The sequence below is a fragment of the Tenrec ecaudatus genome, chromosome 6 (assembly GCF_050624435.1).
Source record: "Tenrec ecaudatus isolate mTenEca1 chromosome 6, mTenEca1.hap1, whole genome shotgun sequence".
NCBI lineage: Eukaryota > Metazoa > Chordata > Mammalia > Afrosoricida > Tenrecidae > Tenrec > Tenrec ecaudatus.
In genome coordinates, this window is record NC_134535.1 from 270,011 (window position 1) to 412,387 (window position 142,377).

Here is a 142,377-nt window from a genome sequence, read left to right on the forward strand (position 1 = left end):
GACTATGAATCCGCTAAGGGCCGGTCATAGCAACTCACACGTGCGTTTTGAAATAATCAACCGCAGCCACCAATGGGTCCGGCTACACTAAAGGCGGGTGCCAGCACGTGCGCCCCAGAGCCAACAGGACCGGTCTGAACCCAAAAGTGGGGCCTCTCAGATTATCAATAGTCACCTCTGATGGTATCTGCACCACTTGTGACTGAGGCTCCTGAGCCCAGGTAGGGTTCAGTGAGCTTCACGGGTCCCCCCAAAGGGCCGATAGCCCATGGGAGTGCCCGTGGATGAACGCGCTGTCCGTGACCCAGGTCCGATGGTCGAGGCGGCAGCGGCTGAGCGCCCTGTGCTGGTCGACCAAGTGCTGACGGACAAACACCGGCGACAGAGGCGGCAGTGAAGCCCGCCAACCCGTAAGGCTGCAGGTACAAGCTCGGGCCACCGCTCCCGGGCCGGCGCTCTGTCACCGCCGGGACGACACAAGTGACACCGCCGGCGTCCTGGAACTCTGGGGCCGGCGACACAGGCCGCTCCGGTCCCATCGCGTTGGCGACAGCGCTCCGGAGAGAAAATGAAAGTGACCGCTAGGTGGCAAACGACAGGCGTGACAGGTAACAAGGAGGATTCGGAAAACAGGAAAAATAAAATGTTTAAGATAAATATTAACTTAAACTAAGAAAGTTAAAATAAATATAAGGTACAGGATTATGTAAGAATTATTTATGCATAAAATAAAATATTCTATTAGGTTGAATATTTAAGTCAAACGTTGTTTTACATTAAATTTATTAAAATAAATTATATAAAATACTATGAAATAGTAAACACAGGAAGTGAAGCCTTTAAACAAATAAAAGAAAATAAATTGGTAAAATGTGTTTCTTTTTTTTTTTGTAAAATGTGTTTCAATTTCAAGTACCATTAAATTTAATTAGATATATATATAAGAAACTGGAAATAATTGGAGATTAAACTTATTTTAAATCAATGTTGAAAGTGAATACATTTAGACAGTGAAGTCACTTTGAAATACAATATAATTAGAATTATTATAACACAATAGCAATGTATTTAATATATAATTAAATAGTAGTAATAAAATTGAGTAAAATTTTATTACATTTACCCGAAATACATGAATTGAAAATAAATGTCATTTCCAAACTGGTTGTAAGATTGTGCTGACAACATTTCCGAATCTCCATGATGGTATTCTTTTAAGAAGTACTGAATGGTATTTATTGTACAACTATGGTGTGCCTGCTCTGCCTGAGGTCCGGATTGTGCCCTCCAGGTCCTCTCGCCAGGTGAAACATCTCGGAATCTGGAGGTGCGTGAACTACATCTCTGCAGGGTTGTTAGTGCATGGTACCTTGGTACCCCTGGACTGGCAAGAAATCATCCCTTAACTATCCATTCGATCCTCAACTTCTTTATGGGCCTAGCAAAAATCCTTCCAAAACCTAGCACCATGGATTTAACTGCACTCTCAGCCTGAAAAAATGACCTCTGGTTTAGATGCCTTGTCTGCAATTCAGCCAATGGGGTTGATCAGGGATTGTCCACCACACCTCCCCATGGAATCCTTGAAAAGGCAGGAGCCTAGAGTAGAGAGAGGGAGATCTAACATAGTCGCAGTGAAGGAGAACTTGGTCTACGTGGCTGCATGGTTGGGAAAAGTCCTATAGGTGCTACATAAACCTGAAACTTCTTCTAACTCTCATAAAACTCACTTGGATCACGAACCAAGCTTCAGCGAGAATTCTTTCTCGTGGGGAGCCAAGGACCGAGGTACAACTCTGTCTCCAGAGAGATCTAACAGTGCCACATGAGCACAATGAAGCATTCTTGAATTCCCATTCTTCTCAAAGCTATCCAGTTTGTGATTCACACAGTCATATGTCTTTGGTGGTGGGTATTCTGTCTTTAGCCAAGATCCACTTGATATCAGCAGTGGTATCTCTGGTTCCATGACTTCTTCGGAATACAGCCTGAATCTCTAGCTCTAGCAGCTACCTGTCAATGTATAGCTACTAAACTTGTTGGATCATCTTCAGCAAAAATTTTCCTGCATGTGATAACAATGATATTTTTCTATAATTTGAGCATTCTGTTTTGTCCCTTCCCTTCCCCTTCCGGCCAGCCACAAATCCCCTCCCCTCCACGCTGCGCTTTCCCGGAAGCGGAAGTTCGCTTGCTCGGCGGGCGCAATTGCTTTAGCGCTCCGGCCACAAAAGGCATCCGTTTCCTCGATGTCCGTCCTGGTTCACAGCCCGACGAGCCGTGGCACGGGGGCGGGGAGCGTAAGGGTGCTGCTACGGGGCGCCGCCGCGGCCTCTGTGGCCTCCGGGGCTGCTCCCGAGCCGCGGGGCTTCCTGTGGGCGCTGTGGCCGGGCCCTCATCGCCGGCTCTCTCAGGCCAGCCGAGTCCCGCGCCCCGCGCCCCGCGCCCCGCGCCCCGCTGTCCGACCCCGGCGCGGAGGAGGCTGCCGCGCGTCTGGGTGCGCGCACAGGTGAGCACGCTCGCAGGAGACCCGCCGCTGCAGAGTGCTTTGCTGACGCTCAGCATTCCCTGGAGGTTTGGGAGAAATGCAGAGCCGGGGCCCCATCACACCCCCAGCCCCGCGCGCAGGATTCCCCTCCTGGTTTGGTCTCCATCAAGGCAGTTATTTTATGGAGTATTGCTGGGTGACGAGATTCTGCGATCCTGGTCTTTAAGACATACATGAAGAAGTAAGAACCTAGGTTAGATGTAGTTGTGTGAGTTCATAACTGAATTTCCCAATTTCAGAAGGTATTTATTTAATAGGAGACACATCAAAGAATGTCTTTAAAGGTAGTGTTTTCAACATCGGTGTGTCAGGAAGAACGTGACCACCTGGCTCATCTGGTGTGCAATGTGTTATGGCTTGGGCGAGTATGAGCAGCCACACCCCGGCATTTCTCCAAGATCTGAAGGGGTGGCTGATGCCACACTACTTAATAGGAAGTCAGCCCAGGGTGGGCGCTGAAGGCCAGGAACCAGTTAGTCTCTCTTTTCTCAACACCATCTTCTCCCTGTCTCTCCCATTTCAGGTCCCAGCCATGCCACACAGAGAACTGAAACCAGTCTCCACAGCTGTGCACCAAGGGCCGTCGTCTTGCACATCCATGCAGTCGGACGTACAGATTTCAACAGTTCCAACTGGTCGAGTGCACTAAACATTCACCTGCCTTCAGACAGACTGGTGGCCTTACTTCCACTACCGTCCCTCCTACTTAAGTGACTTCTGGGCGTTAGAGAGGCCATTCAATTTATCATAAAAAAAAAAAACGGCCAAGAAATGGTGAGTGTCCAAAAGAACTGGGTAATTCTTAGTTAAAGCAGATGAGGTCTAATATGTGATTTGGTGGAGGCCACCTCCGTACTATTTTTTCTCTTCTGAGGGAAAAGGTGACCAACAGGCCAAGGAACTTAGTTTCAAAGATGAACCCCAAGACCCTGCTGCACTCTCAATGGGACCTTCCACCCTGTGGATGTAGGTGTTCAAGCCTTCCCTGCCTGGAGTCACCTCCTCATTGGACTCTCAGAGCTGGTCCCCTGAGGGCTTCGCACCCCCACCCTGAGTGCTCATGCTCTGGGTTGGATAACAGAACCCCTCTCCAGAGCCTGTGGACAGATGTTCTTGGGTTCCCTTAGACACTGGCAAGGGAGGGCGCATTGTTAAGGGAAGAAGCTTGGCTGTGTGTTTGGTCCTGTGTGGGGCTGGGCAGTGTCATGACCTCATTGAAGGCATGGTGTGGAACAATGAGTCCAGCCCGGTCATGTGTGAGTGCTCCCAAACCATTTTTTTTTTTACAGTGGAGGATAGTATTGCTTGAGACTGTACAGTTCATAAAAAGCAGACGAACCTATTCCAAGTCGCTTTCCTCGGAGCTTCTCTGTGACTAGAACTGCTGTTAATGTTTCCCCACAGTTTTAGATTAGAATATAAAATTAAAGTTGGTTTTTTTGGGGGTGGGGGAACAAAGCTAACTATACAAAGTGGGTTTATTTATGTTCTCAGGGTCTCAGTTTCCACAGCAAGCAAATTTTGGGATCAAATTAGGTTTCTCTTTTAGTGCATATAAGACTCAAGCACAGAGGAATGTCATTTCTACATATAAATGTGACTGACGCTTATTTAAAGATTGAGAAGGATCTTGAAAGACTGACTGTAGTTAACACCTGGTGCCAGAGCAACTACTGTGATAAACTTCTAGCCATTTGGGGAACATCCTCCTGATAGGGATGAAATTGACAAAGTGACTAATGCCCTTGACTTCTCTAAAAAGATAGAGCTGAGTTAGGTTTTTATATGAACAAATTTTTTAGACTATTTTCTAATAATTAGGTCTTAAGTGATCACATTTCAAGTGGTTTTAACTTTTCCTGAGCACTCCTGGAGAGCATATTAAATTTCACAATTCACTTTTATGATATTTAAAAGTGTATTTACTATATTTTTGCAATAGCCGTTCCCTTCAAAGTTCAAATGTCATTAAGAAATTAAAAAGGGTTCTTTACTGGAAACTCTTTCCCACTATCGTTGTCATCCACACTTTTCTCTGCTGGTCACCTATAGATTACTGCCAACTTCATTGTAAACTTTTCTGAGCATCTTGCTAGAATTTTTATCTCTTTGCACAATTGTCTTATTGCTATGTTGGCTTTGATTGTTTAACTTTATTACTAGTGCACGTTTTTACAATTACATATAATTTCAGTGCACTAATTGTACTTTGTATATATGTATATAGATACATATTTTTCCCCTTTCTGTTTCTCTTTTTTAAAAAATCATTTTATTAGGGGCTCATACAACTCTTAACACAATCCATATACACATCAATTGTGTAAAGCACATTTGTACATTTGTTGCCATCATGATTCTCAAATCATTTTGCTTCCTGATTGAGCCCTTGGTATCAGGTCCTCATTTTTCCCCTCCATGTTTCCCCCTTCTTCATGAACCCTTGATAATTTATAAATTATTATTTTTTTGTTATATCTTACACTGTCCGACGTCTCCCTTCACCCACTTTTCTGTTATCCATCCCCCAGGGAGGAGGTTATATGTGGATCCTACCCTCCAAGTATCACCACTCTCACCAATGGTCCTGGAGGGATCATCTGTTCTGGATTCCCTGTGTTTCCAGTTCCTATCTGTACCATTGTACATACTCTGGCCTAGCCAGATTTGTAAGGTAGAATTGGGATCATGATAGTAGGGGGAGGAAGCATTTAAGAAATAGAGGAAAGTTGTATGTTTCATGGTTGCTACCCTGCACCCTGACTGACTCGTCTTCTCCCCACGACCCTCTGTAAGGGGTTGTACAGTTGCCGACACATGGACTTTGAGTCTCCGCTCTGCTCTAACCCTCATTTACAATGATAGGATTTTTTTGTTCTTTGATGCCTGATACTGGATCCATTTGACACCTCGTGATCGCACAGGCTGGTGTGCTTCTTCCATGTGGGCTTTGTTGCTTCTGAGCTAGATGGCCGCTTGTTTATCTTCAAGCCTTTAAGACCCCAGACACTATATCTTTTGATAGCTGGGCACCATCAGCTTTCTTCACTACATTTTCTTAAGCACACATAGTCTTCAGTGATCATAACAGGAAGGTGGGCACCCACTGATATGATTTTTCATTCTTTGATGTCCCTTTCTGTTTTTCAGTGAGGTGAGTGTTGGTGTTAGTGACACAAGGTGGAAGACACCTGGAAGAGCAATGAGTGCAGTCACAGTTGTTGGTGTTTTCCACATGTGTGCTGCCCAATAAATAGAACTATAAGTGCTTCCCGTCAAAAACATCCATTAACTCATCATGAGAAGGCTAGGTTGGTTAGCTAGGATGATAGAACGTTGGTCATTTCAGAAATAGCCTGAGAGAAAGAGCAGGCTGTAGGCGTGGAGATGCTTGTGGATAAGCCAAGGACCTTCATCTGAAAGTTGGCGTTCATCCGTGACCTTTGAAAAAATGCCCTCTGATGCATGCTGGACCTGATAAGGTTTCCAATATTTTCAGTATTTCTGTTTGTTCATATCAGGGTGTCTCTCAGAAGTGTTATGTCATCAGAAGTCACCCTATTGAAGTTTGTCTTTTTTTCCATCATTTTATGTGGCTCTTACAGTTTTAATAACATTTCATACATGGATAGTATCAAGCATATTTGTACACATGTTGACATCTTAATTTCCAAGACATTTCCTGCTTGAGCCCTTGATATAAGCTCCTCTTTTCCTCTACCTTCCTATATCCTTGATCAATCATATATTGTTATTGTTATTTCATACCTTATACTTTTCTTTGTCTCCCTTCACCCCCATTTCTGTTATTTGTCCCCTTTAGTGGTGGAGATATATATATATATACACACATATTTTTTGTGTGTGTTACCCCTTTTATCACTCTTCCCCCTCCCTGACCCTCCCCCTACCCTCATGATGTTGCTACTCCCATTGCTGTTCCTGAGGGGTTTATCATTCCTGAATTCCCTGTGTTGAGAGCTCTTCTTGAATTTATGTTACATGTTTTTCTGTTTTCTAATATATGAAATGCAAGGCTGATGAACCTCCAGGGACAGCGAGTAGAATAAGGCTTTCCAGGGGTAAAGCGGTGTGGTGCGGTGTAATTGGGAGACAGTGCTAGGAATAGAGGAAGAAAAGATTGCTTGGAAACTGATTATTTTAGTAAGTGTACAATTCTGCTTGATGTGATTGAACTATGGAATGATATGATCTATGTATTAACTCCCAATTAATAATCTATATATCAAAAGAAGAAAGTCTGTAAATTAAAAATAAAACACAAAATCCTGCTTTCTTACAGCTCTGAGTTCCTTGGCGTAGTCCCTGTGGACAGAATCAAATATGTGTCCCCAAATACTCACTGTAGAAAATAAAGCTGCTCAGATCTTAGTGGGTGGGGGCATAGGACAGCAGTTCAGGGACAAAAGATGTACAACACTATCAGGCATTTATCTTTAAAATCCAGGATGATTGGTAAAGCTGACTGATGGTGCATTAGGTATGTCCCCACAAAAAGAACATTTGGGTTCTCTATCCCCTCTTTCCCTTGATGGAACACAATTTTCCCTCTTCTTCCATTGAAACAAGTTGGTAGAATGGAGATACACAGAGAGAGAGGTTGCTTTGGGAAGTGATAGTGTTTCCCACCCTAGGCTGTTCTTGTTCCTCTCATTGTAAGGTTATTCTGAGTTAGCTGCTGTGTTGCACCAGGTTTGGCTGCTTCTGGGCTGCACGGGGCTCCCCTTGAAAGATGGGGCAGCCTCAGTACTTAGGTTTGAGTCTAAGGTTTGGGACCCCTTGATTTTTGTTGCCTGGGCAGCAGGAATTGTGGGAACCTGGGTCTTTTGGGGTTTCCCTGCACCCTTATCCTTGGTATATGCTTTAGTGGGTGCTGTGGTCTCAGCCTTGGCCTCCACATTGGTGCAGGCACTTAGAAGCAGACCTACTCTGGGTCAGTATCCATCAGGGGGTGAGGTTTGGCCTCTGCTGTCCTTTCCATCTTTGTGGGCACCACCTCCGGTGCCTTTTCCTTTGCACGGCTGTGTCTTTGTTACCTTTGCTTGGGTCTTGTTTGCAGTGACCTGGATGCCCCGCTCTGGCTGCTTCTTCGTGTCAGTGGTCTCAACTGCCATATCTAGCCATGTTACTGTCTTTAGCAAACATCCAATAGTAACCTAAATGCACTGCAGTCTGACAGAGAAGAAAGCAGTTGTGACTTGCCCACCTTCAAAATCACTGCTGTTTCTAGGTTCTCCTCGTATTACTTTCTTAATAGAAGTAATACATGCTTGTTGGACAAAAAATTAGAAAACAGGCAAAAATGGGGAAAAAATTAACTTGACACATACCATACCCTGATGATAGAGATAACCACCGACTACTTTTGTGTATTGACAAAAATTGGCAGAAATACACATTGTAAATTAAATCTTATATTTTTTACTTTTTAACAGCCCTTTACTGATATTTGTACACCAGCGTCCGATGTAAAACTTACGTCAATGATTGGAAGTAGTACCAGAGGAGTTCTCATAACCTTCTAATGTGTCCTGCTCTGAGCTCATCAACGAAAGGAAAGGCTATCTAAGGATTGGAAATATATTGTTTTTGTTGATCCATTATGGCTATAATTACAGCTTTACTACCCAAGCCATACTTTGTAAAGTATGTGTTCTGCCTCATTTGCACAATCTGTAAATACATTTTGTTCATTTCAATGTTTGTACTAGTCTGCTCATGTTCCCATGGGTGTATGTGTTCTGTATTATGAATGAGCCACAACTTGCTTGTTCATTGTATAGTCTATAGAATTTAAGATGATTCAAATTTACATTATGTACTTGTGAATATTTTGCTAGGCTTATTCTATTTCCCAGCCTTAAACATTATTGGACAATAACTGTAGTGAGCCAGACTTAAATTTACTAAAACATGGCGTGTTCCTTATGAAGTTCCTTAATAAGCCTCTCTATAGCTGTCTGTCTCTCATTCGAGTCCCCAGTGCCGCTGAGTCCATTCGGAGGCACAGCCCTCATAGGGTTTCTGAGGCTCTGTAAGTCTTTGGGGAGCAGGCAGTTTTATCTTTCTTCCACAGATCGCTTGGTTTGTTTACGCCTCCAACCTTTCAGTAAGTAGTTCAGGGCTTACCCAACAGCGCCACCAAGGTTTGTGTGTGTGCGTGTGTGTATAATATGTTTTCTTGGCAACATATAGATTATTGAGTTGTTTAAATTTTTTTTAATTATCCTGCAGTAACTTGAACCTGCTTGAATACTCACAGGATCTATTTTTTCTGTGACTTACTATGGTTTCTTTATATTGTTTGATAATACATTTTTCAATAATATGCATTGCCTCCTATGCATATAAAATTTAGACATTGAATAAAGTAGACTGCAAAAGAATTGATGCATTTGAATTGTGGTGCTGGAGAAGAAAATTCAAGTACCTTGGACTGCTGAAGGACAAACTGATGTACCTTGGGAGAAGTATGGCCACAGTGCTTCTGAGAGGCAGTGGGCATATTGTCAGGAGAGAGCAGTCCTTTTAGAAGCACAGCATGCTTGGTAAAGTAGAGGGGCAGCGAGAAAGAGGAAGGCCCTCAACAAGAGGAATGGACACAGTAGTGCAGCAATGGGCTCCACCGTAGGGCCAGTGAGGAGGCTGGTGCAGGACAGTGTCTCACCTTGCTGTGCGTACGGCTGCTATGGGTCTGAACCTACTTGATGGCACCTAACAATGAGCACTTGTATTGAGATGTTCTTGCTCGCATGTAGCTTTGATACTGACATTTTGCTGCCCTTTGATAAATGTTTCTGGATTTTAATGTGGGAGTGTAAGTCAAGATATATCACTACAAAATCATAGAAGCCACCGTTTCCTCATTTCTTTAGATGAATGATCTTGATTCATCTTTGAAATCTTGACTTTTCTTAAGACAAATGATTTATCTAAAAATGATTGTTTTATGTATGGCAGAATCCCTGTAAATTTAATGCAAAACTTTAGTGATTTAGAAAGAGCCACTTTAGTTCTGTAAAAAACATTGGCTTCAGTATCATTTTTCCCCAGCGGCACTAAAAGTGTCCTTTTTTAACCCCCAAGTGACCCTATCAAGACTGAGACATGTAGATTACTGAGAGAACTTGTCTACAATTATCTACGGATTACAGAGACATGTTTAAACACATTTTCTGTCTGATAAACTGAAATAGGTATGCATTAGACACAGCAGCAATACTTACATACCTTCATAATTGAATTTGTCAGTGTCTTATGTCTTGCTCTGCTTTTAAAATAATATTTCTATGTTCTGATGAATTTGTTCATATGCCCCCCACCAACCTTAGTTTTTGGCAGTGTTTTCTCTCTCACAAGGAGCCCTGGTAGCATAGTGGGTTCCCAGTTGGGCTGTGAACCATAAGGTTAATGGTTCCAGGCCACTGTCTTCTCTACAGATGAGAAGTGAGGTGTTGTGCTCCTCTACAGCTATGTGGGGTGCTGTAAGTCGGTATGTTAGACAGGGTTCTCTAGAGAAACAAAACAAGAATGCTAATAATTTTATTTATATATATAATAATATACATATCATAAGAAATAAACATTAATTAATCTATAAAGCAATACAAATGGCTCAGTGCAACTCACTCTGTGAGACAGCTGTGAGACATTGGCAGTCCTTCAAGTCTTGAGGGCTGCCGGTAGTCCTCTGTAGAGCAATTCAGGCTATCCAGCCACAGGCAGCAATTAGCAAGGCAGGTAGGTCACCAACAGTAAGCCAGATGACAGGGTCCGACAGTCCCCAGCTCAAGGGATGTATATTCAAATAGTGTGGCAAAACAGGTCTTGAAGTAACCTCAAATTACAGCAACACAGTCCACAGGTTAGGTGTCCCACAGGTAGTGTAGCTTGCAAATTGAGGCACAGAACAAGAAAGGCAGTCCCACACTGGTCCGATGATCAAAGAGCAAAAGACAAGAAAGGAGACACTTGCGGAGCCATTTCTCTCTCTGCCCTTCAATTAATCCCACATGTGTTCATTGGCCAGGTTGGCACAATAAACGTTAACTATCTCAATTGGCATTAACTCCATGGCAGTGAGTTGCTTCTTTCTCACAGGTCAATTTGCAGTATCGAGGGGGGGCCAGCTCCCACGCTGCTTTTTTCATTGTTTCTTTCCAGTGATCTATTTGTATACTGTTACTATACTGTCAAATTTAGTATGGACACTGCTATAGTTTATTGTGCCAGCCTGGCCGATAAACACAAGTAGGATTAACTGAAGGGCAGAGGGATAAATGGCTCGGTGAGCCTCACCTTGGTTGTTCTGTGCCTCAGTTTAAAGGGGTACACTACCTGTGGGATGCCTAGCCTGTGGACTGTGTCGCTGTAAGTTGAGGTCCCTTGAAGCCCATACGATTGGAATGTTCATCTCTGGAGCTGGGGACTGACAGTTGATGACAGTTGGGGAACTGCCTTGCTGTTTGCTGCCTGGGTATATATAGCCCAGCTCTCTCTACAGAAGGGGACTGGCACCTACCTGGCAGCTCTCAAAACTTGTAGGACTGCTTGTGTCTCACTGCTTTATAATTTAACTGTTAATTTCTTGTATTATCTATCTGTATATTATTTAACGGTTTATTTCTTGAATTATATATTTATCTTTATAAATATATTTATATATAATTACTAGCAATCTGGTTTGTCTCTCTAGAGAACCCTGTCCAATACAGACACTTTACACACATATATGAAGGAGTACTAGTGGGGGCTGTGGTTAAAGTGCTTGGCTGCTCACCTAGATGTTCCCACCTAAATCTGAGAAGTCAAATTTATGTGGGCCTTTTATGCACAAAATATATAGTAGGTTTTTTACTATTTCTTAAAATGCAAATTATCAAATAATTTTCAATAAATGAGCTGTTAGTTGCCATGGAATCAATAGTTACAGCGAACTTCTGTGCAGCAGAGAAGAACATTTCCATCCTGTGGCATCTCAGTTACCATGTTTGAACCGACTGATGCGGCAATTGTGTAAAACCTCATTGAAGGCATTTCCACACATGCATGCGCACACAGAAACATATGAACATACCATATACTTGGAAAAGTCCCCATTTAGTATTTCTTAGGACATCTTTGCTGTTTCTGGAAATTGTACTTCCATTAAAACTTTTGAATTTTAATATTTCATCATTTTTATTATGATCCCTTATTTAATTACACTTAATATCTTTATCTTTGGTTTCCCCCTTCCTCCAATTCATTTAAAATTATTTAGTACTAGTATGTGTAAGTACATCAAGTAAACCTCCCTTTAATATTTTGTAACCTGAAAATCATATGAGTGATTACAACATGATTTTGCAACCTTAAAAGCAATTGCTAATTGCTTGCTCTAATCAGATCACAAAATAAAAGGTGGTTTGGTACAGCAGAATGAAACATTGCCTGGCCATGCGCCATACTAACAGTTGTTTTTCTTGAGCCCATTGTTGCAAGCAATGTGTCATTCCATATTATCCAGGCTTTTTCCTCTTTTTTCCTGTATTCTCCTTTACCAAGCATGATGTCACTTCCCAGGCACTAACCTCTTCTGATAATATGTATGTAAGGCAAAGTCTTACCATCCTTGCTTCTAAGGAGCATTCTGACTACTTCTTCCAAATGTTTGCTCTTCTGGAACTCTGTGGTACTTTCTGTATTCTGCACCGACACCAACATTCAAATGCATCGCTCTCCCAACTTTCTTCACTGTCCACCTGTCACATGCATATGAGGCAATTGAAAAGAGGGCTTGGGTCGCACTCACGGAAATCTTGGAAGTGACATCTTTGCTCTTTGACATTTTAAATAGTTTTTTTTTGTAGCAGATTTGCCCAGTGCAATTTCTCCTTTGATTTTTTGTTTGCTGCTTCCATGAACATCGATTGTGAATCCAAATATAAGGGAATCCTTGGCTACTCCAATCTTTTCTCCATTCATCACAATATTCTTTATTGATTTGTTTGTGAGGAATTTTATTTTCTTTACACTGATAGTAATCTACTAAAGGCCACAGTCTTTGCTTTTAATCAGCAAGGGTTTCACATCATCCTCGGTTTGAAGTTTGTGTCAGATCACAGGTTGTTAATACGCCTCCTCCAATCCTGATGCCACAATTTCCTTCATATAGTCCAGCTTCTCCGATTATTTGCTCAGGCTGCACATTGAATTAGTATGGTGAAAGAAAACAAACCCTGATGTGTTCTACTTTACCAAGTAGATGTATTCTACTCTACCTTCCCGATTGTAAATCATGCAGTGTCCATTTGTTCTGCTTGAACAACTGTCTCTTATGTGCAGACCAGGTGGACAGCCTGTGTATGAGCACAGTGAAGTGTTCTGGAGTCCTCATTCTTCTCAGTATGGTCCATGCAGTCTGCTACCGTTGTAACATGTCCATGTTCTCTTGAGTTTAGGAACAAAGGAATTTCGAGTGGGCAAAACCAGGTTGTAGGGTGGTTGGGGTCTTCTCCTCAGCCAACAGTCAAGTCTCTCTCAAGTTCCTAGCCTTTCAGCCATGTGGTCCTTCGGTTCTGCTCTGACAACAATCTCATAGCCTTGATGTGATTCCGCTGCTCTGGTTGGTGCCTCTGATACTTTATATAGGGATCTTGAATGCACTGCACTTCACTGGCAACCCACCCTTCTTTGATGTTCCTGGGATTCTTCTCCTCCTGCTTCAGAGATGGCTCATTCTTTTTTCTTTTCTTTTTCTCAGTTTAACATGGTGGTTTTATTAGATACAGATCCCAGTGGAGGCCATAATCATAACTCTTTCAAATCTGAAATGTCATCACCTTTTGAATAAAATACAATCTCAAGATGGCTCATTCTTATAACTAAAACTGACGAGTCTCTTCTATTGGTGTTTGCATAGCCCATATCCAGTCATTTGGTGGTCATTAGAAACATGGATAAAAGCCATTTTAAGGAATTTTACTCTATTACATGTCTAACTTTGTTTGACATGCCATCAATGTATGAACTAGAACCCTAGCACCTATACTTTTTACTTAATTCTTATAGAGATCAGCAACCCTAGTGGTATCTTGAGTTGTGCATTGGGTTGCTAACCTCAAGGTCAGCACTTCTAAACCACCAGCCGTACTGCAGGAGAAAGATGAGGCTTTTCTTGTCTGTAAAGACTTGCAATCTTGGAAGTACAATGGGGAAGTTCTACTCTGCCCTGTAGTATTGCTGTGAGTCGGAAGAGACTCAATGGCTATGAGTTTGTGTTTCGTCGATAGAAGTAACACTGGAATTGGTCAAAGTTAAACTGGAAAGATAAGCTTAGTGTGTTTGAAATATTGTTAAAGCTATTCAGGAAGATAAAACTAGTCCGGAGGTAAAGTGTAAGCAGCAAAGGCCAAGTTTGAAATCTAAACTATGGGAAGAGCACTGAACTTTATGTGCTCTCCCTGTAAATTTTCCTTCCCTGGACTATCAAGTCCACCCATCCATTTGCACTCGTCGGGGAATATGGCATCTTACCCAGAATATGTGTGATGTTTTAGGATTCAGTGGTATTTGAGGATGTGGCCATAGACTTTACCCAGGAAGAGTGGGCTTCGCTGAATTTTGCTCAGAGGGAACTTTACAGAGATGTGATGGTAGAAACCATCAGGAACCTCGACTCAGGTAGGGATGGCTTCGTTTTCCTGTTTTATTTCTTTAAAAAGAAAATATGTTGTTCTCTGACCTCTTCCAGAATTTGGGCTGAGGAATGTGAAGACAGTGGCAAACATGGCACACATTTTACATGACCTCTTGAAACTTAAATTTTAATGGCTTCCTCATGAAAATAAACATCTTAACTGTAAAGCTCTATTTATCTTGTACTTAAAGCATTGAGGCTCTTTAAGTATTTTACATAAGAGAATTGGGGTCAGGCATCAGGTTTAGGGCAAAGGAAGATGTGTGGTTTAGGACCTCATTAGACTTTTAGTGTACATATTATCAAGTCTATGTACACAGCTCTCCATCTGCAAGTATTTATAAGAGTCAGCACATGGTTGGTCCTTATGAGGTGGGTGTTAAAGATATCCCAAATGTCTACCTATTCCATTTGCTGTACCCTCCTAACATTTCAGATACCAACTTTCTTCCCAATATTCTGCCTCACAGCCTTTGATTTGATAATTTGGTGGAACTTCTTGCAGAACTCAACAAGGAACTGGTTCTACAGTGTGGGAGGCAGGCAAATCCCAGTCTTTGTATTAGACATGAGTTTGGAAGATTCTCATCACTCATGTAGCTGTAGGGTCTGATGAACTCAAACTGACAGATCAGATGCTAGGCTGTTGACTCACAAGGCTGTAGAACCTATTGAATCAAGTCAGATGATAGTGTGCTTTGTTAAGTCCCCCAAACTGGAGGCCAAATGAAGATAAGCCAGATGCAGAATCCAGAGAAAGAAAGTGAATCTTGCCCAGAGCATTCCTACATACTGGATGCAAACTATAGCTCCATGGAAGCTATGGATAGTCCATTGAGTCACACACTCTAGTAAGGTGTCCACTCAAGATAGCTCTCACCTTAGTCCTGTCTCACTAACATAACAGACAAATCACTCCAAAGTGAGACCATAATACCATAGAACCTAAGAGTCACAGTACATCACAATATGAAGGACAATGGCTAGAAAGGTCATATTAAGTAAATCATCTTACCACATCAACTCAAGAGACCCTGGATGTGTTAGGCCGGGTTGACTAGAGAAACAAATCCAGAGACATGCATATGTGTAAGAAAGCTTTTTATCAAGAGGTCATTATCAAGAAAACAGTCCAACTCAAGTCCACATATATCCCATACTAGTCCATACGTGCCTTTTCAGACTTGTGAAGCCACTTGCAATCATGTAGAATGCAGGAACATCACCAACCAGTGGGTGCAAAGTCCTGTGAATCCTAGGACAGGTGTCTCTGTCAGCTCTCCAAGTTTCACGATAGCAGGAAGGTGAAGATGGGGTTGTTCCTAGGGCCCTCTTTATGAGGAGGTCACACCTGTAAGGAGGCACCATCAGGCTGTGACCTGATTGACAGGCTAGACTCCCCCCCTTTATGAAGTCGACAAGAAATTATGCAACTACCACACTGGAGAACAAAGTATTGGAAATGTCAAGGAAAGCAGCACCTTTCTCAGTGCTCATGATATGCCTTTCCTGATAAGCCACACTATAACAGCCACATCAATTTCCCCAATTTGAGCAAGGGAAATATCCAAGGAGATTACTTTGCTTCAATGGAATTATATTAGAAGAAATCAATTCCAAAAATCTCTAATACTTTGATGAGCTGGACTTCCCCAATACATGAGCTGACTTTATCAATTATCTCTTGCCTTCTGTCTAATGGAAAAGGCCTTCCCCTAGTCTCTTTTAGTTTTACCTTTACATGCCTGTCTACAGTATTGTTCAGTGTTGCACTCCCAGTTATACCCTTGTTTGATCACCTTCACTCCTAGTGAATATGAACTTTCTCAGTAAATTTCTTACCCTTTGGCCTTTACCAACAATCTAGAATAGCCAAATTGCCTCAGTGTTTCTTTTTTCATAGGTGCCTTGTCCCTTGTTTCTCATCAAATTTCCTTTCTGTTTTCTTACATATTTTGAAACTCCACTTCAAATTATTGGGTCAGTTTCTCGACAGGATAATAATGGACAAAAAAGGTTCATTGAACATAAAATGATGCGATTCATGGAGAATGACTGCTGGTTGTTTATGTTAAGAGAAATCTATGAATTCCATGGCAGTGAACATCACCACAACCACAAGGAAAGGCCTTTGAGGTATCAATCCTAAAACATTAAACAGTGCCTTCAGAAAACCTCTCAAATGTGTCCTGATATTTGTGGGTGAGTGTGTGTACATAAAACTAGCCTAAGTGTTTGCAGTCAGCCAATTTTCGTAGCACAAAATTTTGAAAATAAAAATCAGATATTGAGTATTTCAGTCAGTTTAATTCCCTACTCTTGACCTCTTGGCATTTTGCCTTTTTAATTTTTTACATTAATTACAGGAATCTTTTAACAGCTTTATTAGCACATAATTCATGTATCAAACAAGTCATTGGTTTAAAGATATTAAAATATTCTACAGTCATCACTGCTATAAATTTTAGAACTTTTTTTCTTTCTTGTTTTTCATTTCTTCATTCTTGTACTCATTATTAGCATCCTATTGTTCCTCAACCACCGCTGCTATAACCACAAAGAACTTATTAATATGGTTACTCTCTATGCCTTTTACCTATCTTGCATTTCATATAAAGAAAACAACACAAAAACCCGAACAATGACAACAAACCAGAAAAACCTTTAATCCAAGAGAAAGTAGAAAATAATAGAAACTAGGACAAATTTAAATCAGGTTGAAAGGGAATGCAAACATTAAATTGTAACCTAGCTATATCTCCAGTAATCCACTTTACAGTGCACTCTGAGGGCAAGACTATTTACATCTCTCGTCAATGGTCCAAAGGAGTTGAATGGATCCTTAGTCCACATGGGGATCCTGCAAGTGAATTTTGAGCTTTCATCGTTAGTTATAGCCTTCCTCAAACCAGGTCCTCAGAATTTTAAGCTCTATTCCAAGTTCTTCCTCAGATCTTGGATTTTATAAGTACTTACAATCTTTGGGTCACGTGGACTGGTGTGCACCTTCCATGTGGACTTAGCAGACACCTTACTTAGTTGGATGCTTGTTTTAAAACAATCCTTTAATACCTGACACTATTCTTGGATAGCTTAGTTCCATCTTGATTTCTTCAACACTCTGCTACAACACATATTTTCAGTGATCACACCATGAGGATAAGTTTTGAGCAGGGTTACATTATAAGAACTAATTGTTATTTGATTGGGGCTTAGGGTAAAGGGTAAGCTCAAAATCCATTTGTAGTTCTAAAGTTTACATAGATCCCTGTTCCACTTTAGTGGCAGTATTATCAACTGGTTGAAAAGTAATTTAATCTCCATGAGACATTTGGTAATTCTAATAATTCTAATTCATTAATCTAGACAGTGTTATAGATTTTAAAGTTCTATTCAGAAAAGGGAAATAAACATGTATATGAAAGCTTTTTAGACTAAAATACATGGTTGTTCACAAGTTAAAAACTGAAGTAACTGAACAATGTTTAAAACAGCAGCAATGATTAAACAAGGCAAAAATTTCAATAACATTCATCAAGGCAAAACTGTTTGCAGGAGAAAGTTTACTTTTACATGTTATCAGAAAGCCCCCTTTTGTTTTGAGAAAACTGACAATATGCTACTTATATTTGAGAGATTATGGAACCATTACAACATGAAACAATATACGGCAGAAAATGCATATTCAGTGTTTAGGGTGTTTTCCTGAGATGGTAAAAAACATGTCATTCTAACAAACCGTTTCTTTTCTGCAGAAAATACACAGTAGAGAACCTCTGTGCAAGTAAAGAAGATGAAGTAAACTATAAAGATGGCCAATGTGAAAAATATTCCTCCTGGATTGCAAATGTTACTAGTCTAAATGGAACTCCTGGTATAAATCCTTTTAAATTTCATGAGGGTGGTGATCATAAACTTAATCATGAGGTCAAAATTCTCGCTGGATATAAACAATACCTGTGTAAGGAATATGGAGAAAACTGCATTAGTCCCAGTTGTTTAAAGTCTCATTCAGAATCACTTACTGGAGAGAGACTGTGTAACTGTATGTACTGTGAGAAACATCGTAGTTGTTCCTCACCCCTCACTGAATGTCTAAGAACTCACAGTGGTGGGGATAGGCCTTATGTATGTGAAGAACATGGAAAAGCCTTTCCTCGGTCTTCACAGCTCATTGACTCTAAAAGAAAACAGTGTACAAAGAAGTCCTATAAATGTAAGGAATGTGGGAAAGCATTTATTTGCCCCTCAGTACTAACTAGACATATAGGAACTAAGAGTAGAGAGAAACCCTATGAATGTGACAAGGTTTTTAGAAATTCCTTATCAAATAGACATCTAGGAACTCGTAGTAGAGAGAAGCATGAATATAAGGAATGTACAAAAGCATTTTGTATGAGTTCTAATCCCACGAGATATACACAAACTCACATTGGTGTAAGACCTTATGTATGTACAGAGTATGGGAAAACCTTCAGGTACTCCTCACACCTTACTGAGCATAATAGAATACACAATGGAGAGAAGTGTAATGAATTTAAGGGGTTTTGGCAAGACTTTCAGCAGTCTGTAACAGAAGTTAAACATATAAGGAGTTTCAAGAGAAAGAGGACTTATGTATGTATGCATTGTGGGAAAACATTTTATTCAAGCTCAAATCTCATTGGACATATAAGAACTCACAGTGGTGAGAAACCGTATGAATGTATGGAGTGTGGGAAGTCCTTTAGACATTCCTCATCGCTACGTACACATGTAAAAACTCATAGCGGAGAGAGACATTATAAATGTGAAGAATGTAGAAAAACATTTTATCGGGGCTCAGAACTAACTACACATATAAGAACTCACAGTGGAGAGAGACCTTATGGGTGTGAAGAATGTGGGAAAGCCTTCAGGCAGTCCTCACACCTTGCTGAACATAAAAGAACACACAGTGGAGAGAAACCTTATAAATGTAAGGAATGTGGAAAAACTTTTAGCTATCCTTCGAAACTATCTAAACATGTGGTAACTCATAGTGGAGAGAGGCCCTATGAGTGCAAGGAATGTGGGAAAGCCTTTAGCTATCCTTCAAAACTAGCTAAACATATAGAAACTCACAGTGGAAACAGGCCTTATGAATGTACAGTATGTGGAAAAGCCTTTAGGCACCCCTCAACACTAAAAGGACATAGAAAAACTCACAGCGAAAGGAGGCCTGAATGTAAAGTATGTAGGAAAACGTTTTATTCGAGCTCTAATCTAACTAGGCATATGAGAACTCACAGTGGAGAACGACCTTATGAATGTATGGAGTGTGGGAAAACCTTTGGACATCCTTCAACACTACGTGCACATATAAGAACTCATACTGGAGAGAGACCTTTTGAATGTAAGGAATGTGGGAAAATGTTTTATCAAGGCTCAGAACTAGCTAAACATCTAAGAATCCACAGTGGAGAGAGACCCTATATATGTAATGAATGTGGGAAAGCCTTTAGGCTGTCCTCATGCCTCACTTTACATAAAAGAACACACAGTGGCGAGAAGCCTTATAAATGTAAGGAATGTGCCAAAGCCTTTAGTCATTCTGTAGCACTAAGAAGACATATAAGATGTCACAGTGGAGAAAGGCCTTATGTATGTAAAGAATGTGGGAAAACCTTTATTCAGTCTTCAAATCTTATTCAGCATAAAAGAACACACAGTAAAGAAAATTCTCACAAGTGATAGAAAATTGAGAAAGCCTTCAGTTATCCCTAAACACTCAGAATGGAAAATGGAGAGAGGTCTTTTGAATAAAGAATGTATAGAACCTTTTGGTTCATCCCCACATCTCAGAAAAGATGCACATGGTAGAGCAAAATCTTTTCAGCGTAAGGAATGGGGGGAAACATTTAATCAGACTATCCCCCTCACCAGAAAACACCCTAAAAAGTGGTTTTGTATATAAAAAAATGTGGAAAAGCCTTTGCCATTCCTCCTTCAAGGCACATATTGTAGAAAAACATAAGTGTAATGATGTGAGAAAGCCTATCCCTTTCTCATGGCTCTTCTCATGACTCTTAGATAACATGTTAAATCCAAGTGAAGAGTGGTCTTATATATGTGAATAATGGGAAGAACTCTTCAGTTCTCCCTGAGCTTTTAAAAGATTCACTGGCTTCAAAGAGGTACATTTGTACTAATGTTGGAAAGCCTTGATTTTTTGAAACACTGAAAGTACATGTGTGATAAAAACCACATAAAGTGTTAAGGAAAAGGTTTTGCTTTCTCCCCACTACTTTGCAAGATGGTAAGCATTCACAGATATGGACATTTTCACTAATTACTACTTCTGGATGTAGGGGAAGTCACATTTCAAATAAATCATATGCATAAGGCACATTGAAACATTTTGAGGTTTTTGGGAATTCTTAGAAGACTTAAGTGGTAGAGGAGCCTCATTCCACTCGTTTATTGCATGAAGGTGCTCAGATCTCTTGTTCTGTGGGTGGCCAAGTCCCTGTTGTTGTTTACTGGTTTTGTGTAACTGTCACCTCGTGTTGCTTCCTGTGTTATAGGTTGCTCTGTCTTTGGGATGTAGAAGGTTCATAATAGAAATCCCAGGTCCAACAGATGTGCTCAGCTGCAGGTTCTTTCTGGAACTGATAGTCCATCACTACTTAAAATTGTGGGTTTGGCTTTTTTAAAGCCTAGTTGAGTGGCAAAACTGACCAATCCACTTGGTAGGCCAATGGCACTTTATTTCCATAGTCTCACCCAATCGGTTTGTTGGAGTTACAAGACCATGACCAGAAAAGTCATGTATAAGGGAACATGTCTTGCACCAAGATTTACATTTTGGTTTCCAGTTTGCTCTTCCTTCCCATTGCAGCATTAAGTTACCTGTTCTGTCTCTTGATAGCAGTGTTCCATGGTCCCGACACCAATTTCAAATGCTGTTCTGGCTCTTAACAGGTTAAAAGGCACAATCTTTGAAGCTTATCACTACTCCATTACTGCAGGTGTCACTATTTTTAGGTGTCCCAGGGTATAAATATGTGGAGGTGGAGGTTTTGGGCTTCTTAAGAATTCTACACATGGGTGAGAAAATTCATGAACAACAGCTCAAGCGTAATTTCTTTTTTTTTTTAATCATTGTATTGGGGGCTTGTAAACCATCCATCCATACATCCATTGTGTCAAGCACATTTGTAAATTTGTTGCCCTCAGCATTCTCAAAACATTTGCTTTCTACTTGAGCCCTTAGTATCAGCTCCTCATTTTTCCCCCTCACTCCCCGATCCCCCTCAAGCCTAATTTCTATGATGCAGAGATCAGACCCATCCACTCTTCAGATTTTTTTTTACAATGTCTGACCCCAGATGTCCTTTTGGTGGCATATTCTATATCTGCTGAGTTCAGTAATTTGTTGCAGTGGTAATAGAGAACACACCACACTCACAGTTAAGAGGTTTCTTAGGAAAACACACAAAAACAAACAGGTTTATTAAGGAAGCAATAGGTTACAATTCATGTTCCGGAACACTAAGGATGCAGGTTTTTGTTTTTTTAATCAGAACAGTCTTTTTTCAGTCTTGCTCATAGGAAGATTTTTTTCTGTAATCCTTGGCCCCTTTGACCTCCTTGGCCTGACCTTTGACCTACTTAGCCAAACGTTAACCAGGCTCTTTTGTTTTTGCCATGAGTTCCCTTCACCAGTCACTTAACAGAAGGCATTGTTGCTGGATGCTATAGGTCATTAAATATACTGTCACCAATTAACAGTACCCTTCTTTGCAAGTGAGTCTCTTGCCCAAACATAGTTTATTTTTTTGCTCCAAATGTCTCTTATTAGCATATCAATGCTGAACCCATTGAGAGAGCAGAATTACAAAAAAATTATTTAAGAGAAGTGATAGCAGAGAGGGTTAGCAGACAAATCATTCACTCACTACTTGGTCTAATGTAAACTCCATTTTCTACATAAAATCAAATATTAAATGGAGAGAAAAGGGCCACAAAACAATAGCAGCCAAACTTATCCTAACTGTGGAACCTGGTCTAAGGTTTACACCAACCAAATTAACAGTTTCAAGTAAAAGGTAACTAATATTGGGTCAGCTTTGTGCTATTCTCTACATATCTGTGCCTAGAACACTACCGTTTGGCTTTTAGTTTGTGGTGGTTGTGTGTGGCTATGATACTGAGAGCTTTGTCACTGTTATTGCAAATACTAGAAAGCTAACCTAAAATGGAGAGGTTTCATCAGAGTTTCTAGACTAAGAACACACTACGAAGGATTAGGTTGTCCACTTTGGAAGAATTAGCTGTGGAACATTGTCAGATACTGGAAACTTCTGGAATATCAGCAGAACATTGTCAGATATAGATTAGTCCCTCAGGTCAGCACTCAATATGCAACTGAGGAAGAGCTGCTTTATCAACGTAGGATTGACCATAATGATGTGGAGGGAGTAAAACGTTCAGGATCGCTTGCTGATGGGCCATGACTCAAAATGAGAAGAAACTGCAAACATACATTAATAATTGGAACTGTAAATACTTGAAGTATGAGTCCAGGAAATTTTGAAATAAAAAATAAAATGGCATACCTAAAGGATGGATAATATCATTGAGCTGAAATGGACTGGTTTTGCCAATTTTGAATAGGAAAATCAGTTTTGTAAGCTGGGGATGACAGATTCAAGAGGAATGGCACCCCATTCATTCTCAAAAAGGACATTTCAAGATATATCATGAAGTACAATTCAGTTTGTTATATGATAATGTCTACCTGCATACAAGGAAATCCAATCAATGCAAATAGATACTCAAGTTTATGCACCAACCACTAAAGCTAGGGATACAGAAATTGAACTCTACTAATGTCTTCAGTCTGATAGTGATCAAACATGCACTCAAGGTGCATGATAATTTTGGGCAACTGGAATACAAAACTTAGGAACAAAGAAGAAGGAATCGTAGTTGGAGAATAAACTCTAGGTGAGATTAAAAAGCTGTAGATTCCACGACAGAATTTTTCAACACAAAGGACTTGGTTACAGCAAATACCTTTAACAACACAAAAAGTGACTGTAAGTGGACTTCTCCAGATGGAATGCAGAGAAATCAAATTAAATACAGCTGTGGGAAGAGACAATGGAGAAGCTGCAAAACCAGGTTAGGGTCTGACTAGGTCAGACCATCAATTGCTCCTAGGTTGACAAAAATTAAAGCAAGTCTGTGAGAGCCAAAATAGGACCTGAGTCTCTCCCACTTGGATTTGGAGAACACCATAAGTTCAAAATTGCTTCAGTGAACACAGTGACAAACCCTGGAGAGCTGTGGTTAACATCAAAACATGAGGAAAGCCAAAGATCATTACAAAGACAAATGGTCAAAGTAGATGTCAGAAGAGACTCAGACTCTGAAACTGCCTCTTAATTGTAGAGTAGCTAAGGCTCACAAAAGAAATGATGAAGTCAAAGAACTGAACAGAAAATTTCAAAGGGAAGCCCGATGAAAAGTCAAATAATTACACTGAAAATTTCAAAGATCTAGAGTTAGTAAACCAAAAAGGAAAAAGATGCTTTTCTTAAAAAAAAAACAAGATGAAAATCCAAGCCTCTAGTTTTAATATTAGGGACCCCTGGTGCAGTGATTACCTATTGGGTTGTGATCCACATGGTTGGCAGTTCGAAATCAGCAGCAGCCACACAGGAGAAAGACATCTTTCTGCTCTTATAAACAGTTACAGTCTTGGAAACCCACAGAGGGTTGATATGAGTCAGCATTGACTCAATGGTAGTGAGTTGAGTTGCAATATTGGAGGATTCTATGGAGCAAATCCATTTTCACAAGCATTGCCATGCCAGCGTTATAAAAGGAGAAAGGGTTGAAGTTGTCCAGTATTTTGTCTTGCTTAGATCCCCATTCAATGCTCATGGAAGTAGCAGTAAAGAGATCAAAAGACGAGTTGCATGAGGTAAGTCTGCACAAGATCTCTTTATTGAAAAGCAAGGATGTTACACTGAAGACTTAAGGTGTGCCTGATCCAAGCCATGGTCTTTTCAATTCAGTTGGACATTGAATAAAGATCAGAGAGGAATAGATGAATTTGAATTGTGCTGGAAGAGAATATTGAAAGACTGGACTGCTAAAAGGGCAACCCCATATATCTTTGAAGTATGGCCAGAGTGTTCCTTAAAGGCAAGGATGGTGAGACTTCATCTTACTTTGGGCAAGTCAGGAGAGACCAGAAGAAAGACACCATGTTTGGTCAAATAGAGGGACAAAGAAAAAGATGAAGGTCCTCAAGGAGATGGATTGATGACATGGATGCAACAAGGAGCTTGGGCATGGAAACAATTGTGAGGATGCCGTAAGGGCAGTGTTTCATTCTTTTGTGCATAAGGTCACTGGGTCGGAACCAACTTCATGGCACCTAGCAATAGTAATGGACAAGATATTGAATGATAGGAAGCATCAAAAAAGATGTAAATAAGACAGTCACTGTACAAGAGAACAAAAAAATATACATTCTACCACGGGTGTGCTCAGTACATCGATCGTGATCTACTAGTCAATTGAAAACGTAGTATGGGTAGATCACATGGCATTAAAAAAATAGACATAAGCCTATCATCAATCCTGTCACTTAATTGATACACAGCGCAGCCAATCAGATTGTAGGTGTCAAACATGCAAACAGCTGTGGTAAATGCAGCAAAACTGACACGCTAAGTTGTCGCCAATTTTTAGACCTTTTTTCCCCCTCTTAAACATAAGAAAGGGTATTAAAATGAGTGGGGGAGCTGGACCAAGTAAGAAGACACAAACATAACACTTTCATACAGAATGAGAGATTTTGACACTACAAGCCAACATTCAGCTGAAGCCCACAGCGCCTGAATAGTTCTGGAATTTACTTGCAGAGGGAAAGTACCCAAACATGAGAAAATATGCTACCTCCTTGACTGCGTTATTCGGCTCTACTTATTTATGTGAGTCAGCCTTTTCCCACATAAAGATCATTAAGTCCAAGTACTGTTCTACCATGACTGATGATCATTTGGAAGTGTGCTTGAGGCTGGCTGTCAGTAGCTACTATCTGGACTATGCATCCCTGACTCATTCCATTCAGTGCAAGTCATCAGAGTAAACTTGGGTCATGACAAAATGTACATAGTTAATTGTGTTGTGCAATATAGAACCGTGGTTATGCAAGGTACACATACATTGTACATATAAAGAATTCTCAATGCATTTATGAATAAATGTAATAAATATATGTTTTGCATTTTTGTGGTTGGCAGATCATTTTGATATGATCATTTTGTAAGTAGCTCGCATGCTGAGAAAGTGTGAGCACCCCTGTTCTACCATTTCAAGAGACAGCATAAAAGCAAGAACCAATAGTATTGAAGGAAGAAGTTCAAGCTGCACTGAAAGAGTCAAAATCAAGACTCCAGGAATAGAAGGAATACCAATTGAAATGTTTAACTGGCAAAGATCCATATATGTACCCATTCCAAAGAAAAATGTCCCAACAGAATGCTCACAGTATAGAACAATATCATTATTACCTGCAAGTAAATTTTTGCTGAAGACACCCAACAACAGTTGCAGCAGTACATTGACAGTGATCTCCCAGAAGTTCAGGCCAGAGTCAGAAGAGGATGTGGAGGTACAGTTCTACTTTGCGGTATAGGTTGCCATGCATCAGCATTGACTTGATAGCAGTGGAAGATGCCATCATCCCCAAGGAGATGACACATAATGTTCTGTAACGTAAAATGACTGATATCTCTAAGGTAAACCAGATACATATATAAACCATAGGTGCATGAATGGATATTGGGCTTGCAATTTTTAGCCCTAATCTAAACAATTCTTTTGACATGGCCCTGCTTGATGCTTGACCTTATAGCAAAGTGGTGAAGAGACTAGATGGTGCCTGGCTATTGGAAATAATAGTGCCTGGGGTCTTAATGGCTTGTTTCAAACAAGCACCCATCTAAGTGAGATGTCAACTAAACCTTCATGGAAGAAGCACACCAATTTGTGTGATCCAAGGATTGTAAATAATGTACAAATCTAAAGAGGTGAATGGCATCAGAGCTTAAATTGTGAATACCTGGTTGGCAGAAGGCTATGGGCGACAGCAGAAGCTCAAAATCCATTTGCAGGGTCCACACATGGATTAAGCCTCTGATGAGTCTCCTGTGATCATAGTTGAGAGATGTGGATAGCCCTGTTATCAGACAGCATTATAAAGTTGGTTATAGCAGACATACTTAGGTAAAAATCTACTATCTTACCATTTGATCTCCCTTTTTTCCCAGTTTAAAGCTGTTTGTTTTTTTAATTATTTTGTTGGGGTCTCATATAACTCTTATTACAATCCATACATATATCCATGTGTGTCAAGCATATTTTTACATTTGTTGCCCTCATCATTCTCAAAACATTTGTTTTCTTATTTTGTTTTTGTTTTTTCTTTTTTTCCCCATTTGTTTTCTACTTGAGCCCTTGGTATCAACTTCTCATTTCCCCCCTCCCTTCACACTCCCCCCCTTATAGCTGGTTCAGTTTCTATTTTAAATGTTAAGGGGAAATATATGTGGACTACTGGGACAGAGATGGAAATAGCCTTGCTAGCATGCAAAAGGCATTGGAAAGTGGATTGTTTCAGATGCGGTTAGGTTAAAATTGAGCACCCTCTCATTTGATTGCCCTTATGATCCATTTAAATTTGCTCTAGTTTTTAAAAAAATATTTTCTGCTTTTTGATTGAAGTGTTTATCTGTTTTACTCTGTTATTGTTTTTAATGTTTTTCTGTATGTGAAATCCAGGATAGTTAAATCTATAGAGACAGTAACTGGATTAATGTTTCCTTGAGGGTATAGCAGGGAGGTTCAGGGGAAATGGGGAACTAATAACAATGAGCAAAGAATGAATAAAATGTTCTAAAACTGACTGTACTGATTGTACAACTCTTCTTGAGAATATACACCAATAAAACTTGGGGAGAAAAATGAGCCTGGTGAACAAAGGACATTATGGTAGTTAGATGATTTTATGACAGTAAGATAAAATCTTATTGGATAGTGGTGGAGTCAAACCTGTCAATCGGGTCACAGGCTGATGGTGCTTCTCCTGGGAACCTTCTTTTCTCCCTACCACCCCTATCTTCCTGCTTACTGGGATTCTGGTGGCCACTATGAGAGTTACTAGTGCCCTGCCATGTTTCCACTGACATTGGATCCACACAACTCTGCACCCACCAGCCTGTGATTTTCTGAATTCTGCATCATTGCATGTGGCTAAGTAAGTCTGAATAGGACTTTTGGACTTGGGTTGGACTGTGCTGGGATGCTTTCTTACATGTACACGAGTGCCACTGCTCTAGACACCCCGGCCTAACACACATCATTGCTGATGTCATATGGATCTTGACAGTGCCAGAAAAGTGTTTACTTTTGCTTTATTGATTATGCCAAGGTATTCGACTACATGGATCATAAGTTATGGGTAACCTTGAGAAGAATGGGAATTTCAGAACATTTCATTGTGCTCATGTGGAACTTGAACCTGGATCAAGAGACAGTTGTGGGAAGAGAACCAGCCCACAGATCTTTGATAGTGTAGTAGGTTACACAACAGTTCAAAACCACAGGAGAAAGAAAAGGCTGTTTACTTCCATAAATAGTTATAGCCTCCAAAACCCACAGGGGCAGTTTTAAAGTTGCTATGAATCGGAATTGGCTTGATGACATTGACATTAAATTGACAACAACTGGAAAGATTAGATAGAAATCTAAGTGACTGTGTAATCATATGGGGAGAACGTAGAGAAGTAGGATGTGGTGGACCCACAACAAAGAATGCAATCAATGAAACTGACATGTACCTTAGCCCTACCCTACCCAAGCCTAACCCCTAACCCTAACCTACTCAAGCCTAACCCTACCCTACCCTACCCAAGCCTAATCCCTAGCCCTAACCTACCCTGCCCCGTAGGCCTAACCCTAACCTACCCAAGCCTAACCACTAACCCTACCAATACCTCTGACCTAAACCCTAAATACAGAAACCTAACCCTAGGCCAGGTCCAAATCTCTAACCATACCCTGACCCAAACTCTGACCCGAAAACCCAGATCCTACCTTGATTACAATCAATGTACGGAAAACCTAGATCCTCACTACTGGATCATTAACATGATAAACAAAAATTATTGTCAAGGATTTCATCTTCCTTGGCCTCCATATAATGCTCATGGAAGCAGCCATCAAGAGTATCAAATGATGCATTGCATTAGGTAAATGTGCTGCACAAGACCTCTTTACAGTATTGAAAAGCAATGGTGGTACTTGGAGGACTACCGTGAGCCTGATGTGAGGCATGGTATTTGCAGTCACCTTGAAAATTGGAAATTGAATAAGGAAGACCAAAGAAAAATAGATACATTTGCACTGTGAAGTTGAAGAATGTTGAATGTACCATGACCTGCTAAAGAACAAACAGATCTTGTCTTGGAAGAAGTTCAGCCAGAATGTTCCCTAGAGGCAAGGGAAGAAGGATTTTGCCTCACTTGGTCATGTTGTCAGGAGAAACCAGCCCCTGGAGGACATCATACTTGGTAAAGTGGAGAGTAATGTAAAAGGAGGACACTCGAAAAGGATTGGCTGCAACAATGGGCTCAAGCCAGCAATTATGAGGATGGGTCAGGACTGGGCAGTGTTTCATTCTGTTGTACACATGGTTGCTATGAGTTGGAACCGACCTGATGGCACCTAACAATACTGCCCTGATTCTGACCCCAGTCCTAGCCTCAACTCGGGCTGTGGGCATAGTCACAGACTCAACACTAAACACTAAAATGAAACCCTAAACTCCTGACCCTTCCTCTGAACTTGACTCTAAACCTAGCCCAAGCCTCTAGCCCTCACCTTGGCCCCTACCCCCTGACCTTGGACACAATCTTAAGCTCTTAACCTTAAGTCCTAAAACATGACCCTAACCCTACCCTTAAACCTTACTCCTGCTCATTTTCTAACTCTAACCCCAATCTCAGCCGAAATCCTAACCTTTGCCCCAACCCCAAGCCTTAAACTGTATTAGGTTCCAGAAGGCTCCTTCTCACCTATACCCCACCCCAACCCAGTGAGTGTCCTAAGTAGCATTCATTAGTTATCCGGTGGAACAGGTTTCTGCCAAGGTAGAAGGAGCCCCTGAGAGGGCCCCTGTCCATAAGAAACCAAAGGCCAGTTGGGGCCAAGCACAAGCCCGTCCCGCCCCCGTCCCCCCTACACTCCATCCCCCACAGCTCTCTGCCCAGGCCGCACTCTGGCTGGATGTCAGAGAAGAACAACCATCAGAGAACTGAGCTGTTCAACAAGACTCAGGCCCTGGAGGACCCGAGGTCTGGGGCAGTCCCTGGTCAGGCTACACCTTCCCAGGGACCAGTCACCCTCCCTCAGACCTGGCCAACTCCTGGACCTTCCAGAAACCAATTAAGAAAAAAGGGCAGTCAATTAAAGCAAACCATGATAGTAATGTAAACAGCCTTCAAGCCATGGAAATGTGGGGGCCAGAAATCATAGCAGGGCGCAGAAACGCGGGGTCTGTATTGGGGCGCGCGCAACGGTGGAGACTGGCCTGGCTACTCCGGAGGTGCCCACCTGTCTCTGCCAGCAGAGAAGGTTAGAAACCTCACAACCATCCCGCAGCCACCCCTGCCCTGGGAGCCCTGGTCAGAGACCCCACTGCGCACGCCTTAAACAGTTCAGTGTCTAGTCACCCCTGCACAACGAGGAAACTGAGACCTAGCGGCGGACAGGAACCAATACACAGAACCTGGTGGGCAGCCGAAGAGGAGGGAGATCCGGGTTCTTGGCTCGGGGCGGGGATGTGAAAGCCCAGCGGGGGAGCTCCGCACAGGCGCTCGGGAACTTTAGCTTGGCAGCCCAGTCAGAGGAGGCTGTGATGGGGGAACCAGGAGTGCCTCAGCCATAGGACTGGGGGCTCACAGATTCCCAGGGGTCGGGCGGGGTCTCTGAGCCCCTCCGCGTGACGGGGGCTACGGAACGTAGGCTTCTGTTGCCGGCTCGATATTACTTCTGCGAACCACCAAAGCCCAGCTGACTCTCGACTCCCACCGCCCAGGGTGGCGGAGCTGCGCCCGACTCCTCGGGGTCCTCCGTCAGGCACCGCACTAGCCATCCCCACCAGGGTCCTTCAGGCTTTCGCTCGGGCAGCCCTCCGCGGGGTCCTTGCGCGGTTGCGTAGCAGCTGAGAGGACGCGAGACGATCCGGAAGCGGAGTGTGGTACTGCGTAAGCCCGGGTGGGTAAAGGAGAGCGGCGGCAGGATCCGAGGGGGCGACGAGCAGGCGGCCCTGAGCTCCCTCCACCAGCTCCATGACCTCTTGTGAGCAAGAAGCTGCCGGCGACGGGCCGAGCTTGGGGCTGCTGGGCAGCGAGGCAGCAGCGTTTGGGGCAGGAGTGTGGCAGCCTGCTGCTCCCGGGCTGGTCGGCACTGAGGGTCGTGATGTCAGCGGGGGCTCTGGTGTGGGCGGCACCTGCAGCCAGGAGCTGTGCGGACCCTGTGCTTGGGATGACCGCAGGGAGAGGGCCGAGGGCCCCCCGTGGAAAGGGAAGGCAGGCCAGAAGGTAGCTGCCGTGTGGTGGACTGTGCGCTACTCATCGCCTGAGCACTGCGCTTTCCTAGACACCGTGGGGCAAGAATTGGGCCGCACCCTACAGGGTCAGCGGATCAACCCCCCCAGCCGCACTGAGGGAGAAAGATGAGCCTGTCTAAAGACGTATATAGGGTCTCTAGAAGTATGATGGTAGTTGCCTCACACTGGCCAGTGGCATGGCAGATGCAGGGTGCTGCAGCCTCACTCAGGCACGGGGAAGCATACTTCTCTAACAGCAGCCACTTCTTGATCTTCCCAAACAGCACCCGAGTCCCCTCTCCATCAGCAGGAGCTGATGGCAGGGGACAAGGCCAAACCCTGTGAACTGGACCAAGAGAAATATGACGCTGATGAAAATGTGAAGATCATCTGCCTGGGGGACAGTGCTGTGGGCAAGTCCAAGTAGGTGGGGGGGGGGAAACTATAGAGCAAATGTGTGTGTGTGTGTGTGTGTGTGTGTGTGTGTGTGTGTGTGTGTGTAGGGAGGCTATTGAGCAAGTCCATATATATGTGGGGGGCAATTGAGCAAGTATGGGGGAGGCTATTGAATAAGTTTGTGGGGACTATTAAACCAGTCTTTGTATGTGTGAGTGGCTATTAATCAAGGCTTTATGTGTGTGGGGGGGTGAGTTTTTGAGCAAATTTGTGTGCATGTAGCTGTGGAGGAGGGGTAAGGAAGAAAGGCCAGGCAGAGAGCAGATCTCACAGGTGGCGTCCAGGCATTCACACCAGTAGCTCTCTGTGTTGGAGAGAGTCATGGGCTGGAGGTGGGAGCGTTTATTCATGAGACTTGGCTGCAGGTGTGATGGCTCACCCTGGAGGCTCCTGAAGCAGCCTGGTGGTTGTTTTTGAGCAGTGGAGCTGCTAGGCCTGCACAGAGTGAACCCAGGTGAAGATGTTTCCTTGGAGGGTGGAAAACAGTGTGAGGTCATATCTGGCCTCCTCTGGCTTCACCAGGAGGAGGACACTCCATCTCTACACCAGCCCATGGCCAGGCATGCCTCCACCTGCCCTCCTTCATACCCGAGCCGACCCTAGCGGTCTGTCTGTTACCCTTTACGTGGGCAGCAGAGCGAGTTTGCTAACTCCAAGTTAAAGAGGGAAAGAGGCCTTATTAAAAGGTGAGGCCAGCGAGAAGACTGCCTTGATAGTGTCCTGCTTGAAATTTGAATATGTACTTTTTACTTTGGAATTCATACCTTGGGGGCGGTGTCTTATGTGAACTCAGGTTTCAGGATAACTACAGCAAGCCCGTGTGGACCACATATAAGCAGACAGAACAGTGAAGTTCTCTAAGCCCTAGATCAGTCTCGGGGATGCCACTGTTGACCAAGCAGATAGCAGGACCTAGCCTTTTGATTACTCAAGGTAAACGGAAGATTCAGCGTTCTCTTGACCTTCCAGGTTACGTGTACACCAATCCTGTTTGCCTCTGAGCAGTGTGGCAAGTGGTAAACATTCCATAGACATTGCATTCAGGAAAGCTCCTTAGCCAACTCCATTAAGTAAAGTCACTTGGGCGCCACTCCCCTGGCACACGGTTTCCCTGCTGAGTTCTATAACCCATTGCAGGGGTCACACCGAACTCACAGATACTATGATTATGGGAGTCTCTTAGAGAAATTAGCAAGGTACCACAAGTCAGGGTCATAAAACAGCCCAGAGCAACACCTCTTCTCAGCCAGCAGCCCCGTCTACTGATCCTCAGCCTCTCAGCCTTGTTCCATGGGCCAGGAAGCTCACTTGATTCTCTATATCAGTGTCTCTTGGTCTCTGGTTTCAATGTGGCACAGCCTCTGCTGCTTCCTCCACTTTAGGCAGAGATCTCTGCTGATGGCTCTTGTTTCTCTTCTTGCTTCTGAGATGTCTCATTTTTCTAGCCAGGGGAATGGTAAATCTGACCAGCCCCTGAGTTAGCATGCTCTATACAGTATCTGCATGGTCTCACCCAATCTTCTGGTGGGAGTTCTGGAGAAACGGGTACAAGAGCTGTCATAGGAAGTTTGGTTTCACCACAGCCTTTCACTGAGGCTGACACCCGTGGGTAGAAATGATTTATTTATCCTTTGAACTGACATCTGCCTGTATGCACAGGAGTGGCTCCCTGTCTGGAGAGTTCAGGCCGTTCTACAGTGCTGACAGCTTCTCTCCTGGGTACAATCCCATCCTTACCTGTTACATGTCAGGATAGCCAGCCCATAACAAATAGTCATGGGTATGGTTGGTGCAATTGTACGGCTGTAAATATTAAAGATTATAGTAAAGTCATAGAGAATAAGAGAAATATCAGAGTAAAATTAAGGAGTCCGACACATTTCATGGTAGCATGCTCACCATAACCCTTCTTGGTGGTTCACGTGGAGAAGAGAAAAGGGCAGGAGAGAGGAGGGAGACGGAGTGGGGGAGGGAAGGAAGTAGAGGAGGGAAAGAAGACTGGAGGAGAGGACCGGAGGAGAAAGCGTCTTTATTGTTTTGGGGGCTTTTATATGTAGCCATTAGTCATGCATATTCAGGAGTTACATACATCACAAGGTGGGTGGTAACCACAGTAAAGTCCCTGAACGCACAGGTGAGGAAACCTACTACCTGCACTGGGGGAAGGCAAGAGAAGGGATGGGTGCCTCCACGGGAGGAGATCTACAGGGAGGCAGAAGCAATCATGTGCTCACTTTAAGGCAACATAGCTGTTAGGGGAGAATCTGTGAAATGGCATTTGTTAGTTTCCCAAAATTAAGGTGTGTGGAGGCCGGTATGCCTTTCTGTCCTTACAGGATGCTAGCCATATAACACTGACCAGGCAGGTGTCTGTGTGCCTCATCTTCCAGGTGCTCCAGGTATTTACTGACCTGTTCTGATAGCTGTACATGATTACCTAGGGCTGCTTTACTGAGCTTTGTGTCTTTCTTAATTCACATTTCCCCTCTCTCTCCCCCTGAAACTCTAGTGGAGAGTTTTACAGTTGCTTTGACTGTCCTCAACAGCGTGCCTGCAATTAAAAGTGAAGGTGGATCTTGTTTAAAAACAACAGAGAGAACAGGGAGTGCCATGTGGGTGGAGAACAGATGGTTACTTTGACAGCCGGTGGACTTATTGGTGATGTCATGCTTCAGTGACCTGCCATGCCCAACGCGTCTCATAAGTCTCACTTGAAACAACCAAAAAAGAAGACTCTTAAGTAGTTGGCAGGTGTGTGAGGCTAAGTTGACTAGAGAAACAAATCCAGTGACACTCCTATATGTATAAAAAAGTTTTATATCAAGAAAGCATTCCAGCCCTGTCTAACTCAAGTCCATAATTCCAATACTAGTCACGCAGCACATTGCAGTGATGCAGCATGCAGGAAGATCACAGGCTGGTGGGTGCAGTCATGTGGCTCCAAAGTTGGTGGAAACACAGCAAGGCTCCAGTACCACTGAACGTTTCTAGCAAGTAGGAAGAGGGAAAAGGGAGAGAAGGGGGTGGGGGTGGGAGTCCTAGGGTCCTCCTTATGAGGCCACACTCTCAAGGAGACAACTTCAGACTGTGACCTGATGGACAAGTTGGATTCTGCCCCTAAACTTTTATACATCTTCAAGTTGACAAAACTATCTGTCATAGCAGACCTTCGGAGATCATGGCAATCTTGGTCCCACATCCACAGCATTTAGAAAACTGGCCAATCCCCAGCTCTTGGCAGGATCTCAGGCAAACTTATGCCCCAAGAGACAGAGCCTCATAGTGGAAGCATCGTGGTGTATGCGGGAAGATGCGCCTGCCATTCACTGGGTCTTGGGAATTCTGTGCCAATTTCCCCTGGGGAAGGCCACTTCTGGGGGTTGATCCAGGCTGGAGGGCAAGTACCCAGAACCTGGTCTCTAGGGCTGCCTTGCTGCCTCTCCATACCTTTCTTCTAGATTTCTCTGGGCCCACGTTTGGCCTTTTTTTCCTGGAAACCTCTTCAAGTGCAGTCAGATGTGGATGGATTTGCACTTTTATATGATGCCTGACTTGTTCTTTAGGGTCTCACCTCCCTTGAGTGAGTGTCTCTCTGCTGTGCACAGAGACACCTGCTGCCGTGCTGGGCGGACAAGGCCTGAGTACAATCTAGAGTGTTCTGAGGGAGTGGTGCCCATATCCCTGAGGGGTGTGGTTAAAGCGCAGTTATTCAGTTTATGGATTTCAAAAGGGGTTCTGTTCTGCTAACTACCAAGTAAAAAGTCAGTGGCTCAAACCCACCAGCTACTCCTCAGGAGGAAACCTTGAGTAGGGTCACCATGAGTTGGAACCAACTCGATGGCCATAGCGTTGGTTTTTGCTTTCAGATGGACGTCCATCATCCCAGCCCCATTTGTTGACAAGCAAAAGGCTGTCTTTCTCCACTGACTTGCTCTTGTAGCTTTGTCAAATATCAGTTGACTCTAACACAACAGAACTAAACAGGATCATAAGAGAATACTGTGAACAGTTCGACTGCAACCAATTACCGTATATACTCGAGTATAAGCCATTCTGAATACCAGCCGGGGCACCTAATTCTACCACAAAAACTGCATTAAAAATGTGCTGAAAGACAGCTTATACACTTAGAGGAAACAGACTAATTCCCAGAAGCACACAATCTTATTAACTCAAGAAAAAAATAACACATCTCAACAGACCCACAAGTGAAGAGATTTAATCAGAAACTTCCCAAAAAGGTCCCGGACTTCATGGCCTCACTCAGGAGTCCTGCCATGCATTTATGAAAGAAGGGATTTATGCATCTGTGAGATGAGAGTCTGTCGTTTTTCTCTTTTTCTACTCTCTTTGCCCAGTTGTGGTGTTACACTTGTTAGGTGCTGTCAAGTCAGTTCTGACTCGGCGACTTCATGTTCAGCAGAATGAAGTACAGCCTGGTCCTGCGCCCGCCTCCCAGATGTTATCTTTGAGCTGATTGCTTTAGCTGCTGTCTATCCACCTCACTGAGATCCTTCGGTTTTTCCCTTGGACCACATCTCCATTTATGTACTTTTCCAGGAATTGATCTCTCTTGACAACATGTCCAAAGTACTCGAGGCAAAGTTTTGCTGGCCCTGCTTCTACGGATTATTCTGGATGTACTTGTTCCAAGCGTGATCTGTTTCTTCGTTTGTAAATTCATGACACTTTCAATACTCTTTGTCAGCTCCGTCATTCAAATGCATCAAATTTTCTACAGTGCTCCTTATTCGCCGTCCAGTTTTCGTGTCCATATAGGTGATTGAAAATACCTTGGTTTAGGTCAGGTGCCCCTTCACCATCTTTAATACTTTAGGGAGCTCTTGTGCAGCAGCACAAAGGCAATGAATCACTTGATTTCTTTTTTTTTTCTTTTTCTTATTACACCACGAGTCATTTGATTTCTCGACTGCTATTCCCATGAGCATTAACTCTGGATCTAAGTAAAAGGAAACCGTTGACCACTGCCATCTTTTCTCCCTCCATCATGATGCTGTCTGTTGGTCCAGTTGTGAGGATTTCTGTTTCCTTTAGCCTGAGTTGTAATCTTCATCAGTGAGTGCTTCATGTCCATACCACTTTCAGTAAGTGGGGTTGCGCATCTGCATCCCAAGGTTGTTAGTAAGTCTTCCTCCAATCCTGATGGCCCGTCTTCTTCATAGAACCCACCATCACAGATTATTTGCTCATCATACAGTGATTAATGATTAGGATGAATATATACAACCAAGATACACATCTTTCTTGATTTTAACCCCTGTAATATCCCCCTTGCTCTATTAGAATGACTGCCTTTTAGTCTGTGTTAGGTTTCGCATGACTTCAGTGAAGTGTTCTAGCAATATTATGCATACTTTGTCTTGATCTGTGCGGTCAAATGCCTTCGCAGAATTAATAAAATGTGATTCTGATATTTTTTGCTATCAGCCAAGATCCATATGATGTCAGCATTTCCTTTGTTCCACATCCTCTTCTGAATCTGGCTTGCATTTCTGTAGCAGCTCCCTGTCAATGTATTGCTGCAATTATTGTGGGGTGATCTTCAGCATAATTTTACTTGCATGTGATATTAATTCTATTGTTCAGTAATTTTCACATTGTTAGGTCACCTTTCTTTGGAATGGGCACAAATATGGATCCTTTCTGTTTCAGTGGCAAGGTAGCTGTCTTCCAAGTTTTTTGGCATAGATGAGCGAGGGCTTTCAGGGCTGTATCAGTTTTTTGAGGGTACACTGGCTTCATAATGCTTGGGAAGTTCCTCTTGTGTTTTTAGGAGACTTTATAAAATTGATTTTTAATTATTTAATGTTTAGTAGAATTCTTTCATGAGAGCATGTGTGCTTGGGGATTTCTTTTTGAGGAGTCTTTTAGTTAGGAATTGTCCTTAATTGTTGATTTTTTAAAAAGCCAGACTCACTGCTATTGAGTTATTACTCATAACATCCTGATGGTATAGTGGTTATCAGTTGGGCTGCTGACCGCAAGGTGAGCAGTTCGAAACCAGCATCCACTCCACAGGAGAAGGACAAGGCTTTCTACACCTATAAAGAGTTATAGTCTTCAGGGAGGAAGGGGGAAAATGAGAAGCTGATACCAAGGGCTCAAGTAGAAAGAAAATGTTTTGAAAATGATGGCAACAAATGTACTTGACACATGGATTGATAAGAGTTGGTGATACGAACCCCAATAAGATGTGCGGGTTTTTTTTTCTTTTAAAAAGGTGCAGTCTTAGAAACTTTCAGGGGCAGTTCTTCTCTGCCCATATAGGGTCACTATGATGAGTAAGTACAGGGACGTTCAGATGACCTTTTCTGACAATGGGTGAGTTGAGATAGTTGGAGCTTTTCAAGGAAACAGTCCATTTCATGTTTGTTGTCAAATGTTCAAAGGAACATCAAAATATAGGAAAACTCCATTGTCTTCTAATTCCATTTTTCCATGAGCTTTCTGAAGTGCCTTCATGTGTGCTCATCCCTACATCCTTTTGATGTCTGTAGGATCTGTTGTGACACCCCGTTTCATTCTTGACAATGGTGGTTTGTGCTCTTCTCCTCTGTCAGCTTGGCTGAAGCTGGGACCATTTGGTTGCTCTTTTAAAGCAATTGCTTTTAGGTTTTCTTTTTGTTTCATTGCTTCTGTTTTTTAAATTTCCAACGTATTTGATTTCTGTTCTTTACTGTTTCTTCCCTTTTACCTGCATTCGGGTTTCGTCATACTTTGCTGAAATACTTGAGCGTAGGAGCTCACAGTATGGCTCTGAGGCTCTCTCTCTTTTTCGACTATATGCATTCAATGCTGTGCATTTCCTTTGTCCCGAGTGACCTAATTTGACATTCTTTGCTGAGTTATATTTTCATTTTGGTTCAGTTTAGTTTTTTTCCCCTTGAGAGTTCCTTACTGGCACATTGTTCAGAAGAGGTGTGTTGTTTCATTCCCAAATGTTTGGAAATTGTCCTGTTACCTTTTCCTGCTGATGGCCTGTTTCATTCCATGATGGTCACAGACTACTACGCTCTGCTCTGTGGCCCCACTTGGTTTTCTTTTGATGTGCGCCATCTTGGACTGTGTTCTGAAGGCATTTGGAAAGAACACGTACTGTACTGTTGCTGGGCAGAGCTGTCTAAAACTGCCTGGCTGATCCTCTTTGTCGCTGACGCTGCCATCTCTGTCCCTGTTGGACTTCGGTCTGCTTCTTGTCAGTTATCGTGAGAGTTGCTGTGGAGTCTCCAGCTGCCACTCTCGATTTGTTTGCTTCTTCTTTCCAATCCACCTGTTTGCTTCCGATTATTTTACAGCTTTGGTTTTGTGGAGCGGGATCTTTTGGGGTGGGATGGGTTTGCATAAATGTTTTGGTGGGGTAGCTCTTTTATCACTATGTCACGTCCCACTCTTGATTCTGGTAATTTTCTTAATTTGAAGTCACTTTACCTGATAGTAATGTACCCACTCTGGCTTTTATTTTCATTGTGCGCATGGCCTTTTCCCATCTTTTTAAATAACCGTCCTCTTTCTCTTGCAGTGAGGTTTTTGTGGTCAGCATATAGTTGGTTGGTTTTAAAAATATATATGTTATTCTCACCCTTGTCTTTTATATGGTGTTTTTGAACACTTTCAATGTGTAATTAATGATTTATTAGGGCTTAAACCTGCCATTCCATGTTTGGCTTTCTGTTGAAGTTTTTTGGGGTTTTTTTTTTGGCCTTTCCTAGGGGGGTTACTTGAACGATTTTGGACCTCCATTATGATTCATCTATAGTGTTTGTTGCAGGTGGGCTGCCCCCGTCCACCCACCCCCGGTTAATTACTTTAAAAATGAACTTCCGTAAGGTTACTGAGTTGCTGCTGTTGAGTCAATATCTACTCATGGGGACCCCGAATATGCACGTGGCATGACCCATTTGGTTTCTCAGCAACAGATTGCCGGGCTTGCCTCTGAGGCACGTCTGAGCAGGTCTGAACCAACGATCTTTGGTGAGCAGTCCGGCAGTTAGCCATGTGCCTTACTGCCTCACATAGGTACCACTTTCCCAGCAGGGGGGTGGCCTTTACCACTGGGATGACTGTAGACTATGTCATCGTTCCCACCACCACCACTGCCCCCCCCTTTCCAGCATCCTCCCACCCTCCCTGCTTAATGTTTCTCTATAAACATTGAGAGTCCCATCAGTCAGCATTATAATGTTTGCTTCAGCAAACACAATTTAAAACTAAGGAGGAGAATAAAGTTTATTATGCTTGCATTTCTTTTTCCTTACCTCCTCCTTTTTTCCTTATTGATGTGAAATCCAAAATTTCTGCTTTTATCACTTTCTCTCTTCAAAGAGTCGAAACAGATCTGCTGGAGGCAGCTTCTCCGAGTTTCTTCATGCAGTGATGAGTCCTGGCCATTCTTTGTTCTTGAGAATCGGGTGACATTGCTTTCTTGTGATCAACCACCTGATTCAGGGTGTTTTCCTTTGCTGGGATGGTTCGGGGTTTACCTCTGGCTCTCTCTGTTTATGTCTTTGGCCATGGTTTTGTGTCAGCCACATGATTTCTTCCAGTATTTTTCCAGCCCAGCTTTTTTTTCCCTCTGCTTCACAAATGTCACCCAACTTGTGTGGGTGGCCGGTGCATCCTAGGGTGGCATTGTGACTGTTGCACATGTTGGGCATTTCAGTCCTGAGTGCAATGATGCTTCTCTGCCTCCTGCACCTTGTTCTGACCCCACTTGGCAAGGCTTTCCTTTGGCTTGTATCTGAAGTCCTAAAATTGCCTTGGGATTCTTCACTGCATCTTGTTTACGCCCCCTTGTCCTCAGCAGCCTTAATCGCCCATCAGGCTGCTTCTGAAGCATGGCCACATGCTTCTGGCGTCTGTCCCGGCTCCATGTCCTCATCCCTTGATTGCGTTTTCAGCCAGCTTCGAATTGTCCTGGTTCTGTTAAAATGGGAATATGTTTCAAGCATTGTGTGTGGAGGCTCCAGTCTTCTTTAAACCTCCTGTTTTCAAGAGCTTCCTGTGATGCCACTCCAGCAGGGAAGAGACAGGTGTTGCCACTGGTCACTTTCTTGGGGTGGTTGCAGTCTGGTACTACAAGCGGGCTCTGGGACGCAGCTGTTCCATGGCAGCGTCACACCATGTCTCATCTCCTCTTTACCCACCAAACTGGATTAGGGCCCACCTTGTGCCAGTGTAAACTCATTACCCCAGAAGCACCCTGTTCACAGGCATGGTAGACGCATCTCTCTGGAGGACACAATTGCACAAGATAGAAGCCTATCTCCCTTGGACACCAGGCGGAAGGGCTCTCATCAACAGCACACAAGGGGCAGTTCTGGCTCCCTACTAGAGGCACCTGTGGCACCTGCCTCACCAGGTTGGAAGGACGCAGGCTCCCCATTCAGCCATTGTTCCTGGACTGGGGGAAGGGGGCTCTGTTTGCTGTGGGATGTGGCTCACAGCCTCTCAATGGCTGCCATTCCCATCGGGAGTCAGCTTCTTACTCCCTGTGCAAGATCACAGCCATGCTGCCCTCAGGCCCTCAGAACCTTTCTGGTCAGCCTCCTCCATTTGCAGAGGCTTCTTACATCTGCTTATACTTAATGCCCAGGCTTTCAGTTGTCCTCAGGCAGGAAAGATAGAAAAGGATGTCTCCTCCATTTTCCCGGAACCAGAAGTGCTGAATGACTTGAACAATATCCTACCCAGAAGACGTCTCATCTCCTTTCGCTGTCTCCTAACTGGCAGTTATCTGGGAGTGGGTGTGATTATCTGATTGTTGTGCTGTTTGAAAATCGGGGCAGGAGGAAATGTGATTGTGCTTTTCATTTGCAGCATAATTTTGTGGAGTCAGAGGATGTGATTGTGAGGTTGTGTTTGGGACAAGGGGACTGTTTGTCCAGTTGCGGGGCAGTGGTTTTGTGGGCAGAGAAGAGTATAAATTCCCATTGGATCCAGGGTTATAGCAGATCTGTTCCCTGTGTTCAAATACTGATGGAGCCACGTGTGGCTGCAGGTGCTCGGAGCCAAGCCATGCCAAGCAGAGTGCTCCCCATAGGACCTACAGCCAGGGGGGCTGAGAGGATGGGACAGGGTGAGGGGGAGTGATGGCCACACAGTGACCCAAAGGAGGTGAGAGAGCACTGTGCCAGCTGTAGAGTACCAGTCAGGGACTGGATGTGAGGCTTCATACCAGTCCAGTGTGGGATGTGTGGTGCAGACAGGCAGCCTAGCCCAGGGCCAGAAGCCTGTGCTTCTTCAGTAGTGATTGGGTGCTGGCTCCCAGTAGCCCCACCCAAGCAGGTGATGAGCTGAGGTGTGGTTGAGGTCTCTGTGGCGGCGCCAGGTGTGGGCAGGGGGCACTGGACCCTCAGAGGGGCACTGCCTGATCACTCCCCTTCCCTCTTGCAGACTCATGGAGCGATTCCTCATGGATGGATTGTATCCTTCAAGATGTGGCACTGTTCCTGGAGCCTTCCTGTCCCCAGGGCCACCCCCAACTGTCCCTCCCATAAAAACGAGTGAGAAGTGCAAGAGTGTGTGCTTAGGGGCACGTGTGTGCAGATTAGGGCTCGAAGGGCCGGCCTGACCAGTGTCACAGGCGGGACCCAGGGCCACCCTTCCCCCACCACCCCCAGGAGCCCCCTGACCTTGGACAAGTCACTTAGTCTCTCTGAGTCTCTGTTTCCTGATCTCGAAGGCTGAGACCTGCCTCTTTCACAGGAGTCTTCACCAACCTCCAGGCTCCGGCCTCTCAGACAGTGTCAGCTCCTCCTTCCCTCAGGTTGGCCTCTGAGCCCTAGGGAAGGACCCTGCTCTGCCCCACCCAGGGTCTGTAGACAGCAGGGCATAGGGCTTTTCTCGGAGATGTGGTTCCCATGCATCTTTCCAGATCCAAGATAGGATTCATGAGAGTGTCTCTGGAAAATTCCACACCCGGTTTTTACTTGGACCTGACACCTGGGCCCCTCCATGGCCCTTCCCTGATACCCTATGCAGAGCTTCCGCTGGGGAGTGGCCCCCAGAGCACCTGGCCACAGCACTCCCTCAGTTCCAGGGTCATGCATACAGTGTACTCATTTAGGGCCTTTCTCTCCACCCTGTGTGTCTGGCTCCTTGACCTGCCTGCAGCCAGCCCCAGCAGCTCTCCACGTACGCCCTAACCCTGTACAAGCACACAGCCACAGTCGATGGCAAGACTATCCTTGTGGGTGAGCAGCCCCCCGGGAAAGGTGGGCTGAGAGGTGGGCATAAAAGAGGAGGGAGGATAGGAGAGGACCACAGGAGAAAAGGAGAGCCCGGGGAAGGGGTCGGGGGTGGTAGGGTGGGCTCGAAGACCTGGGGGTAGGGGTGGAGACAGTGTGTGTGGGGCCTGGGGGACAGAAATCAGAGGTCAGAGGGAAGATAAGCACAGAGCTTCAGGGAAGCAACTGTCTCAAGGCTTGGGGTTCAGATTCAACTGACGTAAGGAAATAGCCAGTGTGTCCTTTCCCGTGCGTGCGCACGTGCACACACACACACACACACATACACACACGGGCCTTCAGAAGGTCATGGAAAAATGGAAGTGAAAGACAGTGGCAAGTGAAAGTCCTCTTGTACACAGATGCACATACCTGTGCACACAGCTTCTCATGTGCATCCACTGTGCATCTGTGTGTGCTTGTGACTGTCTCTGTGTGAACCCAGTGAGGAGACTAAATGTCTGTGCACTCCAAAGTCAAAACTCTAAGATCTCTGAAGCAGAACTTGATGGAACAGAAGAAATGGGCAGGTCCACAGTGTACTCCCCTACCATTGACGGGTCTGTGCACACACATATACACATGCCCTCCCAATGCACGGACCGGTCTGTGTACACATACACTCCCCCTGCATTGACGGGTCTGCACCAGAACACATGTGCACACACACTCTCCATCCCCGGCATTGATGAGCCTGCACAGGTACACACAGTTGCATATACACACTCCTCTGGTATTGACAGGTCTACATAGGCACACACAGATGCACATGGGCACACATGCAGAAGAATGTGCATTTAGAAGCTCTCTTGCCCCTGGCCCCACAGGCAGAGACACCATATTGCCATGCCTCTGGCCTTCCCCACACACATCCGACCAATGTTGCTGTGTAAGTTCCCCGTGATGGGTCATTCTCTGGGCAGTCACAGCTGTGTCTCTCTTGCAGATTTTTGGGACACGGCAGGCCAGGAGCGGTTCCAGAGCATGCATGCCTCCTACTACCACAAGGCCCACGCCTGCATCATGGTACAAAGGCACATGAGGTTGGGAGCTGGGGCGGTAGGGTTTGGCCTCTGGGGCATGTTCAAACCACAAGTATTCCCCAGAGCTCCTGGGTGAAGCTTTTGCCCTCTGACCTTCCCTGGGTTGCCCAGTGCAGAACCGCAGGAGAAATACATTCTAGCAGGTGGCCAAGATAAGGGCTTTCATACAGGTGGGCACATGCTGAGACCCACCTCACAGCTCTGGTGTGGTGGATTGAATTGGGTCTCCCAGAAAGATGTGTCAACTTGGCTAGAACATGATTCCCATTAGTTTGTAATTATCCCATTTTTGTGACCTGATGTAATTCCCTGCCATTTTGTGTGGTACAATGTAACTGTTTTCCATTTTATGTGTTGCATATCCTAAAATATCTATGAGTCAGGATTAGGGTGGAGTGCATCTTGAGTTTTGCCATCTTAAGTCACTTCTTGGCTTGAGTCACATCTTTCGTCTTACAAGAGAGATCAGAGATAGAAGCCAGCAGAAATGGAAGGACTCACAGCTACCAAAAAAGAAGAACTGGGAGCAGAGTGCACCCTCTGCACCCACAGCCTCTGCCCCGAGAACCACCAAGCGTCAAGGGACGGTTAACCAAGACGCATGGAGCTTTAAGGAACACCAGACCCACACGTACTAACAAGAGACAAGGACCTCCCAGGAACTAGCGGAGAGAAAAAGCCTTCTCTTAGGGTTAGCACGCTGAATTCTGGTTCCCTACTTTCTAAACTGTGAGAAAAACAGATGTCTCTGTGTGACAGCCATCCACTTGTGGTGTTTCTGTTGTGACAGCCCTAAATAACGAAGACAGAGTTTGGTAACAGAAGTATAGATAGAATGCCGCTCTAACAGATACTTAAAATGTGGAGATGCTTGTTGAATTGGGTAATGGGCAAAGACTGGATGTTTTAAGGTGCCTCATATTAAAAGCCTAGATTGCTTTGAAGAGGCTGTTGGCATAATTACAGTTCTGGTAAGGCGTTTAAAGAAAATTATGAACATGTGGTTTAATGATGGAGGAAGGGTTTATTTTTTATGTAGTGTGAAGTAACCTCTCTGCCGGTGTTCAGATGTTTGGTGGAAGGTAGACCGTGTCAGTGATGAGGTGGGGTGTCTGGCTAATGAGACTTATAAGCAAACTTCCACAGTGGCTGTGGCATTGCTCCTCACTGCTGACAGCAGAGTATGAGACAAAGGTGTTGGACTTAAATGAACTGTGCAAAATGGAAACAAAACGTAAATATTTGGAAAATTCTCCTGTGGCTGATGGATCTGACCAAGTACCGCAGCAGAAAGCCATCCGTTATCCTGGAGGAGACAGAGGAAGAACAAAATGGAAGGATGCTGTCTGTCCCATGGGATTCCACAGGCAGCAAACAGTCAAAAGAGCCACCTCTTTGAGGTGCTGCCCCCCACAAAAAGAAAGGGACCATTTTGTGGGCAGCTCAGATAAGAACTGTTGGAAGGAGCATAGGAAACAGAGCTACTTTGGCCACAGTCTCCTAGGCTTCAGGACTTAGATCTTCACGAACTCACCTCCAGAGTTCTGGACTGCTGTTAAGATATGCCAGGCGAGTGGACCGCCGTCTAGAGTAGAGGGGGCAGGGCTGTTATGCCCAAGGGATGAAAGAGAAGGACCTGTGAGACTGGGGGGATTGGATCGTCACATAAGGTAGGAGGATAGGGGCCACCTAAACCTGAATAAGCAGACTTGCTATGCAGTGGGTCTGTAAGGCAACACTGAAGCCCAACACCACAGGATTTCCACTCAGATACCAGAAGTATAAACAACACCCACAGTCTGGAAGGCAGAGTCACTGCTCATAAGGTCTCAGACTGCGTCTGTGAGAAGAGAGTGTAAAATCTCAACATCAGTAACCAAAACAAGACCAGAGGCTGACTGGAACAGACCACCAATTGCTCATAAGTACCTTAGATTGAAGCTGAAGAAATTAAAAGCAATTCCATGAGAGCCAAAATATGACCTTGAGTCTATTCCACTGGAATTTCAAGAATATCTTAAGAATAGATTTGACTCTAGTGAATGGCGGGGTTGGGGTGTGTGTGGAGTGGAGACCCAAAGTCCATTTGTAGGCCACTGGATATCCCCTTACAGAAGGGTCTCGGGGAGGAGACGAGCCAGTCAGGGTGCAATGTAGCAACGATGAAACATACAACTTTCCTCTAGTTCCTAAATGCTTCCTCCTCCCCCACTGTCATGATCCCAATTCTATCTTGCAAATCTGGCTAGACCAGAGGATGTACACTGGTATAGATAGAAACTGGAAACGCATGGAATCCAGGGCAGATGATCCCTTCAGGACCAGTGGTTTGAGTGGCGATACTGGGAGGGTGGAGGGAGGGTGGGTTGGAAAGGGGGAACCGATTACAAGGATCTACATGTGACCTCCTCCCTGGAGGGCGGACAACAGAGAAGTGGGTAAAGGGAGATGTCAGGCAGGGCAAGATTTGACAAAATAATAATTTATGAATTATCAAGGGTTCATGAGGGAGTGGGGAGCGGGGAGGGAGGGGAAAAATGAGGAACTGATGTCAGGAGCTTAGGTGGAGAGCAAATATTTTGAGAATGATGAGGGCAACGAATGTACAAATGTGCTGTACACAATTGATGTATGTATGGATTGTGATAAGAGTTGTATGAGCCCCTAATAAAACGATTAAAAAAACAAACAAAAAAAGAATATATAACAACAAAATAAAAAGGGGAAAAGAAAAAAAAAACCTTCATTTACAAAGAACTGCTATTTTAATTTTCACATATATAAAAGGCCAAAATAAATATAAGACAAAAAAAATAATAGATTTGACTCATTGAGTACTAATGGCAGAAGGCCTGATGAGCTGTGGGATGACATCAAGAACATCATACATGAAAAAAGCAAAAGGCCATTAAAAAAGCAAGAAATAAAATATCAAAATGAATGTCAGAAGAGACTTGAACACTTGCTCTTGAAGATAGAGTAGCTAAAACAATGGAAGAAACGATGTCAAATAGCTGAACAGAAAATTTCAAAGGGCAACTCGAGAAGACCAAAAATATTATAAGATGTGCAAAGACACAAAAAGGAAGATTATGCTTAGCACATCTCAAGCAGACAAAACTGAAAAGAAATTCAGTCCCTGAGTCGCAATATTAAAAGATTATAAGTGCAAAATATTGAACAATGCAGGAAGCATCAAAAGAAAATCGAATAGTCAATGTTTCAAAGAAAAAGCACTCGCCCACATTCCACAGTTCAAGAGGTAGCGCATGATCAGGAACCAGTGATACTGAAGGGAGAAGTGGCATTGAAGATATTGGTGACCAACAGGGCTACTGGAATTGACAGAGTACCACTGAAAGCACTGGAGGGACTCATTCACCTGCGCCAGGAAATTTAGGAAAGAGCCACCTGGCCAAGAAACTGGAAGAGGATTGTATCATTTCACCACATCTATTCAGTCTATGCTGAACTGAGCAGCTGGACAATATTAAGAAGAACACGGCATCAGGACTGAAGGAAGGCTATCAACCACCTCCAATATGCAGATGACATCATCTTGCTTGCTGATGAAGATCAAGGAGGTCAGCCTTCAGTATGGATTGCAACTCAGTATAAAGAAAACCACAATTCTCACAACTGGACCAATAGGAGAAAACATTGAAGTTGTCAAAGTTTTTATCTTTCTTAGACCCATAGTCAATGCTCATAGAAGCAGAAGCCTAGAAAGCGAATGACTTGTAGTATTGGGCAAATCTGCACAAAATCTCTTTAAAGTGTTGAACAAGGGGACCCTGAGGACCAAGGTGTACTTGACTCAAGCAATGATATTTTCAGTCGCCACAAGCATGTGAAAGTTGGACGTTGAATAAGACCAAAGAATTGATGCATTTAAATTATGATACTGGTGAAGACTACTGAAAATTTCATGAACTGTCAGAGGAACAAACAAATCTGTCCTGGAAAAGGTACAGCCAGAATGCTCCTTGTAAGCAAGGATGGCGAGACTTTGTCTCATGGACTTTGAACATGTTATGAGGAAAGACTGTATGCTTGGCAAAGTGGAGGGCTACTGAAGGAAAAAGACCTTCGACCAGGTGGATTGACACCGTGGCTACACAATGGGTTCCCACATCACCATTATGAGGCTGACGCTGACCAGCCAGTGTTTTGTTATATAAGTACATGGTTGCTATGTCAGTGACACCTAACAACAACAGAGGGAGGGATGTTATAGGTTGAATTTCGACCCTGCTCCCAAATTGACCCATTTGGCTAGTTCAGGAGTCCCAATAATATGTAACACCCTCCATTGTATATGTTACAAAACCTTTATGAGGCTGAGACACCCCTTGAGTTGCACCACCTTACTCAAATCACACCTTGCTTGAGTCACTTTTGTCTTTGAAAAGATAGAAACAGAGAAGGAGCTCACCACTACCAAGAAGAAAGAGCTGGGAGCTTCAAAGAGCATGTTCTTTGAGTCTGGGGTTCTTCTACTGAGAACCTCCTTGACCCAGGAGAAAACTGTTGCCAAGAAAGACACATGGAGGCTTCCAAAGAACGTCAACAAGTTGGCCTGGGCCTCAGTCAGTGCCTCTGGAGCCTGACTCGCTTCCACTCCGAGAACACTTCCAGGTGCTGATAGTAAAGGTTCTCTGAACTTCAGCCCCCTCCCGCAGCAGCCAGCAGGTGGAGCTTCTTCCTGGCTCAGCACCAGGTGCCCCCTTCAGGTACTTGGCGTGAGGTAGCATTTTTATGTGCGTCGGAAGCTTGAGTCAGGAGTCTTTCTGCTCTACGCAGACTGGGGGACGCCTTGTGGGACTGGGTGCCTTTCAGGAGGCTAATTGGCACCTTCTCAGAACCACTCCGAGAGCAGCATACAATAGCCAGATTCCCTTAGTGTGGCCATCTGTGCCTGTTCTGGAAGTCACAGGGCTATTTGCTCAGGCTGTTCCTCAATTACCAGTCACTCTCTCCCAGCAGTGCACTCTGCCAGGCATGCTCAGAGCTACGAGCGCTGACATCCCACCGAGACAGTTCAGGTCGGCTCACATGTGGTTCGGTCTAGGTGCGGGGATGAGACGCCTCTGTGGAAGCCACAGTGGGAACCGGACGGGACTGCTCTCCTCCTCCCAAGGGAGACCTTCCCTGAAGCTCAGGGGTGTCAGTCCTGGAGTTGTGAGCACCCTAGGCTCACACCCAAGGAGAAGAGGCTTGGAGAATCTACCACTATGAAGGGACCCCAGAACTGGACAGAAGAGGGCATGATAAAGTGGCCTGTGTGGGCGGGTTTCCTTGTAAGCACACTTCACAAGGAACCCTCACATTTCCAGGATGGCATGGGCCCTCACTGACACTGGGCCTAGACTTCAGTGGTCCCAAGAAGGGGCATGTGTTCCATCAGGCTGATGGTGACCTTCTGGGCCACTCACCATCTGTGATGGTTAGGGATTATGCCAAGGAGACTTACTGATGGGTAAGGGTAGGGGTGGAGCTCAAGCTATCGATTGTGCCACAACCTGATGACACCTCCTTGGTTTCATGAGCTTTTTTTAAATAAATTTTTATTGGGGCTCATACAACTCTTATCACAATCGATACATACATCAATTGAGTAAAGCACCTTATACATTCGTTATCCTCGTCATTCAGCTTTTTTTTTTTTTTAATGAGAGAGAGACCCAGCAGAGTCAAATCCTCTTTGGCCCTTCACCTTCTACCAAAGCTGGATCTTGTGTCTAGTTCCATGACCTCTGACTGTGTCACCTGCCGATTCCAGGATATGACTATCTACAGTGAATTCGTTCGGCTAACTTCAGACCTCTGTACCCACCAGCCTGTACCCCCTGCTGCCTCTGCTTCATCATGCTGCTATCTGTTACTCAGCTTCCATGAGTTAGGAGAAGCCTGACTTGAAGTAGACTGGAATGACCTATGTCTACACGGTGTAAGCCATTTCTTGATCAAAATCTTTCTGTATATGGCACATGCATCACTGGTTTTGCTTCTCTGGAGACCCTGCCCTGACACACCACCTCTAAGGGCAGCTCCCAAGGCTGGGTGGGCAGGTCCCTGTAGCAGTAGCCCATGTCTTCTTAGGGTCATGCAGATCTGGGCTTGGTATCTTTACCTTTAACGACCACCAGGCTATACTTCTTTCACGCCAGATTGGTTTCTTCTTTTTAGCTGCCGGTGATTCTTTCATTGTTCATCACAACACCAAATTCAAATGGATTGATTCTTCTTCAGTCCTCCTTAGTCACTGTTCAACTTCCACAAGCCTATGTGGCAATTGAAAATACCATGTCCAAGGTCATCCTCAAAGTGACATCCTTTCTCTTCAACACTTAAAAAGGTCTGTGCAGCAAATCTTCCCAGTGCCAATGTGTCCTTTGATTTCTTGATTTCTGCTTTCATGAGCATTGATTGTGGATTCAAGCCCAATGAAGTCCTTGACAATTTCAGTTTTCTCTGTTTACCATGGTGCTGGGAGACCAGGATTAGAACAAGATGATTACAATTTAGGCTTGTGATCACTGCCATCAAGTTCAACTGACGCACAAGATCCTGTATACAACAGAACAAAGTGTCCTCTGTGCTGTTGCCACCATGTTCAGGTTCATTCCTGTGGCTCTGGTGCCAGTCCACCTCATCAAGGGCCTCTCTAGCCTCACGATGATGTGCCCAAATAAGACAAGTCAACGTTCTATTGGGATCCACAAGGTTTTCATTGACTAATTTTTAGAAGTAGACCACCAGGCCTTTCTCGGTAGTCCGTCTCAGTCTGAAAGCTCTGGTAGCTCCCATCCACCGTGAGTTACCCTGTTGGTTTTTGAAGTGCTGGTGTCCTAGCTTCCAGCGTTACAACAACATGTTGACCACCACAGTCACAGAGACTCACGGATGGATGGTGGAAAGCAGGCTATTTTGTACAATAGACGCTGGTTAAAGCAGGTGCTTATGGCGAATAAAAAGAGGACAAAGGATCTGAAAGAGTCACCTTTGCATCTTTGGCTTCAGGCAGCACAGCCTCTGGCCGGGGTTGCATTGTCCAGCGGGGGCCAGGCCACCCCAGCCTGCCAGTTCACAGGTGGCGTGCAGGGACACGAGACGCTGAGCCCTGCCTCTCCTCCCTGCAGGTGTTCGATGTGCAGAGGAAAGTCACCTACAAGAACCTGAGCACCTGGTACACGGAGCTTCGGACCTTCAGACCCGAGATCCCCTGCATTGTAGTGGCCAACAAGATTGATGGTAGGCACTCAGAACCCCGATATAGCCCTCCACTCATGGGTGGTGTGCCTTTGACAGCCTCCCCTTTCCCAAGAGATGGCCTGCCTTTGTCCACAAAGGCCCCTTACTGGAGTGCTCCAGTTTCCTAGCCCCTGCCTCTCCACAGCCTCCCCTTTCCCTTAAGATAAGCCATGTCCTCCCACGTCTCTGCAGCAGATATCAAGGTCACCCAGAAAAGCTTCAATTTTGCCAGGAAGCTCTCCCTACCCCTGTACTTTGTCTCAGCTGCCGACGGGACCAATGTGGTGAAGGTAAGAGGCTGCAGGGTGTCTGGGGGTGGGAGCTGGTGAGGTGGTCAGGCAACCTTGGAGAGGAGGGGCAGAGGAAGAGGAAGGCAGTGGAGACAGGAAGGAGAGGATGGTTTGAGAGGTGCAGAGGGTTGAGTGGGGATGATGTTGGAGGGTGGAAGGGGTAGCAGGGAGGCCGGGTCACACCCAGCCACTGCCATGTCACCCTCTCCTGTCCCCTGCCTACCCCAGCTCTTCAACGATGCGATTCGATTGGCTGTGTCCTACAAACAGAACTCGCGGGACTTCATGGACGAGGTTTTGCAGGAACTGGAGGTGGGGTGAGGGGCACTGAGGGCGGGCCCCTAACTTTGTGACTCGTGTGGCCAGACCCGGCCTCACCTGCACTCTTCCCCATAGAACTTCGAGCTGGAGCAGGAGGAGGAGAATGTGCCCAGCCAGGGTCTGCAGAGCACTTCCCGGTCCTGAGCCCAGCGACCCAGAGGCGACGGGGCAGGACGGCCCTCACATGTAGCACCTTGCCTCCCTCCCACTGCTGGGACAGGGCTGGGACTGGCACCAGCAAACCCCTGGGCAGGTGCAAGGGCCTGCAACAGGCAGAGGAGTTGGAGAGGGGGCATGGCCAGGTGTCACTAAGCCAGCCTCCCCTGCCTGCCTTGCTTATCTACAAAAAGTGTGACTCCCCAACCCCCACCCCAGCCCTAGCCCACCTCACAGGGCCTGGGAGGCACCAGACCTCCCACTACCCTGTGACCTTCTGAGCAGAGAGCTGTCCACTCACCGCTTTGTCTCAGGCTCCTTGTGCAGCTCTGCTCCGCAGGCAGGGAGGCAGAGCATGAGAACCTACCATTTTTAGTGATGGTGGAGATTGGTCATAGCCAGCAGCACACCAATACACACCCTCTCCGGGCTGAAGAAATTGCCCCAAGAGCAGCCTACTTCCTGTCCCTGTCAGCTGGGGCCTGCCTTCATGCCCCAGGTCTCGTGTGGGTGGACCGGGCCTCTGCGGGGCCACCGCAGAGTGCCTGCCTGCCCTTTCTTCCGGATTCACAGGAATGTTTGTACAACAGTCGCACTCCCCGTGTGTGTGGTCATTATTTATTGATCTGTATGCCCGCTTTTGTACAATAAAAGTTGGATTCCATCACCATGCTGTGTGGACCTTCAGGAGGGAACTACCATGGGCAGGGAGGGAAGCTGGCCACTCGCCACCCCGAGTAACGAGGCCACTGCCACAGGGGTGTGGCTGAGGTCATTTAGGTGGAGTTCAGTATTGATTTAACAAGGGTCTAAGCTTGGGAGCTAAACAACAGCTCGTGACACTGACTGAGAATGACATTTCTGTGTAAGGGATTTCTCTGGGGTCCCTGTGCTCTGGGTGGTGTCTGCTCTCAACACCACCGGCCAAATGGACCATTTGATGGAGATGGCTGCTGGGTTCACCTAATGATTTTAGATTAGGTTCTAGAGGAAGCACCTGGCAAAGGGTTACTGAGACACTCAGGTGGGAGGGAGCTAAGGAAGTGTGGTCTTTGCTGGAGGCTGTGTGGGGAGGAGCCCCCAAAGCTTCCATTTTACCAAGGACAATTTTCTGGGGAAGTGGGCAGCTCTGCTTTCTTTGCAGTCTTTGCTTCCCAGTTTTCCACAACATGAAGCCTAAAGTGTCCAGGGTCTATGTTCACTGAAATCCCTGCTGTGTTACGTGGTAGCAATGTGCCCCCTCTGGAGCTCACAGTCTCACATTGCCCAGACAGGAAACATGGTGTGTGTCACTGAGCATGACAGAGAGCAGGGCCACCTGTGCGGCACAGGATAATGTAATGCTATCTATTTAAATTGTGCACCACGTCCTGGTGGGTAATGCCCAGACTGGCCCCTCAACTGTGTCTTTTCAGTGATCCTCTGCTGTCTTAGGGCAGTGGGGTCTGGAGGTACAATGCATGGCTGGGTTAGTGAATCCCATAGGTATGTGCTGACTGTTAGACCTCCTCTTTTGTAAAGTAGGTGTCTTTGTAGGAAGTGATATTTGGCCTTTGGCCCTCTGGAGAGGTGTTGCTGAAGAAGGAATGGCAAATGGATATATCAAATACGTCTCAATACCAGTTAGCATGGAGCAGAGCCCTGTCCATGGTGGAAGGGACAGAAGTAATCAAGTTGCTACCACATGGCTAGTTGGTTTATTCAAAAGATAATAGGGGGCGGCTTCCAAACGTTTGTGGGATTGCAACCATCACCACCACTTTAAAACATGTTCACCATCTCCAAAAAAGACTACCCATTTGCAGGCACTCCCACCACCCAAGCCACCCTAACCCTAGGCAAGTACTAATTGCTTTCTACCTCTTACAGATCTGCCTCTTCTAGACTTTTTTTTTTAAGGTCATGGAAATATTGTTATCTTTCAATTCCATTTTTCTACAAACTTTCTGAAACCCCTCTGTATAAACCGACCCATTGTTGCTCTCTGTGGCCAGAAGTTGGGGCAGGTGACAGTGACACTTGGTGAGTGGCCTTGATGAGAGGGAGCCCGTGATTCGATGCCTCTGCACAGCTACCTTTTCACCATGTAGTCCCTGATGGGTCAACAAAGGAAACATTGGAGTTGTCCAAGATTTTGTTTTGCTTGGATTCACAATCAATGCTCATGGAGGCGGCAGTTGAGCAACCAAAGCATGTATTGCATTGGGCAAATCTGCTGCACAAGACCCCTCTGAAGTATTAGTGTAAAGATAGCACCTTGAGGACTAAGTTGAGCATGAACCAATCCATGGATTTTTCAATGGATTCATATGCATGGACAATGAATGGGGTAGGATGAAGAATTGGTGTATTTGAATTACGGTGTTGGTGAAGGATATACCATGGACTGCCAAATGAACAAAAAAAATCTGTTAAAGAATTCGCCTTAGAAGCAAGGATGGTGAGACTTTGTCTCTGTACTTTAGGTACGTGATTAGAAGGGACCAGTCCCTAAAGGAGGATATCATGTTTGGTCAAGAAGGGCAACGAGAAAGAGAGGAAAGCCGTCAGTGACATGGATGGACACAAATTGTGGTTGTTGCACAAGAGCTCAAGGATAGCAATGGCTATGAGGGTGAGGTCAGTGCTCTGGTTCTGTTAGGGTTGCTACGGGTCAGAAGTGACTCAAGAGCACCAAACTACAACAAAATAGATTTGTCTGTAGTTACATTCATGAGACCACTAGGCATGCACTGAGGGAACTGAGGACAGAGGCCACCTGGCATCTAGTGGCAAGACATCCTGTCCATCCGACTGTTTGGTGCCTCTTACACAATGGGTGGTCTCTGGAGAGCAGAGATTCTTTTGTGCCTAGGCCCTTCCCCTGTCTCTTCTGTGGGATTTTTTGTCCCTGGTCTTCTAAAATTGCTCCTTTCAGGCACCCAGCAGCTAGCTAAGCCACCAACTCAACTCCTAAGCCTGTGCATGCTCTGATTGTTGCTGTTTGCTGTTGAGTCAGCATTGACACATGACGACCTTATTTATAACAGAACTCAGCACTGCCCAGCCTTGCACCATCCTCATGACTGTTGGTATGTAGAGTCCATTGCGTCAGTGTGTCTCCTGGCGGGCTTTCACTGACTTTCTACCAAACACGACATCCTCCTATAAAGAATTAGTCTCGGAAACCCAAAAAGGGCAGTTCTACCCTATCATATAGGGTCGCTATGAATCAGCATTCTGTTTGTTTTTCTTCTTGGCTTTACCTCAGACCATTCCCCTCCCACATACTGTTTCATTGCATGTAGCTCTGCCCATTGGGAGGATTTCCCCTTAGCATTATCACTGTCTTTTAGGATTATCCCTAAGTGGGGCCTGGAGAAAAGCACCCATCCATCGTTGACACCTATGTAACAAGTTAACCCAGACCACTGCACCCCCTAAAAACGTTGCTGATGCGGTGGGATCCAAATGTTTGTAAAACTTATCTTTCACCCTCTGGAGCGCATGTATCCTGTCAAAATACCAGAGTACATGACACTTCTTGGTCATCAAGCCCAATTAACGTGAGAGAGAATCAATATAATGGATCAATGTGATTGATGCGCTATAGAATATTGAAATGATTCAGTTATCTTTGGGCTGGGGTATCACAAAGAGGATAGCTAATATAGTTTTGGGTCAATAGAGAGTTGGTTCTATGTGAATGCAAATGGCTTTTGATATTTTTTCTTGGCAGGTATAGAAAAGGATGCATTTTTTACCATCAATAATTGCACAACAGATGTCCACGTTCTACTAATCAGCTCTAAAGACACCACAACTACACATGGCTGTAATGAAAGCTAATAGTTTGCTAATTTTTTGAGACCCACTGTAATTCTCTATTCAACCTATTTTTAATGGAATCAGCCTGTAATTTATCCCAAAATGTCCATGTTGTTGTTGTTGTTAGGTGCCATCAAGTTGGTTCTGACCCATAGCAACCCACAGAAACCCTGCCCAGTCCTGCACCATCCTCACAATTGTTCCTGTGCCTGGGTCCACTGTTGCAGCCACCGTGTCAACCTCCTTGAGGGTCTGCCTCTCTTTTGCTGCCCCGTCCAATTGACCCAGCATGATGCCCAAAGGGCAATTGTCAACCCACTTATATCAAAGGTGCTAAGTTCATTCAATGTGCCAAAGAATATCTTAAATAAATAGTGCTGGCAAAGTTAGATTCCTATGTGCAGAAGAATGAAACAGGATCCATGCCTCACCACACTCTCTCACATATGTGCGCATGCGTGCACACACACACACACATTAAAAACCTAATTGTGAAAACTAAAACCATAAAACATAAGGGCATGGCTGTACAGTGTTCAACAATTAATTATCATGTTCTAGGGGAGAAAGGAGACCCCAATTCAAATATATTTCTAGAGGCACATTTGTTAAGTATTAAACAGAACAAAGACACCCATTCAGATGAGGGAGACTATCTACCGAAGTCCATAATGGCATCCAAGAATTAATAGAAAACTGGCCAATTAAATAGACATGGAGTACAAGGGGAGCTGTCACAAAAGCATAATTGCCAGCCAATCAATACTTCACAGTTGCAAACAGGATTACAGGAGAGGGAATGGGACCATGTTTGGGATGAATACCTTGTGCTAGATTGAAGAGCTGCCAACATTGGTTCAGAGACTGCCAACTAAGTCGGTCAGGATGAGACTCATGATCACATAGACTCCAACACTCAAAGTTCCATCAAGGGCACACCCAAGTAATCCCCTAAGGACTAGGCCACCCTGCCCGGACCTGGATAGGGGAGTGCTAACATTCAATTTTCTAATGTACTCCTCCTAGGAGCGAAGCTATTCATATTGTCAGTTAATGATCATTAAGAAGTCAATGAAGGCAGAATCTCTATGGAGACTCAAAAGTGATTCATGGCTCTCACGGTAAACTGTAGCCTTCCACTGGATGGTTGGTGGGTGCTGTTGAGTTGGTTCCAACTCATAGTGACCCTAGGTACACTAGAACAAAACACCACCTGGTCCTGCACCATCCTCATAATCGTTCTTGTGTTTGAGCCTATTGTCGTACCCACTGTGTCAACCTCCTCAAAGAGCCTTTCCTTTTTCACTGTCCTCTACTTTTCCAAGCATAAAGCCATTCTCCCGGACTGGTCTCCCATGACAACATGTGAAACGTAATGAGATGACATCTTGCCATCCTTGCCGCTAAGGAGCATTCTGGCTGTACCTTTTCCAAGACAGATGGGTTTGTTCTTCTGGAAGTCCACAGAACCTTCAATAGTCTTTGCCAGCATCATCACTGAAATGCATTGATAACTCTTTGGCCTCCTTTGTTCAATATTCAACTTTGTCATGCATATGAGGCAATTGAAAATACCATGGCTTAGTCCTCAAAGTAATAGCCTTGCTTTTCAACACTTTAAAGATGCACCAGAAAGATGTTTGTGTTTTATCAACTATGCTAAGACATCCAAACCAGAAAAATCATAACACATGATGGCTACCTGATAGACTGGAGAAGAATGGGAATTCCAGAGCACTTCATTGTGCGCCTGTGGAATTCATACATGGATCAAGAAATCGTTGCGCAAACAAAATGAGGGAATACTGCATGGTTTAAATCCATTAACTTAGTGCTCAGAATTTCAGCTATAATACACAGACATAACAAAAGCACAAGCAGAAAAAGACAAAAATGAAACATTTTTGTTCCTCAAAGTACATTAGTGACAAAGAAAAGATACAAGTCTACAGATTAGGATCCTATTTTTAGGAAAGTATATATATCGCTCAACACAAAAAGACAATAACCAATAAAAATACGCAAAGCTACTTAAATAGAAATTTCACCACAGAGGATATTCAAGGGACAACAATCACATTAAAAATATTATTGTCATGAGGGTGGAGGGGAGGAGAGGGGACAAAGGGAGGTGATATCAAGGGCTCAATAGAAAGTAAATGTTGGGGCCTCCAATCAAGTACTCCCTTAATGCAAGAATACTTTGCTCTATCAAGCTGGCATTCCATGATGCTCACCTTCCTGACACAATCATTGAAGGCAAAGCGGGTGCATAAGCAAATGTGGTGAAGAAAGCTGATGGTGCTGGACTATATCAAAAGATATAGCGTCTAGTATCTTAAAGGCTTGAAGGGAAACAAGCGGCCATCTAGCTCAGAAGCAACAAAGCCCACATCGGAAAAGCACGCCAACCTGTGAGATCATGAGGTGCTGAAGGGATCAGATATCAGGCATCATCAGAACAATAAATCATATCATTGTGAATGATGGGGAGTGCAGAGTGGAGAGCCAAAGCCCATTTGTAGGCCACTGGACATCCCCTTACAGAAGGGTCGCGGGGAGGAGATGAGCCAGTCAGGGTCCAATGTAGCAACGATGAAACATACAACATATATATTATTATCATTAAAAAGATAAAATCAAGACCACTGTGAGCTATTATCTCGCCTCTATTAGAATGGTAATGGTTAAAAAAACAAAAACAAAGTGTAAAGCAGAGGTGTTGGCCCGGGTTTGGCGAAACAGGGACTTTAATTCACTACTAACACGGCAAAGCTCCTGTGGAGGCAAGTTTGGCAGTTCCTCAAAAAGTTAAGCACAAAACTACCATAGGACCTCACAGTCCCAGTCCTAATTATTCACTGAGAAGAAGCAGGAGTCCAAGCACAAAGAAAACCCTGCACACTAATGTTTACTGAAGCACTGACTGTTTACTAGAGCTCAAAGGTGCAAGCAACTGAAATGCCCCTCGAAAAACGAATGGATAAGTAAAATGCGGTGCTTGCCCACAATGGTGTCTTACTGAGTCATGGGCAGCATGAAGTGTGGGTGGGCTTTGAGAACATCGTGCTGAGCGACAGAAGTCAGTCACAAGAGGGTCAATGCTCTATGCTCTCACTTGTACCTTTCAAGACTTTGAAAAGAAACCATTGCCCACCAACCATTCCTGCCTCTCCTGAGTCTGGAGAAGCTGCTTCCCACTGACATGCCATCAGAAGAGAATCTGTGCAGCAGTTTAAAACGGAAGAAGTGGGCGTGTGTCACAAATTACTGTTTTTGTAGCGTCTTCATGATATACCTGATTTTTTTGGTAGGAACTCTGGCATAGAATTTGTGGGACAACTCATGTCTATCAGAACTGTAAGGGTAAACTTGTAGGATGAAGCAAGGGAGGTAAATAAATCCACATGAGCTACCAAAAATTCACACACCCCATGATTCAGCACGCTTTCATTAATGAAAATACATGATAGCGACAAACAACTCGGATCAGAAAACAATTAGTTCAGAAAGGGTTATATGAAATAAGCAAATGTTGATTTTTAACCAAAGATTATTAGCAGTTCCCAGGGTGGGAGAGAGAGAAAGAGAGAGGAGTGTTTGTCTAGGGTGCATTATGCTTATGTTAATGTTAGTAGAATAATTTGGAAAAGGATAGCCAAATAGTTGCACAACTTCAAGAATACAATCAATGTCACTGAATTGTACACTTGGAAAATTTGAATTGCTGAAAGTTTTGTGGTGTGTATTTCCACCACGAAAGTCACTAGAACCATCCCTTCTCAGGGCCTTAGAAGTGGTCTATACTACTGAGAGATCCTAAAGTTAATGGTGTAATAATTTTATGGTAAATCATGAATTTAACAATATCGTTAAAGGGGGGAGACAATATATGTGAGGGGTCTTCAAAAGTTTGTGGAAGTATGAGTTTCAGTCTACTAAAAAATGAAAGAGAAAAGACAGTGACTACCGTGAACAACTATATACTAACAAATTAGACCATCGAGGTCAGTGGTTCTCAACCTGTGGGTCGTGACACCTTTGGGGGTCGAATGAACCTTTCTTAGGGGTCACCTGATTCATAACAGTAGCAAAATTACATTATGAGGTAGCAACAAAAATAATCTTGAGGTTGGGGTCACTACAACATGAGGAACTCTATTAAAGGGTCGTGACATGAGGAAGGGTGAGAACCACTGGTCTAGTGAACTGGACAAATTCCTAGAACCCACACATTACTTACACTTACTCTAGAAGAAATAGAAAATCTAGAGAGATGTAAGTACAAGTAAAGATCAGTAATCAAAAGCTTCCCTACAAAGAAAAGCCAAGGGTTAGATGACTTCATTGGTTAACTCTACCAAAGGTTTTTTTAAAAAGGAGACATTTACCAATTTGTTCTATGAGGTCACCCTGAATACCAAAGCCAGATAAAGATACTACAAGAAAACAAAACCACATACCAATATTCCTTATAGCTATAGAAGAAAAACCTTCAACCAAATACAAGTCAATTCTGACTCCTAGTGATCCTACAGGGCAGATTAGAACTGCTCTTGTGAATTTCTGTAAATATTAATGGGAATAGAAAGCCTCCTCTTTCTCCCAAGGAATAGCTGGTGGTTTTGAACTGCTGACTTTGTGGTTAGCAGCCCAATGAGTAACCACTAGACTACTAGGACACCCTAAAAAGCAGACTAACAGTTATACACTGTAGCCAAGTGTGATAGTTACATAATGTGGTGTCAATTTTGGACTTGAGAGTAAGATTGAAGGGGTGGAGTCTAGTCCAGCGGTTCTCAACTTGTGGGTTGCGACCTCTTTAAAGGTCAAATGACCCTTTCACAGGGATTGCCTGATTCATAACAGTATCAAAATTACAGTAATGAAGTAGCAAGGAAAATAATTTTATGGTTAGAGGATCACCACAACATGAGGAACTGTATTAAAGGGTCATGGCATTAGGAAGGTTGAGAGCCACTGGTCTTGTCTATCAATCAGATCATAGCCAATGAGACTTCTGTGTGGGCATGACTTTCTTCTAAGAATTCTGGGAAATCTTTTTTTTTTCCCTCCTTGGAGCTGGGAGAGACTCTCAGCTCACTTCCTTGGAGACGCTCTACTGACAAGGCTGACTCCCTGTGAGACATCCCTGAAGAGAAGCCACATGGACCTAGCCTGATGCAGCCCTGGGTGCTGGAGAAGCCACGTAGAGATCCCTGCCAGCGCTGATATGCTTATAATGCCACTGGATCCAAAGACTTTCTACCCACTGAGCTGTGATTGTCCTGCACTTGGTGTCATTGAATGTGTTTCATGAGTCTAAAGAGGGCTTTATAGATCGATATCAGACATATAGGTTAATATCGGACTTAAGGACTTTATCTGGACTGGGCTGGGATGTTTTCTCAATAATCAACTGCTCTTGTATATAAAATTCTTTCTTTTATGAGAAAGATGAGTTTTCTATGGATTTGTTTCTCTAGTCTACCCAGACTAACACATCAAGTGAGTTTATCTCAAGAATGCAAGGGTGGTTCAACATATGGAAATCAATCGATATAATATTCCACATTAATATTATGAGAAGAAAAGGTGCATATTCATCTCCATTAATGCAGAAAGGGAATTTGACTAAATTCAGCATCCTTTCATGTTGAAAACATTCATGAAACTTCAAACAGAAGGAAACTTCCACAACATAATAACGGCTATTTGTGGAACACCCCAGTTACTATCATGCTCAATGCCAGAAGACTGAGAGTTCTTCCCTAACACCAGGAACAAGACACAGGTGCCCACCTTACTTTCAGCATGTCTACCAGTACTACAAGTTCTAGCCAGCAACTACTTAAGAACATACATAAAAGAAGTTCAAACTGGATATGAAGAAGTAAAATCATCTCTGTCTGTAGATTACATGCTTTTATATGTTTAAGAAACCAATTAAGAGTAACAACTATATCCACATGGAAGAAGCACACCAGCCTGCTTTATCCAAAGACTGTAAATAATAAAGTCTCAGATTGAAGGAAGGAACAGTATTAGAGCTTAAATTCTGAGTACTCAATTTGCAGAAGGCTATGCTTGACAGTAAAACCCAAAAATCCATTTACAGAATCCTCACTTGGATTAAGCCTCCAGTGAACTCCTTCTGACTATTGACCAGGGATGTGAAGAGCCTTACTAGCAGACACAATGCCTTGGAAAGTAGATGAATGCAGATATAGTTAGGTTAAAATTTAACACCTTATCACTTCTTCTCCCTTTAGGTCCATTTCATTATTTTCTATGATTTTTTTCAACGGAAGTTTTTCCATGTTTTATTTTGTAATTGGGTTTTTGTTTTATTTTGTTTCTGCAAGTTTTTCTCTATGTGAAATCCAGGAAAAGTAAATCGCTAGAGACAGTAACTAGATTAATACTTTCTTGGGGTTATGGCAGGGGAGGTAGGGGGCAAGGAACAGAGAGAGCTAATATCAATAAGCATGAGGAAGAAGAAAATGCCCTAAAATTCTTTGTAGTAATGATTGCCCAACTCTTTTTAACTATGCTTAGACTTTTTAAATTTATGATATGTCAATTATATGTAAATAAGCCTATTAAAATTTTTATTAAAACCTGTTAGAGTTTATAAATAAATTCAGCTGAATTGCAGAATACACAATCAACACACAACTAATTGTATTAGGAGTTTCAAAAAAGTTGGTGGGAAAATTATATTATCTTTTTAACTCTGTATTTCCTTGAACTACTTAGAACCTTTTTGGCAGTTGTACAAATAAAACAAGGGGGTACTGGCATGATTTAAAATCAGGAAGGGGAAAAATTAAACAAACAAATAAGTAAAAATAATTTTAAAAATTAATAAAATCAGGGATTGTCAGGGTTGCATCCTCACACCATAACTGCTTAACCTGTATACTGAGCAAACAATCAGGGATATATAAGGAAGGTATATAAAGAAGAATGGGGATCAGGATCAGAGGAAGGCTTATTAACCTGTCATATCCAGAAGACACAATGTTGCTTATAGAAAATGAAGAGGGCTTGAGACACTTACTGACGAAGATTGAGAATTGCAGCCTTTAGTATGGATTACAACTCGGTGTAAAGCAAACCAAAATACAACTGGACAAATGGGTAATGTCATGATCAACAGAGAAGAGAGTGAAGTTGCCAAAGATTGCCTTTTGCTCACAGAAGTTGCAGTCACGAGATCAAATGACACTTTGCATTGGGTAGATTTGCTGCACAAGACCTCCTTAGACTGATGACAAGAATATTACTTAGAGGACTAACGTGCACCTGACCCAAGTCATGGGATTTTCAATTGCCTCATATATATGTGAAAGTTGGACATTTAATTATGGTGTTGGCAAAGAATACTGAAAATACCATGTACTACCAAATGAACAAACAAACCTGTCTCGGAAGAAGTACAGCCTGAATCCTCTTTAGAGGCAAAGTGGGTGAGAGTTTGTCTCAGGTACTTTGGCCATGTTGTCAGGAGAATGAGTCCCTGGAAAAGGGCATCATGCTTGGTAAAGCAGAGAGGCAGCAAGAGAGGAAGGCATAAGGTGAGAGGGATTGACTTAGTGGCTGCAACAATGGGCTTAAACAAAAGAACAATCTTGAGGACGACACAGGACCAGACAGGGTCCCCGTTCTGTGGTAGGAAGAGTCACTTTGAGTAGAAGCTGGCTTTCCGGCACCAAACAGCAGCAGCAGTAATGGACACTCTCCAAGGGAGATGAACAAAAGCCTTCCACTTACAATAGCACCATAAAGAATGGAATCCTGAAGGATAAATTTAATCAAGCAGACAGAAAAATTCAAGACAAAGTCTTACTAATGGAAATGAAATAGTCAAGGAAACGGAAAGACAGCTAATAACAGATTGAAAGACTAAAATAGTTAAAAATATCAGTACAACCCAAGGCTAACTGCAAAGTCAATGAGATCCTATCAAAATCCCAACAGTATTTTTCAGGGAAAAATCCATCCTAAGTTCTTAAGAAACTTCAGGGGTCCCCAAATAGCTGGAATAATCTTGAAAAGGAAAATCATAATTGTAGCACCATAATTTCACGTTTCAAAATCAACTCCAATGCTACATTAATCAAAACTATGTGGTTCTGACATTGTAGATATACACACAGACCAATGAAATAGAATAGAGGGTACAGAAATAAACTCACATATATGTGATCACATTATTTTTTATTAGAGTGACATTCAATGAGGAAAACTCACTCACTGCCACTCTTTCCATTCCAACTCAGAAGAGCCTAGAAGACAGGGTGGAATTGCCCCTTTGGGTTTCCAAGACTGTCGCTCTTTGAGAGCAGAACACCTCCTCTTTCTCCCAAGAAACCGCAGGTGGCTTAGAACTTCTGACCTTGGGATTAGCAGTTTGAAGTATAACCCACTATGTCACCAGGGATCCTTCAGCAGGGAAGGACAACTGCCTTTTTTTAAATTTATTTTTTACCAAATATACCAAGACAGCTGGATTTTCACAAGCAAAAGAATGAGAATGAACCCATACCTCATGTCCTATACAAAAATTAGCTTGAAATGGATCCAAGACCTAAATCTAGAAGCTAAAACAATAATGCGAGACCCAAAGTTCACTGATAGGATTTCATATCCTATGTTTTAACTACCACTTAATAAAATACTACTTGGGTTTTGATGGGACGTCAAAAAAAAAAAACCTACAGTTGCCTGGAAAGGCAAATCATATAGTCCTCCTCTTCACCTACATATCTGTGTGAGAGTAGTTTTTCTCAGTACCTCTTAAGCTAAACAAATGCAGAATCAAGCAAGGGAATCTATAAAGCTAGACATTCAAGTAATTTGCAAACACCTGTAAACAAAGCAGCTCTGTTCATTGATTTTTATGAACATTATACTCTTTGTGTTGTGACATAGTGGATCACACATGGGCTGCTAACCACACGGCTGGCAGTATAAGCACACCAGCAGCTCCTCGGGAGAAAGATGCCATTTTCTGCTCCCATAAAAACGTACGGCCTCAGAAACCCAGGGTCACTATGAGTCGGAACCCCAATGGCCGTGAGTGCTTGTTTCTTTTTATGCTAACATTTAGTCATCTTATTTTTGGTCAGTGAATTAAGAACTATTTCACAAGAATGAGAATCACAGACAAGCACCTTGCTCAAAACTCCCTAGCTGGCCTTCTCCCTCCCACTGCATTGGCAGTCCCACATGCCCACAGGCAGCATGGTGAGCAGACCTCACAAAGGTGAGTCGGCATTTTTTCTGGGACCTGCCATTTTTTAATCCAGAGTGAAGGTGGCCTGAATCTCCCAGGATTTCTTTCCTTTCATAGGAATTTCAGAACGATATGAGCAATTCCAGCTTGGGGGCAGCCTGAACAAAAGCATGAAGGTCAGTCGGCACAACGTTCACCAGGCCTGCCACCTCCCCGAAACACTCCCCCCATCCTGGTGTCTGCTCATGACCCCGTCTGTGGGGTCTGTGTGGCATCTTTGTGCTTCACGTTGTTTTTGTCATCCTCACAATCCATGCTTCTGTTCGAATCCACTGTTGCCACCGCTGCGCCAATCCATTTTGTGGATCGAAGGTCTTCCTCTTTTTTGCTGATCCTCTAACTTTTCCGGGGACTGGTCTCTCCTGATAATATGTCCGAAGTACAGGAGACCTAGTCTCTCCATCCCTGCTTTTAAGGGACATTTCTGGCTGTACTCTTTCCAACACAAACGTGTTTGTTGTTCTGGTGGTCCATGGTATATGTAATACTCTTCCCTAACACCATCATTCAGATGCAGCAATTCTTCTCCATTTTCCTTGTTCATTTCCCAGCTTCCACATGCCCATGGGCCGATGGAAAATGCCCTGTCTTGGCTCATTAGTACCTTAGTCCTCAAAGTGCTCTTTAACACTTCTGAGAGATCTGTGCAGCAGATTTCCCCAATGGAATCCGTTCTTTGATCCTGACGACTTCCACCTTTTCTTCCTTTAGCATGATGTCTGTTGGCCCAGTTGTGCAGATGTTTGCTTTCTTTACATTGAGTTGTGATGCACACTGAAGGCTGTAAGTGCTTCCAGTCTTCTTCACCAGCAAGCACGGTAGTGATATTGTGGGTCGTTGGTGAGTCTTCCAATGCCACAACCTGTCACCACAGTCCAGTTTCTCAGACAATTTGCTCAGTGTCAGGTGGAAGCAGCATGGTGGAAAGACAGCCTTGGCACATGCCTTCCCTGATTTTAAGCCGTGCCGTTTCCTTGTACTTAGTCCCAACAAGCCTTTGGGTTGCGTGCAGGTTTCGCATGAGCACATTTAAGTGTTTTGAAATTGCACTCTTCACAATGTTATCTATAATTTGTTATTATCTACACAGTTGACTGCCTTTGCATGGTCGATAAAACACAGATAAACATCATTCTAGGACTCTCCGTTTCAGCCACGCTCCATCCACGTGGGCAGTGGTAGTGCTCGTTCCATATCTTCTTTGGGATCTGGTCTGAACCTCTGGTGGTGCCCTGTCAATGCACTGCATATATCACAATGTACACACGTCTCCCTCTTAAACAGCTCAATTTGATTTTTGTTCCTTAAAGTGAGAAATCTTTTTTTAAAAATTAAAAGTCTCCTAATTGGTAAGGACATCATTCAAAGCTCCCCAGGGACACCCAGAAAGAAGTCCCCATTGCTATCCCCGGGAAGCTTTCATCAACCATAATTTTCTAATGTGCTTGAAGCCAGGAAACGCTGGCTTTGACTGCAGGCCAGGAATGACCTTAAGCCGGCAATGTTCCACGTGCCATCAGTGAGCAAGGAACAAACGGCTTCCTGGAGCACGAGCTGTTTTCGTTCCCAGGAAGCATCCAGCTCCAGTCCGGGAAGGGTCGGAGTGGTGTGTCCGTGTCTGCACCCCTCAAGAGAAGTCCCAGGCCCACTGCCTTTCCCTTCCAGTCACAGGAGCTGTGTCTGCACATAGTTACACGTAGGGAGCTGCTTCTCTTACTTCCAACATGTCATCTTGGTTGTGTGGAATAAGGATTGTCTCTGACCATGTCCCCTGGCCATCTTATTCCCGTGTTAGAAATCATGGCTATAAAAAATGTAATTGGCACTAATACACAAGTTATTCTTAGAACTGAAGGGTGAAGGAGGGCAGGTTTGGGTTGGGGAAGGGGGATCGTTTGGGTTGAGCTCGGGGAGCAGCTAAGAAGAAGTCCAGAAAGCAATCTCTTCAAGTGTATATATGTATAAATGTATATATATATTTATTTGTTTATTGATTCTCTCTCTTTTCTCACTGAGTCTGTTGAGGATCAAGCAGGTCAGAGGGAGGAGGTAGGTTCGGAGATCTCTATTTCTTCTATGTCATAATAGCTCCTGCCCTTTAAGGTCTCTATGAGGAACCGAAGGCGTTTGGCAAAAGACAGTGCTTGGGAAGGAGTGGTAGGAGGAGGGGGGGGAGGTGGAGGTTGTAGGGGTTTGTTCGAGTGTGAGTGTGGGGGTGGGTGGGTGGGTGGGTGTGCAGGAGGAGACTGAGGCGAGGGCGGAGGCAGGGATGGAGGTGGGGGTGGGGGTTGGACTGCAGGCATATGTGGGGGTTTGGCTTGAGGAGGGCGTTGGTAATACCAAGGAGGATGAGAGGAGGACTGGGCAGTGGGGGGCCGAAGAGGAACTTTTACAGGTGTCGGAGGGGGAGGGGTGCCAGGTTGAACATTGTGCAAGACGTTAGAACCAATCTTGGAAGCGATCCAGTCCAGGTACGACCAGGTCGATGTGTAGACACCAGGACGCTTGGCGCGGGCACAGCCTACCCCCCAGCTTGTGATTCCCACGACCACGAAGATGTTTTCCACGTTGTCTTTGCACATGAGTGGCCCGCCACTGTCCCCCTGCCCAGAAGGACATAGAGGTCACTGTCTGGCAGTTACCTGCTCTGCCCATTGGCACTATGGGACTCAGGGAAGACAATCTGCAGCCCTGTGGTTGGTTTCCTGGTTCCCTGAGGGTGCTGGTTGAAGAGGGTGGAGGTGGAGGTACATGTAGTGGTCGGTAAAGGTGAAGGTGAAGGTGGAGGTGGTGCCAACAGCTCCAGGGAGGGCTCAAAAGGGTGTGAATTGTCACAGGTTTCCTTGTAATGAGAACAGAAGTTTCACCTGATAGGAGCCTGAGCATGTGCGTGGCTTCAAGTGTTTGTGTTGGGGCGTGGGGGAGATGGGCAGCTCAGTCTGCTCTCTGGGGGCCGAGTGTGTGTGCAGGAGGACGTGCTCAAAGTGGGGGTTGGTTCTTTGTAGGAGTTGCTGGTTGGAGCCCCTCCCGCCCTCATTATGATGGCACAAGAGAGTCACAGGAGAAGGGCCTAGGTGGAGAAAGGTGATAGTTGAGATGCCCCCTGAGGGCCTGGGGACCTGCAGGAGCCTCACAAGGGAGAGGGACTCTGGTACCTGGGCATCCGGGGGAAGGTTACCTGGCAGGTGTCAATGTTGCCTTCAGGATAGCCTGCGCACACTTGGGTTGAGCGAATGCGCCCGTTATACCATTCGGTCGAGTTGCATAACTCCAGGTCAATGAGGCTCACGCGGGCTTCCCGCAGCACGGGTGATGGCCTGAGGGCTGTAGCCAGGTGGTGAGTGGTCAGTGGTCACTGAGATGCCTTCAGAAGATGCCAACTTCCCCCTCCCATGAACCCCCTTGTCCTCCTGTGATGCTGTTTAAACCTCAGAGCTTGTCATGACACTTGGCCATCAGTCACTCAGGCAAGTCCATACCCGTGGCCTTTCCTGTACATTCCTGAGAGGAAGGGAATGCCCACACAAAGAACACTCAGTCCCAAGAAGGGCGGAGGTGGAGGTGGATGAACATAAGGGATGAAGAGCTGGTGGGCCGGGCAGAAGGGGGTGGGTGGGTGGACAGATGACAGTCCGATGGTGGCTGGAGGATGGGTATATGGAGCTGAAGAGATGGAGGACACGGTGAAGATGGATTCCGGGAGCTAATTGCAGTGTCAGTAATAGTCAGCAGGTAGTGAGTTTTCAGGCATCATTGCACTTACGTCTCAGAACCACCTACTGGGTCAGGGTGCTGGTGCTGCCGCCACTCAGTGCGGATATGGGAGCACCGCCTGCCCCACACGTCAGGAGGGCTGGGGGCGGGACTTGGACCCAATTACCCGCTGGACTCCAGACACACCCCGCAGCCTAAGCGTCTCTCTCTGGAGGAGACGTGAGTGGTTCTCCTGGAGTGAGGTGAGTCCCCGCACAGCGTTTTCCTGTAGCTGTGCCACCGCCCACAGGCAGACCACAGGCGTCAGCGCCAAGCGGCCCGCCCCGTCCTCCCTGCCACTGGCGCGATTCTAACCCAGCAACCCTAGAGGGCAGCCTTGAGTCGGTCCCGGAGATGGGGGGTCGGGGGAGGAGTCGGAGGTGGTGGAGGCCTCAGATGTGTCTGGGAGCAGACCGCCCCATCTGTACAGTGTGGAGGAACTGGTGACCTTCCGGCTAGCGGAGGAAGGCCTGAAATGGCCATGAGGTCAAGTCAGAATCTCCTCACAGCCTCCATACTGCGGCTGTGGCCCACCCCACGCAGCCAACCCTGCGTCTGACCGGACAGATCCCAGGAATGAGCACAGCTGTGCCCTCCTCCCTGGGGTCCTCCAGACAAACACGAGCCCCCACTTCCTGAGAGCAGAAGAAACAAGGTGGTGCCTGGTTACCACCCCCAAGTGCTCTAAACAGAGTCATGTTAGAAGATCCCAGACAGAAGGGGAGGAGACAATGCGGGACAGACCACACATTATAAAAGACACCAGGCATCCTGGTCAGCTAGAGACTGGTGGGACCTCCAACATTATGGCCCTTAGTCAGCCTTCAACTCAGAAACTGAATGCACCCTGTGTCAGGGTGATAGCAATCCGGAAGATCAGTTAAAGTTAAGAGGGCGTTCCTAACCCAGGGGCACAGAGTAGGGGTTGAGAGAGGAGGAGGGACAGGAAAGGGAGCAGGAAACAGGGAGGAAGATGCTACACTGCGAGGAACGCAACCAATGTGACAGGCAAAATGCAGATGAACTGCTGACTGGAAAGCTTCATAGAATCCACAATAACAAGTTTTAAAAATTTTGTTGATTAAAAAAATTATTTTTAAACCCACAAATGACTGAATTGCCTTGAATTAGGCAAGCCTACGTTTTCCACCATCAGCAGGAAAAGAGAGATTGAGTACTGAGTAAGTTTCAGTCATATCTTCACACTCCTTGTGTGATTGTGAGACAATGGCCCTTTATAGGGTAATTGCTGTCCTTGATCTTTAGATGGGGGTGGGGCTGGGCACAGGTACCCAAGACTCAAAGCCATGCCATGGCATCAACAAGGGCAATGGTGCTAGGTTACACCTGGGCCTCTCTGGGAAGCGAGGCCGGTGTGGAAGAATCGCCCTGCTCACTTCCTACTCATCTGGTACCCAGAGAGATCTGGGTAAGTCTGGGCAGGAGGTTCTCTGGGTACCCAGGCAGGAGGCTGAATGGCCAAGGACAGAGGTCTGGGGAGACAGCCACAGCCCACCTCCAATGTCAGGGCCCCATGGGAGCTCAGTTCTGAGGAGTCTAAGACACCATGACACACACCTGCCACTTCCCTCTCCTAGTGCTCAGGTGAGCCCAATGGTGGAGGCAGTGCTGGCCAAAGGTGGGACCACGGCCCCAGGGGGCGGAGGAGTGCCTGGTGGGAGACAGTAGGGAAAGGCTGGGACCTGGACACCAGAGAATGCTACATCCTGGAGACCCTGACCTCGCCCTGCTGCGTACAGATGAGGAAACTGAGGCCAGAGCCCTCTAGGGTTGCTCTCCACGTGTTGTTTCAGGGCCTTCTAGTTCCCAGATTCCGGCAGCTGGGCCTTGGGCCCTCAGGTAGCAGGATGCAGCCTCCGGCAGGGAACTCCCACCTCAACGCTAGCCACTCCTCAGAGAGCTGTTCTGGAGCTTGAGATGGCTCCGGTGAAGCCGCAGGCACACACACCCCTCCCCCGGGAGGCCCAACACTCACCGCTCTGGTGTACATATCCCCAGCCAGCCACCCAGCAGGCCTGGGGAATGGTGGGGGGCCCTGCCTTGAAACGGGGCAGGCAGGCTGGTCCGATGAAGGAGCCACAGGGGACAGGCGGGGTGACCTTCAGGAGGGCAATGTCGTTCTGCTCCAGGGCAGAGCTGTACTTCTCGTGGATGACAATCTTCTCCACAAACCGCTCCTGCATCGGTGGCTTCACAGGCATGTTGTGCCCATAGATCACCTCACTTGCCCCAAAAATCAGTCGCCAATGGTACACCTTGCTGTGGACAGAGGGGGGCCACGTGAAGGCCAGCTGGATCTGAGCCCCTTCCCCAGCCAGGGCCCTGTCAGCCCACCCTCATCTGGTCACCTCTTGGCCAAGACCACCCCAAGGAGAGTGAAGAGAGACCCCTGGAGAACATTCCTGTTCCCGTCCCCAAGCGTACTTCTTGTTGGCGAAGCAGTGAGCGGCAGTCAGCACCCAGTGGGAGTTCAGCAGGACGCCCCCGCATGAGTGGTACCGCCGGCTGTTGTAGAAGGTGAAGAACTGGACGCTGACCATCCAGGGCCAGGCCCCAATGGGCGCGGTCTGCCCTCCCACGATGCGCACGCCCCCTTGCTGGTTCTGCCGGAACCGTAACCCACAGGGGCCACTGAGGAGAGACATGCTACAGTCAAGGCAGGACGGGGCACTGTCCTTGTGCTTACATGGGGGGCAGGAGGGGCAGTAGGTGACACATGGAGCTCGCTGGCCACTCAAGGAGTGGCATTCCTTGGGTGGGAGGGGTAGTCCTGAGGTTCTCAGGAATGGTTAGGGGCTATGATTTCTTGGGGGTTGTGGGTAGAGTCACAGGTGGGAAAAGAGGATAGAGAGACAGGCTGTAGGGTGGGCTGTCAGGTCCTAGAAGTATGGGAGCACCTTGGGCAGAGAGGGAGAGTAGAGGTAGGGGGACAGGCTCTGAAAGTATTAATACCCTGGGGTCTTAAGAGCAAAATCTAGGTTCAGATTGCGGATGAGCCAGGGGACGTTGGGTCTGCCGGGGTGGGCTGGACAGTGGGGCGGGGGGACAGGAAGAGTAGCCATAGGTAGATAAGCAGCCCGCAGGTGTGGAGCACAATTGAAGCACTGGGGTCTCCAGGTGAGGTCATATAGGTTAGTATTCTGGGGCCTTTAGGGTCAACTACAGGTAGGGGCTCTCAGCTCTTTATGTGAGGACAGGGGTTCTGGGAACCAGTTCTTAGTGTCTAAGAAGCAGTGGATCTTTCCTGGGGGAGCATCTCCGGGGGTCCTGGGAGCTCCAGGAACCAAGGGGACCACCTCAGAAGCAAACCAGCACAACTGGGGGACTAGGGCTCCAGATCTATCAATGCTGTGTCCAGGGATGGGGGTGGTGTCTCAGGAGCCAGAGGGCCAGGAGACTGCTAAGGTCTAAACTCTGTCCCTTCCCCCAGCCCTGGGCAGAAGGAGCATGGGTGGGGCCAGTTCGTCAGAAGACACTCTGACCCCCTCCAGGTGCGCCAGACACTTACTCACACGTGGTGTTATCTTTGGCAACCACAGATACTGCCAAAACCAGCAGAATGGCAGTTGGCAGCATCTCCACCATGCTCCTGCCCAGCCTGACCTGGAGGCCTAGTGACCTCACAAAGCTCCAGGCCTCCTGACCAATCAGGAGCAGCCTTCTCGTTTAACTGGGTCAGGGACTTCCTGCCTTCCTGTCCAAAGCCTCCCAGGCTCCTAGCAGCCCCCCTCCCACCGTCCCAGGCCACGTTCTCATTCTAGTTGCTCTCCCAAGGCCCACCCCACTTGAAAAGTGCCTTGGAGGCAGGCTTGCTCTGCTCTGCTTCAAAGGGACTGCCCCTTTGTGAGGCATCCTTCGCCTTGAGTCACCCCTCAGCTCCCTACGGAAAGCCATGAGCTCTGATCCCTGGAAATGTTTCAGTAAGCAGGTGAAGCACTGGACACATTCAATAGTCTATTTTCAGGAATCTGGAAAACAGCTACATAGCCAACTAGCTGGAAGAGATCTATATTTATACCCATTCCAAAGAAAGATGACAACAAAATGCAGAAATTATCAAACGATGTCATTAATATCACATGCAAGTGAAATGTTGCTGAAGATTTTTCAACAATGATTACAACAGTTCACTGAGAGGGAGCTGCCAGAAATGCAAGTTCGATTCAGAGGAGAACATGAAACAAAGGATGTCATTGTTACTGTCAGATGAATCTTGGCTCAGAGCAGAGAATACCAGAAAAATATTTGCGTGGTTTCTGGCTCTGCAAAGGCATTCGACTATGTGGATGAGAAAAAAAAAACTATGGATAGATTTGAGAAGAATGAGAATTCCAGAACACTCCACGGACCGAGACAATGGTCTGGAAAGAACAAGAGACTGCTGCATGGCTTTACGCCCTCAGAGTCATATCCTCTCACCATGCTTACTCAGTCGGTATGCGAGCAGACCATCGAGGCACGGGACTGTATGAAGGTGAACGCAGCATCCGAAATGGAGCACAATGTGCACAACCTTGCTTACTGAAAGGGAAGCCTTCAGTACAGATGACAATTCAGGGTAAAAAAGAGCAAAATCCTCACAACTGGACCAATAGGTAACATAATAAATGGAGAAAAGATTGAAGTTGTCAAGATTTTATCTTTCTTGGATCCACAACCAGTGCTCATGGAAGCAGCAGTTTGGAGATAAGAGGAAAGATTGCATTGGGGAACTCGGCTGCATGGATCTATTTAAAGTGCCAAAGAGCAAAGATGTCATTTTGAGGACTGAATTGTTCCTGTCCCAGCCCTTGACACTTTCCATCGCCCGACCCATGTGGAAGCTGGACAGTGGATACGGAAGTCTGAAGAGCACACAGTGCCTTCGAATGGCGGTGCTGGCGGAGACTGTCGCGAGCACCAGGGCGGACTCTCGAAAGACCAAACAGACTTGTCTTGGAAGAAGTACAGTCAGAATGCTGCTGAGAAGCAAGGATGGTGAAATCTCTTCTCACACACACTCTGTTCACCTTATCAGGAGAGATCAGCCCCTGTCAAAGGACATCGTACTTGGTAAAGTAGAAGGACAGTGAAAAAAGAGGAAGACCCTGGACCAGATGGACTGCAGCAGGGCTGCAACCATGAGCTCGCACAGAGGGACAAATGTGAGGACAGCCTGGATTGGGCAGTGTTTTGTTCAGTTTTCTACAGGGTGGCTTTGAGTCAGAACTGGCTCGATAGCACCAGGCAGCAGGAACCCAAGAGCAACATGTAAGACTGGTGGTGTGGTCTTTTCAGATCTCACAAGTGGGGAAGAGAGAGACTCGAGATCATCAACCATCTCAACGGATTCCTGTGGTTTGGAGGCTGGCACACCTCCCCTCTGCAAACCCTTTACCCAACCTCCCAGCCTGGTACTAGTCCACTCCTCCCGCATCACTCTCCACTTCTGTCAAGTTTGGGAATTCCTTGCAGTGGACATACAGAACTCAGAGGATACTCATGACTATGGGGTTTATGCAGGAAGTCACAGGTTACTATTCAGGATCAGGAACAATTCAGAATCCAGTTCTGCAGTCAGGACAGTGTCTTGGTCACACCCAGTGGCAGGTCTCTCTCTGGGCTCTCAGCTCAGCTCTTGGGCCTTAGACTTCAGCCTGGCCTCTGCTCTGCTCAGGCAAGTCGTACAGCTCCCCCTTAGCGCTGGAGGCAAGTGCCTGGAGGCATCCCGCTGCCAGGAAGCTTCCCGCTTGAAGGGAGAGTAGACCCACCGGAGTTGCCTCGCTGGGCTCAGGTGTTGGAAAGCCCACCACTTTGTTATGCTGGGTCTTGCTCTGTTGCTACTGCTGAGCTCTGCCATGCTTGTCGCCACCGCTTACAGTTCCTGGTGCTGCCACATCCTCTCTCTCTCTCTCCTGGATCTATAGAATGGAGGTCCCTAGTGCAAGGACCCAGGGTTCCAAAGACACACTGCTGCTGCTGCTGCTGCTTGGTGACACTAAGAGCTGCCCACACCCACTCTGCTTCTGGGATTGACTCTTTCAGCTTAGTGGGCTGGCAAAAGTGATCAATGCCCTTGTTAGGCTTTCATACCCCTTATTTGCATGCCCCCCCCCCCTACAAGGACTCCTGCACTGCACTTGCACTACTAGTAGGTTGTGGCCACAGGACCTTCTTGTCACAGTCTCACCCGATTTTTCTATGGGAGCTGCTGTTCCTGTGGGGTGCCACTGAGTCCCTTCGGACTCACAGCGGCCCCATGCACAACAGAGTGCAACACTTCTCAGTCCAGCGCCAGCCTCACAATGGCTCTCTATCTCTGAGCCCCTTGTTGCACCCCCCGCCCCCATGTCCGACCATCTCATCAAGGGCCTTCCTTTGTTCACTGCCAGACTTTACCCAGCATGATGTCCTCCTTTAAGGCCTAGTCTCTCCTTTTTAAAAAAATCATTTTATTGGAGGCTCATACAACTCTTTTTTAAAATCATTTTATTGAGGGCTCATACAACTCTTATCACAATCCATACATACTTCACTTGTGCAGCGCACATTTATTCCCCTCATCATTCTCAAAACATTTGTTCTCCACTTAAGCCCCTGGCATCAGCTCCTCATTTTCCCCCCTCCCTCCCCACTCCCCATTCCCTCATGAACCCTTGATAATTTATAAATTTTTATTATTTTGTCATGTCTTACACTGTCCGACATCTCCCTTCACCCACTTTTCTGTTGTCCATCCCCCAGGGAGGAGGTTATATGTAGATCCCTGTAATGGGTTCCCCCTTTCCACCCCACCCTCCTTCCACCCTCCCAGTATTACCACTCTCACCACTGGTCCTGAAGGGATCATCTGCCCTGGAGTCCTTGTGTTTCTAGTTCCTATTGGTAACAGTGTACATCCTCTGGTCTAGCCAAATTTGTAAGGTAGAATTGGGATCATGATAGTGGGTGGGGAGGAAGCATTTAGAAACTAGAGGAAAGTTGTATATTTCAGTGTTGCTACTGCACCCTAACTGGCTCATCTCCTCCCTGAGACCCTTCTGTAAGGGGATGTCCAGTTGCCTACAGATGGGCTTTGGGTCTCCACTCCGCACTCTCCCCACCCCATTCACAATGATATGTTTTTTTGTTCTTTGATGCCTGATACCTGATCCTTTCTACATCTCATGATCACACAGGCTGGTGTGCTTCCATGTGGGCTTTGTTGCTTCTGAGCTAGATGGCCGCTTGTTTACCTTCAAGCTTTTAAGACGCCAAATGCTGTATCTTTTGATAGCAGGACACCATTAGCTTTCTTCACCACATTTGCTTATGCACCCACTTTGTCTTCAGCTATTGTGTCGGGAAGGTGAGCATCATGGAATGCCAGTTTAATAGAACAATGTATTCTTGCATTGAGGGAGAACTTGAGTGGAGGCCCAATGTCCATCTGCTACCTTAATGCTATACCTATACATATATGCACATAGATCTATTTCCCCATCCTCTTATATAAATATATTTGCATAAGTACATGCCTTTATTTAGACTTCTATAAATGCCCTTTGCCTCCTAGCTCTTTCCTCTATTTCCTTTCACTTTCCTCTTGTCCCACTATCATGTTCAGCCTTCATTTGGGTTTCAGTAATTCCTCTCAGTTACATTACCCTTGATCATGCCCTACCAGGCCTCCTACACCCTCCTCACCACTGCTTTGGATCACTTGTTGTCAGGGACTAGTCTCTCCTGACATGTCCAAAGAATGTGAGACCAGGTCTCCCCAAGTCCTCCTCACTTTCAGCAAGCAAGGTGTGTCATCTGCATCTCTCAGATTGTTAATAAGCCTTCCTCCAATCCCGATGCTGCATTCCTCTTCATAAATCCAGCTTCTCTAAATATTTGCACAGCATTCACATTGAATTGATATAATGAGAGGATACATACACACCTTTCCTGATTTTAAACCATGCAATATTCCCTTGTTCTGTTCACACAACTGCCCCTTGATCCACGTACAGGTCCTGCGTGAGCACAACGACGTGCTCTGGAACTCCCCTTCTTCTCAAGGTTCTCCACAGGTTGTTATAATCCACACAGTCAAACAGTTCGGCATAGTCAGTAAAACATGGGGAAGCACTTTTTTGGTATTCTCTGCTTGCAGCCAAGATTTATCGGACATCAGCGGTGGTATCGCTTGTTCACATCTTCTTCTGAATCTGGTCTGAACCTCTCTCTGGCAACTCCCTGTCAATGTACTGCTGCAAGCATTGTTGGATGATCCTCAGCAAAATTGTATCTGCATGTGATATTAATAATATTGTTCTACAATTTGAGCCTTCTGTTGTGTCATCTTTCTTTGGAATGGGTACCAATATGGATCTCTTCCAGGCATTTGTCCAAATAGCTATCTTCCAAATTTCCTGGCATAGACCAATGAGTGCTTCATCAGCTTGTGGAAAGGTTTCTACTGGCATTCCATAAATTCCTGGAACTTTGCTTTTGGCTACTGCTTTCAGTGCAACTTGAACTTCTTTTTCGACGCCATTTGTTCTTGTTCATATGCTACCTCTCAAAAAGGTGGAACGTCGACTGGTTCTTTTTGGTACTGTGACTCTTTATTTGCATTTTTTAATGCTTCTTGCATCATTCAATATTTTTCCGATAGTACCTTTCAATATTGCAACCAGAAGCTTGAATTTCTCTTAAGCTCTTTCATTGTAAGAAACGCTGTGCATGCTGCATGACTGGCAGGCTGTCCCACTTTACCAGACATCTCTAGTCTAGTTGCCTGCGATGCTCACCTCAACTCCCTGTCTGAAGGGTTTCTCTCCCCTCCCTGGTGGTCACACTATCTTATCCCCCTACATCAGAAGCTCATTTGTATTTGACTTCCAAGAGGTCTTATTGGGCCCGCCTGAGGGTCACAACACTGTTGGTGCATCAAAAGATCCTGTCTCTCCTTTAAATGACTGGGCATTCTTCTCTTCCCTCGTTGAGTATAAGCCTGTCACAAAGTACCCATTTGAGTTTCACAAGGCTGTATCTGCTCGAGCAGCATATCAGAACTCCTCATGTTTTCCAGAAGGGTACCTAGAGGTCTTATCTCACATACCTGAAAGCTGTCATTTTCTCCACATCAGTTCCTTCTTTATTTATGTTTGCTAGTCATTGGTCCATTCGTGGTATGCAGGTGACACAACCTTGTTGCTGAAAGTGAGGAGAACTTGAAGCACTTGCTGATGAGGATTAAAGATTGCAGCCTTCACTGTGGATTACGACTTGATGTAAAGAAGACCCAAATCCTCACACCTGGACCAATGCATACCATCATGAGAAATGGAGAAAAGATTGCAATTGTCATGGATTTCATCTGCTTGGATCCACAATCAGTGCTCAAGGAAGCAGCAGCCAAGAGATCAAATGACACATTGCACTGGGTCAATCTGCAGCAAGGGACTTCTTTAAAGTAATGAACAGCACACAGGTGACCTTGAGGACTAAGTCTAGCCTGACTGAAGCCATGCCATTTTTACTTGCCTCCTATGCAGGTGAAAGTTGGATATTGTATAAGGAAGACCAAAGAAGTATAAATTTATTTGAATTGTGGTGCTGGCAAAGTATATTAATAGCACCACGGACTACCAAAAGGACAAACAAATCTGTCTTGGAAACAGTACAACCAGAGTGCTCCTTAGAGGCCAGAATGGCAAGCCTGGTCTCATGTACTTTGGACATGTTGTCAGGAGAGATCAATCCCTGGAAAGCGGCATCATGCTCGGTAAAGTGGAGAGGCAGTGAAAAGGAGCAAGGCCCTCAGTCAGATGGATGGACACAGTGGCTGCAACCGTGGGCTCACAGACAAGACCATTGTGAAGTTGGGGCAGGACCAGGCAGTATTTGGGGTCACTATGGGTCAGAACCATCGTCAACACACCTGACAATAGAAAATGCCCCTTGCTCCTAAGAAGGTGCCGGGCTACCTCAAAAAGGTGGAATTTTGACTAGTTCTTTTTGGTACTGGGACTCTGTATTTCCATTGGGGGCCCATTGATGGGCCAGGACTGTCAGCTTTGTGCACCAAGAACAGCAAGACCTTATTAACCCTACCTGAGGGCATGTGTTTACCTTGTTCTCTGTGGTGAAATGCATTCTTTCCCAAGGTGCTACACAAGAGATTTTGCTTCTCCTGAATGAACCGGAGCCTACCTCAGTAAGATGAGCTACTGAGTTCCATGGGTTTGATCTCCCCACAGGTGTGTCTGAGGGTTCCCTCTCCTAGGGCCAAAGGAAAGGTCGACTTTCTGCCACCTGAGTGTCAGAGGGACTCTTCTCCCCTGAGTGGTGCCAGGCATGCTTGTGTATTTATCTGAAGGCCAGGAGATCTCATCTCCCAGACATGTCACAGGACTCATTTCTTCTGACTGCAGGTCAGGAGGATTCTTCTCCCCTGTGTCAGAGTCTGAGGTCCCTTCTTCGTGACATTATGTCAAATGATATCAGGTTAACTTTAACCAAAAAGCACCTTGGGTTTTATATTTGGTTCTGAGTGAAACCTCTGAAATCTTGATTCTCCCCAGTGAAGTGGATGGAGGCCTGTAGACCAGGCGCAGATGTTTCAGGCTATTGCAGTAACTCAGGCAACGCCAAAAAGAATCATCCTGTAGTATCAGCTGACCTCAGGAGAGGAGGCCCCAACAATGATTCTGGGTGCTGGTGACAGGAACTTTCCTGGTTGATGAAAGACTTTGGTGCACATGGGAGGACAAAGTGGCCTCTGGGACATGGGAATGTGCACCAGGAGCCTGCCCCATCCTCACCTTACATGTCTCTTCATTTGAAGCCTTTCTGCTACAATGACTCTGCCAAAGTAAGTGTGATGTGTGCCTGGGACCTATGAGCGGAGTGTCAAGAGAGTAGTGGGAACCAGCAGGTTAGAGGAGAGGGAAGCCCTGAAGACAGCCAGGTTTCCCCAGTGTCCGAAGTCCTGGACAGACTTAGCAGTCTGAGGAATTTAACTTGGGGGGCTCACTTAGTTCTAGGTTTTCAATCATTTGCCTATGAAATCTGGACAGTGAGTAGGAAGAACAGAGAATCGATGCCGTTGAATTATATTGTTGGTGAAGAATGTGGAACCATGCACAGTCCACCTGAGAAGAAGTATGGCCAGAACGCTCCTCGGAGGCATCTTAGAAGAAGTATGGCGAGAATGCTCCTCGGAGGCATCTTAGAAGTATGGCGAGAATGCTCCTCGGAAGCAAGGGTGGTGAGACTTAAACTCACCATACTTTGGAAGTGTTGTCAGGAGGGACCAGTCCCTGGAGAAGGACATCATGCATGTTAAAGGAGAGGAGCAGTGAAAATAGAGGAAGATCCTTGACAAGATGGATTGACACCATGGCTGTAACAATGGGCTCAAACAGAACAGCAATTCGAAGGATGGCAAAGTACCAGGCAGTGTTTTGTCCCATGTGCACAAGTGCCAACGAGTTGATTCTGAGTCTTGGGACCCTAACAACAACAACAACAACAACAACAACAACAACAACAACAACAAGGTCAGAGGATGAAGTATTCCCAGTCACTTAGGGACTGGATTAAATTGACTTCTATTGAGTAAGTCCATGTGGAGGTGAGAGCTCACCTACCTGAGTTCGAAGACTGTGCCTCCAATGCTGAAGGACTGAGAGGGCTGTTTTCACCAAGTGTCAGCCACCACCGAATAATGAAGTTAAAAGCAACTTTGAAAGTACAATTCAAAAGAGAGGAGAGGAAAGGGGTCAGGGGAACAGATAGCCATTATGACTGTATAGCCTCACTTGAAGGGAATGAACATCGGAATTTAAGGAGAATGGATACATGGGATAGTGTAAGTTAAGGATATATATATGTATATGTATATGTACATGTATATATGGAATGGAGGGTATGGTGGCTGATATCAAGGAATTCGAGAAAAAAGAAAATGTATTGGGAAAAAAGAAAATGTATTGGAAATGATGAGGGCAGCAATTGTACAATTATGCTTGATTTGATGGAACCATGGATTGTAATAATATCTATAAGAGCTCCTAATAAAAAGTTCTTTAAAAAGAAAAAGAAAATATAATTCAAGAACCAGAAATTTAAAAAATGATATTGAAAAGTTCGCATGTTAAAGAAAAGATTCTTCAGCTACTTGCTAAAAAGATTTTGATGGACATACAATTGCTGAGGTATTTAGATCCATAAATGTTAACATGCACGATTCTGGAAACCACAACCTTTACAACTATTTTAATGTGTGGTTCAACTGCTTAAAAATGCAAGAGCATATCTAAGTTATGAAATATAAAGGTGTTGCTGCTGTGAGGCGCCATTGTATCTGTCCCAGTCCATAGCCACCCCGTGCACAACAGAGGGAAACACTGCCGGGTCCTGTGCCGCCCTCACTGTGCTGCAGCCACTGTGTCCGTCCATCTCATCAGTCTTCCTCTGTCTCACTGCCCTCCACCTCATCAGCCATGATGTCCTTCTCCAGGGACCGGTGCTTGCAACACTTGCCTCTAAGGAGCACTTCTTCCAAGGACCTTTTCGCAGTCCATGGTACTATCCATATATAGGTGTATGCAATAAATAATAAAATAAACAAGTTTGAAGAACCTACTTCCGGATTTTTAAAGGGCATCACTTCAGGAGGGACCTCAGTAGTGCCCAGCACGGCCCAGGAACATGCACATGGTCCAGCCAGGGCCCTCCTTTAAGATTGCATTCCCTTTAAGGGGGGGGTGGGGGTGGGGTTTCTATCTCCTTTTCGATGACTTCCAATTTCCTGTGATTTATACTATGCACATTCTATGTTCCAGCTACTCATGGATGTTTGCAGCTGCCAATTAAATTATGCCTAATCAGCAAGCAAAAGTCCCAAAGTCTTCGCTCCATCTGCTCTTCACGGCTGACTCCCCTTTGAGGAGCTGCTTCCTGTTCATAATCTTCCAACCCTGCACCGGGCAAAGTCCTATTGTTCTCACAAGGTCTTCACTGACCGTAGAGTGAGATCACCAGACCTTTCTTCCAGTCTGTCCTAGTCTGGAGGCTGCACTGAGACATGGCCACCACGGGTGACCATACTGGTGAAGCAGAGGGCCAGTGACAAGCAGAAAGCCCTCCGTGATAGTGATACAGATGCAAAGGACAGCGCACTCGAACGACAGCACCAACGATCATGGTGGCGGTGTTTCCTCCTGTGGCAGGTGGGGTTGCCTTCAGTCCTCGCTGACTTGGTAGCAACTAACAACACCTGGGCACAAGAGTGCTCCCCCACCAGCAGCCATGTCCATCCTGACGGAGACTGCAGGTCACAGGTTGGGAGCCACAAGCAGGCAGATGGATCCAGGGGCCCCTCCCAGCCAGCTTCCAAGCTGATCCCTGTCCTCTCTGGTTTGGGCTTCTCTCAACTTGCAATCCAGCCACCCACCGACGGGGTGTGAGCTGTGGTTTGACTATCTTAAAGCAATCACAGTGTGAAAGATAAGAGCAATTAACGGTGCATGCAGGAAATCAAGCAAAATCAAACTCTGCACAGCTGGTAACTCAGGATTTCTACACAACCATCACACGATAGCTCACACCATGTGCATTTTTTAAATGCTGAAGATATCTATCAGGGGCTTGGTAATAGTCTCAGTGCAGGACAAAAAGCACTGGTCTCATTCATGCTTGTAAATGTGCTGGAAGATGGCTGCTCTTGATGCCCACACCACTTCAAGGAACACTTAGGTTTTCTGGGCCACTTCAAACATGACAGGTAGATGGAAAGATCCAAGATAGATGATAGCAGGTAGAGAAGTAGGTAGATACCAACAGGCATATAGACATACAGACACCCAAGGCAACTGCCATTCATGACCACTGTACGTGCTGATCCTGTGCCATCCTCACTATCCCAGCGGGTTCCAGCACATCTCACTGAGGGTCTGTTTTGCCCGGGCCTTTGTGTCACTAACCTCAATGTCCTCCTCCTCCTCTTCCTCCAGTGATTGGTTCCTCCTGATGACATGCCCAAGTCAGAGGGGCAGGCCATGTTCTGCTGGAATGCAAAAGGCTTTCTTTTTCACACTGATTTTCAGAAGTAGGTCCCAGGCTTTTCTCACCATCACCCCCCACACTCACCCCCATGGCATGCTAGGTGAAAGCATCATAGCCACAGGGCAGGCCACCAGAGTACGGCAACCTGACAAATGGTGGGTGGGAGTTGAAAAACAACAATGTGATCAAATCACAATTGTTGCTATTAGACCTAATGAAAGCAGCGCTCCAGCCTGAGGGCCGCTGCTGCCTTTGCCACAGCATCCCTTGAAGCAAGCAGGTTTGGCTGGGTCAGAGCTGGGGTCCCAGGGGAGGCTGAGAGCTCCACCAGGCATCCACGGACACCATCGCCACCACCACACTGGAGCCCAGAGCATACCCCTGCTCTCCCCTCCCAGCTCCCTGCCCCCCCACTTCCTACCCTCGCACCTTATTTGCCTGCAGCTCTCTGCCCACCCCCACTTTCTGCACCCCCACCACCACCACACACACCCCACAGGTGGAGTAGCACCAGGCTGCCTGGTTGGAGAGGGATTCACCCAGCTGCAGGCCAGTGGCCCGGCTGGAAGAAGGGGTGGGGGCTGAGTGGCTGTGAGGCACAGAGGTGGGCTTAGGGTAGAGGAAGTATGGACCCAGGGCCCTCCAGCAGGGGCCAAAGCCACGTTGGAAGACCTTTCCAAGTTTTGTCCAAAGGCAGGGCCCAGTCAGCATGTACAGATGCTCTGGGGTCACTGGGCAGAGGGTGGGGATGGAGAAGAACCGGCCTTGTCTGAGGACAGGCTGTATGTGGAATAGGGGAGGGCGTGGCCAGCCATCAGGCAGGCAGGATGATTTCTACCCAAGTGGGTGTAGTGGGTAGAAAGAGACAGAGGTCCTAAAGGGAGATGGAACCTTTGCCGAGTGGGTGAGGTATGGCCCTAGGGACCAATGGGGGAGCAGAAGCCAGGCCCACCAGCAAGGTGCAGCTCCGAGGCCCCCCATGGGGATCTAAGATGGGGTCACCAGCTCAGGGGCTGATGGGCTGGGTACATATGTGGGGGGACTGATGGGTTGGGGTGGGGAGCTGAAGGGCTATAGGGGGTGCTGATGGGCTGTGTGTACAGGGGGCCTGTATTTGTGAGGCTGACAGGCTGAGGGGAGGCAAATGGGATGTTTGTGTGTGTGAGTGTGTGGGGGACTTGTGTGACGGATGAGCACCCCAGAGAAAGCAGTGCTCTCATCTCCCCCCAAGGCAGACAGCTGAGACTAACTTCATTTCTTATAAATTTATTACATAATATTATAATAATTATTATCAATAATAATAATAATATAAGAAACATAGATCTCTGTGGGGTGTATCACAACGGCAGGGTCAGGAAGGCCTGGGGCTGGAGCAGGGGTGAAACCCCCCATGGAACTCCATACAAAAGGAGAAACCCCCTGACCCTGTAAGTTAAAAACCCAAATGGACGGAACCAAAAACCCACAGGTGAGTGAGACTGAGTGTGTACGTGGCAGTCTGTTACAGCGACTGCTGCTGTGTGTGACCTGGTCGTAGGCGACTGGCTAACTGGGTGTGGCTGTGTGCTGGGGGTGGGGCTGGGGACAGAGGGAGGTGCACTCGGGGCCAGCACAGACCGGCGTGCCGCGGCCCCTGGGCTGTGAAAACTTGGGTTTTCCTTTTTAAATTTTTTTTTATTAAAAAAAGCTAGAAATACAAACAGAAACTTGTGAGTGACGTGGATGGAGCTGAGTCCAGACTCCAACCCCTAGGTTTAAAAACGTCCCAGGGCCCCCCACCCCACAGGCCACTGCTGAATGTGAGGAGTCACAGTACGGGGGGCTGGGCACCCTCGGGGGTCCCCCTGTGGCCCCCTAGAAGCCTGAGGGGGGCTGCTTCCAAGGGGCCCACGGAGACCATCCCCAAGCAGCAGGGCTCAGTAGGAGCCCGCTCAGACTGGAGCAGGTCCCCGGAGAAGAGGCCGGGAGAACACAGATCCCAGGATCTGGACAGCCTCTCGACTTTCTTTGGAAGAGGCTCGCCCGCCCTGCACACACTCCAGCACGAACATCCACGCACCACTCCCACACAAGCACTCCGGCACCGGAACCTACTGCACGCACTCATGTATACACTCATGTATATACATGAGTGCATACACTCCGGCGCGTACATGCACACACGCACGCATACACCCCAGCTCACGCACCCGTGAACTCAAGCACGCACCCCTGCACATGTGTCTACAGCCACCACGCCAAGTCCCTGGCTACCCCCCAGCGCCACTCTCTCATCCGACACACACAGGGTCCCACACGCCCAGTCGCACCAAGGCTGGTACACGCGCACAAGGCAGGGACGGGAGACTCTGGGGTCCGAGGCAGGGGGCTTCTCTGCTGTAGTTGCCCGAGAGCATGGGGGCGAGGTTGGACCCCCTGCGCGGGGAGAAACCCTGTGAGGAAGATGGCTGGGGGCAGAGGGCAGGACCCCGCGGCCCTCCCCCAGGGCGATGGTCTGGCAGCAGCCCTATAACCCCCTCCCCCGCAGGACCGGGCTGCCTGCCAACCCTCCCCCGCACAGCACCTGGAGGGTGGGTGGGGGCACAACAGCTCAGCGGGGAGAGAGGGCTGAGTCTGGACCCCAAGTCGGGCTACTAGGCCCCTGGCCAGCCCCAGACCAGCTGGAGCGTCCCCCGCCTCCGTGTGGGGTTGCAGTGGCAGTGAGGGGCCCCGGCCCACAGCGGGACCCAGCCGGAGATGGAAGACTTGGCGGCCGCGGCAAGGGGTGAGAGGCTGGAGAGAGACAGAGGCGAGGGCAGGGGCGGCGGGAAAGGGGCGCGACGCGGACAGAGATATTTGTTCCTTTTCTCGTTCCAAATATAGAGTGGATTAAAATATGCAAAACGGGGGCTTCTTTGCCCCCAACCGAGAACCCCGACGTCTCCCCCCACCCCCCAGTCACCAAGGCGTGTCCTGCCCTCACATGCTGGACTAGGCTCCCCAGTCTGGGGGAGTGGCCACCAGGAGCTGTGCGGGAGGGGTCCAGCCATGTGGGCCCCTCCCGAGGCCCGCCAGCCTCCCTGGACACCCCCCCCCTCCTGGCCATGTGCGGGGTGGGGCTCGGCGGCACTAAGCAATGTACAGGACAAGTCTGAGCATCGGCAAACAGGACAATTCATGCAGCATTCCTGGCCCGGCGCCGTCGCAGGGGGCGGGCCGAGCCCGCGGCCCGGGGTAAGGGGCCCTGCCGGCAGGGCGCGCAGTGTGTGGGCGTCAGCTGCCGTCCAGCTGCTTGAGTGCGCGCTCGATGTTCATGCGGTGGCCCACACGTGTGACACCCAGCTCCACGAAGTCGTCCTTGGTCAGCGCCGGCAGGTGCGCGCCCTCGATCTCGTGGTCCTCAAAACGGTCGCGGTGCTCCCCCAGGTGGATGCTCTCCAGCCAGTCGCCCACATCAAACTTACTCCAGAGCTGCACAGGCTTCTGCTGGAAGGGCCGCCTCGGACCGGGCGCGCTGGGGCCGGGCACAGGCGAGGGTAGCGGTGAGGGAGAGGGCGAGCGGCTGCGCGCACTCACGCTGCGCACCACGAAGCGCACCTCCTTCGGCTCGTGGGGGATGGAGAGGCTGGACGACTTGAGGATGGTGGGGGGCGTGAGGCCAAAGGGCCGCCCAGGGCCCGCGCCCGCCCCCAGCCCCTCCACCCGCTCCAGAGACGCGGGCTTCACCGGGCTCGGGCTGCGCCGCGCCACCGGGTAGCGGCTGCCCGGCCGCACAGTGTAGGAGGCCCCGCCGCCGCCCGGGCCCCCAGGGCCACGCTGCGCTGAAATGGAGCTCAGCTCACCGAGGCTGCTGAAGAGCCTGCGGAGGGAGAGGTGGTCAGGGCGGATGAGGGCGCCAGCAAGGCAGTGGGTGGGGGTGGGGGGTGGGTGGGGAAGGGGCCCTGGGAAGCGAGCATTGGGGTAGGTGGGGGGTCAAGGCAGAAGGCGGCGGGATCCTGTGGGCCCCCTGCCCTTGGGTGTGGGCCCCAGGTCGACGACAGCACCCTGCTTTCGGGGACTATAGGACTAAAGGAACAAGGGGTAGCCAGCCCTCTCCTCTCCACCCGGTTCAAGAGAGCCCACCGGAGAAGGCTGGCTGCCCCCTCCCCAGCAGCCCTCGAACCAGTATAGCTCCGTCCATCTTCACACGGCCATAAGGCTGTTAGGGCAGTACCCTCCCTGCTCCCCAGTCCGCTCTGCCCTCTGAGGACACCTGGGGGCTGCAGGGCTGAGGGGGGGGGGCAGGAGCAGAGACTGAGAAGGCGCAGGCCCACAGCAGTGCCCCCTCACGGCAGTCCAGGTGCACACGGAGCAGCAGCACGTGCAAGACAGCAGCACACGCACGCCGATGGGCAGCACAGGCTTAGCAATGCACACGCGTGTTGCAAACGTGGGGCCGTAGCAGGACTCCAGACACACACGCCCACACAGCGGGCAGATGGTGCTAGCGTCCTCACCTCTCCAAGCAGAACCCCAGACTCCAGCCCCACACCTGCCTGACCTTGGAGAGAGGCGTGTCTAGTGGATTGCCCCCACTCCTGGACACCGACACACACCCCCCCCACGCGCCATCCCTATGCCCTCCTGAGGCCCGGGAGACATCAGGGGGCGGTTAGGGCACGGAAGCCCCCCCTGCAGCCAAGCAGAGCAGGTCCCAGAGGCCAGGCCCAGGCAGGTTGACGGTGAGAGGCATGGGATGGGATGGGTGCTCACTTACACAGCCGGAGCTCAGGGCCACCGCGCAGCTAGACAGCGCAGCCACATGCAGATGGGCAGGAAGAGAGCAATGAGAGAGAGTGTTAGCGCAGGTGACCGCGCGGCACCCCTGGCAATGACGCCCCCAGATGGTGGACCTTGAGCTAAGGAAGAGGGAGTAAGCTCGCGTTGGGAGGCAGGTGTTGATGGTGCAGGCTAGGGCTGAGTGGGGCTGGGCGAGCGCTCTACCTCTACGGAGTGGCTTCTGGATCTGGTGTGTGCTGTGCAGCCTGCTTACACCTGACCTCACTTCTGACCCAGCATGAGGCGCCCACAGCTTCAAACCCTTCATCCAGCTGCCTGGGCTGCTTCGGGGAGCCCCTCTGCACCTCACAGTCTGCCTCAGCTCTCCTCCATGGGCCTTTTCTCACCTCTGGAGTCACCGGCTCCCTGCTCCTCCCACACCTTGCCTGGAGGAACCACTCAGTTCCTGTCCAGGGGCGTGGAGGCGCCACCTAGTGGCGTTAGGGAATAGGCCACTCGCTGGATGCGGTAGCTTCGGAATATGGGCCCTCAAAGGGACCGGGCCTGGGTGGTCCTGTTCCAGCCTTCCAGCAGATGTTAATGGGGTTGTGTGCTGGAGGGCCCTGGACCACATGCAGCCGGGGCGCATTGGTGCCTGCATGAAAGCTGAGTTGTCCAACACTGAGGATACGGGAACCACAGACCCTGGCCCTTGACAGTGAATCCTGAAGAAAGGGGTGGTTCCAGGGACAGAGGCCTGGGAGTGGGGGAGGGCAGCCTCTCCTTCCTCCCAGGCTGGCTGTCTCTAGAGACTCCCTGGGATGCTGCACCCAGCCCAGGTCCCAGCAGAGACCAAGCAGGGCCTGCACCAGAGGCCAGTCCTTCTTCCATCCACTTGGGAAAGGAGGGCTGGATGGTCCACGGCAAGGACCAGAGTTGCTGTCTAGTTCCAATTCCCAGGGTCAGCACCCCATCTGCCCTGGTTATCGGTCCATCGGTGCTCTCAGCCGGCTCCTCCCTTGGCTAGGCTCTGGCAGCTGTACAGGTAGCTCAGCCCCTAAAGGCTCCTCAGCAGGCACTGTCACCTGGCAGGTCAATGGTCAATCTGAATGACTCCCACCCTCTGACTCCTGCATCATATCCCTCCTCTGCCTCCACTCTCTCCTTGCTCTCCGGCCCAAGTCAGCCATGCCACCCTGACCAAGGTGCCCAGGTGTCCAGGGCCAGCAGAGTACTGGGTCTAGGTCCTAGTGTACCATCACTGGAATCACCCTCCTGCCTCTTGGCTCCACTTTGCTCTAGATCTGGGGTCAAGGGCAGCACCCAGCACCCCTAGAAATCACACACAGAGATCAGCACTCACACAGATCACCAAGCCTTGGTCCTGGTGTGTGTGTGTGTGTGGGGGGGTACCTAACATCCAGAACCCAGGCTGCTGAGTATCTTGTGGCTAAACATCAGAGCCTGGCTGGATTGGGGACACCCAGGACACTGTCACAGGACGGGTCTCAGGGTCTCTATAAGGATCCATGAGGGGTGAATGGCCATGGTCAGACTCCAGACCCTTCCCTGGGACTGACACCAAACACGGTCACTAGTAGTGTCACCTTTAGGAAAGAGGTGGAGTCAGCAGGGGGGAGCACCTCCCTCCTGCAGCTGGAACATGAGGCAGTGATTAGGCTGGGCACTGGGCTAGGGGCTCAAGGGAAGAAAGGAGGAGGTTGGGAGGTCACGGGTGTGTGTGTGTGTGGGGGGGGAGTTAGGGATGGGAAGGGGCAGCTAAGCTCAAGTGCTCCTGAATTCAGAATGTAGTAAGAATGCTAAGTGGGGTCATTCCATTTGTTTGTGGGCCCTGTGTGTGGTCTGAGGGGGCCTAACCACAGACCACCGTGGGCAGAGGCCAAGTGGGTCACCGGTTGAGGGTGACTCCTGGGGAAAGCTCTGTCCAGTTAATGATAACTCTGCCCAGCACCTTGCAGGGTTGTGAGCTCAGGCAGTGGTGAGTCATAGACCAAACTTAGGCCAGGTACACACAGCACCACTCCCTCCAAGGCCACCTCCCTAATGAAGTGAACAAGCTAGTGTGTGGTCTGCTACGGCTGGGATTTGGGGCCATCTGACATTGGAGGACAAAGCAAGTGACAGAAGTGCCCTGTAGATTCCTGCTGTGTAGGCAGTCAGAGGCCCCTCCCCACTGCAGGCTGGGTGTCCCTGACCACTCTACTCTTGTTCCTGCCCCTGATTAGGCCAACCAGAGGCAAGGACTGGGAGCAACGAGTGGGGAACACGAGCCCCTTCAATTGGGATACCAAAGTCAGGAGTGGGAAAGTTGCCAGAGGGGCTTCTCCAGTTGGGCGATCACCTCACTCATGCTGGGCGGGGGCCGGCGTGCGGCCAGCTACACCCTGGGCTGTACCCTAACTTCAGACCACACAAGACAGAGCATGCATCCACTTCCTTCTTCCATCTGCATAAGCAATGTTTATTGAGGGCCTGCCACATGCTGCACACGGAGCCACACCATCTGTGGCTTTGTGCTTCCTCAGGACCAGGAGGCAGAGCAACAGGAGGGCTGTGGAGGACGGGGAGGCTGAGCTGGAGCTAGCACCCCGGTCGGTGGGTCACCTGCCCTCATGAGCACACAGCCACATGCCATGTCCATCCCGCGGTGCCATCCACTCAGCCGCACTGGAAGAAGCTTCAGTGTGTGGCTTGGCATGGGACAAGGCTTATAATGGGGCCACAGGTGAACTATGCAATGGCAAGATCTGAGAGGGCCTGGGAGCATCTAAGGGAGACATGGGAACGCCTGAAGCCCCCGCTTCCTCCCAAGTCCAAGCAGAAAGAAAGCAGGATTGTGAGACATCTAGGAAGCAGCATTAGACAAGGTGCTCAGGTGGTAAGCACCCCCCACTGCCCCGGCCCCCAAGCGCTGCACACCAGGAGAGGCGGGGCGGGGAGTACCATCCTACACATATCCGCTACAGCTAAGAGGGGAGACCCACAGGGCCCAGGCAGTGGGGCAGGCGGCTCCCACGGCTGTTCATGCATGCTCCCAGGGAAGACTCAGCCCTGTACAGAAACCCTACCACGTGGTGGCCCTCTCCCCTACAAGCGAGTCGGGCGGTTGCAATGAGGCTGGGCAGCGGACATCCCTCTGGTTCCTTTGGCTCAGGCTCCAGCATGCAGCAGCCACACAGCCCTGACATCCCCCCACTCCACCCCAGAGAAGCCAGGCAGCCAGGAGAACCCTGAGGGAGGGCAACCTTGGTCAGGTGTCTGCCTGGCAGGGTCTTGGATGATAAACAGCAGAGAGGGCTCAGATGACGGCCTTCGGTCCCCAACAAAGCCAGGCTGGGTAGTGGATGGGGAGATGGAGAGTGGTGGCCAGTGGAGGGGACAGGGAAGCCAGAATGGGCTGTGGGTGACAGCGGATGGGCCCCTCCCCACACTTCCCTGCTCACCGAGCTGCGGCGATGGGCGACTTCTTGGCAGGGTCCAGCAGGCCACCCAGGCCGCCGACTGGTTCCTCGCCCAGGGAGCGTGTGTCCTTGTTCAGCTGCTGCAAGCGGGAGCTGAGTCCGCTGATCACAGTTGGCTTGTCGTCTTCGGGCCCAGGGAGCCCACGGCTCTCCACAGGGTCCCCCCACAGCTTGGATCGTCTCTGAAAGAGGTAGCGAGGGCGGGCAGGTCCAGCGGCAGAGGTGGCGTGCTGCTGCTGGGCCATGAGCTCACTGTCCGAGGACTGCTTCAGCAGTGGGTCTCTGAAGCTCACCGGCCCCTTCCCCAGCGGGGACTTGAGCTTGGGCTTGGGAGGCACTGGTGGCTTCTCGATTAGAAAAGTGTGTCCGTCGGCGAAGGAGGTGTGGGTGTCGGCGAGCTCTCCACTCTCTGAGCTCAGGGTGGACATACTGGACACGGTGGAGATGGTGCTCGTGGTCTCCAGGTGGGGGTCACTGGAGCTGCGCGTGTCTGCCTCCTCCACGCCAGAGTCGGCCGCGGACTCGGGGGCGGGCGGTGGCTCACTACCAGGCTTCCCTGAGGCCGGGCTGGGCCCTGTGGTAGGCAAGGGGCCTGGGCCAGGGGGTGGGGTAGCCAGCAGGACCCCGTTGGCGAACTCTTCAGGGGGTGGTACCAGCCCAATGCGGGCTAGCTCCTCCCGTGTCTCCTCATCGCTGGAGGACAGCTGGGCCGGCGGCAGGTTCATGGCAAACACCAGCTCTGGCTCCTCCTCTGAGCTGCCCTGGCCTAGCCCTGGGTCGGCTGGGGTGGTGCTGGGGGGCTGGGCCCTTGGGCTAGGCAAGGGCTCTGCTACCGTGCCTGCTGACTGCATGGGGGCCGGGGCCAGCTCCGGGGAAGCCGGGCGCTCCTCTGCGGCCCCCAGCTCGCCAGGCTCCTGCCCGTTGCTGGTGGCATGCACTACAATGAGGCCTGCCGGCCGCTGGAGGGATGTGTCCAGGACGCTGAGAATCATGGACTTCTTGTCATCAGGTGACTTGCGCTCCTCACGGGTAGCCTTCTCAGACTCCCTTCGGGCCGGCACAGGGACCCAGGCTGGACTCCTTGGGGAGAAGACAGGCGAGGCCAGAGCCCCTCGCTCAGAGTCCCGCGACTGGACATCCACGAACAGGGGCCCCGGGCGGTCGGCATCCGGACTGTGCACAGGCGTGGGGGACCGGGAAGGGGCTTGGGAGGCCAGTGCCCGTTCACGGGCGGCCAGGGCGAGCGCCAGGGGCGAGCTGGGGTCCAGCGGCTTGCCGGTTAGCGGGTGGATGAAGGTGGAGCCCGCGGATGCCAGGCTGGGGCTGCTGACCAGCGATTTCAGCGCAGACACAGGAGAGGGCAGTAGCAGGTCACGGCCGGGGGCGGCGCCAGCACCCAAGAGGCGCTCATCGATGGAGCGGGAGGGCTGCAGCGAGGGCAAGTCGGCGCTGGGGGGGCTGCCTTCGATGGCACCCACTGATAGGAAGACGGTGGAGCGACGCCGTTCCTCCAGCCTCCGGTCCTTGGCTGGGCCGGGACCACTGAACTGCAGGCCAGGGCCATCGCTGGGGCCATAGTCCAGGATGCCAGGCCGGGGCCCGCGGTGTGTCGGAGAGGGGTCGCGCGCAAAGCTGCCCGTGCCGGGGCCTCCCGTGCCGCTGAGAGCCAGCGCCGCGCGCTCCTGCGCGTCCTCCACTTGCAGCTGCTTGACCAGCGGGCTCTTGCGACGCTGCGGTTTGGAAGGCGTGAAGAGGCTGGCGCTGAAGGCGCCCAGGTTGGCATAGGGGCTGTCGGGGCCCGGCGGGCGCGAGCGGCGCTTCAGGCGCTCCGGCGGGGTGGCGGCGGGTGGGGGCCGCACGCCGTCAGCCTCGGGCGCGGAGTCCTGTAGGATGATCATGGAGCGTGCGCGCTTCTGCCGCTCAGGGTAGGGCAGCGGGCCCAGAGGCGCGCCCGGCTCGTACAGGCCTGCGGCACCGGTACCCAGGCGCGCCTCCAGGCCCGGTTTGAAGCTGGAGCGCACGGTGTCGTAGGCGCGACTGGGCGGCGGGGGTGGGGGCGAGAAGGTGGGTGGCGGCCCCGAGTCGTAGTAGTAGGGGCCGGGCGGGGGCGGCGGCGCGGTCTGCGGCGGCGGCGGGATCCCGCGGCCCTCGCGCCCAGTGTCCTGCACAGATGTGCTGCGCGGGAAGCGTCCCTCCAGCAGCGATGCCAGCTTCTCATCCTCCCCTGCGGACAGAGGCGCCCAGGGGCGTGAGGCCGGTCGGGAGGTGGAGCTAGGCAGGGGTGCCGGGCTCTGAGCCTCAGGCCCAGGGCCAAGGCCCCACGAAGAGGTCCCGCTGCGGAGATGACCCAGAAAGGATCTCAGATCCTGGCAGAGCGGGGCCCTCGAGGGAGGAGGCAAAATTGCAGGTTCTGCCACAGGCTGAGAAGGCTGGGGGAACTGGAGGCAATGGGGAAACCCTAGTGGTAGGTTGGGGTGGGACTCCCAAAGGGGGGGGCAGCCAGAGTGTCAGTGGACAGTTGAGCATAAACACTGGGGGGAGGGCGGACACAGTGAGGGCCAGGAGTCAGCTCCCCTCCTTCTTCACTTGAAGCCTAACCCCCTCCCTCCCCAAAGGCTGAGACGAAGCCCTCCACTACTGCTGCCCAGTAGCTGGGGTGCAGGAAAGGCTGGACAGTAGGACGATGGGTGGGTGAAGGTGGCACCTGGGCACCCTGACCGGCTCTTGACGGTGTGACCTCAAGCCTGGGCCCTAAGCCTTAGACGACAAAGGATAACCAAGTCACCCCACCCCTACACTCATCTCAGGGGACTCTGCAGAGCCCTCACTGCTGGAAGCCCCACCCTTCATGGGGAGAATGGGGGGATGAGAGCTTCAGGCAGGCCTGCCCTCCTAGACTCACTGGCCCAAGCTTGTGCCTGCTGCCCCTCATCTCACAGCCTGTACTTCCTGAGCCCGGTGGACACACGTCCTGAAGAGACTGACAACTGGACCTCCTGGGTGGGGGGTAGTGCGCAAGGACTCAAAGAGTGGGGAATGTTTGCAGATGGGTAGTGAGAGGCCATGGTCCAGGCGCTACCTTGGACAAGGACAGGATGGATAGAAATGATGGTGTAGCTCCAAGGACCCCCAGGCTCGGGGCCTCTTTTACACCTCCATCCTCTCTGGAGGCCCCACTTGCCCCATGCAGGCAGGCCCAGGGCCCCAGTCCTGCACCCCTAGGTGGCCAGGGCTCTCGGCCCCACAGCACTGGACCTCTCCTGAGGGGACCAACAAGCTGTACTCCTGGTACCACCTGTGTGGGAGCGGTGTCCTGGGAGCTTCTCAGATAGCTCCCACCCCCAGTGCAGGTGGGAGCTGGGTGTTTATCCGGTCCCAGAAAGAAAAGAAGTTGGGAAGGGCTGCTTTGGGCATTGGGTGGGCCGTGATACCCCTCTGCCTCAGTTTTCTCATCTGTAAAACAGAGGTACTCACAGTACTTACCTGGGCATCAGCAGGCAGTGCGTGCCGCAGGGGGGTGAGAGTGGGGGTGGGGTGAGGGAGCAGGTCAGGGTGGGTGGTAAGTGAGAAGAGGTTGGGAACAAACCAGCATTCAGGGCCAAGCTGAGCAGAGCCCTTGGGAGGAAAGGAGCCAAGAGCCAGGGCAAGACCAGGGTTCAGAGGCCGGCAGAGAAACTGGTGTGGGTGTGGACAGCAGCAGCGGGGCCAAGGGGGGGATGGGGCTGTTTTTGAGAAGTGTCTGCTGGAAGAGCAGAGGAAAGGAAGCAATGCTCGAGGGGGAGGCACGTTCCAGCAAAAAGTATTTTTAGGATCAGAGACTTAGCGTGCACTTTACTGAGCAGGGAGCAGTCAGCAAACGAGACACAGATGGAAAGGGCCGCAGGGTCCTGGGGGGGGGAAGCCGTGGAGGGGTCCACAGGAGGGGTCAGGGGTGCTACAAGATGTCTTCCAGCCACTGAACCCATAGATGTCCCAAAGTCCCACAGCCCCACTAGGTCCCTGGGTGGGTGCGCAGGGAGGAGGGGCTGGGTGGAAATTGATCATCCCGCTAGAGGGAGGCCAGGTGACAAGGGAGGGAGAGCCCGAGAGCAGATGTCACCAAGCCCTAGACCCCACCCAGATTCCATAACCCATGCTGGCCCCAACCCCAGCCCCACCTCCAGCCTGGCCGTACCTACAGACTTGGTCCGAGGCAGCCCCTTCCGCAGCGAGCCGGGCAGCTTCTCTGGGCCGGGTAGGCCCTGACGCTCAAACAAGGACTGTGGGGTCAGGGTGACAGGCAGGTTCTGGGGCCTCTGTTCTCTCAGCCCTACCCACCCTTCCTCGGAAGCAGAGCTCAGATGCTACCCTGAACCCAGGAATCAGTGCAGCTGGCTGCACTGTGGTGCCCAGGGCAGGAGGAGGCTGCAGATCCTTCCCCTCCAGAGGTGGGTCAACGGGCTGGCCTCAGCAGGACCCCAGTTCCTGAGCCCAGGGTTCCCATCTCCCACAGGTGCTGCTTGGGTATTTGCAGAGTCGTTATGCTAGATCCCAGGGGACACGCAGCCACAGTATATGTTGTACAAAGTCTCAGAGTTCAGGGGTCCCCTGTGGGGTTGGATCTCGGGGGGTTGGGAGGGACCACCTTATGCCCCCCAGCAACTCTCCACCATGCCCACTCACACTGATCTCGGCCGGCGTGATCCTGCGGCTGGTGGGCCGTTGCTTGACGGTGGCTGCTCGTGAGTCGGCGTCCGCGATGTCAGGCCTCAGGGTCGGTTCTGCGGCCGCAGCCAGGATCTCGTCCAGCTTCTCTGCATGGCCAAACGGGCACTCTGTCAGCCCAGGTCTCAGGGGCCCCTGCCCACATTCCCAACACAGACCTCAAGGTTCCGTGACCCCATCCCCAAAAAGGACCTGGGGGTTGCCTGCTCACAGACCCTGCTGCCCCCAGCACAGACTTCAGGGCCTCCTGCTTGCATCCCCAGAGTGGATCCTGAGGTCCCCTGCCTGTGTCTCCAGCATGGCCTCAGGGCCTCTTTCCTGTCTCGCCAGCATGGACCCTGGAGTCCCATGCCCCTGTCCCCGGCATGGACCCCAGGGCCCCTTGCCCATGTCCCTGACAGAGAGCCTGCCTCTGTCCCTGGCTCGGGCCTCAGATTCACAACCCCAGGAGCCCTACTCTGTCCAATCAGGTGGCTCTGCCTGTGGATCAGTACTCGGTGTTTGGCAGCATCCGATGGCATCAGTACTGACCCTCATCCCCTGGTCCCACCAGCACCAAGTCACCCCCATCCAAGACTCCACAGGGCTGTGCCAACACCAAGGGGTCAAGGCTAGTCACAGTGTGGGGCTGTTCGGACTCTCTAGTCTCTCCTCCCAGCCCCAACTCAGGGTCATGAGCTGTACCACTCAGTCCTCGCTCACTGAGCGGCCTTAACAAAGTCCAGCCTGGCTTTGCTAGCCCCTGACCGACCCAAGCACCCCAGTGTCCTGGTGCCCTCTGACAGCAGAGCACAAGAGGGACGTGGCTACGGCTATGGAGGGGATGTGCACTGCACAGAGCCCAGAGCCCAGCACAGGGACCCAAGCAATGCACACACAGCAACCCTAGTGTCCCCATGCCCAGACACCGGGGGCTTCAGAGGGTGAGAGCAGACAGGGACCTGGCCACCCCAGATGGAGGGAGCTGTGCTGAGTGCCCAGAGTGAGGGGACTAGAAGGTTGAGTGGCCACACCCACCCCAAGGTAGGGAAAGCAGCAGGTCGAACTGACACAGGGGCCCAGGCTGTCCCAGGACCCAGGTCAGTAGGTGCCAGAGACCTAAGCCACTTTTGGCCCCATCTGCCACCCTCCTGGCTCCTGTGCACCAGAGTCCTGTGACCAGAGGGGTCAGCAGAGGTCAAGCCCTGCACCCACTCCAGATCAAACCTGGTGAGTCTCACCTGCATGGATTGTGAGGTCCTAGCCCAGTGGTTCTCAACCTTCCTAATGCCACGACCCTTTAATACAGTTCCTCATGTTGTGGTGACCCAATCATAAAATTATTCCTGTTGCTACTTCATAACTGTAATTTTGTGACTGTTATGAATTGGGTGATCCCTGTGAAAGCGTCGCTTGATCCCCAAAGGGGTCGCAACCCACAGGTTGAGAACCGCCGCCTAAGCCAGAAAAAGGGAGTCCCCAGAGACCACAGCCGTGGGGTGAGCGGATGCTGCCCATCGCGTGCCCTTGGCGTGGAATGGGTGTTTTACTCAACTGTGCTTCTAGTCCCATCAGTGGGTGGGGTTATGCACATAAGCTGCTTGCAGCCCACCAAGGAGATTGGATAGCTTACTAATAATGAAAATAAGGTACACGGCAGCCTTGTGGGCATGGGACCATGTAAATAAGGTATATGTAACCCTAAGGAGGGCATTGGTCAGTATTGACATCCAGCAAGGCATAAAATGAGTTGTCTCTGAGGCAAAAGGGTGTACCTCATTACCACCAAGAAGAAGATATGAGGGTGGGACGTGTCCTTTGCACCCTGGGTCCCTGTGATGAGAAGCACCCTGGCAGTTGGATGACTGGCTGGAGATGGGGTATAGTGGAGCAACCGGTGGTTTGATCTGCTGAGGTTTGGGATCGCAGCCCACTTTGTAATCACTCTGCCACCAGGGTTCCTCCCTCTCTGGGTAGGATTCCAAGGGGATGGAGAGCTCTGTAGCACCTGCCTAGGCAGAGGCAGAGGTTCAAGAGGCCTAGGGGGCCAAGAGTCAAGCAGCCTGCCAATGGGTATGGCCAAGAAGCTGTCCTGACCAGCGAACTGTATCCTGATCATTCCTGATCCTGAACTGTAACCTGCTATTTCCCTAATAAACCCCACCACTGTGAGTATTGTGGGTAAGTTCCATGTGGTCATGGCAATGAATGAATGAATGATCCAGTCCAGCAGAGAAGCAGAGTGCCGTAGGAGGAACAGCTGGTGTCGGGACCGTCAAGATGCCAGAGGAGGCTGCCTGACCTCCAACCCATGGAGACCAGCCTAGGCTGTTGAAACTGATCATGATTCTGCTTGTTTGTGAGGTGAGAATGGGTCTGAAGCCCACCACACCCCTGTCTGCTAGCGTTTCCTCATTGGGACAAACACTTCTGCACCCCTGTCTGAGCTTCTGAAGGCCAGGAAGTTCCTTTGCCACCTAGCTCAGCTCTGTGACCCAAGGCCCTTAGCTGTGGTGAGCTGGTGGACCCCTGGTAACCTGCCCATCCCGTAGCCCAGCACAGGTACCCCAGCCTTCCACCCAGTGCTTGCAAGCGGCCTTCCACCACGACCCCACCATTTTTTTCCAGAAGGCGGCCAGCAGGAGAGTACAGCCTGGGCCTCTAGGGCCTGAATCTCTTGTCCCCAGCACACCAGAAGATGGGGTCAGAAACAGCTGGGCTCTGGGACCGTGAGGCCCCACAGCAGATGACTCACCCCCTTTCCTTCTCCGAATTGAGGCTTGGAATTAAGAAACAGAGCAAAGGGGGTAAGAGGCAGTTTTATCCCCTCCCCCCGCCCCGGGCCCCATCTCCAAGCCCACACTTCCATCACTCCCAAGCCCAGTGTCCTGACCTCTTCCCAGATCAAACTTCAAAGGGCAGTGCTTCCACGATACCAACCCAGTCACAGCTCAAAACTCAGAGGAGCAGCCCACACAGCACATGTGTGTGCACATACACACACTCATGTAATGCATACATGTCTTGCATGTACAATGCATGCAGTCGCACATGTATGTCCACACATGCATATGCACACACACATAGAGAATTTCTTCACAGTTAGATCATTTCCAGTTTAGTTTAAATGTCTGTTCAGAAAAGGGGAACCTCTACAAAAGCCAGGTGCCCAGGGTGACCACCAGAGTCTGTGCAGGGACCTGCACCAAGGGGGCCAAGGATTCCCCAACTGAAGCAGATCACGAGACTCCATGGTTGGTGTGATGCCCCCCTCCAATGGGCTCTTTTCCTTTCTCATCACAAAAGGAAAGGGGCCCAAGAAGTGACACACAGAAGAGTCAGGAGTTCAGTGAACCTGGGCAAGCAGGAGGGGCCATCCCCGGCATGGGCACATACCAAGCCCTGTGGGCCCACAATGTCCTTGGCACAAGGCCAACAGATGGGCACATGGGGGTCAGGGGAGCCCTCAGCAGCAGACACCTGCTGCCCATCCTAGGAGGAGGCTCCCCACCCACCCTTTCCTCTCCGCCCCAGCCCAAAAGTTCCTGTTCAGCTTCTGCTCACATCCCCGCCCAGTGTTCCCCTGACATCATCTGAGCAGCACATGGCCCTCTGAGATGTGCCACCCTTGCCATCTGCTCCCCTGCCTCACACTTCTATCTTTCCAGGTGTCCAGCCTCCTCCCGCAGGAGATAGTGGGGTCCTAGACATGTCCTCAGCTCGACCGAGTCACAAGGCTGAATCATCTTTACAAGCACAACGGCTGGACTGTAGGTTGACCCTCTAGTACCCAAGGAGACCTCAGGGCTGGCCTGCTCATCCCTGCACAAGATGTTTCCAGAGGAACTGGTGAGAAGGTTGGCTTATGGGGCTGGCTGCTCAAGAAGTTCCCTGAACAGGGCAATGGGTGGACAGAAGCTCAGAAAAGCTGGTGACAATGACGCTGACCTGAAGCCACAGAAAGACAAGTCTAGGGAGTGCCCAAGAGCAGCCATGCTGTGGGGCCAGTGGTAGAAGAAGGGGTAGGAGCCCGAGGAGGGGAGACGTGGGAAGGAGGAGCCGCTTCTGCACCCTGCTCTCAACTCTTCAGACTGAAACAGCTCTTCCACTCCAAGAGGCAGAATCCCTAGTCCCAGGGCCTTGGATATCGGGCTCCTCAAGTCTCTCTGTGCAGAAGTAGGAGAGTGTCTCCTGCACATGCAACTGAATGAGTCTATGTGACCGTCTGTGCAGGACAGTCCAGGGATCCTGCCCATCAGGGCCTTGGTGTGGTGTCCAGTCAAACCCAACTGTCTGCTTGTGTCTGGTTTCTTGATCTTTTTGGATCTTCCTTCAATGTAACAAGTCAGGTCCCTGAAACTGGCCCTGGTCCCCCTCAGACCTGGGCCAGGATAGCTTCTCTGTCTCATTCTTGAATGTGTAGCTATGTAAATCTACAGCTATAGTTTAAATAGCTACAGAATTCGAGAAAGAAATTTATTTTCAAGCTATTTTGCCAGAAGATTGGGGATGTATAGTTCTACCGTTTTCTGCAATCTATTATTGCTGAAGAGACGTCAGCTGTCAGTGACCATTACACATTCTTTTACGCATCATCTTGCTTTCCTCTCTGGGAGATTTTACAGATTGTTCTTGGTGGTCTTCAGTGTAACTATCATAGATCCAGAAGTGGATTTGTTTTTATTCTCCTGCTCAAACAGGGAGAAACTTTGGTGGCAGGGTGTTTATAAATTGGGCTGTGATCCAAAACAGCAGTTCAAACCGCTTTGAGCATTGAATTCCAACTGTCAATTCTTGGATGGTTGTTTTTGGCTGATGCATTCAGTGCAGTTTGAACATCTTTCTTCAGCACCACTGGTTCTTGCTCACATGCCACCTCCTGACATGGTGGAGTGCTGACTAGTTCTTTCTGGGACAAGGACTCTGTGCATTCTTTCCATTTGCTCTTGATGCTTCCTGAATCATTCGATATTTTTTCCTATAGGATCTTTCAAAATTGCAATTTGAGGCTTGAAATTTTTTTTTATTCTTCCAGGTTCAGATATTCTCAGCCTAGCAGCTGCCTTTACTGTCTGTCCCACCCTCAGTGCCCGTAGTCTCCATTCCAATCAAAGTGCCTCTAGGGCCCTTCGAAAACCTGCTTGTACTTTTTTTTTCCCTTTGGGGGTTGGGGGGGTTGTTACCTCTCTGTTCTTAAATTATGAGTTGTAATTTTTCTAAATCCCAATAATTTAGACATCTTATTGTTTCATTCATATTTTCCTAAGTTTACTCTTTATTTTACCTTCTTCTGTGAATTGCGTGTCTCTTGATGCTCATCCCAGTTCTTGGGCTTGGTTTGAGCTTCCTCACTTCCTATGGGCTCAGGGTCTTATTTCCTAAGTTCATGGAGGCATCAGATCCCAACCCTCTCCCTTAGGGTCTGCATCTAGTTCAAAGGTCTTGAGGACTGTGGAAGCACCTGCTTCCCTGGTCTGGAGCTGCACTTTCGTTCATGAGTCGGCTCTGTGGGTGCATTTAGCTTGTTTTATTCTCCCTGGACTTTAAGTGAACTCGCAACTCTGCCAGGCCAGCTCTCTCCGGTGGTATTCTCTGCATTCAACCAAAAACATCTGTTTGGGCTGAGGAGGTGCGGTGCTCAGCCTGGGCCAGGCCAGGGATCAATTCTCGTGCAAAATCAGGGATGGCTGTGGGGGTCGGGGTTCCTTCAATGGCTCTAGGCAGAGCTGAGTCTGTGGCTCACACTATAGAAGGCAGCAATGTTATGGAAAGTCACATATGTCAGGACATGCTCACTATGAGGCAGTCAACAGTCACACAACAGAGGCTTTCAAAAGAGCACAGAAAAACAGAATTAAAAGATAATGTAAGTTTCCCACAAATGTGTTGAAGCCCCTCCTATGTCAGGATATGTCTGTGATCAGGGTGTCCACAGTCACATATATGACGGCATGTCCAAAATGATACTGTTGGTGGTCACCCGTCAGGGCAAACCCATGAGGCGGTCTCATCAAGAGCCTGACACCCTCTTCTTCATCCCCCAGGGGGCAGTCAGAGTTTTCTCATCACGACACTATGGTCTCTCGACAGCCCTATGAGAACAGTGCCATTGCCTCCCTGACTGATGAGTAGAAGGAGGGGTGAAACCAAATGCAGTGGTCACCCAGAGAGCACCAGATAGAGCTGGGGGCTCCCACCCTTTCCTCCCCTGGGCTTCCTTCCCTCAACCAAGTGAGCTGCAGGAGTAAATCAGAGCAGAGCAGGCAATGCATGTGCACACAGACACACACAAGTATGTGGACTGCACACACAAGCACACACTGCCCGCACAGGTACATAAACTTGCCCACACATGTAGGGACACATACACACCACACACACATGTAGACTCATGCAACTACACACATATGAACACAAAGAGGCACAAACACATATTATCTACACATGCACATAAGCATGCCCACATTTGTGGGTTCACATATGCATCATACACGCATGTAGACTTATACATGCATCTATAAACACGCAGCTATGAACACATGCAGGGGCGTGCACGGGCACAAGCATACACATGCACTCCTATGTATGTGCACATGCACACATATGGGGAAAAAACCTAGGGGCCCAGGCCCTGGTCCCAAAACACACCTGTCCAGGTCATCCCAATCCTACGCCAGTACTGCCTGGTCCCTGAGCTCCAGCCCACCAACAGCCAAGTGCCCACCATGGCAGCGGGTCATGCATTTGCCCTCTGACCTATTCATACGTCCATCTGTTGGTCCTTGCCCATCCCTTCGTCTCCGCCCGCCACCGCCCCACCAGCCACTCACCGAGCTCCTCCAGCTCGGCCGTCATGGACTTGGAGCGCAGGGTCAGTGTGGTGCTGGGGGCCCTCTTGGGGGGAGGCGGGGCTGCAAAGAAGAGGGAGGCTTTGGGCCTCCTGTCCAGCAGCAGGCGGCGAGGCGTGGCCAGGTGCAGGTGCCACTTGCGCTCCACCGCCTGGACCTCCTCGTACTCCCGCGAGGAGGAGTCGCACTGAGCGAGGATCTTGTTGAGACTGCGGCTGGACGCAAACTTCTTCATGTCTCAGGCGCTCAGGGCCCCAGGGCCAGGGCCCCGGGAGGGCAATTGAGGGTCCCAGTGGGGGTGACTGCGCCTGGCTATGGCCACGGCACCTGCCTTGCCGGCTCCCTGGGCTGGACCAGGGGGCACTAGGTGGCCATGGAGTGGGGGCTGGGGAGGGGCTCTTCACAGGCCCTGCACTGCCTGTCCCTGGGCAGCCCTAGGTCCAGGTGCCCCCCCCCACCCCTGCTCCCCGAAGACACAGGGTGGCCAGCCAGAGCTGGGGTCCTGGGCTGGGCCGGCCAGCAGCACCTCTTGGGTCCTGGCTGCGGCTGTGGCGGCGGCGGCGGCGGCAGTGGTGGTGGTGGCGGCGGCAGCAGCAGCAGTGACAAGAGGCTTCTCCTCCCCCTTCAGGTGCCGCCTCCCCCTTCCCTCCGACAATAAGGCGGCAGTGCAGCGTCAACCTCACGGTTGCTATGGCAACCCCGGCCTCCAGGCAGCTGCTGCCGGTGTCGGAAGGAGGGCGGCCACCACACCAGGGGCTGGGGGATCGGGAGAGGCAGGCAAGGGCCCCAAGAAGTCAAGGGGACCTGAGGAGGGGTGACCTAGTTCAGGGGTCAAAGATCAGGAGTCACCAGTCTACCATAGAGGATGGGGTTGGGGCAGCAGCCCAAGTCCCAGGACTCCTGCCTTGAGGGACATGGGTGGGGAAGCCTCACCTTGGTGCTGAGGACCAGCAGTCAGGAATCAGAGTGGGGGAGCCTGAGCTGCCCTCAGGACCCAGAGCTCAGATGCCAGCAGGCAGTCAGGTGAGGTTCAGGGTGAGGGAGCCTGACTCCCTTCCAGCACCCTCCAACCTAATCGGGGCCCAGGGCTGGGACACAGAAGCCAGGTGGGGTTCAGAGTGGGGAGCCTCACCTCGGCGCCGAGCCCCATCCTCCTCAGGCTTCCTGGTGACCGACACAACCTTCATGACAAGGCGGTTCCCTCCCTGGCGGATCAGGGCCACCACCTGCTTGTGGCCCACCTTCACCACGTTCACACCGTTGACCTGAGAACACGTGACAGGGCTGTTCAGCTGCTCCAGGATGGATTTCAGAACAGGGTCAGGTGGCTGGGGTTGCGGGGGGGATGCAAGTGAGGGTTAGGGTTAGGGTCAGGGCCGGGGTCAAGGTCAGGGCTGGGCCAGTGGAACCAGAGGCTGAGGTTAGGACCAGGTGGGGGAGCCAGGGGCAGGGGCAGGGCCAGGCCTGGGGTCAGGGCCAGGTCCGGGTCCTGGTCCGGCTGGGGCAGACGGCGCCCGCCTTCACCTCGATGAGAAAGTCCCCCGTGCGCAGCCCAGCCCTCCAGGCCACGCCCTCCACGTCCACAGACTCCAGGTACTGCAGCGCAGGGAAGGCAGGCGTGGGCGTGAACTCCTCGATGGGGGTCTCGGCTGCAAAGGGGCGGCATAGTCACCTCCCACAGGGAATTAACAGGGCAAAACAGAGGATTGTGGGGCACAGGGGGCTGGTCAGAGCCCAGCAGGGGGGCTCCCCAGTGCAGTGCCCCAGAGTCCTGGCTCATGTGAAGTGCCATTTCCCCAGGTCCCCCCGCCCTCCTCCCCGCAGTAGTCACTACCTCGGCAGAGCACTCAGGGGGTCAGTCAGGAAAAGGTGTGGGAACAAAAGTCAGGAGAGCCCATCCATAAGCTGTCCCCCCTACCCCCTCTCCCCCAGCACCTTTGGCCCCACGGAGCACAAAGCCGAAGCCTTCGTGGTCCCGTTTCTGCAGCACAGACACCTTGTCCTCGATGACGTAATCACTGGAGGAATTATGGAGAGCAAGAAGCTGGCCACACCTTTCTGCGACTTTCAGGGCCAAAACCCTCGCCCCCTCTGACCTCCATACCCACCCTCCCTGACAGTGCAGCAGCCAGCCAATGCTGCTGCCCTCCAAGTAGCTGTAAGGCCATGTCCCCGCCCTGCCAAGGCCCCAGTGTGCCCCCCTGCCCCGACCGCCGTACCTGTGGGAGGTGAGGCTGTCGTAGGAACCCACAGTGTAGTGGCGGAAAAGCCGCTTGGTCCGGTCCTCTCGAGTTTCTGAAGGGAGTTTCAGGAGCTGATGGAGGGTCACGTCCTGCAACCGGACTGAACTGCCCCCATGGTACCAATGCCAGTCTGCCCATACACATCCATGTATGTCCAGATGGGGCCCCAAAATCTGGGCCCAGGAGCCCAGGGAGGCTGGGGGAGATAGGGGGCCTGTGGGAATCCCGGGCTCTGGGTGTGCTCATGGCTGTCCCTGACCTTAGTCGCAGTCGCGTGAGGGCTGTGCTCATGTGTATACATGTGACCTAGTTGTGTAGGGGCTGTGCCCATGCATGCATGTATGACTCAGTCATGCAAAGGTTGTGCTCATGTGTGCGCATGTCCATGACCCAGCTGTGTAAAGACTGCATGTGTGTGCCCATCTGTGACCCAGTTGTGTCTGTGTGTCCCTGGCCCAGCTGTGTATGTATATTTTCATGACCCAGCTGTGTTAAAGGGTGAGTGTGTGTCCATAATCCATCTATGTGTGTACAGGTCATGTTTAGATGTATACATATGTATAACTGCCAATGCATGACCCAGTTGTGTAAAGGCTCATGTGTGTGCACATGTGCCCATTCCAGTGCCAGCTAGCTATCCATGTAAGGGCCCAAATGTGTGCATGTGTGGATCCAGATGTAGACAGAAGGGCTATGTACATGTGTGTCTGTCTGCGACATAGCTGTGTAAGGACTGTGTGCATGTTTGTGTCCGTGCCTCAGCTGCGTGTTTGAGGGTTGTGTCTGTGTATGCTGGTGTGTGCCTGTGTCCTTGGCCCACAGTTGTGTGTGTATGGGCTGTGTTAATGTGTTTTAGTGTTCCAAAGTTGTGTAAGTTGTTGTGTGAGTGCAAGAGCTATGTATGTGTCTGCAACCAGAGTTGTATAATGGCTAGGCTCATGTATGTCTGTGATACAAGTGCTTAAAAGCTGCATGTGTCCATGACTCTGTTGTGTGTACAAGGGTGGTTTCTTTTTTTTTTTCCCAAGGGTTGTTTCTTTATGAGTACCCATGGCCCGCTGTCTATGTGTATCCATGTAGACCATGTATGCATTTGCCTCACAGTTGTGTAAGGGCTGTGCTCATATGGATCCAGGACTCAGTTGTGTGTATAGCAGTTGTGTGTGTCTATGACCCAGTTGTGTTAGGGCTGTGCTTATGTGTGTGTCACACAGTTGGGTAAAAGGTGTACTCACAAGTGCCCATCCACAACTCAGTTAGCTAAGGGCTGTGTTTGTCCCTGACATTGTGTGCAGGCATGTCTGTGGTCCAGTTGTGTAAGGACTGTTTGTGTGTATCCATGACCCATCTATGTGCATATGTATATATCTATGACCCAGCTGTACAAGAGCTGTGTGTGTGTGACTATGATCCATGTGTCTGTAGTTCAGTTGTGCACGCACTATGTGTGTGTGTCCATGATTCATGTATGTGCATGTGTCTCTGACCCAGTTGTGTAAGGGATACGTCTGTATGTCCATGACCTCTGTGTGCATGCCTGTGTCCATGGCCCATGTTTATGTCCATAACTGTTGTATGTATAAGAGCTATGCTTGTGAGCATGTATCCCATGGTTGTGTAATAGCTCATGTGTAGTCTTGTATGTTTGAGTGACCACTGTGTGTATAAGGCCTATGTTCATGTGGGTGCATGTGTCTGTGTGTTCATGGCCGACAGTCATATGCAAGTGTCATACTGTGTCCCCACAGGCACCAATCAATGCTCATGTGTATGCCCATCCCTGGGCCCCTCATGACAACAGATCTTCTTGCCCTCACTCCTCAGGATTCTTGCTCCAGGCTCCAAGCGGGGCGGGAGCCCATCAGTGCTTCTACAGTATGCCTCCCAATATGCTCTCAGACACCACATGTCACAGCGAGGTGATCTTCTGTCCCCACCGGCCTGTGAGCTCAACCAGCTGCAGTGCCAAACCCACACTCCTGCTTCCCCAGCAATGGAGTGAAGCCCCCTCCCGGATCTGGGGATGAGCAGTCTCAAGATCCCGTGGCTCATTGCGGAGCTCCAACTGTGGCCCAAGCAGTTTGCTTTGGCTCCGGGAATACAGCACACATGAGACCCACATCTCTCTCCTCACGGAGTTGATGAGCTATTTGGGAGAGAGAATAAACTAACCAGAAATAAGTGAAGCCAGAAGGCACCAGGTGCTGACAGGAAATGCTGATAAAGAAATACACACAGAGAAGGGTGCAGGGGCCATATACAGTTTGGTGGCCACATGTGGGGGGTAGCACAAAGGTGTAAAGGACACCTTAGTACACACCTGAGGGCCAGTGTGGGGAGGATTCTCGGCAGGCATTTGCCAGTGGGCAGTGAGGAGCCCAAGGAGCTGGGGCAGTAGGAAATTATATTGAGTGGGGCGCACAGTGTTTGATAACCTGCCCCCCCAATAACTGTGAGCCCCTCGAGAGGAAAGGCCACACCTTATTTTGTCTTTGGTCCTGGTGACAAGCACTGGATCTGCAGGCAGTCAAGATGATGAGAGGAACAAATGGATGAGCAAACAGATGGGTGGGTGGAGAAAAGGCACATGAGCCCATGGTGGATGGGCAGATAGGTAAGTGGCTGGGTTTGGTGAGTGGATCAATATATGTGTAAGTGGGTGGGTCAAAGGATAAATGAATGTGTGGATGAATGGATGTATGTATGGGTGGTTGATGGTTGACAGATGGATGAATGGATAGATGATGGATGGATAGGTGGGTAGATGGGTGTATGGATGAATGGGTGGGTGGATGGTTGATACATGGATAGATGGATGACTGGATGGGTAAACAAGTGTGAGTGGGAGTGTATGTATGTATATATGTATGTATTAGTGGATGGATGATGAATAGGTGAATGAATGACTGGGTAGGTAAACAGGTGGCAGGTAGGTGGGTAGATGGATGGATGGATGACTGGGTGGATGGATAGATAGATGGAAGGAAGATGAATGGGTAGATGGATGTACGGATGGGTGGGTGATGATAGATTAGTGGGTGGGTGGGTGGGTGGACGGATGGATGGGTGGGTGGGTGGGTGGATGGATGGATGGGTGGGTGGGTGGGTTGATGGATAGAAGAATGGACGAATGAACAGATTGATGGATGAGTGGATAGATGACTGGATGGGTCACACATACGTGAATGGGAGGGGATGGATGGATGGATGGATGGATGGATGGATGGATGGATGGATGGATGGATGGATGGATGGATGGATGGATGGCAGTTGGGTGGATAGACCAGGTGGATGAGTAGGTGGATGGATGGATAGACAGACAGGTTAGTGGGAGAGTAGGTATATGGACAGAAGATGGATGGATGGGTAGATGAATGACTGAAGGGAGAGACAGGTAGGTGGATGGATGGATGACTGGGTGGGTAGATAGATAGGTGGGTAGGTAAATGGATGGACAAAAGGATCTATCCATGGGTTGATAAATGAGCAGATGGAGAGCAGAACTGGGGGTGAGTCAAAGGACAGTAGGAGACAAGAGTGGATGAGTGGATGAATGGGTGGACCCACTAAAACTAAGCCCATTTCCATGGAGTTGATTCTGACTCAGAGTGATCCTACAGGATCTGCTCAGAGCTGCCCCTCAAGGTCTCTGAGGCTATAAATCTCCATGAGAGCAGACAACTCCATCTTTCTTCCCTAGAGCAGCTAGTGGATTTGAACCACCAACACCTTGTGGTTAGCAGTACAGTGCTTATCCTACAGGCATCTATTAATGCCAGAAGCACAGATGCCAGGAGGAGGGCTTCTCTGGAATCTAACTGTGACCCTCAGGAAGCCTGAGCTGAGGGTATCTTTCGAGGAGTGAGAACCTAGCCTGGTGGGGCCCACATGTCCTGATACCTCCATCTTCCAAGCTTGGTGTGCTCCCAGGACTCACTTCTGTCTTCTTCCCAGCACACCAGGGTGGCCACACACACTCAGAGCCCACAGCCAGAGCTGTCGGGACCAGCCATGGTCCTGGGGTTGACATCAGACCTCCAATTCCTACCCTCTGTGCCACCCCAAGTGTGGGAGGGCCTGTGTCACTGCCTGCCCGCAAAAGGCTCTCAAGCTTTGAAGTTCATGGTTGTGAATGTTACGGACCAAACCCATGGCATGGATTACATAACACATTTACTTAACCAGACACACAGAAGCGGAAGCAAAAACACCAGCCTGACCTCACCCAGCTGGCAGCCAAACACCCAGGAAGGGAAGGAGGTCGGGAGGACAGGGTGGCGTCCCATGCCACCAGCAGGCAGCTGCTTCCAGCCTCCAGTGACCTCTCCTTTCCCTCTTTCCATCAGTCAACTCCACAGACACAGCTCCCCCTGCCAAGTGGCCTGTCTACAAACTCCCTCCCCTAGCCCCCTGCCTGCCTCTCCTGCACCTCCCTAGCCCCACTCCTGTCCTGGAAGCAAAGGGTTTGGACTCAGGTCTACTGGAAGCAGGTTTCTGCCCTGAGCTGGCCTCTGTCTTCTGGCAGAACTTGGCCCCAGCTCAGGTCACAGGACGCTCACAGTGACCTCTGCTGAGGATGACGAGGGCACCATGCTCCTGGCCTTCCCCCAAACACACCCCTGCCCACCCCAAGAGCTGCTCCACCAGGTGTGGGCACCCAGGCCTCCAGCTCCTTCACCAAGCCAATGAGTTTGCACCCTCTGCCCTCTGGCCCTGGGCCCCTCATTGCTGTCTGTCAGTCTCCATCTTAACCCCAGCCTCCCTCCCCATACTCCCTCAGGCCAACTGCCCCCTCTCCTTCCTCCACAAGACCTGGCCCCTGCACCCCTCCCTGCACCCACAAGCTCCATCACACCACCTGCCCAGGTGGCAGTTATGCATACATGACCCAGAGCCTCCACCGAGGCCAGATCAGGGCCCTGCCCCTCAAGACTAGGATCTGACCCCTCTGTCTTTGACCCTCATGAAATGGACTAATAACAGGCTCACCACACAGGACCACTTGGAGGTGGGGTGGGGGTTCAGGACACCTCTTGTCAAAAAGCCTGCAAGGTCCAGGCACTCAGCACCATGAGAGCACCCCATATCCAACCCCATCCCACACCTACACACATATTTGGGGCTGCAGTCCACCCACCAAGTACCTCCCCAAGGCTCAGCTCAAAGGTCAACTCTGCATGGACACCCTCCCTGGCTCCCTGATGCCCACACAGGGTCCCTCCAAGTGCACAGCCCTGCTTGTACCTGGCTGCATGTACTACATGTCCACGTTCAGTCACATGACCGCAAGGTCCCCTCCTCCGGAACTCTAGTGAAGGGACCGCTCACTCACACAATCCAGCCACAACAAACTGCCCTCACTCACACAATCCAGACACAACAAACTGCCCTCACACAATCCAGACATGACAAACTGCCCTCACTCACACAATCCAGACACAACAAACTGCCCTCGCTCACACAATCCAGACACAACAAACTACCCTCACTCACACAATCCAGACACAACAAAGTGCCCTCACTCACACAATCCAGACACAACAAACTACCCTCACACAATCCAGACACAACAAACTACCCTCACTCACACAATCTAGACACAACAAAGTGCCCTCACTCACACAATCCAGACACAACGAACTGCCCTCACACAATCCAGACACAACAAACTACCCTCACTCACACAATCCAGACACAACAAACTGCCCTCACACACACAATCCAGACACAACAAACTACCCTCACTCACACAATCCAGACACCACAAACTGCCCTCACTCACACAACCCAGACACAACAAACTGCCCTCACTCACACAATCCAGACACAACAAACTACCCTCACACAATCCAGACACAACAAACTGCCCTCACACAATCCAGACATAACAAACTACCCTAACACAATCCAGACACAACAAACTGCCCTCACACAATCCAGACACCACAAACTGCCCTCACTCACACAACCCAGACACAACAAACTGGCCCTCACTCACACAATCCAGACACAACAAACTGCCCTCACACAATCCAGACATAACAAACTACCCTCACACAATCCAGACACAACAAACTGCCCTCACACAATCCAGACACCACAAACTGCCCTCACTCACACAATCCAGACACAACAAATTGCCCTCACACAATCCAGACACAACAAACTGCCCTTGCACAATCCAGACACCACATGCCACACTCACACAATCCAGACACCACATGCCACACTCACGCAATCCAGACACTACATGCCACACTCATGCACATCTATACTCATACACATCTAGCACAGCGCGCCTTGGTCACACAATCCAGACATAATGTCACACTCTCACACGCACACACAGTCAGATACAACACACCACCCTCACTCACACATCCAGACATAACCCGCCATGCTTAGACACATGCCATGTGCACACACACTCTATACATACCATATTCACATGTACAGATACACACCACACACAAGCACACATGCCCCATATAGGCCCCGTGCCTTGACAACCACTCAGGGACCCCTTATCCCAACAACTCATGGGGGCAACAAAGGCCTGCAAGACTCCAAAGCCCCCTGTAGGGCTGGGTCCAAGGCAGACAGCACACTCGGGCCAGAGGATCCAACAGAACCAACTTCCTTCTTCACTGTTAAAAACCAGGCACCCTGGAACTGGGTCGAGGCCTTTCCCCACCTGAGAGGAGCCGATCACCTGTACATCCCTCACCTGCTGCTCATCTTGGCTCCCACTGAAGCCCCTCTGCACCTCACTGGCCTCATTTCCTCTTGGCTGGCCCCAGCCTCGTTGCTCTGCCCTCTCAATCTGTCCACCTTGGACAGATGCCCCTTTCTCGCTGTGGCTCCTTTACTTGCCCAAACACCTAGTGACCATGTGGGCTACGGGGGGGCCAGCTGTAGGCCACAGAACGCATGCCCACTCAGCAGCATCCTTACACATGTGTGGGCTCATCCATGTTCTGCAGGCTTGTCATGTGTGCCCTCACTATCTATGTGGGGTGCGGGTGTTCCTTACACATGTGCAAGTATTGGTGCATGGGGGATGCACACACTTCAGGGCATGTGTGACATGTCTCTTGTCTCTTCTGGGCCAACCACCATGGGGACGTAGGGACCCTCCGCTGGTCACTCACCGTGGCGCGTGTCATACTGCCTCATCTGCACCTCCTCCACGCAGTCGGCCGGGAACCAGCCCGTGCGGCCCTTCACGGTCCCCTCCCAGAATCCGCCCTCCCCAATGCTGAGCACTGGAAGGACAGAGCCGGGCAGGGGGTCAGGGCATGCAGGCCCCCAAGGTCTCTGGCCCACCCTCCCTCTCTCCCCAGATCCTCTGGGCCCCTCCCTGGCAAGGCTTGGGGACCAAGGGAGAGGAGAGAACAGATGGGAATGGCACAGGGCAGCATGTGGGGGACAGAGACACAGATGGACAGACTTGGAGATGGGGGGACAAGAAGGGAAGGACCTGCACCTGCCCCACACGCTGCTCTCCACCCACCTCTGAGAGGAGCCCCATCCTCACTGTTATACACACACCCCCCACTGGTCACTGCCAGGAGCCGTGCATCATGCTGAGGGAGACCCATTCATCCTCATAGCTCTGCTGTGTCCTCCTCTCCGGTGGACACAGAGGACACGGAAGGCAGGACCCTAGCACTGGCTCTGGTGTACCCCCACAACGAGAGGGACCCCTGTTGGCACAGGAATTCCTCCAAATGGCCAGGGATCCTCCCCAGCCCCATGGTCCCAGCACACAACCACCCACGGGCCATGGGGCCGCCCATCCTAGCCCAGCCCTGCGCAATGACCTGGGGGGCTCCTCGCGCCCCACGAAGGGCGAGGCCCCTGGCCTGGGGGCGCCGCGCGGCCCCGCCCCCGCCGGCCCTCACCCTTCACGGCTTCGCCACGGTGCAGGGGGATCTCGCCCTCGCCCTGCGGGGTGTGCGCCTTCACCGCGATGAACTTGCGGCCGGGGACGGCACTGTAAAGTTTCCGCTTCGGGCCCCGGGGCGGCGGCGCGGGGGGCGCGGGGGACGCCGGGCCAGGGCTGGGCGCGGGGCCCGGGCCGCCGGGACCGCTCGGGCTGTAAACGAACACGTAGGTGACGGACGCGATGCCCGGGGGCAGCGGGCACGCGAAGCCGGCGCCCGGGGCCTCCATGGCGCGCGGCCCGGCCCCGCTGCCGGCCTCACCGCAGCCGCAGCCGCAGCGCCCGCCGCCCGGGCCCGCCGCCGCCCGCCGCCGCCCGCCCGCCCGCCGGGGGCCCGGCCCGGGGCCGCTCCATGGGCCGCGCGCCGCTCCGCGCCCCCCGCGCGCCCCGCTCCGCCGCCGCGCCCGGCCCGCTGCCGCCAGCGCACGAGCCGCCGCCCGCTCAGGGCTCCGGGGCCGCGGGGCTGCGCTCCCGGGCGCGCCAGGCTCGCTCCATGCCGCTCGGCCCGCGCGCCCCGCCTCCCGCGGCCGCCGGGGCTCCTCCCTCTGCGGGCGGCGGCGAGGCCCGGCCCCTCCGTCCGGGCCGCCCGGCCCCTCGGCCCTCCCGCCCACTGCTCTGCCCTTCCAGGCCCAAGACCCAAGAGGTGGAGGGGAGGAGGAAGAAGGGGCCGGTGCTGGGGGAACTGCGGTGCGCAAGGCTGGGGCGGCGGCCGGGGTAGCTGGAGAGCTCAATCCTGCCCTCCTCAATGTGTACTCCCTTAGATACCACCCCTAGGTTGCCCTTCCCACACCTGTGTCCTCCACTGGGTACTCACACCCCCCCCCCCGGCTGCCCTCCCCAAAATACCCCCCCCACACACACACCTGTGTCCACCCCTGGGGACCCACCCCCAAGCCACCCTCCCCCACCTGTGTCCTCCCCTGGGTACCACCTCCAGGCTACTCAGCAGGACCCACTGACACATGCCTATGGGTGCTCCCCACCTTTGCAAACCACTCCACCCACCCAGCATCAAGCCCAAGGTCTTGGCCCTCTAGTGCCTCCCTGCTCAGGAACCTGCCCTGGCTCCCTAGTACTCCGGCCAGATCTCTAGTCCTTCCTCTGCCCAACACATCTGAAGGGTTCCCATGAACCCTCCTCTCCGGATGCTGGGTCAGCTGCTCCTGGGCACCTCTGCCAACAGGGGGCGAGGGAGGACACCTGGAAGCACCTGCAGCTCAGATGCCACCTTCTCCTGGTCATGTGCTCTGCCCAAAAGTGATCTTCATTTTCCTCCTTCCCAGGCCAGCCTCCTAAGGGCTGCAAACTCTCAACCACTCACAGGACAGTGCCCTTACCTGGCCCACTGCCCACCTACGGTTTTAACACTGAGGACCCAGCAGCCAACATCTACCCTGAACCCCACCCAGGATGCTGTTCCTGCCCCCACCACGTTGGGCACACTTCAGGTGCCCAGGACTTGTGCTGGCCCTACAGCTGAGCTGGTAGGGCCAGGCCTGCTGAAAAGACAGAAAACACCCTCAGCAAGTGGATCAGGAGGAACCAGGGAGGCCGCCCTGGGGTTGCTGGGAAATAGAAAATTCCAGAGCCTGTCCTTCGAACTATTTCACAGTTTCAACCTTAGGAACTCCACGGTCTAAGTTGAACCTTCAGGGAGGGTCAGGAAATAAGGGTCCCCCCCTCCTTGGGCAGACACAGCGGCGCAAGGGTGAGGACAGAGAGCAGGAGGCTTTGTAGGCCTACTTCAGCTTACTGTGTGTGTGTGGGGGGTGGGGGTCAAGTAGGTCCACCTGGGTCTGCATAGTATCTCCTGGCTCTGTCACTGCAGGTAAGTCGCCTACCCCTACCACGCTTTGGCCCTCATCTGCACAGTTGGGGAGTCTGCTAGCTGCCCAAGCTAGCAGCAGATCAGGTGCAGCATCACCATAAATGCCGCAGTTGTGGGAAGGTCCATATCTGTGAGAGGCAGCCACCCTACCGATCTCCTACGCACCTTCTGTATACCTAGCTTTGGGGTGTGGAGGACACAAGGAGCAGGAATAGAGTCCTTGAAGGGCACCTCAGGGTCAGGAGTGAGGACACAGGGCTCAGTGGCCTGGGAGAGCCTGCACAGGTATGCCAGGAAGGAATGATGGGTGGAGATAACCCTGCTGTCCTGAGAGGCATCGGGCACAGCATGGCTGGAGATTTGTCTAAGATCACAGGACCAAGGCTGCCAGAACAGCCCAGATGCTGGTGGCCCAGCCCAAGAGGGCCAGAGCCCACTCAGGCATCCTGCTCTGAGTTCTGGGGGTGTCTCTGGGTTTGGGGTGGGGGAGGGGCAAACAGTCCTGTGGGAGTAGAGTTCAGGGGTGCAGAACAAGCACCCTTCTTGGAAAGAAGGGTTGGTACGGTAGTGTGTCGGGTGGGGGTGGGTGAGGGGGGCGGGGCAAGCCCTCCTGAAGAGGTAGCTCTGTCTCTAAGTCCCTGCCCATACCTGGTCCAGCCTTGCCCCAGCCCCTGCCCTCCTGGCCAGCACTGCAGTGACCTTCTTAAACCAAAGGCCTGGCCACACCCTCACCAGAGAAGTAGCCAGGCAGGGGTAACCGACCCCTAACTAGATCCCAAATTCTAGGCTTCTCCATCCAGGGATGGGGGGCCTGGGGCCCAATCTTGAGCTCACACCCCCAGGGCCAACCAACTCCTACCTGATGGTGCTCTGGCTGCCCCTGGCCACAGAGTGGTCAGTGCCCCGGTCCCGGTCTCTCTCCTCCTGTAGCCGCTGGAGCAGCAGTTGGTGGGGGAGGCTCCGCAGTGAGGGGCCAGGCGAGGCGGCTGGCTGTCCTTCTCCCTTCAGATGGATGTCACTGGCCGAGCGCTGCAGTGGTCGTGGGGATGCCAAGGCACTGGGGTCAGCCAGTCGGCGCCGCTTTGCATAGCTGGGGGTCTCCCTGAATGGTACTGGGGAAGGGGGGTGAATGAGATATGAGGCAGCCAGTGCAGGTGGCCACCTCACCCCAGGGTTAGTGCAGAGTCTTGGGTGCATCTGGAGGGGCTGCCAAGGGCCTGGGCTCAGTCACCCTTGGCTCTCCCTGCCTCTACTTCTTGCTCCCCGAGAAGGCGCCCCCACTCTCTGAGTTCTGTCCTCTAAAGCCACTTAGCCTCAGATCTTTCTCAGGACAGCTGTGCCAGCCAGGCCAGCTTCTTCTGGGCATCATCTGTAGTGACCACATCAGAAACAGAGGTCATCACACATTTTCAGAAAGGAGTCAGCTAGTGGGAATAGTGAGCAGGAAGCTTGGCCAGCCAATCAGAACCTGCCACTTAAGCGTAAGCACATGGGTACAGTTAAGCCCCAATGAAACTTTATTTACAAAGCATACAGCAGAAGTGTAAAACCCTCTGTGTCTACAGGCAGCGGTGACCCTTGTTGGAAAACCCCAGGGGCCCTGGGAAAGCCACGAGAGTCCAGAGTCCGTAAGTGAGCGTGTAATCCTTGTGTTCACTCCCCCGCCTCTCTAGGCCCTGACAAGGGAAAGCTATCTTGAAAAAGAACAAGGTAGAAGGACTCAAGTCCCAGCTGAAAAAATACTAATGGCCCTGTGACCAGCATGGCCTCCGACTGGTCTGCAGACAGACTGTACCATCAGCACAGGTGTGAGAGTCCAGAAACCTGCCCATCTGTCACCCACTGATCTTCAACAAGGTGCCAAGTCCATTTGTTGAGAGAGAGAACAGTCTTCGCAACCAATGGCGCTGGGACATGTGGATTTCCACATGCAAAGGAAAGAAGTCACTCCTCACATCACCCCATCTACTAAAGCGCATTCCAAATGGACCGCACCCTAAAGGTCAGAGCTAAGCCACGTGTTCACAGAAGAAAACAGGGTGGTGTGCTCCGGGGTGGCCTCCTTTCCAACTATGAATTCCTGCTCACACCACCAATAGCACGTGCAACAAAAGGAAAAGCAGACCAAAGAAACCATCAGAACGGAGCCCCCTCGCACAGCAGAGGGCTATATCAAGAAAACTGCCAAAAGTTACAACGTGGGTCTACTATTTGAAACCATTAAACTGTAAAAGTCTACAAAGAGCTAAAACTCAGCAAAGAAAGGACAGCACACTGAAAAAGTGTGCAGGCACCCAAAGTGACTTTCTGCAGACACTATCAATGACCAGTGACACCAAGAAAGATGCTGATCACCCTACGCTATCAAGGAGGCAGAAGCCTCACCCCCAGCTGATGGCTGTCATCAGGAAAAACTAAACAGGAAGTGACTCGTGTTGGGGAGGAAGTAGATAATAAAAACTCTGCCCCGTGGATTGAAAATGGCACAGGCTTGTGGAAAACATTGGAGTGGATCATCAGCAAGGCCACAAAGAGTCACCACAGACCAGCAGTTCCACTCACTCCTGAGTCCACACCAAGGGTATGAAAAGCAGGGGCTGACAGAGAGGCTTACACCCCAAGGCCCACTATGGCCTAAAGGTGGAACCAACCAAGTGTCTACTCAGCAACAGATGAGGGGTAAGAAAACATGACACGCAGAGTGAACCACTACGCAGCCTTAACAAGAAATGATGCTCCGATATACCATATGCCAAATGTGAGCCTCACCGATGTCACCTGAAGGAAACAAGGGGACATTGTGTGCTCCCACCCAACCAAAGGATCCAGACTCCACCCACAAACATGTACACTCCACCCACACAGAAGATCTAGACTTCAACCACAGAGAATGTAAATTCACCCACACAGAGTAACTAGACTCCACCCAGAGTATGTGGACTCACAGAGCATCTTGATTTCACCCACAGAAAGTATCTAGACTCCACCAACAATGTATCTAAATTCCACCTATAGAGTATCTAAACTCTACCCACACAGTATTTGGACTTCACCTACACCAAGTACCTATACTCCCACACAGAATATGTAGACTCCTCCTACAGTGTACCCAGATTTCACCTACACAGAGTATCTAGATTCACACATACCCAGTTACTAGGTGGTGGAGGCCAAGGAGTGACAGCTTCAGGGGCATCGGTTCACACCCAGGGCCACTCATTGGGAGAGAGGTGATTGGCCTGCTCCAGAGAGCGACTGTCCAGGAAATCCATGTGGGGAATGGCCTGGCTGGCAGTGGGTTAGGGACTTGGTTTGCATGCTTGTTAGGGTTGTGAGAACCTTTGGGGAGTAGGCAGCTGTGATACCATACAGTTAAGAGAGTCTCGCCAATGTCACAGACAGCCACTGGAACTATGGTCCGGAGCCAAATCTGCCGTGTATATGTTGCCATAATAAAGCCACATTTCAAAAGTCATCGGCTGCAGCACTGAGTAGGCCGTGGCCAACGGTCCCCAGCAGTCACTGAACTACATCCTCTGTACCCTAGAGACATATGAAGAATATGCTGGTGAACTGGCCCAAATTCTAGTGAGCAAGGTTCCCAGTCCACAGAAAAAAGTATAATGACCCTCATAGCACAGTGTAATGACCCTCTGAGAGCAGTGTAATCACCCAGCGAGCAGTGTAATGCCCCTCAGAGAGCAGTGTACTGACCCTCAGAGAGCAGTGTAATGACTCTCTGAGCACAGTGTAATGACCCTCAGAGAGCAGTGCAATCACCCTCAGAGAGCAGTGTAATCACCCTCAGAGAGCAGTGTAATCACCCTCAGAGAGCAGTGTAATGCCCCTCAGAGAGCAGTGTAATGACTCTCTGAACACAGTGTAATCACCCTCAGAATATAGTGTAATCACTCTCAGAGTACAGTGTAATCACCCTCAGAGAGCAGTGTAATCACCCTCAGAGAGCAGCGTAATCACCCTCAGAGAGCAGCGTAATCACCCTCAGAGAGCAGTGTAATCACCCTCAGAGTACAGTGTAATCACCCTCAGAGTACAGTGTAATCACCCTCAGAGAGGAGTGTAATCACCCACAGAGAACAGTGTAATCACCCTCAGAGAGCAGTGTAATCACCCTCAGAGAGCAGTGTAATGCCTCTCAAGAGTGCAGTGTGATAACCTTCAGAGCACAGTGTAGTGGCCCTCGGCATAGTGTGGTGGCCCTCAGAGAGTTCCTGTCTGCTAAGGAAGGGTGCCAAAAAGGTGGGGCAACAGGAAAAAGCAGAGGAGGTTCCAATAGCCGTCCTGTGCCCAGATAGACCCTGGTGGACCCCCGGCAAAAGCAGTCCTCTGTATACCCATGAGGCAAGGGTAACTCAGACAAGCTCTGCTGCCCAGCCCTAGCCCCACCACAATCGACTACCACTTGTGCCCAGGGGCCCAAGTGACAAAGAGGCACAGTCATGAAAAGACCCAGTTTGACTCCCACTACCAGAACACGAGGCCTGGTCCTCTCAAAGGAGGGCCCTTCCAGCTGGCCACAGCCCAGACCTCACTGCAACCTCAGCCCTGATACATCCCGCATCCCGCACCCCACACCTTACCACGGTATGACCGCTAGAACCCAGACTCCAGTTCCACAGAGCCCCACAGCCCAGCTGTCCTCCCAACAAGGCCTGCTCTGAACTGGATATTGGGGCTACGACCCGCCCAGCTGTCCCTTGGGAACTTGCTGCTCACTTCATATCAGCCTGAAATCCAAATCTAGCTCTAAGCCTACCTGAGAACCAGACGAGATGACCCCAGCCCATCTGTCCTCTGCTCCGCTCTCACCCTCACAAGAAGGGCTCATGGCAGAGCAGGGAGTCGGGAGTCAGAAATCCAGAGGCAGCACAGCCTAGGTGCCAGGAACACCAAGGGCTCAGGAAAGGACTTCCCTGTGTGGTCAGTCTCTCCTGAGGTTCTGCCAGTCCATGCATGGGCAGGGATTGGGGGGATGTGGGATGCTCTGTTCCACCCTGCTCTTCTTCCTCAGCTCCAAACACCAGGGGTCCAGAACCCCTGCACCCTGGGGCAGACTGACAGCTCCCCTCCATGCTGCTGTCCCTGTGCTGCCCCATGGGCCTCAGGAGCTCACACCACCACAACATGATGCACTGGCCATGCATGTAAGCACTCACACACCCTACCCCACACCCTGCATGGCCACTGACCACCGACCCCAGGGAGCAGCAATGGGAGCATGGTAGGGGAATTGGGGGGGTCAAAGGCCACATTCAGAGGGCACTCACCAACATCAGAGTCTTTGTGGGTCTTGATGACCTCAGCAAGCTCAAAGTTCCCAGCAATGATGGCGACCTGGGGCACAGAGGGTGGGGCACAGGACTGTCACCCAGGGAGTGCAGTGGCCACAGGTGAGCACCTACTGGGTGCCGTAAGGGGGCAGAGGTGAGCCCAGGGCTGTGCAGAACTGCAGGAGTGAAGGACTGGTGGGGGAGGACACAGACTAGAGCCTGGTCCCTCAGATAAACCACTTCTTATGCTGCAAATATACCTGATTTGAGCTGCAGTGTCTCTGAGAGAGCATGATACCCCGGGGGAGCTCAGAAGCCCCAGACCCCACACACATACCACACCCCTTCCCAGACCCCTTCGCCTCCTCAGTTCCTTCTCAGGCTCCTCTGTGGTCCTTCCTCAGACCCCTCACCCCTTTTCACCTTTCCCAAGCCTAACTCCCCTATTTCTGGGGTTACCACCACCCCAATTTGCCAGGACTGAGGGGACCCTTCAGGCCCAGATCCTTCTTGATTGAACTGGGCACTGACCACCTCCACCTGGAACTTTCAATTCACCCTGCACCATGTCCTGAGCACAGCCTAGCAGGTGGTGTGTCTAAACCCTTCCCAACCCCCCACCCCCGCCACTACCTAGCAGGCCAAACACAGACACCACCACAGCTTCAAACAGGCCTCTCCACTCCACTGGCAAGACGGCTCCTTCTGAAACCAAACCGTCCTTCCAGTTGGAGCCCCCGCCCTGAGATCAGTGCCTAAGCTCTTCCCGAGATCCGGAGATGTGGCCCACTATCAGAGATCTTGTTCCAGGGTCATCCTGAGCTCTGAGAGGACTGTGACAGCTCAGTCTCTGACTCCTGCCCCTAGGGATCTGGCCACACCTCCTGGCCTCCTGGCCCCAGAAATACCCCTTTTTCCTGGAAAGGGGTCAAGAAAGGGACTCTAGGGATCCCTTTATTTGTCCACTCTGCCCTCCTTCCTGCACCCCACCCAGGGCAATGGGAGACTCCAATCACTTCCCATCACCCAGAAAGAGCATGGATGGACACAGATGGACAGAGAGACAGATGACACCTGAGGTGCAGCCTCAAACTCAGCCCACTGTACCTGGAAAGCTGTCTGGCTGTTGTAATTGCGAACATCCTTGTTGGCACCACGGAAGAGGAGGACGCGGGCACAGCTCTCCTGGAAGGTTGGGAAGAGAGGGGGCAGGGGACGGGGTCAGGACGGTGTGGGCCAGAGGGATAGGCTCTGGTGGGGCACTGCCCCTCAGCCTGAGCACATACACACACACACACACACAAACACACAGTGCCAGGCAGGTCTACAGGTGCACACACTAACCACACCCCGTGTTGGAGCATGACTGTAAGGTAACATGCACAAGCAGGCCTGGTACACAGACATGAACAGTCAGACCACAGGTTTGTACATGTGTCACAGGTGTGTGCCAGGGATCAGTGTGCACACACAGGTCCACAAGGCGACAGGGCAGTATGACTCCCTCACACTAGAAGTGACTGAGGATGGAAGCCTCCGGCATGGAGCAGATATTCATGACTTACTGTAAGGGCACATAAGCAAGGAGGTGCACACAAGTCTTATTTACACTGAGGAAGAGACGGGTCTGCCTACGAGATAGGTAATCATGCCTCATTATACATGTACAGTCACACGTGCACAGCTAATGTGACATTTAGGCATGCATGTGTAAGCAGTCATACTTCAATGTGCATGTACACATGCAGCCTTAAATTATTACATATGTACACAGCTGGTGACATGCATGTACAAGCGTGCAGTCAACTATGCATGTACACATCTAGTCCCCTCATTAAGTATGTGCAGCTGACATGACATAGAAGTATACCTTACTGCCCATGCACATAGTCACATCTCATTATACATGTGCCCAGTTGAAGTAACATAAGCACATGTATAGTCACTCCTGTACCTGTGCACAGTTATACCTCATTATACATGTGCTCAGCTAAAGTGACAGACACGTGTGTATACACACTTCACTATACATGTACACATGCAGTCACACTTCATCATACATGTGCCCAGCTGAAGTGACACAGGTACATGTGAGTATTCACATCACTGTACATGTGCATAGCTGACAGGACATGTGTGCACATGTGTAAACACACAGTGTGGTTCTGGGTGCGCATGAGCACACACACCTGGTTGTAGAGGGCACAGATGTGTAGGGCAGTGTTCCCGGAGGCGTTCTGAGCTCCCATGTCAGCGCCGTAGAACAGCAAGTGTTCCAGGTGCTGGACGTGGCCAAAGCGGCAGGCCTGGGGACAAAGAAGGTGCTGGACCAGCCACTCCCAGACAGAGACCAGGCTACTCTCACCAGGCAGGAGACAGCTCTGCTCCCAGAAGACTGGCCACCGCCCACAGACAGCAATTAGTCCATGCCACCCACAGAGGAAAGAGCCTACCCACACAGTGTTGGCCACGCCCACAGGCAGCGGCAGTGGCTGTCCAGCTTTCAGATCCGGGCGAGCCCCCAGGCCCCACCTGATGGATCTCCTGCCAGCCATTCTCGTCGGTAGCCCCCAGCCGGGCATGATCATGGAGGAGGAGCTCACAGCAGAGCGCATCCCCGCCCCCCAGGGCGCTGTGGTACAGGGGTGTTAGGCCACGGCTGTCCTTGTAGTCGGGAGATGCCCCCAGGTCCAGCAGGGTCTGGGGAGAAGAAGCCTGAGCGCCCAGTGCAGTGTGCACTGACTGCCCCCACGACTGCTCACCCACTAGGCCCCCTTGCTAACCGTCAGGGCGGCAGCATTCCGCTGGCGGGCAGCGCAGTGCACAGCAGTCAGCCCGTCACGTGTGCGGAAGTCCAGGTGGGCCCCACCATTCCTCAGCACCTTCAGCAGGTCTGAGGCGTTGTCCAGCTGGGCAGCGAGGCTCAGGGGGCACTCTGGAGCCAGACAGGGGACAGAGGATGGTGATGCCCAGGCTCTCCCTCCAGGGCTTACAGCTCCAAGACCTCCCTGTCCCACCTTTACCTCCTGAGTCAGGGTCATGGAAGTTGGGGTCCAGTCCCTTATCCAGCAGACGGGCCACCTTTTCTGTGCTGTGGAGCTGGACGTAGTCCATGAATTTCTTCAAGTTTGCCTGCAGCACACACTGGCTGGTCAGTCCATGTCCCTGCCCACCAGCCACCTGTCTCCAGCCACCCACTGTGTCACCGAAATCCAACTGCCCCTCTCCTCCCATACGAAGCTTGCCCAGCCCGATCCAGCTGTTGGCCTGTGTGCCAGGCAACCCTCACCAATACCAGGGACCTGGCTGTGCACCGGAGGGAGTCTCACCCAGCCTCACCATTGCTCCTGGCCCCCCTCTCGGGCCAACAGGCCAGGCTGTCTGCCCCAAAGAGGCCAAAGTCACTCCTTGGGGAGCCATAGCCCTAGCATTCCCCCACTGAGAAGGACCTAGCACAGGGCAGATATGGGGGTTAAGTCACCCAGGTCACCCCCAGGTATGAATGGGGACAGGCAAGGATAGATATCAGGGCTGTCCGTCCCGAGATAGCATTCTGAGACTCAGACTCCTCCCAGGGGAGATGACACTTCCCAGGGAGCAGTGACACCTCCCAGGGGAGATGCACAGGAGCCCTCACCCTGCCTCTCACACCAGCTCGCCCCCTCCCTATCCCTGCTCCACCACCAGCCCTTCCCATGATCCTCAGCCACAGCGCCGACTGCGCCCTCCTCACCCAGGCCACAGGCCTGCTTCTTCAAGGCAGAGGCAGGCTGAGCTGGGGCTGGGGAGTGACAGACACCCAGGGGTGCTGGGGCAAGGGGCACATCCAGAAGGAAGCCAGCAAGAAACTGAGGTGGGATTTCTGCAGGACAAGGTCGTCTCTGGGGTCCTCGTCTGGTGACTGACTCTTTACCTTTGTGTGAAGCTTTGCAAACTGCTTGTCGTCAACGAGGTTCTGGGCATAAACTCGTCGCTTGTATCGGAACTGCTCAGGGAAAGAGGGGTAGAGGGGTCCACGGGCTGTGGGAGGAGGGGCAGAGCAGCCCTCGAGGCCACTCGTTCACCCACACCCTGTGATGGCCGCCAGTGCCCCACAAACGCAGTGCAGGCCCAGGCCCATAGCCTACAAGGAACCACGTAGCAACCCATCACGCAGTCCCCACTATGGTGACCACAGAGCCCACATGGAGGAGCCCCCTCCAGCTCAGGCACACTTGCTCATTCTTATTCCTCAGCCACAGCCCCAGGGTCCCCTCAGAAAACCTGCTTTCCTCTAAGACCCAGTTCCAGGTTCACCCTCCTAGCCCAGGCCCCCGCCCCACAGCCCTCTCGGAGTGACAGCTATCCAGCCCAGTGAGGAGAGCCCTCACCCCAGTGCCTCCCAAGCTTGCCCGCTCCCTGACCACAGAGGACTGGCTGGCAAGGGATCTACACCCCTTCAGGGCAGAAATCCAGACAAGGAGATTCTGTCTTCAGAAGGCTTGGGGTGCACACAGGAAGCACGCTCATACCACACACTGCTCCCGGTCCTCACATTGTTCATCACCCAATCCTCACACAGCTGTGCTCACTGCTCACACCACACACTGCACACACTGCTCACATGCTATTCACATCACATACTGCACACTCACACCACCCTGCACACACAGCTCACATGCTATTCACATCACATACTGCACACTCACACCACCCTGCACACACTGCTCACATGTACATGTGCTCACACCAGACACTGCACACACTGTTTACATGCTACTCACACCACATACTGCTCCCAGGCCTTTGTTCACACCCAATCCTCACACAGCTGTGCTCACTGCTCACACCATGCACACTGCTCACATGCACATTTGCTGCTCACACTACACAGCATACATGATGCCCACACCACACACTGTGTATGCTGCTCACACCACACTGCACACACTGCTCACCTGTACACCTGGCTGCTCACACCACAAACTGCACACACTGTTCACATGCTGCTCACACCACACTGCACACACGCTGCTCACACCACACACTGTGCATGTTGCTCACACCATACTACACACACAGCTCTCCTGTACACCTGCTGCTCACACCACATACTGCACACACTGCTCACATCACACACTGGGAACACCACTCATTGCTCACCTGCAAACACACTGCTAACACCACACACCCCTGTCACACTACATGCTGTGCACACACCATGCACACTGCTTACACAACTCACTCTGTCCACCTGAAGATACACTGCTTGCACTACACTGTGCACACAACACTCACACCACACACTGTTCCGTCACCCTGTTACATTACACACTACACACGCCTCTCACCCCGTACACAACCTCTCATCCGACGCGCCACCCCAAGCCCCCCCATGCGAGTTCGCCTCGCGCCCCCAGCTCGCACCTCCAGGTAGGGCAGGGGTGTGTCGGGGTTGGGCGGGTACTCCCGTAGGAGCCGCTCCTCGTCCAGGAACTTGCCGGCGCGGCCCTGCGAGGGCGGCTGGAAGAGGCCGTAGTTGAGCGCGTCCTGCAGGCTGTGGTTGAGGGTGCAGAGCACGCGCTGTTTGGAGGTCCACACGGGCGCGTCCGGGTCCAGGCGCAGGCACTTCTGCGGCGGCGGAGCGGCGCGTGAGCACGGCCGGGTGCCCCCGGAGCCCGCGGGCGCCCAGCCGGGGAGCAGCCGCCCCGCCGCCCCGCCGCCCGGCCGGGCGGCCCAGGCCGAAGCCCCGCCCCGGGGGCTGGACTTACCGGCCCCGCCCCGGCAGGGGGAGGGTCCCGGGGAGGCGGCGGGGGAGGGGTGAGCGGCCGGCGGGGGCCGGGCGGGGGGCTAGAGGCTCACCGTCTGCTGCAGGTCCGGGATGCCGACTCGCACGACCACGGCGCCCGGGCCGGGACCGTCCATCCCCGCGCCAGGGCCGGGGCCGGGGCCGCCCGACACCGGGAGCTGGGCGTCTGGGGGCTCGGCGGCGCGGCGCCCCGGCCCCCCCTTCCCCCCCGCTGGGGCCCCGTCGGCCGCGCTGCGCGGGAGGGGGCTGGGGGGGGCCGGGGCCGGGGCCGGGGCCGGCGAGGGGGACGGCGGCGCCGGGGGCTCCGCAGGGGCGGCGGCGGCGGAGCGACTCAGAGGCATCGGCTCGGGCTCGCGCGGCGCTGCCTTCCCCGGGGGCGGGGGCGGCGGGGGGAGGGGGCCGGCCGGGAGGGACGTGGGGGTGGGAGGGGGCTGCGCTGGAGGCAGCGGCCGGCTGGAGAGTGCTGTAAGAGATCCCAGGGGACGAGTTGGGAGGGCCGGGGGCGCCCCGGGAGGTGTGGAGGACGCTAAACCGGGGCAGGGGGTCGTAGGCCTGCGGAGTTCAACTGATGGGGGATTGTGCCGCCCTTCCGCTGCAGTTGATAAGGGGAGGGGGCCCTGGAGTAGGGGTGGGGGCCGAGGTGGGGCACAAGGATGGGACCAGGTGCAGGAAGAGGAGAAAGAAAAGGACAATTAATGTCTGGCGGTGGCAGTCCCCCCACCCCCCTCTCTACTGACCCCTACCTCCTCCAGACCCGGGGAGGTGTCCTGGGCCAGCCCTGTGCCGGATCCTGGGGATCCCCGGACCTGGCAGGGGGTGGGGCGAGGGCTTTCCCCGCTGAGCCAAAGGACCCTCCGAGTTAATCCTATTGACCCCCTCAGAGGAACTCAGAGTCCCCCAGCCCTACCCACCCCCCACCCCCCACCCCCCATCCCTAGCTGAGTTGGGGAGTTAGCTCTGGACTCCCAAGCTGGGCCTTGCCCTCTCCTGCCCGCCCCCAATCCACCCAGATCCAACGCTGTTGCCTCCACCCCGTCACCTTAGCGACAGGAGGGTGGGGGCGCGACCTACGAGGAAGAGCTTAGAGGAGGGGGCGCTACAAGTCCCCACCTGCGATGGGAAGTGAATTTTAGTTTCACCCGTTGTCGTGGCAACGCGGGCGGGGCGAAGAGTGGGCGGTGGAGGGGGAGAGCAGTAAAGAAACTAGCTCGGGCACCCCCCATCCCTTGGAGAGCTCTTGGTGCCTCCAGCCCTGTTAATCCTCCGGAACTGCCTCAGCACTTGGAACCCCAGAGCCCCTACTGCCCCTGAGGGCAAGGGACAGCCGCTGGGATTCCCTCATGCCCCTCCAAACCCACTTATGTCTCCCACAGAGCACCCCCAGCCTCTGAAAGAACAGTTCCTGTCCCCAAGAAAGAAACCCTGATGGCTTTACAGAGCCCCAGCCCCCCACAAAGGAGCCCTGTGGTAACCTCAGAACATCCCAGCCCAGGAGCCTTGCTGCAAGCCCTCTACCCTGGCCAGCATCAGGTCTCACAAAACAAAACCTGACCTTTCCCCAGGAGGCCCCCTGGGTCATCCCTGAAATCCTGATCCCACTGGGGCAGAATACTCCTGCCCCACTCCCTACGGAGCAGTTGTTCAACCCCCATGAAGCCCCCTCCCCAAGATTCTGACCATCCTGTCCTCCAAAAGCAGCCTCTGGCCAAGCCAGAACAAAGCACTCTTACACTGAGGACCCTGACCAAGCCACAGGAATGTCCCCAGGGTTCCACTGACCCCTTTGTAACCTACCTCTACGTGGTCAGCGTCTCAGGGTCTGGGTGGCTGGCCTGTTTCTCCACAGGCCTGACCAGGAAGTGGGCCCAAGGACACAGAACTTCACGGCCCCTACCCAGGCTCCTCCCAAGGCCAATGACTACTGGCCTGCCTGAGTGGGGGGTCTCCTGGGGCCCTGCAGGATGGGAGGGAGCAGGATGGGGTGGACTGAGGACCCGTTATCTGCAGGAAGCAGCTTGGGAAGCACAAGGATTGGATTTCCTGTGTCCAACCCTGGCTGGAGGAAATGACTGCTTCCTGACCCACTCTGTCTCCATTGTCTTCCTGCCTGCCCCTCCCTGTCACCTGCACCCCAACCCCTGCTGCCCCCAGTTATGCACCCCACTCCTGAGGGTCACTCCTGCCCTCAGCCTCCAGCTGGGTTCCCTCCCGGCCTCCTGCCTGCTGTGGCCCCCACCATCGCCCCTGAATCCATGATACTCATCAGGACCAGAAGTGGTGGGTCATGACTGTACCCATCCCCTATGATCAGAGCTGAAGACCAGGCTTCCAGCAGACCTTCCCTATCACACCCTGCCCTCTCAACCCCCCTCACCATCCCCCACCTTTCAGAAGCACCCTCACATGCACACACCTCAGTGCTGTCCAGATAAACCCAGGGCCCCGCCCTGTGAGCCTTTCTGGGGAACTCCAAATTTTGGACTGTACTTTCTGGGCTGTGCTTCACACAGGAGACCAGCTAGGGATGGGAGGAAGCAGGGACAGAAGTACCTACACCCCTTCTTTCCTGGAGACCCAGGGAGCCTAGACTCCTCCCTGCCCGCCTGCCCCTCCTACCTCCCCAACACCTTCCTGAGCAGAGCCTGTCCTCTACCTCCACCCCTCTGTCAGGCCACCCTTCCCTGGACTGCCCTCTCCTCTGCTGTCCTGGCCCCACAGAACCTCTGCCCTCCCCACCCTTTCTGGCCAAAGTACTAGAACTGTGATCTGGCCAGCGTGAGTGCGTGCGTGCGTTTATCTGACACACACACACACACCTGGCCCAGCTCCCAGCTCTTCTGGGCTCACTGCAGTCACATGCTTCACTCCAGAAAGGTTCAGGGTCTCTTGGACCTACTACGCCTCTTCTGGTTCTCCCCTTACTGCCCCCCATGCCCTCACCCCAGCCCAGCCCTACTGCCCTCATACCTTGCAGCAGCAGCCTGGTCCCAGTGCCCTGCAAACATCTTCCATCCATCCATGTCTTCCCTGACCTCTCTATGAGTCTGTGATGGTTCATGAGGCCAGGGGGTGCCCCTCCCGAGGGCCCTCCAGGCTACCCACCCCTTAACTGACCCCCTCCCTCTCCTGTAGGGCTACTGCCTTCTAAGCTGAGCACTACCTGGCCCGTCCATCCAGTTTCTCTGTCCTTCCCCACAGCCTGGAGGACCCCGGGGTAGGGTCTTTGCTCCTTTTGTCCATTGATGTGCTCATGAAGATGCAGGTGCTTGGTGTGTACTGGTTGTATAGACACCAAACTGCAAAGCTCAGCCCACAGCCGCAGTGAACCTCCACAGTCATCCCGGGGTTGTGGGACATGGCTGGCTGCTGACCTGGGAGTCACTGAAGAGAAGCTTATCTAAATTCTCAAATGTATACTAGTAGGGTAATTGGCAGGGAGACAAACCTTGACTGTTCTTGTGTGATGTTGTGTGATGTTCTTTTTGTGATGTTCTTATGTGTGAATTGCCAGTGCAATTCAAATGTGTCCAGATAGAACAGTACTGTGCCATGGGGCTGCCCTGGCATGATCTCTACAGAAACCAAAGGCCACGTCTTCCTGGGACAGAGCAGCAGGTGCTTTTAGACGGCCCACCTCAGGTTAGTATGAGTGCTTAATCAGGCCTCCACCAGGGCTCCTTTGGATCTGTAGAGATTTCTTACTACATTGTGGTCATAGAAGGTCGCCTGCATAAGGTTGATATTTTTGTTGTTAGAGGTGGTGGTGGTTTTGTGAGGTCTTGCTTCACCATCTTGTTAATGCTGTGGTTAGATGCTGAAGAAGCAAGTCTGCCTCACGAATACTCTACTCACCGCCAAACAGCACTCCTCCCGGGCTCGCTCCACCTCACGATCCTTGCTCTGTGGAAGCCCATGGTGGCAGCCGCTATGTCAGTTCCTCTCACTGAGGGCCTTCCTCTTTTTCACTGACCCTCTACCAAGTATGATGTCCTTCTTCAAGGACTGGCCTATGCTGATGACATGTCCCAAATGCCCCCACTTCTAAGGAGCACTCTGGCTGTACTTCTTCCAAGACAGACTAATTCATTCTGGCAGGCCATAGTGTGGACACTCAATATTCCTTGGTAACACCATGATTCAAAGGCACCCATTCTCCTTTGGTCTTCCTTATTGCCCAGCTCTCACACACAGGAAGCCACTGAAAATACAATGGCTTGGGTCAGGTGTACACACCCTGGTGGTGTCGTGGTTACGTATTGGGCCGCTAACCTCAAGATCAGCAGTTTGAAACCACCAGCTGCTCCAAAGGATACAGACAGGACTTTCGACTTCCATAAAGAGTTGCAGTATTGGAAACTCACAGGGGTGGTTCTACCCTGTCCTGTAGGGTTACTATGAGTCAGATCTGATTCCACGGCAGTAAGTTGAGTTTGGGGCAGGTGTACCTTAGTCCTCAAAGTGACATCTTGTCTTTGAAATACTTCGAAGAGGTCTTGTGCAGCAGACTCACTCAGTGCTGATAATCCTTTGATTTCTTGACTGCTGCTTCCATGGGTGTTGAAATCCTTGACAGCATCAGTAGTTTCCCCATTTACCCTGAGGTTGCTTACAGATCCAGTTGTGGGGATTTTTGTTTTCTTTATTGTGAGGTGTTGTTCATACTGAAAGCTAGAGTCTTTGTCTTACTTCACAGCAAGTGCTCGAGCTCTCTTTTCCTTCAGCAAGTCTCGCAGGTAGTTCCTGTGTCTTCCTCCCAATACAGAGTTCTTCTTTTGGTCCAGCTTCTCAGATTATGAACTCGATTTGGAAATTGAGTGTGATGGAAGGATACAACCCTGATGCACATTCTTGATTGGAAACCATGCATTCCCACCCACCCACTCCCCACCCCTCTTCTGCTCCAGCTGCTACCTTTGCTCTTTGTAAAGGTGTGGCATGAGCACAATGAAGTAGTCTGCAGTTCCTGTTCTTCCCAAGGTGTCCCATAACGTTATGATCCGCTCAATCCCATGCCTTTGCATGCCAATGAAACACATATCTATCTTTCTCGTCTTCTTTGCTTTCAGCCAAGATCCATCTGACATCAGCAATGAGTCCCTCCTTCCATGGCCTCTTCTGCATCCAGCCTGAGCCTCCGGCAGATGCCTGTTGATATACTGCTGCATCCAGTTTTGAATGATCTTCAGCAAGCGTTTACTTGCATGTGTTATCAAGGATAGTGTCCTATAATGTGAGCATCTGCTGGGTCACCTTTCTTTGGAATGGGTACAGATATGGATCTCTTCCGGGCAGTTGTCTTCCAATATCCCTGCTGCTTCAGTTGTTAGTCTATCAATACCTGGAGCCTTGGTGCTCACTGATGCCTTCAGTGTAGCTTGGACGTCTTCCTCCACACCTGTGGCTCTCCATCATGAGCTACCTCCTAAAAGGGCTCAATGTTGGCCGGTTCTCTCTGGTACCATGACTCCGCCTATTCCTAGTAGCCTCTCACTAACCCCCTGCACCAACAGCGCCCCTCTTTTGCCCATAGAACTCCTTCAATGTAGCAACTTGAGGCTGGAATATTTTCTTTGGTTCTTTCAGCTTGACGCGGTTACAAGCTTCCTTTGGGTTTTCTAACTCCAGCTCTTTACATATTTCTTTCTGCTTCTCTCTCTCTCTCTCTCTCTCTCTCTCTCTCTCTCTCTCTCTCTCTCTCTCTCTCTTAAATCACTTGGAACATTTATTTTATGTAGTAGGCAAAAGGAGGGAGTACAACTCTACTGCAGCCTTACACAAGTCATCCCTCAAGACACAAGATATCGGCTGGATGTCAAGGCCATGGCTCATCTTGTATCTAATGTCGGGGCACTGCTGTGTGTGGTCCTGCCCGCCATTCCTAGACCCCACAGTGGTCCTACCCCAGATCAGGGGGTCCCAAGCTGGGTTAGTAATAAATCCTTTTGTTTTTCAAATAAAGACCTTAAAAAGGCAAATGAAATGTCTCCATGATCATCTGTCCATCTTAGTTTTATCAATTAAGTGAGTTATCCATGTCTCCAATTGATACACCTGAAGCTAAACTGATAAATCTTTCATACTTAAGTATCTTCCTTACTGGGCCAATTCAAAGGAACAGTCCCAGAATGACTATGTACTTTGTCTCTTGAGCTACCCTTTGATCTCACCTGCTTAGGCCTTTCACCTCATCATCACTTCATTTGTTCTGTCCCCTCTACAACCAAGAGCAAGTTTCAGGGTTTCTTCTGCACCTTTACACATAGCCAAGTTTTATAAGATTTACTATTCATTCAATAGGCATTTTGAATACAGGTTCTATTTTTTCCTCCATTTCCTACAACGTTTTTGAAGCTTCATATATATATATATATGACTATGTATTCCTTCCAAATTGTTTTGAGGCTTCCTGTATTGTTCAGTATTTTCCCCATAACCTATTGCATCAACTATAACTCATGGAGACCCTATAGTGTGTGTGTGTGTGTGGTCTTCAGATGTTTTGTGGAAAAATAGAGTTAACTGATCACATTACATCCCCACCCCACCCCACCACAAGCATTTGGAAACGCCTTGTATATCCATATTGTCCTGGGTGGAGCATGTGGCTACGTGCCTAAGGACCACCTGAGGGGCGGGTAGTTTAGACCCACCCAGAAGTACCTCAGAAGACAGGCCTGGTGATCTGCTCTCAGAAGGTCATGACCTTGAAGACCGGATGGAGCAGTTTTACTCTTCTTTTGGTTTTGGTTTGTTTGTGTTTAATAATTTTATTGGGGGCTCGTACAACTCTTATCAAAATGCATCCATCCATCCATTGTGTCGAGCACAGTTTTGCTCTTGACGCACACAGGTTCTCCAGGAGTGGAAATCAACACAGGTGGCAAATAGCAAACGACGTATGACTATAGATACACGTGCCCATCTGTAAACGTGTGCATACACGCTTATGTGCATGTGTGCACATGCATAAATCCATTGCCATACAATCAATTCTAACCCAGAGTGGCCCTATAGATACACATATAGGACCTATGTGTATCATGAATTGACTTGATGACAACCAATTGGGTTTGGAGTTTATGGATAAGTTGGTAGAGCAAATAATTTGCTTTATAGGGCCGCCAAGAGGCACTTGGTGCAATGGGTTTGTTTGTGGGTTTTAACCCAGAGGTTAGCGATTCCAGCCACCCAGGGGTCCTGCTGTAGAGAGGTCTCTTGGCATGCTGCTGTAAGGGTCACAACCCAGAGCCACGTGGCACCATTCTGCTTTTGAATACCGTGGGCGCCCATGAGTCAAAACCAACTCAACAGCAGAGAGTTTACACACTGGGCTGCTGATTGCAATGTCTGCAGTTCAAAACCACCAGCTGCTTCATAGGAGAAAGATGAGACTCTCTACTCCAATAAAGAGTGACTGTCTCAGAAACCCACAGGGGCAGTTCCACCCTGTTCTATAGTGTTGTTATGAATCGGAATCGACTTGGTGGCAGTGAGTTTAAGTTCTTATGCATATATGTCAGAGGTTCTAGTAACCCTGTAGGTGAGGTGTTGGGCTGCTAACCTCAAGGTTGGTGGTTCAAACCCACCAGCTGCTCGCCTCTTGAAAATATCCACAGACTTGGAAACCCTCTGTAGGGTCGTCACACCTTTCCAGGAATCGGCCCTTCCTCTCGGCCTGGCCCCAGCTCAGGGGTCCAGCACAGTGCAGTCACCGCCGCACAGCTCATGATGGCTTTGAGCCCCTCGGTGCCATCCTGAGCACGGGACTTGCTTTAACTCTCCTAGCTGTAAAAGATATGCGCAAGCCCAGCACTTCCCCTCTTTCAGTAGCTGAGGATGTAGAAGTAAATAGAGGACAAATAATTTTGTTAAGCATGATGCATAGAAACACCAAAGTTTGAACGTGGCACTGAGCATGTGATCCCGGCAGCCAATCAGGATTCTGCTCTGGGATTTTATCCTTGTTCCAGGCTCAAAGCTTCTGGTTTTCGAGGTCTAGCCTTGTGGAGGGGAAGGGGAGGCTGTGAAGGGGGTTCAATCCTGACTCTTCTTGTAATGTGGTTAATGAGCCAATATCTTTCCTTTTTTCCAGGATGAAAGTCCTCCTAGTGGCAGCTGGAAGGTGGGCCTTGGAATCAGGCCACGTTGCTTAGGAAACACCTCCACCCCCAAATGACCAGATGACTGAGAAGGCTTCTTGCTACCCCCACGACTTGTGTCTGCTCCAGCCAAGTGTGGACAATAGTAGGAATTGCTCCTTTGCCTCTCCGTTCCGGTATGTTCTATGAGAGCCGCACGCATTCACGGATGGAAAGGCTCACTCACTGTGGCCATGGCAAGGGTGATTTGAGGTGAGAGGACAAACACTGTTTTCTTATTTGTCCAAAGCTCATGAAGGGTTTGGTGTGTCTGCTCAAGAAGCAAGCAGTTCCTGACTCCCAGAGGCAATGCTCAAAGCAGGGGGAAGGAGGGAGGGGAGCCCCGGAAGTGTCTGGGATCCAAATCCATGCTTTCACTGTGGGAGGTGAAATGGAGCCTGAGTGACACCTGCCAGGCTAGGCTCATGTTGGTTTCGCCATCAGTTACCTTTCTGTTCCCTGTCCTGCAGTAGGGCATCTGCTCCCTGCACGGAGCCATGACATTTCAAGAACCGGATGTGTTTTTCAACATCCAGCTGGCTCCTGCAGGACAAGCAGTGGGAAGGTGACCAGACGTCCTGCTTTTTAACAATTTGTCCCGCGTCCTGCCGTGTTTTTAAAAAGTCCCGATTTTTGGAAAGAATACATGGCAAGCTAGGGAATGGTGGGAGAACGGGAAGGGAGTATACGGTTTTTGGCTGCCATGTGACTATTTTGCAAGGATATGAGTTTTATATTATTTTTGTTAATTTTATAATGTTAAACTTTAATAATAACAAATAATTGTTGCAAACTGATTATCAAGAACTGCTTGTCAAAGTTCACATTGTTGATCAGTTGTTAGAATTCGACCATCACTGTTTGGACTTAATGAACAATGGCATTGTTTGGCATTGGCAAAGATGAGAACATTTTGTAACTGTGTCTCAGACGACACACATCGACCTGCGTGCTAGTGCTAGTGAAACAAGGGATGTAAGCAAATCAGCTATTCTGCTCATTTAGGGAAGTAATTTATTTATTTACTTCATAAATACATACATTTTCTTGAATTTAGCAGACAGTACTTGTATTATTTATATTTTATAGTGGTGGCAAAAAGTCTAGCACTGGCCTTGAAAGTGACACAACTTACATTACAGCAAATTCAGAGAAAATATAATACAAGAGTTAGTATTGTTATTATTTAGAAAGAAATATAGGATTAAAATTAAAATAGTTACTTTATAACAATCAAATTAATTTAATGTATAAACTAACAATAAAATATGTTCATGTAATTATGTACCTACTTGCTGTGCTTTTAAGCAATATGTATATAATAATTTATAATATAATTTTTTTAGATTTTTAACATAATGAGTAAGAAAAGAGGATGCAAATTCAACAATGATCTAAGAAATGAATTTCCTTTTATTAAAAAAAACAAAAGTGATTACATGGTAAAATGTGAGAAATGTAATGGTGAATTTTTTATTCCGCACGGCAGGAAGAATGATAATTCAAAGCACTTGGAGACACAGAAACATAAAAGATATTTAAATGCTGCTGCATCTTTCTCCAAAATACAGGAATTTTTACACTTGATCTTAGCCAAAAGGCTGAGAAGTGATAAAATACAGGAATGTTTTTGGAAAACAACTTATGGAGACAAAGAAAAGAAATTAGCATGAGCAGAAGGATTTATGTCTTTTCATGCTATTAATCACAATCATTCCTTCAGATCTATGTACTGTGCAACACAAGTTGTCAAAAAGTTATTAAACAAAAATTAGCCTGTGCTAGAACAAAATCCAAGGCAATTGTGTGTAATGTGCTTTCCCCATATGCATTTTCAGAATTGAACAAAAATCTAGAAAAAATTAATTTTATATCCATATATTATGATACATATAATCATAAGGATATAAAGTTATTTCCAACCATTATTAGATTTTTTATTTGGAAACTGGAATAAAAATTAGAATTTTAGATTTCATTTATATGCCCGGCGAAACTTCTGAAATAATTTTCAGTTCCATTATTAATATTTTGGAATAAAACAATTTAAAACATAAAATGATTGCATATTGTGCAGACAACACAAATGAAAATCTTGGAGGAAAAGCGAGAAGAGGTACACATAATATTTTTTATAAATTAAGCAAAACCCTTAATCAAAACATTATTAGTGTTGGTTGTGCAGTGCACATAATACATAACTCCATTCAAACAGCTGCTGATTTGTTGCCCGTAGATGTGGAAAATATTGTTATTAAAATATATTCTTATTTCTATATATACACTGTGCACATTGAAATGCTTAAAGCGTTTTGTGAAACTGAGGAAGTTGAATATCAGAAAATGCTTGGATATAGTAAAACACGCTGGTTAGCAATTTTGCCAGCTATAGAAAGAATTTTGAAAATATATGATCTTTTGAAATCCTACTTTCTTTTTTTAAAAAAACATTTTATTAGGGGCTCATACAACTCTTATCACAATCCACACATATACATACCTCAATTGTATAAAGCACATCTGTATATTCCTTGCCCTAATCATTTTCAAAGCATTTGCTCTCCACTTACGCCCTTTGCATCAGGTCCTCTTTTTTTTTTTCCCCTCCCTCCCGAAATCCTACTTTCCATCACAGGATAAATGTCCTCGAATTTTAGAAGAGTTTTTTGAAAAAGAATCTTCAAAAATTTGGCTAGAGTTTGTACACAACCAAGCAGCTCCTTTTCAAAATGCTATAAAACTTATTGAAGGTGACAAAATTATGGTAATCGAAGTATCAAATGAAGTAAATAATTTAAAATTTCAGTGTCAAGAGTGGTTAGAAAATAATTTTCTTCCGTTAAGTATCCATAGTAGTATAAGCCAGCTAGAAGAACAAGGTGCAATAAATCGTACAGATATCATGAGTCACGTTAAAAAGTTCTATAGTAACTGCATAGATTATTTAGAAGAGTGTATGGTACATTACAATGATATTGAACATTTTCATTGGGTTACATTAAAACAACAACTTAATTGGATTGATGTGCAAAAATCATTCCATCATATTACTCAAAATGTCCCATATAGTAATAGTTCTGAAAATTATCTTTTTAATGAGGTATCATTATTAAAAATATATATTGATAAGGAAAAGGTTAAATCTTGGGCATCAGCAAAAATCATAATAGAGAACAAATGGTTAGAAATATTTCATCATTTTGAAACAAACCATGTTCCATACAATAATGCACTAAAAATTATGGAATATGCGCTGTCCTCACTAGAAACTAATGCTGCAACTGAATGCGTTTTTCCTATGGTAAATAAAGTGTGAACATCAGAAAAATCACAATTAAGTGTTGAGACTTTGAAAGCCATTTTATGTATGAAATATAATTTAACAAATTCTTGTGAAAAATTTCATGACCTTTTAAGCAATAACAGCAATCTACTAAAAATATTCACTCAAATGAGAAATATGCCAAAGAATAAAATGATACTATACATAATTTTAATGTATTATATTTGTAAATTGTACTTATGTTGGAATTAAATATATATATTACAATACTATTTTTTGTGTTTTATGAAAACTTTTGTTGCTCCATACAGACCAAATTTTTAATCAAGAACACCCCCACCACCACCACCACCACCCCGGGCAATGGTGTCCCGCTTTACCAGTGTTAAAATGTTAAAATCTGGTCACCTTATACTAGAGGCAGCTGATTCCAAGACCCAAAGCGAGGCTATTAAGCAATCCCAGGAAGCTCCCTTGCTTTCAAAGGTAGGGAAAGCAAAGAAACAGAACCAGCAGAGTAGTGAGGAACGTCTAAGATACCCAAACTTAAATCTGGTGAGAGGTAGGCAGAATGGGTATGAGGCAGATTTTAGACAGAGCTGAAAAAAACTAAGCCTGAATCGGGAGGGGACACAGTAAAAGCATCTGCTCTCCTGATGGAATTTAGTGTAAGAATGACCAGAGATTGTAAAACAATTAACCAAATCAATGACTACAGGCATGTCCATTGTCCTTATCAGCAGGGAGGGGCCCTTCAGTCTGGTGACTGACTGTCTTCAGGAGGATGTCTGTAAGCATCTGACCTCCCCCCACACCCCCAGCCTACTGGCAGGCCCCCTCAATCACAGGAGCTCCCTCATCCATTTGCTGCCAGAGCCGCCAAGGGAAGCCCCTGTGACCGAGCAGAAGCCCCCCAACCCCGAGCCTGTACAAAGCCTGAGAATTCCCCATGAAATGGCGAAGTAGTAGAATAAGCAAAGCTGGAAGCTCAATTGTGGTAGAAAATAATGGGTTGGGAGCAAGAAGACCAAGAGATAGGGCACCAGTAATGTCATGATTGCCCCTGACTCCCACTGTGGCATGGGCTCCAGCGACCACACAGGAGAGTGGGCAGTCCCAAAGGCATCGTCGATTGCTCTAGGCACTGCCACAAACCCAACCCAAGGACCAGACATACTCTCTTCAGGCCCCTCCCAGCCACTGCTGACCCTGCGAATCATCACAAAAGGACCTGGGAGTGTGTCTGCGTTTGAGCCTTTATGTAAATGAGGCCAGACCAGTGCACTTTGCGGCATGCATCCACACTTCATCCATGGGCTTCACCCACATGGCCAGCCACGCCTGTGGGCTCGTCCTCTTCGTGTCTGTGGGCACCCCGTTGCCTGGCTGGCTCCCATAGGACTCACCCACTGCCAGGGCTGTCCTGGTTATTCCCAACTGGGGCTGAGAGCAGCGGGGCGTGGGGTAGAGGCCTGCTTTAGGGGCAGCTGAGTCAGGAATGGTGGCAGAGGGCTGACCTGGAGTCGCACTACTGAGCGCAGGCTCTGTCTAGCGTTGAGGTACTGCCAGTTGAGTTTCACATGCTGCCAGCAGCATCAATCATCCAGATCCAATGTCCCCACCCACATCTGGAAAGTCTTATGTTTGGTGCCATCACAGCAGGTGGATGATGACATTTTCTTGTCGTTTTTATTTCCGGCACTTGGTAGATCCACTGCCCTTCTCATATCCAGCCTGGAAGGGAGAGTAAATGGGAAAGTGTTACATTTAACCTAACTGCATATCCACTTTACAGTCTGTCGGTGATAAGGATATTCACATCCTTGGACTATATGTAATCTAGCTCTCTGGTAATTACTTAGACATAGAATAGCTATGTCTTATGCTGAGCATGTTAGTTTTTTAGGAAAATGACAATTTTCAAAAAGGTGCCCTGGTGGCGTAGTGGTTTCACGTTGGGCTGTTAATCTCAAAGAAAGTGACAATTTTCTTTTCTTTTTTTTAATTTAATCATTTTATTGGGAAAGTGACAATTTTCTTAAGTGATAGTTCCATTTTACATTCCATCCAGCGCTGTATAAAAGGCTCGATTCCTTCACAACCTTGTCAACATTTATTAGTGTCAGTCTTTTTCATCTTAGGTGTCTTGACGTACATGTAGTGGTATTTCATTGTAGTTTTAATTTGCATTTTTCTGATGACTAATAATGTTGAACATCTTTTCATGTTTTTGTTGGCCACTTATATATCTTCTTGAAGTGTCTGATCAAACTTTTTTAATCGGGTAGTTTGAAATTTAGGAGCTCTTTATATATTCTGAATACAAGTTTTTATAAAGTATATGCATATTTTTCTAATATAAGCAATATATGCAAATGTCCTCCCTAACTCTATATCACTTGTGTCTTTTCATTTCTACAATAGTCTCTTTCAAAAAGCCAGAACTTTTAAAATTACCCAATTCAACTCGCCTGCTTTTCTTCTGTGATTCTAATTCTTTGTGTTCTGTTGAAGAAATCTTTCACCGACCACAAGGTCACAGTTTTTCCCTGGAATTGCATAGTTTCAGCTTTGCTATATAGGTCCATGATCAATGTTAAATGAATTTTCATTTAGGATGTCAAGAAAGGTTGGTTTTCAGTTTCCCTTTGGAATGTCCAGCTATTCCAGCACCATTTTAAAAAAAAGAGATCCTCCTTCCCACCAAATCAACATTGTAGCTTTGCTGAAAATCAATTGACCACCAACATATGGGTCTATTTCTGGTCTCTACATTGTTTTCCTTTTATCTCTGTATATATAACATCTCCAGTACTACCCTGTCTTGATTTCTGCAGCACAAATCAAACCCACAGTGATGTGGTGGGGTTTGACTCCTAGCAACTCCTCTGGGACAGGCTAGAATTGTCCTATGCCTCTCTGAGACTGGTTTTTTGTTTACCTCCTTATCTTTTTAACTTTATTTTATTGGAGGCTCTTACAGATCTTATCATAATCCATACATATATCCACGGTGTCAAACACATCTGTACATATGTTGTCATCATCTTTTTCAAAACATTTTCTTTCTACTTGAGCCTTTGGTATCAGTTCCTCGTTTTTTCCTTCCCTCCCCCACGTCCCCTTGATAAGTTATAATTGTTTTCTCATGTCTTTCTCCCATTGAGCAGCTGGTGGTTTCAACTGCTGACCGTATGGTTAGCAGCCCAGTGCATAACCACTATTCCACCAGGGCTTAATAGTCGTAAAATCAAATAGTGACATCTCTACAACTTTGTTCTTTAAAAAAAAATTCTTATTTTTAGCTACTCAGAGCCATTTTCATTTCTATGCAAATTCCTGAATCAGCTTGCAATTTCAGAGAGGACAGTGGTGGAGAAAAGCTTGACTGAAATGTGTGTGGTCTTGCTTTGCCTCTCGGCCTGCAGTTGGGGGGATGGACATCTTAACAACACTGCAGCCTCCAGGCCTGACCCTCCTTTGTCTTGATCCCAGCAAAGAGTTTCTCATCATTTTCAGTGTAGAGATCTTGTACTTTTTGTTGAATTTTTTACGAGAGCTTTATGTTGTTATATAACCTTCACTTTCTTGCACCTGAATTTTTAAGTTTCATTTTCTAATAGTTCATTGCTTGCACATAAAAACATTCCCAATTTTTGTTCGTTGGCAGCCTGTGGCTGTTCAATTCACTTAGTAGTTCGTCGGTTTTGTGCAGACTCCTTCGAATTTCATCACAAACAATCAGGTCATGGCTGAAATAGGAAACTTGACATCCTTTTCCTTCTTCATGGCAGTGACCAGGCCCACCAGCACAGTGTTGTACAGATATGGTAGGAATAGCTCCCTTTCCTTGTTTTTAATCTTGGGAGGAAATTCTTCGTGTTTTACCCTTATGTGTGAGGTTACTGCATGCTTTTGATAGATGTCCTTCGTCAGACTTGGCGATGTCTTTTCTGTTCTTCGGTTGGCAAGGAGCTTTTCTTCATTAATGGATGTCTGATCTTGTTAAGGAACTTCCTTGAAACCTCACCTAAGGACTCTGTTTAAGCCAGGCCTGGCTCCAAGTTGGCCATGACATAGAGTTCTTTTTCTCTGGGTTCTGTTAAAAAAGGAGAAAGCAGTGTGGACATTAGAAGAGGTACCTAGCTGCCTGCCATGCTGAGTGGACAATTCTAGATAAATTACATCACATTTTTAAGTTACTATTCTATTGTCATCTGGTTCTACTGTTACCTTCAAAATACATGGTGCCAATCTCATTGCCTTTTTTTTTTTTTCCTGTAAGTTGCTCGTTCTTTCAGGCTTCTCTTGGGTTCAGTTCCAACACAAATGTGCCTGCATGGTGTGTGAGTCTTAAGATGTCCTGCTGGGTTTGTTATGATTGCTGAATCTGGGGATTCCAAGCTGTTAGGTTTTTGGATATTGCATCTCTCCAGAATCTCCTTTGGGGAGAGAGAAATATGTTAGAGTTTCTCATACTATTACCTTCAAAATGTTCTCATCTTCTACTCCGTCTGTTCTAGTCGATCAAAGTCATTTCTTCAGGGCTGTCTTCTGATTCACCTATTCTGCAGTTGTGTCTAATCTGCAATCTAGCCCCTATTGCAATTCCCATCATTTTACTGTTCATTTCTAGACGCTGCACTTTGTTCCTTTTCAAGTGATCAGACTCCTTTCCTTTCTGTGGTTTTACAGAGTCCTTTAGCTCTTTCTCATTCCTTGTTCTTGTGTCTCTGTAAACACGGATGACATGCTTTGCGATGTTAGGCTGTGGTCTCATGTTTAGCCCACCTGGTGGGCTGGTGGGCATGTCCCTCCAGGGATGCCTTGGCTTCTGCCTCATGCCCCTGTTCTTACAGTTGACAGAGCACCTAATTTCTCAGTATTCCTCCAGTACAGGTCATGTATACGTGACTCTCAAACTCCTGTGAGGTAAGTGTACATTTATTCTGGGGGGAGACTTGTCTTTCCCTCTGGTGGTGAGGTGAAAGGAGCCAAACCCTTCACCTTTCTGTCCTGGAAAGCATCGTTTTGTTTTGATTTGATGTTGTCCTCCACTTCCGCGCCTGTCAGAGATTGTGGGCGTTAGGTCAGAATTTCAGTCCCAGCGTTTCACATTGCATGGCCCCAACACCTTCTCTAGGGCCCCCTGTGTAGGCCTAAGAGCCTTTCTACTCCTGGTCTAAGAAAATGTCCCCAACTCCCCAACGCCTTGCCACAGCGCTGCAGCTCCTCTCATTCTAGGTTCTAGGTCTCGGGAGACTTCCCCAGCTTGCTTTGCAGCTCCGCGATCCATTTCAGGGTCCGTTTATGGCACTGTGGTCAGCACTGCCGAAGTTTGGCAGAGGGGAAGGTCAGGGGAAGGTCAGAGCTTCTCTCCTCCTCCTCCTCCTCAGCAGCCTGGGGGCAGAACTGCTTCCTGATTGACCCGCCTTAAGAAGTGGAGAAATGAGCTTGACAGGCGCAGAGCATCATGGGACATTGACTCCGCCCCAATCCACCTGCTCCTCTCTCTACCCCTCAGCTATTGAGGTGCTA

The 142,377-nt window shown here is 49.2% G+C and overlaps 4 protein-coding genes across 8 annotated transcripts; 2 read left to right on the plus strand and 2 right to left on the minus strand.

The window, feature by feature from the left end:
* Positions 1–2,192: 2,192 nt before the first annotated feature.
* On the plus strand, positions 2,193–20,100 carry LOC142451749 (uncharacterized). Its single transcript, XM_075553417.1, has 5 exons — positions 2,193–2,509; positions 3,072–3,322; positions 14,110–14,233; positions 16,235–16,385; positions 18,005–20,100. Exons 2-5 carry the CDS (start codon positions 3,320–3,322, stop codon positions 19,959–19,961), a joined length of 2,235 nt encoding a protein of 744 aa, XP_075409532.1. The 5' UTR covers positions 2,193–2,509; positions 3,072–3,319; the 3' UTR covers positions 19,962–20,100.
* Positions 20,101–30,000: 9,900 nt separating this feature from the next.
* On the plus strand, positions 30,001–52,325 carry RABL2B (RAB, member of RAS oncogene family like 2B). 5 transcript variants are annotated; one of them, XM_075553422.1, is made up of 9 exons: positions 30,001–30,081; positions 31,185–31,323; positions 41,770–41,799; positions 42,490–42,569; positions 43,549–43,628; positions 50,788–50,899; positions 51,092–51,189; positions 51,418–51,501; positions 51,586–52,325. In XM_075553422.1, the coding sequence occupies exons 2-9, from the start codon at positions 31,217–31,219 to the stop codon at positions 51,652–51,654; spliced, it is 660 nt and encodes a 219-aa protein (XP_075409537.1). In that variant the 5' UTR covers positions 30,001–30,081; positions 31,185–31,216; the 3' UTR covers positions 51,655–52,325. The 5 variants fall into 5 exon arrangements, with proteins under 5 accessions (XP_075409537.1, XP_075409534.1, XP_075409536.1 ...); XM_075553419.1 differs by lacking the exon at positions 30,001–30,081 and adding an exon at positions 30,142–30,650 and having other exon boundaries at positions 51,095–51,189; XM_075553421.1 differs by lacking the exon at positions 30,001–30,081 and adding an exon at positions 30,156–30,566.
* A 14,485-nt stretch (positions 52,326–66,810) lies between these two features.
* ACR (acrosin) lies at positions 66,811–72,133 on the minus strand. The gene is made up of 5 exons (XM_075552593.1): positions 72,057–72,133; positions 70,973–71,179; positions 70,524–70,807; positions 67,953–68,098; positions 66,811–67,377 (listed from the first exon to the last, which is right to left on the minus strand). Exons 1-5 carry the CDS (start codon positions 72,131–72,133, stop codon positions 66,811–66,813), a joined length of 1,281 nt encoding a protein of 426 aa, XP_075408708.1.
* Positions 72,134–83,895: 11,762 nt separating this feature from the next.
* On the minus strand, positions 83,896–125,314 carry SHANK3 (SH3 and multiple ankyrin repeat domains 3). The gene is made up of 20 exons (XM_075553423.1): positions 125,037–125,314; positions 123,544–123,615; positions 122,654–122,762; positions 122,414–122,565; positions 122,163–122,330; positions 121,820–121,936; positions 120,738–120,815; positions 119,628–119,694; positions 115,199–115,451; positions 112,471–112,664; positions 111,718–111,831; positions 104,543–104,618; positions 104,259–104,341; positions 103,848–103,972; positions 103,456–103,588; positions 102,306–102,386; positions 95,455–95,585; positions 94,967–95,051; positions 90,775–93,016; positions 83,896–86,411 (listed from the first exon to the last, which is right to left on the minus strand). Exons 3-20 carry the CDS (start codon positions 122,742–122,744, stop codon positions 85,826–85,828), a joined length of 4,776 nt encoding a protein of 1,591 aa, XP_075409538.1. The 5' UTR covers positions 122,745–122,762; positions 123,544–123,615; positions 125,037–125,314; the 3' UTR covers positions 83,896–85,825.
* Positions 125,315–142,377: the final 17,063 nt, after the last annotated feature.

Coding starts and splice junctions, on each gene's coding strand:
- SHANK3 (XM_075553423.1), bottom strand. CDS start 122,744: ATGGACTACGTCCAGCTCCACAGCACAGAAAAGGTGGCCCGTCTGCTG. Junction 122,331..122,413: donor GGAATGCTGCCGCCCTGACG/GTTAGCAAGGGG, acceptor TCTTCTCCCCAG/ACCCTGCTGGACCTGGGGGC. Junction 119,695..120,737: donor ACAGCCAGACAGCTTTCCAG/GTACAGTGGGCT, acceptor TCTGTGCCCCAG/GTCGCCATCATTGCTGGGAA.
- LOC142451749 (XM_075553417.1), top strand. Junction 14,234..16,234: donor CATCAGGAACCTCGACTCAG/GTAGGGATGGCT, acceptor TTATTGGGTCAG/TTTCTCGACAGGATAATAAT. Junction 16,386..18,004: donor CACAAGGAAAGGCCTTTGAG/GTATCAATCCTA, acceptor TCTTTTCTGCAG/AAAATACACAGTAGAGAACC.
- ACR (XM_075552593.1), bottom strand. CDS start 72,133: ATGGTGGAGATGCTGCCAACTGCCATTCTGCTGGTTTTGGCAGTATCT. Junction 70,808..70,972: donor CACTGCTTCGCCAACAAGAA/GTACGCTTGGGG, acceptor CTCTGTCCACAG/CAAGGTGTACCATTGGCGAC. Junction 67,378..67,952: donor GCAACATTGACACCTGCCAG/GTAACCTTCCCC, acceptor CCTTCTGGGCAG/GGGGACAGTGGCGGGCCACT.
- RABL2B (XM_075553418.1), top strand. Junction 43,629..50,787: donor AGGCCCACGCCTGCATCATG/GTACAAAGGCAC, acceptor TCCTCCCTGCAG/GTGTTCGATGTGCAGAGGAA. Junction 50,900..51,091: donor AGTGGCCAACAAGATTGATG/GTAGGCACTCAG, acceptor ACGTCTCTGCAG/CAGATATCAAGGTCACCCAG.